This window comes from Urocitellus parryii, chromosome 2 (assembly GCF_045843805.1).
Source record: "Urocitellus parryii isolate mUroPar1 chromosome 2, mUroPar1.hap1, whole genome shotgun sequence".
In the NCBI taxonomy this organism is placed as follows: domain Eukaryota; kingdom Metazoa; phylum Chordata; class Mammalia; order Rodentia; family Sciuridae; genus Urocitellus; species Urocitellus parryii.
In genome coordinates this window covers 130,740,581-130,884,759 of record NC_135532.1, presented here as the reverse complement: position 1 = coordinate 130,884,759, position 144,179 = coordinate 130,740,581, and the positions used below count along the sequence as shown (strand labels likewise).

The 144,179-nt window shown below is 36.4% G+C and overlaps 3 protein-coding genes across 3 annotated transcripts in view; all 3 read right to left on the bottom strand.

The window, feature by feature from the left end:
- Positions 1-7,419, bottom strand: part of Cldn11 (claudin 11) — a 14,898-nt gene extending 7,479 nt beyond the window's left edge. Inside the window, exons 1-2 of the mRNA XM_026394993.2 lie at positions 6,958-7,419; positions 3,394-3,558 (exon numbers count right to left, since the gene is read on the bottom strand). Of these exons, the coding sequence (XP_026250778.1) occupies positions 3,394-3,558; positions 6,958-7,183 (391 nt within the window). The 5' untranslated portion in view covers positions 7,184-7,419. The remainder of the gene's footprint in view (positions 1-3,393; positions 3,559-6,957) is intronic.
- A 13,580-nt stretch (positions 7,420-20,999) lies between these two features.
- On the bottom strand, positions 21,000-45,796 carry Skil (SKI like proto-oncogene). The gene is made up of 7 exons (XM_026394997.2): positions 45,633-45,796; positions 42,273-44,033; positions 31,991-32,088; positions 30,170-30,402; positions 26,872-27,092; positions 26,105-26,329; positions 21,000-25,317 (listed from the first exon to the last, which is right to left on the bottom strand). The coding sequence occupies exons 2-7, from the start codon at positions 43,368-43,370 to the stop codon at positions 25,159-25,161; spliced, it is 2,034 nt and encodes a 677-aa protein (XP_026250782.2). The 5' UTR covers positions 43,371-44,033; positions 45,633-45,796; the 3' UTR covers positions 21,000-25,158.
- Positions 45,797-80,062: 34,266 nt separating this feature from the next.
- Prkci (protein kinase C iota) lies at positions 80,063-143,974 on the bottom strand. Its single transcript, XM_026394985.2, has 18 exons — positions 143,722-143,974; positions 129,895-130,016; positions 122,369-122,458; positions 121,395-121,445; positions 118,083-118,168; positions 115,492-115,632; positions 112,810-112,864; positions 111,673-111,731; positions 105,749-105,925; positions 105,221-105,318; positions 104,206-104,292; positions 102,532-102,667; positions 97,157-97,244; positions 95,959-96,084; positions 94,468-94,547; positions 92,959-93,048; positions 89,941-90,056; positions 80,063-82,499 (listed from the first exon to the last, which is right to left on the bottom strand). The coding sequence occupies exons 1-18, from the start codon at positions 143,820-143,822 to the stop codon at positions 82,412-82,414; spliced, it is 1,791 nt and encodes a 596-aa protein (XP_026250770.1). The 5' UTR covers positions 143,823-143,974; the 3' UTR covers positions 80,063-82,411.
- Between the last annotated feature and the right edge of the window lie 205 nt (positions 143,975-144,179).

Below are 144,179 nucleotides of genomic sequence, written 5' to 3'. Positions count from 1 at the left end.
TCTCTCCTTACCAGTTCCAAGAATGGAGATGATCCTGCAGAAATTAGACATGATTGCAAGAATAGCCAGTTACCCTCTAGGTTAGCTCTCTCTCTCTTTCCTCTAATCAACAACAACAAAAAGAATGACCATTTACTGAGCACTTACTATGTGACAGATTTCCATGCTAGATAATTTCTTTGTTCTTTCTAACCAGAAAAGTAAGCATTATTATTCCCATTTTATAGAAAGGCTCAGAGACATCAAGTACTTGCCCCAGTATAAACAGCTACAAAGCAATAGATTCCAAATTCAGTACAGTTGGGTCTAACTCCAGCTGACTAGATAAAACAATTCAGGGCTTAGACACCTCCTGCCTTGGCAGGGACTCTTGAAAAGCTACAAACAGATTAGATTGGCCTCAGATCCACCCCAGATCTGAGAAGCCTGCTGCTCCTTGAGCTACTCATCTGGCTTAAGAACCAGCAGCATCAGGCTTATATTCCTTCCCCACAGCAGGAGCTAAACCTCACAGCATTTCACAGCATTAAAGTGAGACTGCTCAGGAGATAGAGTTGTTACAACAGACATGATTTTTTAAGCTTTCAAAAAAAAAAAAAAAGTTACAGATTTCCAGAGTCAGGAAGAGCTGATTTTATTTGTATTCAGTTTCCATACCAAGGCCTGTGTGACACTGTGTCCAGTTCCCAGGCCCCCAGCTCCAGTGTTGCCCCACCCCCTTTGGTCAGCAACCACACCTCAACTGGTGCACCATCCGGTGACCCTAGAACCCAGCATGGGCCCAGCACTGGCTGGCCTGGGACAGTGACCAGAGACCAACCAGAGCTACACAAAGAGAGCCTTCCCTGGCTCCTCCTACTCACTGCCAAGGGTGGAAAACAAGGCACTTTGGGCTGGGGTGAGAAGACCTAGAGGAGATCAGCAGGTGCCACACTTGAGACAATGAGCTTTACATTTCCAGAGCTGGCTCCTCCTGGTCAAAACAACATTTAACCCAAAGGCAAAGGGCAACCCGCTGAGAAACGAATCCCGACAGGAACCATCCAAGAGGTGGACAGTTCTGGAAATGCAAGCTGTAAAGGGTCCAAGAGTGAGTTCCTTCACCCCATCCAATTGGTGAGCAGCTAGCTTCCTGTGGGGTCAGATCACGGGACCCCCCTGTCTCTCTTATTGTTTCATTCCACACAGGACAAGGGGACTAAGGGGCCCATCCCCACACCCCGGCCCCACCTCACTTGCCTTTTGTATGATACTGTCTTCCTATACAAAACCACTTTAAAAACTGAAGAAAACCAGGGCTGGGAATGTGGCTCAAGTGGTAGTGTGCTCACCTAGCATGCGTGAGGCACTGGGTTCAATTCTCAGCACCATATAAAAATTTAAAAAAAGATATTGTGTCCACCTAAAACTAAAAAATAAATATATATTTTAAAAAAAAGTAATGAAAACCTAATTCAGCTAAGACATTCCAAGTCACTGGTTGCTCCTCCTGGACCAAAAAACAAACAAACAAAACCTGGTTATTCAACTAGACAATTCAACTGGAGTTTTTAATTAATTAATTTTAATTAGGTATCTATGACAGCAGAATGAATTTAATTCATTGTACAACAATTCAGCTGTTTTTAAACCCATCTATACTTTATCACTCTATTTTCCACAGAGTTTGTTTGTATTTATTATAATCCACTGTGGATACTCTGTCACTCTCCTATGAAACGCCAGAATTTCTAAACACGAACACCCGAGACAACACACCCATCCTTTGTCACTGCCATCCTCAGAGCTCAAGCGAACCTTCTGGGGCTTCTGGGAGAATGTGAGGAAAGTAAAAAAAAACAGCAAGTGGCTGGGAAGAGGTCTTCTGAATTCCACCACCCAGTTCATCATATAGCTTTGGCCTCCCCATTGGAAAGGAGCACAGAGATCTGACCACGAGAAGGGGCGCCTTCGCCTTACAGGGCAGGAGGCTGTGTGTGTGTGTTCTATGGGGCACTTGCACAGATTCTTTGTGGCTGGAATCAAAATCTCCAGGCCCAGATTCTTATCTGGAAATTAGTAGCTTTTTTCACTGCACACAGACATACCCCCTGCTCTTTGAATTCTCTATATTTTTACAATCAACCACAAACTCTACCCTTTTGCAATCCTGGGAAATGATGCCCACCTCTCCTGTGCCCTCACCTCACTGGGGTCACTATGGGTGAGAAGCCTCCTGGTGGGGAGTAAGCATCATAAGTGGCATGGACATATACAGAACCCTGACATCTTCCAACCCCTCAAGTGCATGATTGCATGACCAAATCTGCCACTTTGAGAATGGGAATCCCTTGTCCCAGGAAAGGATGACTTTATTGTCTAATCCAGATCCAGATCAGTTTCTGCTCACTGATATGCACTCTCCAACAAGAACTGCTGCTCTTAAAATCCACATCTTCTGTAAGGATTTATATGTGCTAATGGAATCAGCATGGGTGGGGGGAAGGAAATGGAGAGAAATGAAATCAGCAAAGAGAGCAGAGCTAGAAGCCCCCTCCACTGGTTGTTAAATCAAGCCTTGGGTGTAGGTGTGATCAGCAAAGCTGAACAAGCACGTGACATTTCCTTGACCTAGCCTCTCCCTCCATCCAATCCAGTATCCGACCACCTTCTCTTCAACACTCAGGACTCGTCGCTGGGTTCCTCTACTCTAGGAAACACCCAGGGTTCAGTGCCTTCTTACTGTGTGCACAGCCTGGGTAGCTTTTTAGATGAGCACACACGCCACATACTCTCTGTACATTTAAAGCAGACACTGCCTCCCTTCCCCATGCCGCTAAGGCCCACATAGTGCCTGGTGCACATGCTAAATGAGCATTGATTACACTTAATGAACATCACTTTTTTTCTCTTTGGTCACATATTAACAGGTTCTCAATCTTGGCTGTACATAAGAGCTGTACAAATCAATCCAGGAGCTTTCAAAAACATCTTTCCCTGGCCTGATCCCCAGAAACTTCTCATTCTATTATCTGCTGTGGGATCAGAATATAAGGGTTCTAAAAGAAATTCCACTGTGTGGCCTGAATGGAGAGCCACCATGCAATTCTCTTCTGTCCTTCTGGTCTCTCCCTTTGTTTTGGTTACCCTCAAACCTCAAAATCTTCTTTTTCTTTTTCTTTTTTTTAAACTTGTTTCCACGTGCAATGCCCTCCACCCCACCCCCCCGACATTACTGAGCCCTCTGTTTAAACTTGTCATCAAATAGGAGGGGATCTCTTATGCCGTCAATTGCCTCGAGGATTCTCTTGGCTTCCTTTCACATTTATCTTGAACTTGAGGAAGCAGCAACCACAAGATTTGAATTTGAGATCCATCAGGTTCTCAGAGTTGGGGTGTGTATAGAAGGCTTACCCAGCAGAATGAGCATGACTCCTGCCAGCTGGGCCCGCCGGTACTTGGCCACACCAGGCTCATGGCCCATTCGGATGCAGGGGAGAACTGTCAGCAGCAGCAAAATTGCCGGCAGACCCAGAACTGAGGCGGCGATCATTAGGGCCCTGCAAGCCTGCACGTAGCCTAGGAACAAGAGAACAGATAGGGTGGATTAGATCAAGGGTCCTCTTGGTTCCTGAGGCCCACCTGACATGAATTCCTTTCTTCTTCTCATCCCATTCCAAGATTTGAAATAAGCTAAATGTTGCCCAGGATAACTTCACACCTTCAACTTCAACTTTCACAGCAACTTGGCAACAAAAACGGGGGTTAGAGAAATGGAATGGAGGTTACTGGTTTAGATCATTTGGTCAAGCTTCCAGGATGGAGGATCCAGAGCCTATTTACATTACTATAACACCTTGTAAAAGACTCAGGTGGAAATTCAAATCTTCAAAGAAGTCTTCTGCAATGGTCTGTGTGGGTTCCAGTCTTCTGTTGATCTACTCTACCTATGTCACTTTGGGCAAGTTACTTAACTGCTATGTCCTCACTATAGAATAAAAAATCAAAAAAGTGCCTACATCTCTCTGATAGAATTCTACAGAAAATTAATTAATTCATATGGTACTTAAAACAATTCCTATTCTGAGTACTGAAAATAGTTGGCCATTATCATTTGTGTTACTACTTTTATCTGCATATACTGACTGATTCATGCCTAAACATCTGCTTTTAATTCACTTTGGGTATGAATCGTATGTGGCCCTGAACTAGAGGAGTCTAAGATTCAGTCTTCTTCTCTCCGATACCTCCTCAGAGGATGCTGTCCTCATGACTCCTGCCCTCTATAGATGTTCAGGCTCCATCCTGACCCACAGTGCCCTGAACATGCTTCCCCAATTGTCTGTCCATCATTGTCTTAAAGTGATCTCTCCAGCCCTGGGGATTTCTGGAGGCCAGACACCTGCCTTGGCTTTCATGTGACCACAAATGATGATGTAAACAAAACAATTATAAATGAAAGAATAAGTGGATTGAATAATAAGGAAGTAGAATAAAGCTATCTAAACTCTATACTGTCAAGTAAAATGCCAAGTAACAACTTTATTGAGAAACAGATTATAATATGTACAATATTTATGTAGAATAAATATGGCAAAGTGCTGGGAGAAATTCACAACCTTAAGTTTACTGTTTCATTTTTATATTTGTTTCTCATTAAAACACTCCTCCCCACCCCGCCCCCTGCCAAAAAAAAAAAAGTAGTATTCATGACCCTCCTTTTTATGCTCAAACTTAACTAATGCTCATACACCAGGCCCCCATACCAAATCCAGCCAGCTCGCCTTGTGCACCAAGACCCAACTTTAGCACTGTCTCTTAGCAAGGTATATTTTGCCAGAGTTCAGATTCCAGAAGGGCTGTCTTCCAGCCACTGCCCATGTCAGCTTCTTTGGAATTAAAAATAATTCATTTGGTATCTATTGCCTTGAAGACTCTCAAAGAAGAGCCAAAGAAGTCTGAGGCCCAGCCTCTCCCTGGCCTTTCAATCTGTAGGAGAGGCAGGAAAGACACAAAGGAGGTAGTCAACTAGCAACAGAGGTTCTGAAATTCATGGCACAGGCTGTCCACGTGCTACAGTGACAAGGCCATGTCCAGAAGTAAAACATGGAGGTGGAGGACATCCCTGCCCCCAACAAAAGTATAAGGGGGGCAGAGATCAGGAAGGATTAAGCCCTCACCATAATATTTTCCACCCTGGAGAATGGCCCATGTTCTCTGAAAACAAACCACTTGGCACTGAATGCTCAGTAAATTTAACTCCAGGGGAAGCAGAAGAATAAATTTATCGTTCGGTCACAGGTCCTTAAAAATTTCATGCCCAGATTTTAATAGCTACCCTTTATGGAACATCGATTACACAAAAGAAAGCTTACATTTCTCACCTCATTCAATCCCTAAAGCAATCTTAAAAGATAGGTAGTTGGTTTTATTTTAACTTTTAAAAGACGACAAATGGGGATTCAAAGAGGTTAACAACTTTTCTCTAATCACCCAGACTGTGAGTGTTGGGATCAGAACCAGCATTAACTGAAGCTGGATCCTGACCAGGGTTTGCTGGCCTCTTCTGTCTTTCTGAAAGGGTTATGAAAGGCAGACATAATGTGCACTGTGCACACCTATTAGGTGCCAGAGGTGATACCCAGGTTAGGAGAGGATGCAAAGACGGTAGAAGACAACTTACAACAATAAAAACAAAACAAAGCAGAAAAGTGATGTTATAAAGATAAGCCAAGTATTAGGGCAGCAAAGAAGAAGGGAGATTTATTCCAATTGCCAGGACTGCGAAATAGGGCCAACTTGGGGTACTAACGGGATGCAGAATTTCTGAACGTCAAAGACTTCTCGGAGAAGGCACAAAGTGAACCTCCTAGAAGGGTCGCTTCAGAGTCAAGTTTCTCTCAGTCTGAAAGAAGCCAGCGCAGAATTCACAAAGGCTCGAGGGAAGAGCCAGGTGAAGAATGAGCCCGCAGGGCAGGGCAGATTTCTAGCAGAAAACTTGAGGGGGCGCGCGTGGCCTCGCTATTCATTCAACTTAGCTTGTAGTTAAATCGAAATTCAAATTTGCCCAAAATTTCCCCACAGGACTACAAAGGAAGATGGGGCTCCCCGTGGGAGTGGGAGAGGCGGAGGCTGGTCAATTCTTCCCCCTGCTCTCCACTCACAGCTGCAAGCCAGAAGTAATGACTTTTGGCGGCGCTCAGTGTCTCTTGCAATGTAGTCTGTACTCTTCCCATCCAACTGGAGGGTCATGGAGCAGGGGAGGGTGTCACCGCAGCGTCGCTGTCGGACTCCTCGATAGCAGAGGCAGAGATAGGGTAGAATAGATAAAATAGACCCTGGGGACTGAGAGAATCAACCTGGGATTTGCTAAATTGGGCAGCCCAGAGACATCCTTAGTGAACTTCTTGGCGACAGGGGGGGTGGGCGGGTGGAGCTAAGAGCTCCCTAATCTCTCCAGCGCGCCTGACCCATCCCGGGAGGACTGAGAAACAGCCCGCACCTGTTTGAATCGCTCCAGTGCCTGCGTTTCACTCTTTCCTCCTCGCTTCTGCAAGAATCTTAACTGGCAGCCCCGAGCCAGTGGGAAGAATATGGGACCAGGACAGTAAAGTACTTCTGGTCAAGTGACCATCGGAGCAGTGGAGGGGTGGGACGGTGGGAATCCACTTGGTCTGAGTCCCTACTCTGTGTCTGTACCTCAGTTCATTAAATTCTTAAAGCGGCTGGACCAGCATTGCCACTGGCCAAATTATCATTACTATCCCAAATTCTAGATAAGAAAATTGAGACCGAGAGGGATTAAGTTTAGAATTGCCTAATTCTACATCAGGGTGGGAATTGGGAATGTAAAAAAATGTGCCCAAAGGTCCTTGAGCCCCCCCAAATGTTTCTGTGAACTCTGTCTACTGCCCGCTCTCTGGTCTACGCAGAGAATGTGAGCTTAGAAAGCAGCGCTTGCACAGTGGGGGTCCTTACCCGGCAAGATGAGGATGTCCACCAGGGGCTTGCAGTGGTACAGCCCCGTGGCCATGACGCAGTCAGCCCACAGCCCCTTGGAACCCAGTTCGTCCAGCTTGCGGCAGGTAGGGATGGTGTAGCCACAGGTCACCACCCAGTCATTGGTGGATGTGGTGACGATAATGCCGATCCAGCCCACGAAGCTCGTGACGAAGCCCACCACTTGCAGGCACGTGGCCACCATGGTGGCCACCTCGACGTCCACGCGCCTCGACCCTCACTGACTGCGCCCGGACTCCGGGCTGGACAGCGCCTGCCCTGGTAGGTACTCCCTGTGCTGCCCTGGCTAGCCGCTTGCTGGCGATCGCCCGAGGCCGGACCCTCGAGGTGGAGTGGGCCGCTAGAGACTGCGAGCCCAGCACGGACGACGCGGCGGCGGCGGGCGCACAGCTGAGACAGCGACCGACGAACTGCTGGGACAGCAGCGCTGCTGGGTGGCGCGCCCCCGCCCCCCTCTTTAAACCCCGTGGCTTCGACCGACGAGCTCCAATCCGCGACCGCCCGGGGTCGAGCCCGCCAATCGCCGGGCGGGGTCCAAAGCAGGGTGTGGAAGGGAGCCGGGTAAAGGGAGGGGGGCCCGTCTCCTCGCCCGAGTGACACTCGATCCGTGTTGGAAAGTCAAATAATTCCATCCTGATCTGAGACGTGGAGAGCGCAAAGAGGGCTCTTTCTGTTCTGCTGCGAATTGTTTCTCTTCTTGCCACCCCTCTCTCATCTCTCTGGATCTCCGTTTCTCTCCATCCCTCCTCACTCAGCTGTGAGTACACCCAAGGGCCCAAGTACAGTTCTCCCATGGCCCAGGATCGTAACTGATAACTACCCAAAAGTTCAGAGGTGACAAATTCAGCATTCTTTGGGTATAGTGGGGGAGGGGGAAATATATACATGTTATATGTATGTTATATACATATGATTTTATACATATTATATATATGCACATATATATCTACATGCATTTTACATATTTTAGCTCATTTATTATCACAAAACCTTTGTGGTTAAAAAAAATTGTCAATTACACATAGAAGAAAGCGCGAGTTGAAGGCTAAGTGGCCCCAAGTTCACCCAGCTGGCAAAAAGACTCCAAGGTCCCATCTCATCTCCCTTACTGACCATTCCTGGGAGGCAACCCTGCCAGATCATCAGTTTCTGAGAATTAATTAATTAATTTCTTTTTTATTTATGTATTCATATTTTCTCCCTCTCTCTCTCTCTCTCTCTCTCTCTCTCTCTCTCTCTCTCTCTCTCTCTCTCTTCCTGAGATTGAACTCAGGGGCAGTAAACTACTGAGAATTCTAAAAGACTCAAGTGTCCCATTTCTGATACATTAAAAGCCAGGCTAACACTTCAGTTCACTGTGGAAAAGTTAATATCTGTACCCCATAGAGAAAACTGCCTATACCAGACTGAGTGTACAAAGCATAAGCCACACAGTCCTAGTCATCACCAGCAAACAGCCACCTTCTCTCCTACATACCACAGCCTCCTCATCAATTATGCAATTTAAAGGTGTGAAGTACAGTAGAATGAATCAGACATAACTCTCCTAGGTTCATATTGGAGTACACAACCAGTGAAACTCATCATGTACAACCTCAAGAATGGGATCCTAATTAGAATGTTATACTCCATGTATGTATAATGTATCAAAATACACTTTACTGTCATGTATATCTAAAAAGAACAATTTTTAAAAAAATGGCAGAGTGGCACTAAAAAATGAATAAATGGATGTGTGAAGGATTTTGGCAAACACAAAAACTTCCTTCTCAAGTATTCCAGAATCTCAGATGCTTAGGATTTATTATGGATTATATTCTTTGGAATAATCATATTGTCTGAATAATGAAAAAATAACAGACATAGGATCACAAATTACAGGTACTGAGCTTCCCATAGTCATTCCTAATGCTGGTATCATTGCAAGTTACCATATTCTCTAGGAAAGTCTGTCCTTAAGAGATAATTGCATTTCTGTGGTGACTACAAAGAAATCAACTGCACAAACTGAAATGGCTCTATAATAGATGCCTAGTGCAAGGGCCAGAATGATCACCCAGAAAACAGGGACTACAAACATAGGCCAGGCTGCTGAGTTCAAATCCTGACTATACTACTTACTGGCTGTGAGACCAAATTACTTCACTTTGGGGGTTTGCTGTTGTTGTTGTTGGGTTTTGGTCTTCTTTACTCATTTGTAAAATGGGGGTCAAAATAGTGCCTACCTCATAATTTTCTTAATGATTATGTAAGTTTTTATCCAGACAGAGCTTATAATAATGTCTGCTACAAGATAAATCCTCAATAATCCTGGGCTATTCTAAATATAATATGATGCTTCAGAACTCTTGAATTTGTACCTACGTATTCTCCCTACATTTATTCAAGTTCAATTTGTGGCAACTACTTTATAGATAGATATCTCCTTTTTGATAGTGAGCCATTGGGTTTGGGGAGTATTTCATCACCTGTCTATTAATCTGGATGCTTCCAGATATTTCCTTATAACATTCAAAAATAGCTTTTGTACTAAGTACAAGATAAAATATAAAACCCAAGCAACATCAATTCATCACAAAAAGACTGATAAAATATGCACTCTTATGATTCTATTAACATTTGATATTCTTGAAAATTCAACCAATCATATCTAGCAATGCCCAGGTAACTGATAGGTTACACTACAGCATAGATGTTTTTGTAAAGCCAGATTTCAGAACTCAGGCACTAAGTGGTAAAGTGAGTTGCAAATTGTTGAGATTGCTGTCGTGGAGTGGAACTTCCTGGGTTCATATTTCTATCTTCACCCCTTGGGTTGTTCCTTAACCTATGTGATTCTCAGATTCTTCACTCTAGAGTGAGAATAGCAATGGGAGGATTAGGCAAGCTAACTTACACAAAGTATTTAGCACAGTGCCTAGTACCCATGGACATTCATTCATTTTAGCTACCATTTGTATTATTTATTGGTAATACACGTTTGATAGAGTCAAAATCTAAATAGTCATATTATTATTATCATCATCATCATCATCATCATCTAATGAGAGAGATTATCAGTGTCTAAACAATCCCAACATAGATATACAAAAAGCCACCCATGGAAGGCCAGTTTATAATTAGTTGGAATAAATTAGCCATAAGTAAAGAGAGGGCACATCCATTCAAACAGAAGTCAGAACCACACTGAAGCACTGAAAACCGGGAGCCATGAGGCAGACAGAAGTTGTGAGAATCCATAGGATTTCCTGTCCACAGGAGATGGTCTTGTGGCCCACAGATTCAGTACGCAACCCCATGGCAAGACTTGCTGAATCGTGGGGAAGTCCCTTGAATTGCCTTAGTTGAGGTCTTGCACCCTCATACACGTTCCTTAATTGTGTTCCTTATTCCTAAAGCTCTCCTTACGATGCTTCTAACTTCCCATGTAGCATGATTTAAACTGACATTCCTGGTCGGGGGTCCTTTAAGTTGTGAGAGTGAGTCTCTTGGGGCCTAAACACACCAGACAAGAATCAACAGGGGGACCCCAGACCATCCAGACAAAGGCCTTCTTAGTTAATTTTCTCTTGGAAAACCCCATCACGCCACCTCTTCACATTTCTACAATATACAAACAGTACTAGAAAGATGTGGATGACACTTATTTCAGCCCAATATTCTTTCCATTATGAAAAATGTAAGAAGAGTCTTTCCTATGGCTCAAGCAGAAGAAACTTTTTCCCCAGATATCTGAAGGGCAGGATTAGAGGATCACTGCATGAATGCCCTAAAACACAGATGTGTACTGAACAAAAGAAATGACCAGGTTAAATGTTCTATCATTTTCATCTAAAAATAGTCAACCAAACTAAAGTGCAATTCAATTAGAACATTAACTTATGTTCAAGCCAAATAGCTTTTGAAAGCAGCAAAAGCCACCCTGAAAGCAAAGCTTGAGCCAAAGGAGTGTGCTCTCAGCGCCTACTAGTGGTTATCTTCTAGCATTGCGTACCTGTAAAAAAAAAGTTTTCTGTGTAAAGGGAGCTGTGATTTGTAGAAAAACATGATTAACCTCAACTTCACACATGCTAAATAGTGATAATTAGGCTTAACTAGAATATGCATTTCTTTGTGATAGGTTTCTTTATATATTAAAAAAATATGCATCTCTTTAGTAACCAAAAGTAAAAACACAGGATGTATATGAAATTACTTAGGTAAGATTACTCCTTTAAAAATCAGGTACTTTTAGCCAGGCACGGTATCACATGCCTGCAATCCCAGCATCTTGGAAGGCTGAGGCAGGAGAATCACAAATTAAAAACTAGCCTCAGGGGGCTGGGAGGTAGAGTGCTTGACTCGATTGTGGTTCAGTGGTAGAGCGTTTGCCTCACACATGTGAAGCACTGGGTTCAATCCTCAGCACCACATAAAAATAAATAAGCACAATAAAGATAATGTGCCTATGTATAACTAAAAAATATTTTTTTAAAAAACCAGCCTCAGCAAATTAGTGAGATCCTGTCTCAAAATGAAACATAAAGCGGGGGCTGGGGATGTGGCTCAGTGGTTAAGCACTCCTTTTGGTACCAGGTTCAATCCCTCGTATGTATGTACATACATACATACAAGTAAAAATGTCAGGAGTTTTTAATAGAATTTTTTTCGGTGTTTGGTACCAAACCTAGGGCCTTTTGCATGGTAGGCAAGTGCTCTACCATTGATCTATAACCCCATACCCAAAGGATTTCTTTTCAACAGATAGATTCCTCTGGTAGATTTTAAGTATTTGATAATGCAGAAATCCCACATAACATCATTTTAGAAATATCATAATATAAATTTATAGTGCAAACAAGTGTATCAAAGCAGGCTTTAAAAATGAAATGCCCTGTGAATTTTGGGATTTTTGTCTATTTTGTTCATCACTCAAACCTCAGAATGTTGTACAGTGCCTAACACTCAATACATATCAGTTGAATGGAGCTGAACTGAAGGGAAAGAGAGACAGAAATAGAGATAGAGACAGAACCAGACAGAGAGACAGAGAAACTGAATTTGCAAGCCTCCTAAGTTTCACTAGGATGGGAATCTGAAGATATGGTACAGAATAAACCAGGAAGGATGAAAGCTGGAGTGGGCAAGACCCTTTGTGGTCTCTAAGAAAATAGAACCTTCACCAATAGAAGGGATGTGTACTGCTTAACTCTGAATCCAAAAAAGTCTCCGGTTACCCAGAGATGCTGGCCTCAACCAATGTATCTCCATCCAAGAAGAGCTGCACCTTCACACACTACTTCCATCTAGAACTTCAAATTCAGCTACTAACCTGGGTGTGATGGCATATGCCTTTAGTTCCAGCTACTTGGAAGGCTGAGGCAGGCAGATCACTCTTTTTAATATATTTTTTTTAGTTGTAGTTGGACAAATATCTTTATTTTATTTTATTTTTAATGTGGTGCTGAGGATCAAACCTAGGGCCTTGCACGTGCTAAGCGAGTGCTGTACCGCTGAGCCACAATCTCAGCCCCAGGAGGATCACTTAAACCCAGGACTTCAAGACTAGCCTGGGCAGTAGAGCAATACCTCACAAAAATAAAATAAAATAAAATAAAAAACAGCTACAAAGGGGGAAAAAATGCCTTTTCAAAGTCCTATTTCTTGGCCTTTATCGCACAATTATAATACCATAATACCATTCTTTCAGAAGGCATTTTATTCCTAATTAGTCCTTCTTCAACTTAAACCAAAATAATGAAAAAATGAAATAACTGGTGTTTTAGGTTTGAGTACTCTCTTCTGTCTTCAAACAGCCAATTCTATTTATCCACTTCTCTTCCAGAAGTCTCAGAATACATTGGATGATATCATGTCTAACTCAACCTATGAGATAATGCTTTCTGAAGACAAAAGAGGACCTCATTTTAAGCCCAAACTAGAAATTGCATTTTCTTAAAATATAATAGTAATAAAAAATGTGTGTATCAAATGGAAAAATGAGAAAACAATCTAACCAAAGCTCCACACTATTAAATTCTCTAGCTTAGAAACACAGAGCAGGTGTTTCCATTTAGCTACTTAGTACATTGAAATAAAAAGCAATTTGTCAAATTTTAAGTTTTGTACTTAAAACTTAGGTACTATAAAATAGTCAAAACAAGCAGGTATTTTCTTTTATTCTTTCAATACATTATAAAAATCATATGTTATCAACACCATATATAATGTTCCAATAAAAATGTTGAAAAGTCTATGTTGTAATCATGTCAACTGTTTCTTACATAAATAACAATTCTATTTCATCATCCTGCATGGGAACATTCTTGGGTACCATGACCCAAGGGGACATTAGAGCAGGTAACTATGAGCATTCAGATGGACTCCAGCTCCATCACTTAGTAGTTGTGTAATCTTTGCCAATTATTTAACCTTTTTTTGTTAGGTAACTGTATTAAGTGATTAATATTCTATTTCTTGTCAGTGAAATGGTATTGAAATAGTAACTATTTCCTAATAGCTGTGAAAGTTAAAGATGTTGTTCATATAAAGTGCTTGTATCATTGCCTAAGACACAGTAAGAATTCAATAAATAATAGTTCCTATACCAAAACTAGTTAATCAGTTGGTCATAAGCGTGTTTGTAAACAAAATCTTAACCTTCATATAACAGCAATGATATTCAAAACCCTTTATTATCAGGGAGCATCTGAATGAGAATTTGAAAAGAGAGAAATGACATTTCTTCTCCAACAACAAGATAAGGACTTCTTATCAGGCAAGATAATTCCAGCACACCGCCCCCACATTCTTTTCCCTTAAAGATTAAAACTAGATAGGATTCCTTTCAATTCCACTGAAGATATTGTTGCAAAAATTATCTCAGCCACTAGAGGGCTCTCACAGACTCCCAATTACACTAGATAAAAGTGATTTATTAAAAATAACACAAAGAATGAATATCACAAAATATAATCAGCAAAAAACAGTAGAATGAATCGGACATAACTTTCCTATGTTCATATATGAATTTATGACCAGTGTAACTCCACATTGTGTACAACCATAAGAATGGGAAGTTATACTCCATGTATATATGGTATGTCAAAATACATTCTACTGTCATGAATAACTAAAAAGAACAAAGAAAAAAATTTAAAAATACCAACAGTACCATAGACATATTCCTTTTCAAGAGTAATCTGGAAATAAATAGCAAAGGTTTTTTAAAATATATTTGTTGTGAGCCAGTTCTAAAATTTTAAGAAAATTATTTTGAAAGTTTTCAATTTAGTTTTTCAATTTACATTTCAATTGTGTTCCTTGTCATGAAAAAAGTGTTCAGCATCTTTAGCAATTAGAGAAATGCAAATTAAAGCTACACTGAAATTTCTTCTTACTCCAGATAGAATTGCAATTATCAAGAATACAAGTAACAATAAATGTTGGCAAGGATGTGAGGGGAAAAGGTATACTCATACATTGCTGCAAATTGGTGCAACCACTCTGGAAAGCAGTATGGAGTTTCCTTAGAAAAGTTGAAATGGAACCGCTTGACCCAGTTATCTGACTCCTCTACATATACCCAAAGGACTTAAAATCAACATACTATAGTGATGAGGCCACATTAATGTTCACAGCAGCTTAATTTACAATACCTAAGCAATGGAACCAAACTAGGTGCCCTTCAACAGATGAATAAAAAAAGAAAATGTGGTACATATACATAATGAAATATCACTCAGCCATAAAGAAAGATGAAATTATGGCATTTGCAAGTAAATGGATGGAATTGGAGACTATCATGATAAGTGAAATAAGTCAATCCCCAAAACCAAAGGCCAAACATTCTCTCTGATATGCAGATGCTAACACACAATGGAGATGGAGGGAATAGAAGTTCATTGGATTAGACAAAGGGGAATGAAGGGAAGGGAGCAGGGATTAAGGAGCATGAGAATAGGAGAGACAGTAGAATGAATAAAACATAACTTTTCTATGCTCATATATGAATACATAACCAGTGTAACTCCATATCATGTACAACCACAGAATGGGAAGTTTTACTCCATGTATGTATATAATACATCAAAATGTATCCTTCTGTCATGTAGAACTAAAAAGAACAAATATAAACAATAAATAAATAAATATGATGTTATAAAATATTAATTTCAAGACACAAATTGCTAAGTTTCATGCCAAAAAAATCTGTATAGTTGGAGGCTGGTTTTCCTGAATATGAATAAACATATTTGAAAAAATATATTCTGAAACATTAAAAAATTCCTTGGGGTAGTGAAAATAAGGGGGTTTTGCTTAGGTTTTTGTGTGTATGTTGTTGTTTATTCTATGCTGGGGATTAAACTCAGGGCTTCATACATGCTAGGCAAGTGGGCAATCACTGAGCTACATACCCAGCCCTTTTTATTTTATTTTGAGATAGGATCTCATTAAGTAGAACTTAGAATCCTCCTGCCTCAGCCTCCTGAATAGCTGGCATTTTAGGTATATGCTACCACACTTGGCTGAGTGATTCTTTCAAGAGACAGGGTCTTGCTATGTTGCCCAGGCTGGCCACAAAGTCCTAGGATCCTTCTACCCCAGCTTCCCAAAGAGCTGGGACTATAGCTGTGTACTGTCACACTTGGCTAGAATGCATTTTTTAAAAAAATAATCCAACTAAATGTATGCTAACTCAAGAAACTCATTTTCAAATCTAAAAACACAAATAGGATAAAAGTCTGCCAGGCACGGTGGTACACACCTGTAATTCCAGCTACCCAGGAGGCTGAGGCAGAAGGATGGCAAATTTGAAGCCAGCCTGGGCAATTTAGTGATACCCTATCTTAAAACAATCAATCAAAAGGGCAGACAATGCAGTTCAATGGTAGGTGCTTGCCTGACATGTGCAAGGCCCTGGATCTGACTCCAATACCACAAATAAAAGATTGGGCGGAAGTGGGATGATGATGTAAAAGTCAAAGGATGGGAAAATATATTCTATGAAAATAGTAACCAAAAAAGAACTAAGGTGGCTATAGTAATATAAGACTCATTCAAAATCTATTACAAGAGACAAAGGATATTGTTTATTAATAAAAGGATCAATCATCAAGAATAAGAATTGCTGGGCATGGTGGCACACACCTGTAATCCCAGCAGCTCACGAGGCTGAGGCAAGAGGATTGAGAGTTCAAAGCCAGGCGCTAAGCAACCCAGTGAGACCTTGTCTCTAAATAAAACACAAAATAGGGCTGGAGAAGTGGCTCAGTGGTCAAGCCCCTAAGTTCAATCCCCAATACCCCCCAAAAAAACAATATATAAGAATAATAAACGTGTGCATCAACCACAGAACCCCAAAACATATGAAGCAAACATTGACAGAATTGAAAAGAGAAATAGATGGCTCTACAATAGTTGGGGACTGTAACATCCCAATTTCAAGAATGGATATAAAAGCCAACGAAAAACCAGGAAAGAAATAGAGGACTTAACACAATCAACCAATCAGACCCCACAGACATACAGAACATTCTACCCAACAATAGAATATACTTCTCAAATACACACAGGAGTCTCCAAAATAGAACATTAAGCAAGTCTTGATAAATTTTAAAAGACTGAAATCCTACAAGTGGTCTTTTCCAACCACAATAGAAACTAGAAATCAATATTAGAAGTAGAAAATCTCTCCAAAGAAGGTTTACAAATGACCAATAAACACATGAAAACATGTTCAACATCACAGTGACCACAAAAGTGGAAGTCAAACCACAATGAAAATAGCACTTTGCATAATTATTGATCAAATGGGAAAAACAACACATGCTAGCAAAGATGTGAAGAAGCTGGACCCCTCCTGCATTCATAGGTATGTGAAATGATACAGTCCTGTGGAGCAGTTTGACAGTTCCCCAAAAAAGTAAAATGTAGAATTACCATTTGATTGTTTCTTTTGCTGAGAAAAAGCTTTTAATTTGAATTCATCCCTTTATTGATTCTTGATTTTATTTCTTGCACTATAGGAGTCTTATTAAAGAAGTCGGGGCCTAATCCAACATGAGGAAGATTTGGGTTTACTTTTTCGTCTACTAGGTGCAGGGTCTCTGATTTAATTCCTAGGTCCTTGATCCAGGGATTGAGCTTTGTGCATGGTGAGAGATAGGGGCTTAATTTCATTTTGCTGCATATAGATTTCCAGTTTTCCCAACCCCATTTGTTGAAGAGGATATCTTTCCTCCAATATATATTTTGGTGCCTTTGCCTAATATGAGATAACTGTATTTATATGGATTAGTCTCTGTGTCCTCTATTCTGTATCATTGGTCTACAAGTCTATTTTGGTGCCACTATCATGCAGTTTTTGTTACTATTGCTCTGTAGTATAGTTTAAGATCTGGTATAGTGATGTCACCTGCTTCACTCTTCTTGCTGAAGATTGCTTTAGCTATTCTGGGTCTCTTATTTTTCCAGATAAATCTCATGACTGCTTTTTCTATTTCTATGAGGAATGTCATTGGGATTTGGATTGAAATTGCATTAAATCTGTATAGAGCTTTGGATAGTATGGTCATTTTGACAATATTAATTCTGCCTATCCAAGAACAAAGGAGATTTTTCCATCTTCTGAGGTCTTCTTTCATTTCTTCCTTTAGTGTTCTGTAGTTTTCATTGTAGAGGTCTTTCACCCCTTTTGTTGACTCCCAAGTTTTTTGTTTTTGTTTTTGTTTTGAGGCTATTGTAAATGGGGTAGTTTTCCTCATTTCTCTTTCAGAGGATTTGTCACTGATGTATAGAAATGCCTTTGATTTATGGATGTTGATTTTATGTCCTGCTACTTGGCTAAATTCATTCATTAGTTCTTTTTTATTATTAGTTTTTCAAAACATTACAAAGCTCTTGACATATTTCATACATTTGATTCAAGCATATTATGAACTCCCATTTTTACCCCGTATACAGATTGCAGAATCACATTGGTTACACATCCACGTTTATACATACTGCCATACTAGTGTCTGTTGTATTCTGTTGCCTTTCCTATCCTCTACTATCCCCCCTCCCCTCCCCTCCCCTCCCATCTTCTCTCTCTACCCCACCTACTGTAATTCATTTCCCTCCCTTGTTCATTAATTAGTTCTTGAAGTTTTCTGGTGGAATGTTTTGGATCCTCTAGGTATAGAATCATGTTGTCAGCAAATAGTGGTAGTTTGAGTTCTTCTTTTCCTAGCTGTATCCCTTTAATTTCTTTTGTCTAATTGCTCTGGCTAGAGTTTCAAGGACTATGTTAAAGAGAAGTGGTAAAACAGGGCACCCCTGTCTGGTTCCAGTTTCTAGAGGGAATGCTTTCAATTTTTCTCCATTTAGAATGATGTTGGCCTTGGGCTTAGCATACATAGCTTTTACAATGTTGAAACAATCAGTGAGTTGAATAGAGAGCCTACAGAATGGGAGCAAATCTTGCCACACATACATCAGATAGAGCTCTAATCTGTAGATATATAAAGAACTCAAAAATCTAAACACCAAAAAAACAAATCACCCAATCAATAAATGGGCCAAGGAACTGAACAAACACTTCTTGGAAGAGAATAACAATCAACAAACATAAAAAAATGTTCAACATCTCTAGCAATTAGAGAAATGCAAATCAAAAAAAAAAAGATTTTATCTCACTCCAGTCAGAATGGCAGCTATCGAGAATACAAACAATAATAAACGTTGGAGAGAATGTGGGGAAAAAGGCACACTCATGAATTGCTGATGGGACTGCAAATTGGTGCAACCAATCTGGAAAGCAGTATAGAGATTCCTTGGAAAACTGGGAATGGAACCACCATTTGACCTAGCTATCTCACTGCTTGGTCTAGACAACGGACTTAAAAACAGGTTACTAGAGGGACACAGCCACATCTATGTTTATAGTAGCACAATAGCTAAATTATGGAACCAACTTAGATGCCCTTCAGTAGATGAATAGAAAAAGAAAATGTGGTGTATATATATGCAATGGAATATTATTCAGCATTAAAAGAAAATAAAATCATGGCATTTACAGGTAAATGAATGGAGTTGGAGAACATAATGCTAAGTGAAGTTAGCCAATCCCAAAAAAACAAATGCCGAATGTTTTCTCTGATATGTAGATGCTGATCCATAATGGGGATGGGTGGAGGAATATGGGAAGAATGAAGGGATTTTAGATAGGGTAAAGGGGAGAGAGGGGAAGGGAGCGGGTAGGGGATAGGAAAGATGGTAGAATGAGATAAACATCATTACCCTAAGTACATGTATGAAGACACAAATGGTGTGACTCTACTTTGTGTACAACCAAAGAAACGAAAAATTGTGCTCTATATGTGTACTATGAATTGAAATGCATTCTGCTGGCATGTATAACAAATTAGAATAAATATTTTTTTTTTAAAAAAAAAAGGATTACTATTGGATACAGTAATTCCACTCCTGGGTCTGTACTCAAAAAGCAGGAACTTAACTACTGTAGATGTTTGTATACCGATATTAATAGCAACATCATTCACACTGTTAAAAAGTGGGAACAATCCAGTGTCCATCAACAGATGAATAGATATGGAGTACAAACATACAATGGCGTATTAGTCATTAAATGAAATTCTAACACATGCAACAACATGATATAACTTGAAAACATCATGCTAAATGAAATAAGGTAGACACAAAGGACAAATATTTTTATTCCACTTGTGTCCAGAATAGGCAAATTCAGGAACAAAAAGTAGAATAAACATGTATCAGATGTTGAAGATTCAGTTACTTGTATAGAATTTGTTTGGAATGATGAAAATGTTTGATGATAGTTGCACAACATTGCAAATGTACTCAATGATACTGAATTGTACAGTAAAAAAAAATGGTTAAAATGGTTTTGTTATATATATCACCAAAAAGAGTTAAAAATGTGGAAGGTTTTGTAGCTACATTTTAAGTGGCCCCAAATGGTCCCTGCCTCTAGCTATATGTACCTTTATATAACACTCTCCTATGGAATATATGCTGGACTCAGTGACCCACTTCTAACAGGATAACGCAAAAAAAAAAAAAAAAAAAAAGGAGGGGGAAGGACAGTATGTGCCAGTTCAGGTCATAAATTGTGGCACTGCTTTCTTTTGGATCACTCATTTGGGTAATTTGAACACCGTGTCCTGAAGAGCTGTATGGACACATCCACAGTCAGGAACTGAGTGCCTATCAACAGCCACATGAGAGCTCAGAAGCAGGTCCTTAAGCACAATCCAGTTTTCAAATGATTTTAGCCTCAGGTAACATCCGTATAAAGAGCTAGGCTCTAAATTTCTGACTCTCAGATACTCTATGACACTTATTGTTTAAGCTGCCAAATTTGAGGGTGATCTGTTAATGTAGCAATAATTTATACCTGGGGTGAGGAAAAAAGATGCTAAGGTGAAGAGTTCAAGTATCATGAAATAGAATGATGACAAATTGCTGATTATTTCACCACCTGAAATATTATATAAAATTCCATTTTATTTTTAAAAAGGCTTTCAAGCTGGCTGGGGATATAGCTCAGTTGGTAGAGTGCTTGCCTCACATGCACAAGGCCCTGGGTTCAATCCCCAGCACCACAAAAAAAAAAAAAAAAAAAGAAAAGAAAAGAAAAGAAATGGTTTTCAAGTCTTAATCAGTGTGTAATAACAGACTGTAAAGAAAAATAATATCGGGCTGGGGATGTGGCTCAAGCGGTAGCGCGCTTGCCAGGCATATGTGCAGCCCGGGTTCGATCCTCAGCACCACATACAAACAAAGATGTTGTGTCCGCCGAAAACTAAAAAAAAAAATAAATATTAAAAGTTCTCTCTCTCTCTCTCTCTCTTCTTTAAAAATAAAATAAAATAAAATTCTCTCTCTCTCTCCGTTTAAAAAAAAAAAGAAAAAGAATATCAATTATAGAATACAAGGTAGCTTGTTTAACACAGGATACTGAGATGACTTGAATCAAATTTCATTGGCATTAAAAGTTTTTATTTGGAATTTGATCCACAATCTATACAAGTTATTTACAAGACATGAAAATGGAAAACAGCACAAAATACAATTGAGGTATAAGCTAAGAGCACAGTATGTCATGTTTCAATAAATATAATTCAAAATTTGTAAACTAAGTGACCAGATAGATGAGTCATTTTTTTAGTAAAACCATATAAAATATTTATTTCACGTGAGGTAGAGGACAGTTTTGTGTGTCATGTAATGCAACCAACCACAGCAATTTTAATCATAAAACTGTACATCATTGGCAAAATTATAAATTGAATTATGGTCAATATATTTAACAATTTGTTTCAACAGTTGCAGAACAGTTAATTCATTTACTGCCTTCACAGGTTAAAAATTCAGAAATAATTTAAGACTACTATTTTGGCATAAAATTATCAGGATAAACAAGTACTCCTAACAAGATAGTTAAAAGCAAGTATATTTTATTTTTCACAAATTCTAATTTCCCCAAAAAATGTCCTAGACTTAGCAATTAATTTAGTAGGATGCTTTTACTAGAACTACTTTAAGTATGCTGTGCTTTATTTTCAAGTGAGGTATCTCTATTGAAGAAAAAAAAATCTTATAAATTCATTTTATATTAAACTACTTTGTTTTCTGGGCTTCATTTAAAAAAATTTTTTTTTACATTTCTAATTGAAAAACAGTAGCACTACATAAGACATTTAATTCTATTCCTAAGCAGGCTTCAAACTGCATTATATTGTTTAGAAGCCAGTTAAGTGGAAAGATTTTACAAAAAAAGAAAAAGACTGTCCTTTTAAAGAAGATGCATTATAAAATACCCATATGCTTTTCTTCCAATAGTGGAAAGGCTTAAGTATTCTATGCTAGAAAAAGAAAATTTTAAGCATTTTATTCAATTTACCAACATATAATACAACAGCTGTATGTCCCTTATTGCTGATAGCTTCAATAAAAACTATTAACAAGTAGTTCCAAGCACAGGAATAGATGTACAGTATGAGCACAATGTTTCATTATAGTAATTTTAATGTCCTGTCATGTGGATTAAATGCATAAAGGGCAAATAAAAAAGTGAGCATTCTTCTGTAAGTAATCAGAACATCTTATCATTAAGAAGAAAATTTCAGAAGCTGAGCAAAATCTTCAGTATTAGCTTTGCAATTAATTCTAGGGAAATACTTTGAGCCTGTTTTATATTACTTGAGTTTCCTTGTCCTTTTATTTTCCTTCAAACAGAAGCCACAGATGTGCAAACAAATTGGTTGTTCTGTCATGTCTTCTAAAAGATATAGATAACCTGCAAATATCATAGTACTTGGTCTATTTCACCTACTTTACTTGTTTTATAATTCAATATATACAAATGATTTTATCTAAACTGGTAATATATTAAATATGCTATAAAATTAGTTCAAGAAGAATAAAACATCCTAATTTTCATGGACACAGAAATTTAAGCAAAAGAATATGCTTTACAAAAATTAAAGCACAAGCCAAACTTATGTTGGTTGGTCAAACTTTTCATAGTGTTAGAAGTTGCCATTTGTGAAATTAGGGTGGCTTAAGAGCTTCCTCATCGACAGCAGGAGGTTTTCCATTTAATACCTTTATAGATTTGGTACATTTTTTTCATAAAGTTTAGATTATAGATACGCTATCACTAATCAAATTAAAAATCACTCATCACCCAGTAAGCTAAAATTGTCTCTTTTCCTTCTAAAGATGCTCTACCAAAATTCTTTATAGGCTGATCTTTTAACGCAGCTTTTTAAACATTTTTATTTCTCCTAAAAAGAATAATATTATGAAATCTGAGGAAAAATCTGCTTGCAAGTGAACTTGGCACACAAAGACTAACACCAAAACAAACTAAGCTAGCAATCAGCACACAAAAGCATGCAAAGCATAGAATAATAAGTTTTATATGGATAAGATACTTCAGCAGAGGTCACTTTTAAAAGTATTACAAAAACTTCTACATTGTTTTCAAGCTATATGGTGCAATTTAACTTAAAGTTACTTTTAACAATAACAGGTATATTTACAATTGACTAGAAAACTATTTTCAAGAAAGTTAGAAAGAAACGTATGGCACATCAATGAATCTTCTGGAAAACAAAGACTATATGTCATATGGCAAGTTTTATTACATGAAGGACTATAAAAAATATTTCTTTACTCAATTTTAAATCAAGAATTTATAAATAATTTAATGGTGTTACCACTTAGAATTCTAAAGTAACCCATTTCAAAGATTAAGCAATTTATTTTAGAAGTTTTGGGTTGAAACTTAGGTTAAGCTTATAATTTACTAAGTAACATAAGCAGAAAGGTTTTGAGGGAATTGAAAAAATAAATGAAATTATAGGTGCTTGAGTATATCTACCAAAAAGCTGAGTTATGACAAAACTAATTCACAGCTAAAATAAAACAATATTATAAATGTTGTGATTCTTCTTTCTCCAGATCTAAATCAATGGCACTGGGAGGATATATCATTTTTAACATATTTCTGCTTGTCATTTTCACATTGTTCCTCCTTGAGGAGATTTCAAGAATCAACCAATTAAGCTATAGGGTTAACACAGTAAAGCTCAAATGAAAATCACACATTATATAGAAAATAAACTACATTTTGTGAAGTACAAAAATTCTTTTTGGATATATGAGTACCATTAAGCAAAATATGAAAATAACTAGTTAAATGATAACCTAGTAAATTTTTGAAATTCTATACCATTAGAGTATAAGCCTTCTGTGTTGAAAATAGTATGTAACTTTAACTCTAGCTGATTTATTTTTAAAATAAATTTAGATCTCTTCAGTAATTTCATATAGTACCTTATGAGAACATGAAAAACAAAAAACTCATGGAATAGTAATCAATCTTCCTTCAGAAAACTTAATATTGAGAATTTTACTTAATAACTTCAACAACAAAAAAACTAACTACTGTGAGATTTGCTATTAAAAACATTTTTTAGACTTCTTGTGCAAAAAAAAAAGTGCAGATGTTGCCCTTCCCCAAAATTTGAAATTCCTTTGCCATCTAAAAATTATCCAGAAAACTTTCAGTAGCAGATAACTAAACTGACCTATATTAACCTATCAGATACTAGCAGTTTACTGTAAATTCCTGATTTTGATATCAAAGAGCAATTGAAAATGGTCCATTCGTGCAAATTTGGTAAGATAACATTTAAACATACAAAAGTCCAAAATAACCTTCAAGGTGTTTAATATTTTATAATTTAAAGAAAAACAAATCCATTATATAAATTTTAGTAAAGACCCATAACTACATATAAAAACTGTACAGGATTATGGATTGTATAGAAACCAATGTACATTAATGGAATCAGTTTTCTCAAGAACATTAATATTAATTTTCACACCACTATTAACACCATTAAAAAGCTCAGAAATTATTTTTCTGAAGTCACTACAAAAAAATTCTAAATATAATCACATTTAAATTGAAAGACAAATTACAATGCTTCTTGTGTTTAGCAGCAAAGCATAACTAACAAAGCATGTTATCTTTGCCCATTGTGTACAAGGGTGGGCTATAACTTCATCAATGAAATTCCTCTTAGAAGACACCAAAAAGAAAACTGGTGGAAATTCAGTTCCACAATCTGAACAAAGTAAAAGCAAATTTTGCATATAATAATGAATGTACTGTATCAATTCAGAAAGGAGTTTGTGTTGGTGAGAAAAATGGAGACTCAACTCCTCAAGTAGTTCTATGTTACATATTTGAATTATAATACCACCATTTTATCTAAAGTTGAGTTTGAAATATGGATAAACAAAATTGATCACTATTTTCCATCACATAATGCAGCTTTTAAAAAGTATACAATTATTAATTTTGCATTAGAAATATAGGTAATTATCTACTAGTTGAAACCATATACTACTGTTAACAAGCTGAGTGAAAAAAAAGTACAAAGAAACATACATTTCATTCATTTGGAAAATGTAAAAATTTATGTACTAATATATAATCTCTTCACTTTCTCTGATCTACAAATGGACAGAAAGCCTATTTATCTTCATGCAGATAAGATGTTCAGGATTCAATCACCAAAGCAAGCAACAAACAAAAAACCCTGTCAGTAATACACAAATGAATCTCTTTCATGGTTTCTATTCTTTAGCAGTCTTTGATGATTTCAAAATTTGCAGCTTTAGCTCTTTTATCATCATCTCTAACTTCTGTCTTGCCTCCCGTTCCTGTCTGAGTTCATCTTGGAGTTCTTGCCTATCAGCCTCAGCATGGTCCAATCTCTGTCTCAGCTCTGCCAACTGTGTGATTTAAAAGGCTTTGTCAGTTTTCTTTCAGTTTTATTTTTCAATTTAATCTTTCTATCATGGTAAAAACCTATTTTCAAATTACTTTTTTAAAAGTTAACTATTTCATACATGTCACAATCCCCTTGAATATCTAATACTTTTAATTTGACACAACATTGAGGAAAAAGCAAAGGATCAAAAGGAAAGAACACCTTCATTGTACTTGCAAAATGCCCTACACTTTACTATATCTCCCTATCACAACGTGATTGTTCATCTTCCCTGTATTATTAGCTACTATTAACAAAAAAAATTTATTTATTTTTTTGCCTCCACTGCTTCTGAATATGGTAGGAAACAGTTAAGGCTTATTAATTTGTTGATTTGAAAGTCCAAATACTACATTAAGATGTTTGTTTATTAATTTTATGGTGCTTTGGATCAAACCCAGGGCCTCAGGCATGCTGAGTGGGTGCTCTATCACTGGGCTACATCCCAGTCCAAATTTTATATTTGGATAAAATTAAAATATAAAATTTTATATTCAGGGAACTTGAGATTAATGATTTAGGTAATTAAATTTACAGAAACACAATAAAAGTTTAAAGTAAGAAAGTAACAAAGGTCAAAAAACTATCTTGAGACAATAACAGCATGAAGTTGCACTTAGCAGAATTATCTATTTTGAAATCTAGCCTAGCAAAATGAACTTAACAAAAAGGAATTCCTTTAATACAGAAGAAATAGTTTCCACTTCCATGCTGAAAGAGCATCTTCATACAAACTGAATAATTCTTACCTGTGCTGCATATTCAGCCTCTTTGTCTTTTTCTAAATTTGAGTCACAGGTACATTTTTGCTTCATTACCTGCTCCAATTTTTTCTCCAAGTCTTTCTGTTCAACATAAAATTCTTCCATTCGTTGAGCATGTTCATTCTGCAAAGATTCAAGCTCTTTCTGCAAATTCTGTTGTTCTTCAGTGAGTTCCTTCATAGCTTTTGAACTACTTAACATTTCCACCTCCTATAACATAAACAATCACAATATAATTTTTACTTTATTTCTATCGTTTAAAAATTTCAGTTCAGAAAATATTAAAGCTGGGCATGGTAGCACATGCCTCTAATTCCAGCTATTTAGGATGCTGAGGCAGGAGGATCACAAGTTTGAGGTCAGCCTCAGCAATTTAGTGAGACCCTGTCTCAAAATTAAAAATTGGAAGGGCTGAAGACATTGCTAGTGGTAAAGGGCCTTGAGTTCAATCCCTAGTACCACCAAAAAAAAAAAAAAAAAGAAAAGAAAAGAAAAAAGAAAGAAAAACAAACCTAAATTCCAACTATCTTATTAGCTCTATATAGAATTCTCTTGAAAATCTATTTTCTTTAAAAAATTTAAAGTATGTTAAAATTGCTTATCGGTGTCAACTCTGAACGATCTTAAGTACATTTGCAATACCCCATCTTCACTTTCCTTATTAATAATATGCAAAAATATTTTTTTCACAATGTACCATTGTGAAAATAATAATTAGATAATAATTTTATTATCTTAGATAATAATTTTACCATTTGAAGTTGTTGCTTCTTTTGCAAAATTGAGTTTAGCTTCTCCTGTTGTTTTACATAAGTTCTCATTACTTCTTCCATGATTTTCCCCTTATCATCCTCACAAATAACATCTTTGACAAGAAATGAAGATGAAGCTTCATCATGCTTGCTTGTGTCTCTTGCGCAAGTAGCAGACTCTGATTTCTTTTTACTTGTAGAATTATGTGAGACCAATGGATCTTTGAGAGGACAAAAAAAAATCAAATAAGGTATGAATATCACTGTTTTAAAAGTCGCTAGAACAATCCATAAATCAAATTAAGAAAACAAGTTTATTTACAAATCAAAAGAACAAAACACTTAATAAATTTAACACAAGAAAGATTTGTACAATGACTTATGAACCATCACCTAAAGTAATAAAAAATCTGAATACAGGGGCTGGGGATGTGGCTCAAGCAGTAGCGTGCTCGCCTGGCATGCGCGGGTCCCTGGGTTTGATCCTCAGCACCACATAAAAATAAAGATGTTGTGTCCATCGAAAACTAAAAAATAAAAAAAAAATTTTTAAAAATCTGAATACATGGGAAGATATCCCATGTTCGTGACTGAAGACCTTAATATTAAAATAGCAGTACTCCCTAAATTGACTGACTCATGCACCCCTATCAAAACATTCAGGTTGTGTTTTTGTTTTTGTTTTTGTTTTGTAGAAACTGTCAAGCATATTTTAAGATTCACATGGAAATTCAAGGAATCCAAAATAGCCAAAACAATCCTAAAAATAATAATAAAGTTGGAGGACTCAACTCCCCATTTCAAAGCTCAAGTTACAAAAACGAAGATTGTTGGAAATACTGGCCTAAGAACAGACAAATTAGTAGGAAAAAAATTCTGAGTCCAGAAATAAACACATCCATACTTTTGTAGGAAATCATTTTTTGACTAGGGTGCCAAAGACAATGTTATCAAGCAAACATAGTCTTTTCAACAAATGTGAAACTGTATTCCCTTGCAAATGAATAGGACTGGACCTCACACCATATATAAAAATTAACATGGAGTGAAGACCTAACTGTAAGAGCTACAACTCTTAAATGTAATCTTCCTAACCCTGGATTAGGCAATGTTTTTTTTAGATATGAAACCTAAAGCAAGTAACCAAAGAAAATAAATTGGACTTCACAAAAACTAAAAACTGCTATGCTTCAAGGGTCACTAACAAGAAAGCAAAAAGAAAACTCACAAAATAGCAAATTATATATGCGATAAGGATCTAGTATCCTAAATACCTAAAGAACTCTTACAACTCAATAGTGAAGAGATAACCCAATCTAAAAATAAGCAAAGAATTTGAAAAGACTTTTCTCCAAAGAAAATACACAATGTCCAGAAAAATACAAAGATACTCAACATCATTAGTAGTTGGTGAATTACAAATCAAAACCGCAATGAAATACCACTTCACAACCTACAATGGCTTAATTGAAAGACAGACAAAAACAAGTACTGACAAAAAGATGTGCAGAAATTAAAACCCTCACAAGCTACTAACAGGAATATAAAATAATACAGGTGCTTGGAAAAGTTTGACTGTCCCTGAATATGTAAACATATTTGACCACATGATCCAGCAATTCTACTACTACATGTTTACTCAAAAGAACTGAAAACATGTCCACACTACAACTTGTACACAGTTTGCACAATAGCAATATTTATATTAACTGAAAACTAGACAAAATGCAACTATCAATCAACTGAAAGGATAAATAAAACATGATATCTCCATAAAATGGAATATTAAGCCATAAAAAGAAAAGTACTGATACATGCAACACATTCTGAAAAAATAGTGAAAGAAGTCAAACACCAACCCACATTATATGATTATTTTAGCGTGAAATGTCTAGAATAGGCAAATCCATACGACAGAAACAAATTAGTGACTGCCAAAGACTACAGGATAAAAGAATTTCCTTTTAGAGTGATGAAAATGTTCTGGAATTAAATAGTTGTGATGGCTGCAAAACTTTGTGATTTACTAAAAACCACTAAACTGAACACTTTAAAGGAGTAAACCTTAGTATGGAAATTATATCTCAACTAGGTTCTAAAAAATCACTAGAATTTAAGAAATATAATTAATTAATTAATTAATTAAATTTGCATTATAATGCAAAGAAAACTAAGTTTTGAAAATCTCAAAATCAGGGCTGGGTATGTAACTCAGTAGTAAGCAAGCACAAAATGCATATTTCAATCCCCAGTACCATTTGAAAAAAAAATCCTCAAAGTATTAAAGTATAGAAATTTCTCAAGAATCTCAATTCTCTGTGAAAACAGTTAAATGAGGCCTCTCCAAGTGTTCCAAAGCAGCTAAAATAACTGTCACACTGCCTAAGCACTAAGCAAAGCTGTGCTTCTACATGGAATATAACACAGGTAGTATTTGAGTAGACATGTCTCATTCAGTCCATAGTGTTTTTAAAAAAAATATTTATTTTTTAGTTGTAGTTGGACATAATACCTTTATTTTAACGTGGTGCTGAGGATCGAACCCAGGGCCCCGCCAAGCGCTCTACCACTGAGCCACGACCCCAGCCCTAGTCCACAGTATTTTAAAAGGCATGGTGGATAAAAAAATTTTTTTTTTTTTCTTTTAGATAACCAGTTAGCATTCCGCATTTATGCCATCTGGCTGGCTCCCATAACTTTCAATCCTTGTTTTATTCCATGACTTACGTTTCTCTGGGCTCTATATCTAACCACTGTTATTTATGTATTATTTCTGAAAGTTCATTAAATGGTTTCTAAATTCATAATAAGTTAAGGGGAAGGGGAAAGCCAGGCACGGTGGCATACACCTGTCATCCCAGCAGCTTGGGAGGCTGAGACAGGAGGATTGTGAGTCCAAAGCCAGCCTCAGCAGCTTAATGAGACACTAAGCAACTCAGTGAGACACTACTTCTAAATAAAATACAAAAAGGGGCTGGGAGCGTTGCTCAGTGGTTGAGTACCTCTGAGATCAATCCCCCATACCAACAACAAACAAACAAACAAAAAACCTACTAAAGAATCTGACTGCAAGAAAAGGCAGGAATGAAAAAAATGACTAAAATCACTTGCAATATGAAACTATATAGCCTATGAATATCTATCTCATTAGCTTCCGTAGCTATACTCATCCTAAAAAAGTACAGAAATCACCCTGAGTTTTGAAAGGTGACATTTTTAAGGTAAAAGTTTCAATTATCTGTAAAAAGCATACATTTTTTAGATATCTGATTTTTAAATATAATTCCTGAATACTCACCTAATTGACTGTATAATTCTCTATTTGTTTTTAAATCCATTTTCTCCTGTTCCTCAAGTGAGACATCTGGGTAAGACACTGTTTTTTGGTGTTTATTATTAATGTGAGGCTTCTCTGGCTGTCTTGAAAAGGACTTACTTGCCTCTGTCTTTGTGACCTCTTTAGACTGGGATACAGCAGAAGTAAGCGAGACATTTGGAGCAACCACTTTATCACACATGTATAAGTAGTAGCTGAAAATAAAGAAAACCAAGATAAGACACATATTACATATTACATTTAGGTACAAGTCAAAATCAATTTCTTTTTTTACCAAAATATACAATATAACAACTTAGAAAACAGGTCACATAAAAAGATTTCTTGGGGGAAAATCAGTATTTTAGGCATTAAAATCAAATTATAAGGAAGTTTTGTTATTCTGCAAGTAATTTCTTACACTAAAGAGATACTTACTGGTGGGGGGGGGGGTCTTTTCCCCTTCCCTAAAAGCATGCCGCACTTCACAGAGCTGCAGAATAGTTCTGAGTAGCAAGTGAGGTTTACTCCAGAAAGAGAACAGACTATATGCTACTTCTTGGAGTTTGGATATGAGGTGTTCCCAGAAAAGCTCTTGTGTTAATGCAGGAATGTTCAGATGTGAAATGCTTAGATTATGAGAGCCATAACCTAATAAGTGGGTGGTTCACTGAATGTATTAATAATTTCAAAGGATTAATTGGGTGGTAACTGTAGGCAAGTGAGACATGGCTAGAAGAAATGGGCTATTGGAGGCATACCCTTGGGGGTTGTCCCCTGGCTCCCCACTCTCTGTCTTCTTTCCAGCTGCCATGACCTGAAAGCTCCCCTCCACTAGAGCTTCTACCATGCTGTTCTGTCTCACTGGGGCCCAGAGCAATGGAGTCCAAAGACCATGGACTGAACTGAACATCTGAAACTGTGTACTCAAAATAAAATTTTCCTCCTATAAACTGTTCTTATCAGGTATTTTTGTCACAGAGGTGAAAAAGCTGACTAATACTCTACTTGCCCACCAACCATCCCAAATCCTTGCTCTTTGCTAGAGTGGGGCTGTTTTAGTCACCCATTCCATGACTGACATAATCCATGTTAGTCCAGTGAAGAGCTCCCAGGGTCCTTCTTCTATAGTTCAGAAAGAGAGAACAGGGACCATGTATTCTGCCCAGGTACTAGGAAATCTCCTTGTAGCAAACTCCACAGATCAATCTTAGTAGTACTTAAAAAACTAGTACTTCCTACTTATTTGATAAAACTGAATAAAAAATCTCAAAAATTAAGATTAAAAGAATAACTATTACTTTGGGTCACAGCTCACATAAAATTGCTCAGTCTATTATCTGCAAGGCTCATAGAACAAATTTGAGCTAGATATTTAACTATATTTTAACTATAATCTAAATAAACTTTAGTGAAAAGATACAACCATTTAACTAATACTTTATCCCCTAAACCTCAGATGCTCTCTTATACCTCATTTTCATTGTATAGGACATCTACATTGTTCCTCTTTATCAATTTAATGAACGCTACATCTGAAAACTCAGTATTCTGCTAAAAAAAAAAAAAATTCACAAATAGATTTAATAGTACCCAAAAGACCTTCGTTGAATACAATAGGTTTAACAGTGATTTTATACAAGTGTACCTTCTTAGAAACAATTTTGAATTTTTGCAGATAATCCATTAACAAGAAAGCCTAACATCATACCGTAAATTCCTAGTTCCCAGAATAGTAACTGGCAGATACCTATTTAATGAATAAATGGATGAATGAACAACAAATAAATAAATGCCACTCACCTGGGATGTAAAAAAGAGTGTGTCTGAGAAACATGGTCACCTTCCTGTTTTATAACAGGATACCATGATTGTAATTCCATTCCTGGTGTTGTATCTGTCTGCAGAAAGATGTTGAAAGGAAAGTTTATTGAAGGGCAAATTTATTTATTTATTTATTTATTTGAGATTTTATATATATACATGTATACATTATATATATACACACACATAAATTTGTTTAAGTTTTATTCACAATCCAAATACACACACACACACATATATATATATATACATATATATATACATATATATATATATATATATATATCTCCCAAATGCTGGAGATCAAACCCAGGGCCTCACACAGGCTAAGTAAGTACTTTATCACTAAGCTACAGCCTCAGACCCTCATGGTTAATTTTATATGTCAACTTGAAGAGGCCACAAGGTAAAGAGGAATTACATTCTTAACAATCACCTTCTAGTAAGACAGTCTTTCCTTAAATTACCATGCCTAATCACCTGAAACTCAAAAGGGTTTGCTACATGAACTACCGTACCATAGGAAGTTTCAATATGCCTGTTAACATGGATTACCAGAAATGACTTCATCAAATGTCATACATGTGGAATCTATTTTAAACAAGAGTACTATGTGAATGTACAGCCTTGAGAACTTTGATTCTTATTCTTGTTATTATAGTCAGCTAGACTGTATCCCACTCCTATAGTGTCTGTTAGACTAGTAACTATATAACATTCTACAGCAATAAGTACTTTGGCAAATTAAACCCAAAACCACTTTGTTTGTTAATAAGTATGAGTAAACCATATTTCTTTATAAATATGGCAAACTTTTTTTTCACCTCAATGCTGAAGGATGAGCTATATGTATAAATAAAGGAAGAGCAAAAAGGATAACTTGCAGAAGGTAACTGACAACTTAATGAACATCCACCTATTAAGAATTTTAATTACATTACATCCTGCTTCATTCTAACCAATACAATTTGATGTAAGTTTCATTCACAATCCAAATCTAGTGTCTATTCTACAATGTCCCTAAAATTTAAATTCTACTTTAAGTAACTGCCAGCACATTTACTTATTTTTAAATATTCATCACTCTTAATTCCCTTTCTTTATTTTTTAATTCTCAAGTAAATCCACTAAGAGAGTCACAAACCATAGGCTCTAAGAAAATTTGCCTTTAATATTATCTAGTGTATGTAGTCTCTAGCCAATGTCTGAATTACCTATTCAACCCTAAGTGGCTATCTGGTCTCTGATGGAACAACCACCTGAGGTCAAAAACATTCTTAACTGGAATTTTCAATACCTAGCACCCTGTCTTTCATTCAAGTATTCACTTTCAAGAGTCTCTTTCATATTTGATATCCTATGTTCATGGAAAGAAGTCCAACAGTCTGCATTTTATCAGATACACAAATTAAATAATAAAATGATAGGGACATGCACACACTAACCATAATAAAATGCTGCAAGTTAATTTACCAAATATGCGTGGTAAGCCACAAACACATTTACAACAAATTATCCTAACTGCATGTTTAAAAGAATTAAGAAAAGCACATATTATACAACAAAACATTCACAAACATGCCAGATTTTCTGATCTAGTCTGCATTTGTATCAACATACAAATTAGGTTTTTAAAAATATATATAAAATTAAATGACACAGCAGTAATGCTACTGATCAGGAATAAAAATTAGATAACCAAGATATGAGCCATCTATTGACTTTCATCTCTCACATTTCAACATGGGAATTTAAATTTAATTTAAACATTAAAATAAAACACATTATGTGATTTGGTAATGGAGAGATGATCACTTAGTAGCTTAAGTTAGAGCCTTAACATTTCTAAATGCATTTATTGCTCATCTTCCCCACCATTAACTACCCCAAAATGAATAGATGGCATTTCACTTCACACACGGAAGCAAAATTTCAGACATATTATTTCATTCCAAAGATTCTTTAAAGTCATAAAACTCCAAATAATAGCTAGGAAAGCAAAATTTAAACAACCCTAAAATGTACAGTTATTTTTTTAATTTTGTCTTTAATATTTATTTATTTATTTATTTATTTTTAATTGATCTTATTTTTTTAAATACATGACAGCGAAATGCATTTCAATTCTTATTACACATATAAAGCATAATGTTTCATATCTGTTTGTATATAAACTATGTTCACACCAATTCATGTCTTCATACATGTACTTTGGAACTAACCTATGCCCTTCAGTAGATGAATGGATTAAAAAATGTGGCATATATACACAATGGAATATTATTCAGCAATAAAAGAGAATAAAATCATGGCATTTGCAGGTAAATGGGTGGAGTTGGAGAATATAATGCTAAATGAAGTTAGCCAATCCCAAAAAAACAAATGCTGAATGTTTTCTCTGATATACGGTGACTGACTCACAGTGGGGTAGGGAGGGGAAGCATGGGAGGAACAGACAAACTCTAGATAGGGCAGAGGGGTGAGGAGGGGAGGAGAGGGGGCAGGGGGTTAGCAATGATGGTGGAATGTGAGGTGCAGTTAATTTTTAATAAGTAAAAATTTTAGTAATTAAAAAACTTTAGAAAATGTGTTTTACAAAAGTTTCTCTAGGGGCTAGGGATGTGGCTCAAGAGGTAGCGCGCTCGCCTGGCATGCGTGCGGCCCGGGTTCGATCCTCAGCACCACATACAAACAAAGATGTTGTGTCCGCCAATAACTAATAAATAAATAAATATTTTAAAAAAAAAGTTTCTCTAAATTTCTGCATCTTATTAAGGTCTTTATACACATGACTCTCTGATAATTGGATTTTCTAGTAAAAAAACATTGTGCTTTGGTAATATAATGCACATTAGTCTCATAATAATAAATAATTTAGAGCACTTGACTTATTTACAAAAAAGTCACCACTTTTTAAATACAAAAGCAATTCCACCCACTCAGCACCACTGTTCTCATACAAATATTCCAATCTGTACCAACAAAAATAAACCAAAACCTTTAGAAGTCCTAGACAAATGCTCAATAATAAACTTTGGTTTTGGATAGACACTCTAGTTTTTCATTATGGCATCCAGGTAAATAATATAATCTCAAAGTCCTAAAGACAAAATGCTTCAAAATACTGAAGGAATTTCCAAAGAATAAAGCTTTTTAAAAAATATATGGAAATTATTTATTAAAATAATTTAAAAGGCACTAAAAATGATAAAGATTAATTTTTGTATCCCTAAGACAGTAAGTAGGTTCATAAATTTAACAGTCTATCATCCTAATGGAATGATTATGTAAGAAGTAAAATATAGTGCACATTACTTTATACTAGCCCAACATAAATCATCAAGCTTACCAAACACATGACTGGATACATACCTAGGAAATAATTTTTTGGGTACAAAGTGAATATATATGTCAGGTCTTTTTAATACACAAGCCATTCAAGTGTCCAATAAATGATTTTCAGAAGTATAAAAAAGACACCCTACTATACAGCTGCCAACAACTCTTACTGAAGAAACCAAATCCCTCTGTACAGCATCAGGTTTCAATACTTCCAACATGTTGTGAACGAGTGTCTCAACAACTCAAACGGAATAGTATTACAAGGTAACAAATAGCTACTTATGAGATTTTAAGGCTTAGTCTTGAGCCTCACTTCATTGTAATCATTAGAATTAATCAACCTAATGCAAAACTGGGACAATATGATCTAAGCATCTGTACTAACTTATCAAAAATGGATTTTCAGGAGTCACAGCAATGCCTGCTGTTCCCACAGACTGAAAGATCATACCACCTACCTTACAAAGCCGATTTTAGGTTTGAAGTGCTTAAAAATACTCACAGGAAAAGCAAAGGATCATGTTCTTAAAAATAAATGTGCAACTATTATCTTACATTCTTCATGTGAAACTATTAGTCTGTCAGTCCCCTCATAACTTAAAAGGAAAAAGCTGATAAAAATCCTGTTAATTCCCAGGACTTCAAATATATATATATATTATAATATATATACATATATATGTGTGTGTATATATATTTCTCTCTCTCTCTCTCTCTCTCTCTCTCTCTCTCTCACACACACACACACACACACACACACACACACAAATTCTGTGGTGTTCAAAACATTTAATATGCAACTATGTAGAATCCTCAATGTCATAAATGTATTTTCACTGAAATGTCAAAATTTTTAATCTGAATAAGTACAAGACTTTACTTTTTTCTCATCTTAGTAGGTATGTTTTTTAAAAAATTATGACCCCAGATTATTTGGGCCTTCAAACAATGTTAACTGGCAACATCAAAATGGAGATTAATTAATCTTACTATGTGATATTCTCTATTTTTCTATTTTATTCTATTTCATGTTTTTTTTAAAATGCAGGTGACCCATTAAATTGATTTCATGACCCTCCTGACCCTTTTCAACTGGGTTCTCAACAGAATTAGAAATGCCCCAAGGCATTCTTTGTATGTAGTGAATCAATTTCTCTCCAACCATGTAGAATGGTACATGTAGAATGGTACTAAGTACCATCCTCAAGAGAACCTGACCTCACTCAAATCACATATCCTGTAGGACTTACTACTCCCCTCATAGAACCCCAGACAAGAAAGGCTTGAAAAACTACAGTTCGAAAAGAAACTCAGACCTAAGAATATATATATATAATTTTTTTTATCACAAGTCTACAAAATGCTGAAGAGGGCTGGGATTGCGGTTCAATGGTAGAGTGCTTGCCCAGCACAGGTGAGTCACTGGGTTCGATTCCCAGCACCACATAAAAAAAGCTAAACAAAATAAAGGTATTGTGTCCATCAACAACTAAAAATATGTTTTTTAAAAAATGCTAACAATTCTATTTTAAATGCTAAAAATGAACACAGATTCTGCATTTCTGAAAAGAGAGGCACTATTCTCAATGCCACTATTCTAAAGATATCCAATAAAATGTCAGGAAAAGGGAGGATCTACAAAACCTGCTATTAACAGGAAGAGCTTCAAAACTTAATTACTCTAAACTCAATACAAAGGCTCAGGAAGAAAATAGAAAGATATTCTAAATGAAATTCTTATCTAATCCAAATGGACTGTGGGGTCTCTATCATTTAAAACCTCAAAGTGATCTCATGGAACAGGCACTATCTCCATGAGAACCAATCAATGTACCTTCTCAGGTTGTAAGTCTAAAATAATAAAAATGTTTGAAAAATGTTTCTATTTCTTATAAAAATCCTATTTTACACTTTCATCCTGTATACTTCATTTTGGTAAGTAAATATCCAACTAGTATACTGTATACAAACAACTAAGTGAGAGATACATTTGAACCCAGTATACGGTTATCTTATCTTAGAAATATCTTCACATAATTCTAGGAAAGCTGAATATGATTGGGGGAAGAAGGAATCCCCAAATAAATATGCATACTTCAATATTCATTGAAATACCATCCTAAATTTTTTTTGTGTGTGGGGTACTGGGGATTGAACCCATAATGGGGGCTCTACCACTGGGCTACAGCCCCAGCCCTTTTTATTTTTTATTTTGAGACAGAATCTCACTAAATTGAACTTGCAATCCTCCTGCCTCAGCCTTCTGAGTTCCTGGAATTACACAGGTGCCTGGCCATCCTACATTTCTATAGTAAAGACTTTTAACTTCCAAATACTTTCAGATTCATTCTCTCATCTAATGAGTTACATTAATAGTCTATGTGTAAAATATATGTACTTAAAGGTTAAACCATTTTTTAAAAATCCCAATACCTTAAAATATAGTTAGTGTTGTTTAAGAAAAAAATTATTCAGTTAAAAAAATTAAGAATCCATTGAGAGCCTCTGACATGCCAGGATCTAAAGTAGTTTGTGGGGCAAGGCAGTTAATCTCTAAACTCATAAAGACAGTCATTAACTCTAAAAAGTTAGACAATATTCATAGTCATTCCTCATAGGAGCACAATTACTTTACCTGACTCTGACCTTATTGATCAAAATTTGTGCTAATCACAAAATGCAAACTATACCACTGAAGTAACAAATTACCATGAAATCTACCATAATAACTACTAGAACACATTTTGTCCCATCACAACTCTCTGTAGTTGTCCTGACCTCATTTAGATTCATACTAAGAAACACATTTCCTAAGCAATTGTACAACAGCTTGCAAGAAGGGAGAGATTTTTGTACTGTAATTTGAGATTTTTGTACTCAAAAAACCTCTGCAGAAATGAAGAATTGAAATGAAAATGTAAAACTAAAGGTAGGAAAACAACTAATAAGCTTTCAGGAAAGTTTGTCTTGGCTTCTTCCCTCCCCCCCTCCTTTTTCTTTTTTTTTTCTTTTGTGTGTGTATGTGTGTGCGCGCTAGAGATCAAACCCAGGATCTTGTATATGCTAAGCTTATATTCTATCACTGAACTATCCTCCCAATCAGGGGAAATATTTTTAAGAATTCTATTTGCAACAAAGATAACCTATATTTTTTCCCTAACTATAAAGTAAAAAATATACTTACTAATAGTAGTCCAGTCTGAGTACTATAAATCTAAGTTCTAATACATTTATAAGGGTATATATCATCCTTCATTTAGTAAAGTGGAAATTGCTAGCCATATGCTATTAACAGTGAAGCATCACCTATAATTTTTTTATTAATTGACTATAAATGGTCTAACAGGCTTGAAAATAATCTTAAGGAAATATCACCCTTCAAATTTTATTTACAAATGATCAATTTGCTTAGCAACCTTTATTCCATGACAAAAATTAATTTGATCTAATTCTGATTTGTTTGAATACCCACTGATAATGTAAAAAAGAATCAGGAATGATATTTTCCCACATATTTGTGCACTATAAGATACAATATCCATTTTTCTAATAAAATCACAAAAAGCTCATTTCAAACAGTAAGATATGCAGAGCAACCTAGGCAGGTCTATAATCAAGTATATTTTTTACAACCTGAATGAGAAGGAGTTCATAATATACCCTTAGTTTCCTCAAAAAGTAAATTCAGTTCCTTACTTAAAGCACTGACCTTACACAACTTATTTCTCCCAACTAAATATAGCTCCTATGCAAATTAAACAGTTATTAGCTATGCAAGTAAGTAGTTTGTTGGTCATTGCTAATATAATTTCATCCTTAAAATAATTAAGTTGCTACTCTTCAATCAATCATCTATTTTCAGGGTTTTTTTAAAATTCAAAAACAGTACTTTGACTATATAAACTATATAAGCATATCAAATTACACTAGTATTCACACTAAACATAAGGTCCTTTATGTAACAGGCTATTATATTTAACATAGTATTAAAAAAAAAAAAAGACCTGGTCTTACTTTATAAAATGAGCTCCCTTTGGTCAACTGTTTGGTCACCAACTCACTGACACACAGAAGATAATGAAAAAAAGGTTCCCTAATCAAGGACTATTTCCTTGTCCCCTTTCCCAGTTAAATATCTTAGTCTATGTTGATATGTGTAAGCTAATACAGAATTTTAGAACCATTATACTAAGGTAAGTTGATAAGAAAAGTTAATGTTCCTCAAAATTTTGTTTCTGCTACTACATTTGCTTCAAGAAGAAGGGAAAATTACCAGACTTCAAGACAGAAGATCCTGAATTCAACTCCTGATTCTACCATCTATCAGCTATATAGCCAGGAACATGTTACATCTGAGACTGATTTCTCCTATGAAAGGAAGAAATATTCTAACTTGCTTTCCTTACAGACCTTCAAAATACTACCTCACAAAGTTTTGAATAGTAAATTTTTAAAAATGTGCAGTGGGGCAAGCATAACTTTATTTAAAAAATCAAGTATATATTAAACATGAACCAAAAAGACTTAAGATCTGATTGTTGAAAATTTTCTTAAATTCCTTTAAATTCCTTTGATTCACATAAAATTGGAAGCAATATTAAAATATAACAAAGCAAACTGCTAGCCAGGTGTGGTGATGCACACCTGTAATTCCATCAACTCAGGAGGCTAAAGCAGGAGAATCACAAGTTCAACTTAGTGAGATCCTGTCTCAAAATAAAAAATAATTAGGATAGGGGTGTAGCTCAGTGATAGAATGCCCCTGGGTTTGCCCCAGTGCACAAAAAAAAAAAAAAAAAAAAAAAGAAAAGAAAAGAAAAAGAAAAAAAAAGAAAAGAAAGAAAGAAAGAAAATGTTGCAAAAAATGCAAAATATAACATGGCAAAGAGATGGGAGAAAAAAAACCTCACTCTCTCTCCCAAAATCAAAAGTGTATTCAAAATTAATAAGTTCTGGGACAATAATGGACTACTTCCCAGATAAAGGATGGATTCAATTTTAACCAAATCTCATCACATTCAGTTTCAGTTAATTTACCCACTATCTTTTTCCCCCACTCAACCCTTTACCATGGTTCTGTTTTTTTACACAAACACAGACTAGGAATAAAGGCAAGGTGGTTTATCCAAAAAATACTTATGTCAAGAATAACAAAGATTCAAAAAAGAATATCTGACAAATAATATGACCACCTACAGAAATATAAGCATAGAGTCTCTACTTATAGTTTGAGGGCAATGATAACATAAGTATCAAAAAGGGTCATTTCACATTGTGAAAACAGATGACCTCTGAGCACAAACTTCAGTATTGCAGAAATACAGCTGTAAGCAAGTTTCAAACTTTTGAGTACTGGCTTGAAGTCAGTAGAGCTTTAAAACTAGTTAATAACTATACCTCAATCTAGTAGCCACTGGCAAGGAATTTAAAGTACTAACCCTTTGGGAAGCAACAAACTACTCTAGAGTCTAAAAGTCTACCATCTTCATTGAGTTTCAGAAGCAAAACATTGTCTTAAAACTATGCTAAGTAAATTTCCCTGAAAATCTTAAAGAATACGATGATAAAGCACAAGACATCTAATTTTAAATTCTAATTCAGCCCTAACTTTGCTATGAACAACTTTGGGTCAGCCATTTAATATGCTCATTCATTTCTTCTATAAAACAAGACAGAGATAAGGACAAGCAATAAAAATTAATAGTGAAAAAATTTAAAGTTTTAAACAAAACATGCCAGCCTTTTGTTATAAGAATTAAATAAATCATGTATATAAAAGTGCCCAGGAGCAATGCATGCTACATTTTAAACCATGAAGTGTTTGGTATTGTTACTATATATCAATTTAAAATCAAGTAGGAAGATACATACAATAACAAGATCAAATAGTACTTAATAATTCAAATCATCTATTACCAGGCATTCAAATTCTTAATTAGAATGAAGATATTAACTTAGGTTATCAAATAATGCAGTGAAAAGAATAGTAAGTTTCAGATCTTTTTGCTAATAGCTTGTTATATTAATAGTTTATTAATGTAAAATAAACTTCTTCATTCTAGTTGTGTCATAAATTTTAAAAATTATTCCTTACTTTAAAAAAAAATATCTTGGACTAGGCACAGTAGTGCATGTCTGTCCCAGCAACTCAGAAGGCTGAGGCAGGAGCATCCCAAGTTTAAGCCTAGCCTCAGAAACAAGAAGAACCCCAGCAACTCAGTGAAATTCTATCTCAATATAAAAATTAAAAAGGACTGGGGAGGTAGCTCAGTGGTAAATCTCCCCAGGATTCAATTCCCTGTACCAAAAATAAATACCTTGATTACTAGAATCACAAATACTTCAGATAAATGTTTTTTCTATTTGTTTCCAACATTGATCAAGCCTGAATATTCAACCATATAAACATCAGGTTTAAACATAAACATAGCCATGTCTTTGAAAAATGCTATTTTGGGCCCACATAAGAAATGTTTTGGCTAATCATTATATCATTTGCAAATGGAGATAACACCATAATACCAAAGTGTAAATTATCTTGAGTCCTAAGAAAACAATAGATTTAGTCATCAAGAAGCAGGATGTGTGAAAATGACAATAGGACCAAAACAAAGCCCAACTCTTCCACTCCCTGACTATACAATTTTGGGAACTGCCACTCATCTCAAACTCTGCCACTCATCTCAACCTCATTTTTTCTGTGAAATGGGAATAATCCTACAATCCACAAGGTTGTTTGGAAGGTTAAATAGGAAAATACTTTATAGCCTAAAAATTATAATACAGATGTAATATGACATTGATTTGTGTCATGTTGTTGCATAAGCAGTATCTTTCTTAACAATGTGTAAATTATACTCTAAATATAAAATTTTGATTTCAAAGTAAACTATTACCCTTGTTCAAAATTGCTACTTGCCTTGGATTGAGTTCTTTTTCCATTTCTCAGACTAAACTTCTCCTTCATTTCTTCTAAAATTATCTTCAGTTTCTTTTCTTCAGGTGTCCCCAAGTATTTTTGGTTCACATGAAGATAACAATGCCATTTGGCTGATTCAAAGCCCCAGTGGCAAGTTCTTTTGTCAGGTGATCTGTGAGAATGCATCACAAATGTCTGGGGTGCAAACATTCCACAGCACTCCAGACACTGAATACATGGAGCATCGGGCTGAACATAAAACTGAGGTGCAAAGAGACCCTGACATTTGCCCAAGCATTCATGTTCCACTTCAAAGGCACTGCCAGTTTCCTTTAACTGAGCCCATGAGTTTTTAGCAGGAAGTACACTACCATTTTGAGGAAAAGTTCGTGGCCGCAATAAAGCATTACACAGTCTTTGTGCATCAGTTAATGTGATCAGCCCACAGGATGGAGCATTGAAAGGAAGTATTCCCAGGACCTTTAAGATATGAAGCTGGTCTGAAGTACACCTTGAACAATATATATATAACTCATCACATACTGTATTTATTTGCTGAAGTGAAAATTCTCGGAGAACAGAATTTAAGACTTGGGGCAAACAGAGTCTCTTTTCTCCTCCAACTTGAAAACAAGAAATAGATTCCCCTTCCAAAACAGTCTGGGTGAGCTCTGTGGAGCTATCAGAAGGGATGAGAAGTGGGCCAGGAAGAACCTGAGGAGATGGAAGAGGCAAAAATACAGTAGGTGACATGCTTTCTTGGGAATACCGAGCAGAAAATGCTGCTGGTCCACCCAAAGAGCTCTGACTACTTAAATGGAATTGTGCCAATGTATGTTTCAAACTGGGATTTAAATTTAAAGGTTCAGGCACAGAAGTACAGGTCCGCTTGACAGGCTCTCCATCAGTTTCCATAGGTGCTTCTCCATAGTCATCCAAGTGTTCCTTCTTTACCGTTGGCATCTTGTTTATCATTTTTCCATTTGCATGAATGTCTGTCATCATTTTTTTCACTGGCGGGCTGCCATCATCTCCCATCCCATTCAGTTTTTTATTTGAGCCCTGAACTAAGGAGAAATTTGCCTGTAGGTTTTCCATTGCTATGCTATTGTATTAAATAATTAAGTCTGAGATTTGCATTTTTATTTAGTTACTTATTTGAAGAAGAGTAACTGTATCAAATACTTTTAACCTATTCATAAAAAATTACAAATTTCCAAAAGGAAATATTCTTACCCAATAGATTTTGCAACTTTGTTTTGGTTCTGCTTATCCTAGTATAATTTCACTGCAAATACTACAAAATGTCTCTTTTTGCTTCTAGTAATAAATATAATCTTAAGAGGTACACTTCTGAGGAGGCTTTCCTTGGATTCTTCATATATATGTAAAATAACATTACCAATTTCTCAATTCAAGAGGTCCAGCTTCAAGGCAATGGTTTGATTAATCTTTTTTTTTTTAAGCAAAGCATGTGTAAAGTTTATGCCATTGATGTTTCATAAAACCTAGACTCTGACACCAGTCAAAATAATGCAAACAAATTTAATTTTTACCAGCAAGATACCAAAAAAGGAGAGGGGGAGTATCCCCTCTAAAAATGGTTGGTTGGTCTGTGCTGACAAATTGAAGACTTGTATAAATCTTCACACCAGTAAGGGCCTCTAGCTTCACTTGAACTTCTACAATCAAAAATGATAGTTAACAAAAAAATTGCCCAATTATCTTCAAGAATTACACTTCATTCTTCTTTAAATTAATCTGAAAGAAGAGAAAGGGGATGGAGGAAGAGTTACATTTGAATTTGCTCCAGAGGCCAAAGGGTCAGTTTGAAACCAGTTTCTTAATCTTAAACTAAGTTCACTTTACCAAAGGTGACACTTGAGTGATTTCTTCAAAATTAACACCAAGTAACTAGAAGAAGCTTCATTTAAATAGGAAGGTGGGCAAAGGGAGCAAAAATATCCCTCAAAAAGAGTAAGGCTACTCAAATTCAGAATATGAAAAACCTTAAACAGATGATCTCAACCGAAACTCAGTACCAGAGGCTTTCTCAGTTACACTACTATAACTAAAATATAACCCATTATTTCATCTAATTTTTTTAAAACACACAATTTTATTCATCTCCCCCCAAAAAACATAGGAGTTAATGTAAGTAACTAAGTTACAATCTCAAGTGCATTGATTCATCTAATCAACGTATGCTATCTTTCTAAAATGACTGTAGGCAAAAATTAACTTTCCCTTTAAAAGGTTAGTAATTTTGCTTAATGGAAACCAAAAGCTATAAGACACTATGCCTGGGAACCTCCATCCTTGAACAAGATTAATCCGGGACAAAAACCACAAGGCAGACAGACCTCACAAAGAATGCAAATGGAGGAAGAGAGAAAAAGAAAAGATTCTTCCACTTCCTCCTTTAAAGAATACCCAAAAGAAATCCAATAAATAGAAATTTTTGCTCTCCAAACTCCCAGCAGTTTACCTTAAAACAAACCCAAAGGATTAAGGACGAAAGTCACTAGCCATCCTACTGACTTTCGCCACCATAAGGACACCTCATCCAACGCAGGCCAAGGAAGAGGGCAGGAGACATGACCTAGAATGGGGGAGCCCCTAAAACCCTGAAGCGCTCCGCCCACGCAAAGCCACCCACCCATCTTTCACCCGAAATGGGGAAGACAAGGAGCTTAGAGTGCCGGGACCTCTGGGGGGGGTGTGAAAAGGGGTGGAGGGAAGTAGAGGGAGGAGTCCCCCAACCCCCACCCGCGAACCTGGGATCACCCCAAGTGTCCTCCCCACATCGCCCACTACGGGGCCGCGGGGTGAACGATGGAAATCCCCCGCGCACCCTCTCCCCGGGAAGTTCTCCGGTGTTACCCCAGCGCCCCTAGGGCTACACCTCCCCCCGCCGGCCCTGAGCCAGACCCAACTGGGGACCGCGAGCAGGTTGGCCGCCCAGCCCAGATCCCTTGCCGCTCGGGCTGACCAGCCAGGTCGAGCCCCGGGCATCCCCGCGGTGCGCAGACGGGCGGGTGTGGGGGCGGTGACCGGCGTCCAGGTCTCCGGGGTCCAGGCGTCTCTGGTCAAGTGCAACACCCTCCCCTGCCTGCGCTCACCGCCCGGGATCTATCAGGCTTGATCCACCGTGGGACGTCCGCCCCGCGACCCCTCTGGCCACGACCCCGCCCGGACCTGCGCATCCGAACCCCGGACTCTTGGTCTCCGCGCCCCGGGAAGCTCCACCAGCTTTGTTAACTCCCACCACCCCAGTCGCCGCCGTCGGGCTCCCTGGAGGTCGCGCGCCCCTGGCCTCCCGCCACCTCCGCCGCATTCCCCCGCGAGCTGGGGCCGCACCTGTGCCCGCCGCCGCCGTCGCCGCCGCTCGCCCGCTCCCTTCGGCTGTGCCGGCGCCGCTCCGAACCCCACACACATCGCTACACACAGCCCTCTGACGTCACCGTGCCCTCGGCCCGCCCACGTCACTGCGGAGACACACGGCTTCCCGCAGACGCCGCCGCCGTCTCCGGCCGCCCGGGGGAGAGCGAGGGCGGCGGGGAGGGGGTGGAGGAGGGAACGGAGCCAGCGGCGGCCCCGCGCGCGCGAGCCCGCCGGCGTCGCCGCCCCCTCGCGGCTCCGAGTCCCTTCGGGGACGCGCGCGCCGTCTGGCCTATTGTGGCTCCTCAGGGATCACTCCCCCCGCTCTGCCCCCCCCGCGAGCGCGCGCGCGTTCTCCCCCCTCAGGCGCGCGCCCGGCGCTCCTGGCCCAGCGCGCCGTCTGGGCGGCTGGCGCGCGGCGCTGTCTGCGGTGCACCCGGCGCAGACAGGATGTTCCCTCCCCGCCCCACCCCCACCGCCGCCCTCCCTCCTTCCTTCCTCGAGTCGCCCAGCCGGCTGTCTGGGGCCGCCACAGCCCCACCCCCGCCCCACCCGCGGCTCTGTGGTGACGGGCCAGACCCGGGGGCGCCCTGGCCGCTCGGCCGTCGCGCGACAGGGAGGGAGGGGGCAGGGCGGCCGCTGGGTGCACTGTGCGCGACCCCAGCAGCCGGCCGGGCGGAGGCAGAGCACCGCTGCCCGAGGTCAGGCGGGGGCGACCCTCCCCCCGCGGACCGCAGCTGGGCCGCCCCGCCCCGGAGGTAGCCGGGCGGCAGCCGCCCTGCAGCGCGCCCGGTGTTGGCCTCGCTCCCCCGGGCCCGCCTCGCGGGGCCTCCCACCCGGCTGCCCTCGCCCCCGCGGGGGCCTCCTGCCCGAGGGCCGCCCTGCCAGCTGCCGGCGCTCCGCCCCGCCCCTGCGGCCTCCACCCAGACGCCTTCCCCCGGCTGACCTCCATCCGCCATCGGGCCAGGCGGGCGGGGTGGCCAAAGTTCCGGCCAAACCGAGGGGAAACATTTCTGTCCCCCGCTTGTCAGCCTCCCACCCCACCAGGCTGCCTTCTCGGTTCCTACATGGAGCTATAAATTACATGTTTTTGCAGTGTTTACCGAAGGGGTTTGGACTCGGGGTTTTTGTTTTTGAGAGAGAAGACGAGGTGGGGAAAGATAACGACTAACAGCTCTCGGCCGCGACCCTCAGGGCCCTGTGGGGTGGGGGTGGCCAGTTAGCAGACTGAACTCTGCCGAGCTGCTCCGCCACATTTCGAAACACCGAGAAATCCCCTTTTCTCCACCCCACCGCAAGATCAGGAACTGAAATAGTCCACCGAGTAGCAGTAGGCTGACTTCAGGAGGGACTCGAGCTTTGTGACCTTTCTTTCTTTTTTTTTTTTTCCGCTCATTTTCGTTCAATTTCTTGTTTCGCTGTTTCGAGGCTGCTCCTATGGTGGGGGTCCACATTTGGAGTCTGCGACTGGTACTCCTAGTTTTATTCCCCTCTTTTCCTCTCCACAGGCCCACCAAAGACTCACAAGCCTCTTGTCCTCAGCCAACCTCGCCCCCACCCCCATCTAGGTTCCCTTCCCTACGCCCCCATAGGTCGTGCCCCCTCTCCCACCCCCAACTTTCCCCCTCCCTGACTGCCTCCTTTTCTGAACATGAATAATTCCACAGCACTTCCCATCTGTTATTGCCATAGAGACAGAAGCTCGGCAAAGATAATGATGTTCTGTGCAGAGCCAGTGGGGGGAGAACAGCATCTGCGAGTCTGGGGGAATAGATTTTCCAACCGCGAGAATATTCAGAAGGCTCGGCTGCAGAGCTGAGGTGGAAGGCTGGGACAGTCCTGAGACTTGGCACCCGGTCAGCTTTCAGCACCTGGCTTCTGTGTCTAGCAAGAAGAAAGAATTTTTAGAAACCAAGATAACTGATATATTAAAAAGTGATTCTAGAGCTGTAAATAATGATAAATGTTTGATAGTCATTTTATCAGCCATAAAAGTGATTACTTGCTTTTTAGTAAAGACCTGAGAAACAAAACATATTGGACAGTAAGTAGACTTTTCAGAAATCAACTACATTATTATTCTCCACTGTTCTTGTGATTTGCTTTCCACAGGAATCTAATCTTGAGGGAAGGATCTTTTGTGCCTCTGATTTTATGTGTAATGGTTTGAGAAAGAGTGACAGGAAACTGTGGCTAGAACCAGTCAAACTAAGGGCATCTTTTCCCCACTGTTCATCAAGGTACAAAATGTACGAAATTAAAATTCACTTTGCCCTTGAATTCCCAAAGTCTTAGCCTCAGAGTTACAAATTTGAACGCATGTGAAACCAAGCAGACTACATTACATATCTTATGCTAATAGAGAGGTTCTAAGACGTATTTTTTGCAGGCTTACTGAGGATTTTCAGAGTATCAATAAAATTTATTGTATGATATAAAATTTAAAACACTAAAAGCAAATGAGGATGGTTCTTAAACCCAGAAACAGAATTGAACAGGTACAAAAGTACAGGCTTCAGAAACAAATAGGTGCTGTGAAGTAATGAATGCTGTAGTTCTACATACTAATGGTCTTCATCAACAGTGAAAATTCAGTGTTAGTATTGGTCAGTAAATAGGTATTAGATGGATTTCATGTGGCCTCCTAGCTCACCTTCTTGGCTGCCAACAGGAAGAGCTGATCAGGACCACCATAAATGTGCCTGAATGCATTTAAGAGCTCCAAAGGGTTTGTGCAAGGATTTACCCATTGTTTCATCCTCTTCCACTAAATAGTATGTAGTATTAAGTACATAAAGGATCCAAAGTAACTGCTACTAGGCTGTCTAGAATTTCTTCTTTAGTGGTAATGGCTGTCTGGTAATAATAGAAATTTAGAGGTTACAAATTTGAAGGCCACTTCTGCTCTGTGACCCAATTATAGTTTGGGGCAAATGCTTTCCTTTTGTCTCCATTTACTGATCCATTGATAATTATCTATTAATATTAATTACAAGGAATATGAAATTGAGAAAGCATAGGGAAAAGTGAAAATGCAACATACTTTTTTTTTCCTTAAAGAAGGGGGAAGAAACCATGTTAATTGAGCAATACAAAACTGGTTTCTGTTTTACACCTCTGCTCTTTTCAAAGAGGAGAAACTAGTGGTAGCCTAGGGATCCTTTTGAGTGGTCTTCATTCTGCCCTGATTGACAGCAATAATAGAATTTGAAAAAAATTTTTTTGAGTTTTTTGGTTATAGTTTTTTGGCAACAAATCAAATGCTGGGAGATCTGTCAGCTTTACAAAAGAACGTCAGCCTTTTCCTTTTCCATCTCAGTTTTTTTTTTCCCCCCTGCGGCTTTTCATTTATTTCTGCTTGTTAGGATGATAATGATAACTGTCTTTAACTTCTTCACAGCACTTTAATATTTTTCCCCCTATGCTTTTGCCCTTCACTCTCCCATATTGCATTAGTGCTTCAGCCCTTGCTGGTGCAAAGTTCCTTCTCATTGACTAGGTTTTCTCCCTGGACTGCTCTTTCCTCTTATCTGCCAATTCATTGATGGTTCAACAAAGTCCCAATTCCCATTTTCATGCCTTAAAAAAGATGAACACAAGATGTTTAAAAACTTAACTTCCTCTCCCTGAATAGTGAGTGTCACACTACACTTCCCCTCATCCTCAGGTTTTAACTTAGACTTAATTAAATTGTAAAAGAAGGAAGAAAACAAAAAGGAATAGCCACGAAGGGTAAAATAGGAAAGGCTATGTTAAAAATGTTTAAATTTTCAATGTTTAAATTTTAAATAGGGGCTGGAGTTGTGGCTCAGCGGTAGAGCACTGGCCTCTCACATGTGAGATCCTGAGTTCGATCCTCAGCACCACATAAAAATAAATAAATAAAATAAAGATATTGTGTCCATGTATAACTAAAAAATATTTTTAAAAATTTTAAATAAATCTGAAATTAATATAACAATCATAATAAGTCTATTTCATTGTCAATTCTAGGAATTTCATTAGTCTTTAGGAAGTTTGGCCAATTTTGATTTATTGTAAATCAGACTTTTGGACTTTTTATCTGAAAAAGAAAGTGAGAGGAGTCATAATTAACCCCATGATGCTGTCAAGCTATTATTTGCAAACTTCAAGTTGAGAGATGTTATCTAATTAGTAGTACTGGACTCTAAAAAGCTCAGTGTTTCACATATTCTTATATGTACTAGAAATTCACTCTTTTAACGAAAGGGAAGTTGAGGCAGTGTTTAGGTCACCTGCCAAGCCACACTGATCATCAGTAGAAGAATAGTAGAACCAAGTGCACTTAACCAACATCAATGGCGTTTCCATTCTTCATGTCCTCTCTCCGCTTGGGGTGCATACAAATAAGCAGTAAGTTCTGATTCAAATTACTCAAAAAGAACAAAGATCGAAACTCATAGTTTGGGTACATATATCACAATCTACAATAATATTTACCCTTACTATGCACAATGTTTTATTCTATTCTGTTTCTTTGTATTTCAATCCACTAGGAACACTTTGCAATCAGAAGTTTAAGAACTAATGAATTGCTGAGTGTGGTGATGCACATATGTAAAGCCAGATACTTGGAAAGCTAAGTCAGGAGAATGGATAGTTCAAGGCCAGCCTAGACAACTTAGCAAGACGTCTCAAAATTAAAAATTAAATTAAATTTAAAAGGTGAGGGTTGGCAGGGTATGGACCCTAACAGTAGAGAACTTGCCTAGCATGAAAAGAAAGGAAGGAAGAAAGGAAAGAAGGGGGAGGGGAAAGAAAGAGAAAGAAATAATGATTTAAAGAATAGCCCGTGTTAATATTCATATAGTGTTTAATTTTGCTAGGCTCTTTTCTAAGCCCTCTACATACAATAACTCATTTACTACTATTGACCTTATGAAGTAGAGGCTGTTATTACCCCCATTTTTCAGATGAGGAAACTGGCGTAGAGTTGTGCCCAAGATCACACAACTTGATAAATTCTTACCCTGGGAATAAGAGAAAGATTTATGCTTGATTTTCAAATCTGATTTCTAAGCAGGTTCAATTTTGATGTTTTAAAAAAAAAAGGATATGAAAGTTTATATTATATGACAAAAGATTCTATCTCACTGCATTATGACATAGTGTTTGAAATTCCCACAAGACATTTTATTTCCATTAATATCCAGGTTAAACTAAAAATGTGTTATTTGGAAGGAATAAGTATTATTGTTGTTGTTATTATTATTATTATTATTATTATTTCTAAATCTCACAATAATACTTCAAGGTAAAAAAATAGTATCCCCACTTAATAAGAAAACTGATTTCAGGGTTTTTCTTAAATCTTTGCTATAGTGTTTTGTCTACATCAGATTAGTCACCTAGCAGAGTCCTATAGCAGTAGAACAAAAAAAAAAAAAAGTTTGGTTAAAAGAGGAGTAGAAATAGAGTATACACATGATATAGCTCAAAGAAAGAGAACTCAGGTGAAAGACCAAAGGGGAATACAGGTCCCCAAATAATAGAGGCAGAATTGTAGTGGCCTCCACAGGTTGTCCAACCAATCCCCAATTCTTTTCCTGGCTCCTGCCCCGAGCTCTGAACCACTTGGCCACAAATAGTAGGTCTTCATGCAACTATGTTGACCTTGTGCCCTGTCACAGCCAACTGGACCAGGCATAGACACCTGAGCCAATCTAGGCCAATAAGCACCTTCTCAGAGGTGTTTGGAATGAACACTGAAGGAGTCTAGGTTCAGCATGGGCGGTGTATTGAATGGAGTAAATATAATCTCAAGACTTTTTGGCAGTTGTACTAGCTGTATTGTGGAGTGGAAAAGCAGAGGGAGCCGGCCTGCAAAGGGAAACCAAAATGAGGCTGAGCCTAGAGAGGAATAGATGGAGTGTTGATAAAACTCAAACTTCAGTTCCAGTTTATTCCAGAAGCTGAGCTGAATTCCTGTCCTTGAATGCTACTACTGCAACCTTGAACTGAATTCCCTTCTTGGCTTGAACTAGTCAGAGTGAGTTTCTGCTATTTGCAACCTAGAGTCCTGAGCAGTTGAAGAAAGACTGGCTCTGAGGAAGAAGTGTAAGAATGGGGGAGTACAGCAAAGCCTGCTCACTTCAATTTTATATATCACTGGATTTAAGTATAAATATCAAATTTTGCTAGCAGTAGATTCCTAAATAAAAACCAAAGCAATCAAACAAAACATGATACACTTTTGCTTTTGAAATATTTAAGGATACTCACATCTTTTAAATGTAGGAGTCTCTCCACATCATGTACAACCACAAAAATGGGAAGTTATACTCCATGTATGTATGATATGTCAAAATACATTCTACTGCCAGGTATAACTAAAAATAACAAACACAAAATTTTAAAAAATAAATAAATGTAGGAGTCTCTAAACTAATGCTATCCAGTAGATCCTTCTGCAATAACTGGATATGTTCAGTATCTCTGTACAGTCCAGTGTAGCCACTAGCTACATGTGACTGTTGAGTCCTTAAATGTGGCTACTGAAACTAAGAAACTGATTATTTTATTCTAATTAATTTAACTTTAGCCACATGTGGCTAGTGGCTACTCTATTGGACAGCACAGCTCTCTAATTGTTGAAAATAAGGTTTCTTCTGTGATAAGAATCACAAAGTCAGGCTGGAGATGTAGCTCAGTGATAGAGCACTTGCCTGGTAAGAGTGAGGCGTGTTCTGGGTTTAACTCCCAGCACTGGAAAAAGTTGCCGAAGACGCAAACAGTCAAGTTGGTTTGCAATGTCAAAACGAGAATCAAAAGAAAACTGGAAGTGAATGTTGCAGTAACACCAGGGGACATCTGTGAAGAACTTGACCCAGTAAATGCAAACTAAGTGCCTACTTCTCACTTTATGCAATAACTTGGAAAAACAGGTATTAAGATGGTCCTATGGTTTGAATATGATTTGTCTGTTTCCTCTGAAACTCATGCTGAGTGTTAAGAGGGTAAAAACTGAATCCAGCTATCCAACTGTGATATTTGGATAGAGAACCTTTGGGAGGGGGATTAGGATTAGATAAAATCATCAGGGTTGGAACCCTCATGTTTGAAGATTTCTTACGAGAAGAGAGAGAGATCTGAGAACACTGTCTCTTGATGTATGATGCCTGGCACAGCCTCAGGACTCTGCCTGCAAAAAAGGCTATCAACCAGATGTGGCCCTTGGCCCTTCAACCAGAATTGTGAGCCCAAATAAACCTCTTTTCTTTATAACTTACCCAGTTCATGGTATTTTGTTTTTAGCAACAGAAAATTGAACTAAAATAGATGGTGCTCTGAGAATCACCTGTAAAACAAACAAAAAGAAAGAAACGAATAAAATAGGGAAGGGAGGGAAGGTGAAGCAAAGTAAGTTTTAAGAGAGAAAATGGTTTTCTGTTCACAGTGAAATGTAACTGATTGTACTAACAAATCCGGAAAACAAATGTGTCCCTCAGAACATAATTGGTCAGCAAGGTTAGCAAGGTTATCTCAATTGTGAAAATTAATGAATCAGCCCCAAGATATTCAGAAAGCAAATTATGTCTTTAACCTCCCTTGTTCTTATTTCTTGCGTGGAACAACCTTCTGATTATAATGGGGCTTGCATGTGAGAGATTCTGTGCCAATGAAAATGTTCTAGTTCCTTTTCTAACTGTACTCAAATACATGTCGGGCTGGTTGTGTGCTTTCAGTGCTATGAGTTTGGTTAATGTGAAACGGCTCACAGACCAGATCCAATCTTGTTTGTTGACAAAATCAGGTGTCTGAACCTTCAGGGCAAAGATCCAGGTTCTAATTAACCCAGATAACACTGTCCTGGTCAGGCCCATGGCAGATTGCCAAATGACCTCCCCACCAATTCCATGACCTGTCCCAGGGACGTATCTTCAAAACATTAGTTCCTAAAGTGGAAGCAAGAGAAACTAAAGATTCTTAAGGAATTCTGGCACAGCCGGGTAAGAACATGGGAATAAGAGGAGTTTATGAATGTAAGTCTATGTGAAATTAGTTATTTTTAAAGGGTGATAGTTAGCCTGGTGAGGTAGAGCACACCTGAAATCTCAGGATTTTGAGACAGGAGGATAGTGAGTTCAAGGCCAGGCTGGGCAACGTAGTAGGACCTTGTCTCAAAATAAAAAGGACTGTGGATGCAGTTTACTGGTAAAGTGCCCCTGGGTTTGAACCCCAGTACCACAAAATAAATATATAAATAATTTAAAAACTGGAGTCTCACTATGTTGCTCAGGCTCTCCATGAACTCCTGGGCTCAAAGGATCCTTCTACTTCACCCTCCTGAGTAGCAAGAACTATAAGTTCATGCCACCACATCAGCTAACAACCAATGTTTTTAAGTAGGGAAATTTCATCTTGATTTCCTCCCATTCAAAAGTACCCATCAAGTCCCCAAAACAATTTTTCTCAAAGTGGGACTGAGGTCCTACACGAGAATCATCTGAGAATCTTATTGAATGTTTGGATTCTTGGACATCCAAATTAGAATCTCAAGAACATCCAAATTAGAATCTCAAGATGCAGGAAACTGCAATTTTGTTTGTTTTTCCTGTACTGGGGATTGAACTCAGGGGCATTTTACCGTTTTGCTACATCACCGGCCCTTTTTATTTTAAGACAGGGTGTCCCTAAGTAGCCCAGGTTGGCCTGGAACTTGCAATCCTCCTGCCTCAGCCTCCTAAGTAGTTGGGATTACAGATGTGGCTCACACCTCCTAGAAGGAATCTGCACTTCAGATTAAGCTACCAGGTGCTTCTCTGCACTCACAATGAAGTATAAAGAGACAGTAGAGGAAGGACCTACCTGAATTATGACTAAGGACTGCCTGCCACAGCAGGGTTACTCAGATGGCCACTGGGGCAGACAGAATAGAAGTCCAAATGTAGAATTATCTGAGAGAAGGGACAGGCCCAACTTTCCCAGATCCGCCTGCTCCTCTGCTACCCCAACAGCAATTGTTCAATATTTTTGCAAAATTGACAAAATTAAGTAAAAATAGGACCTAGAATTTCTTCTCCCTCTGTCAGATTCTAGCCTCTGTCACAGTAGCCAATCTGCCCTAATCTTTTCTTGGGGTAAAAAATATTCTGGAGATATGAATACTTCCCAAAATAATATTAAAATTATTTCATAAACAATTCCACAGGAAAACAAGGAACAGAAAAAGGTTATAAGGTTCAAACATGTTTGTGAGTTGATTATAAAAATTAAATTTTATACAGCTCAGTGATAAAATACTTGCCTAACATGCATGGGGCGGGGGGGCTGGGTTTAATGTCCAGCACTGAAAAAAGAAAGAAAGAAAGAGAGAGAGAGAGAGAGAGAGAGAGAGAGAGAGAGAGAGAGAGAGAGAAGAGAGGAGGGAGGGAGGGAGGGAGGAAAGAAGGAAGGAAGGAAAAGAAAAGAAAAAGGTGAAACTTTGGTTATTTAGTAGTATATTAATGATATTCAGTAAGTGAAATGTGAACAGATCAAGAAAAGTGTAGTGGTAAATACATGGCAGGATAGGTATCAAAATGAAAATTTATTATACCTTTTCATTCAATAGGTACTCTTCCAAAAATTTATCCTAACAAAGTTAATGGACAAAAGCAAAAAGATGTGTAACAAAGAAGCACATCCTGTTGTTTGTCAGAGAAAAATTAGAAACTTTCTAACATGGAACATATCCATCTGTGATGCATGCTACTCTTCCAGCCTCTTCTAACAGAACCTCCCTTATTGTGGTCCCTTGCTGCAGCCTCAGGGCATCCCTTGAGCAAAGAGTGATGATCACTTAAAGGATCAGGAGCAGAGACCAGAACCACAGACTGGCCAATGACCTAGACATAATCTAACCCAAAAGCCTGGCCCAGAGGGTAGATAGTGATTTATTAGGCCAATTAGACTTTTCCTTCTAAAACTTAACCAAAAAAAAAAGACAGTTAATTGGAATTGATGTACATATTTTCCTTTATAAATAAGTTACATATGAAAACCCCAGGCAATAAAATGATTGTTTTCAAATATGCTTAATATAAATTTAAAAGTTACTGAGAAAAATATTAATAATGCTGTCACTTTATTAATGTCTTGATCATTAGTTAAATTTGTTACAGAAGGTGCCCAACATATTCTTTCAATTGACAACATGGGAAACACCTGTTTATAGAAAAGTCTTACATTCACAAAATTACCTGTTTTGAATTCTTAAGCTCACTAGAATTGGTATCTGTGGGAAATAAATATTGGTTCTGTTACCCAAATCAGATACTGAATTTCTAATAAATAGGTTTCTTTACATAGGTAATATGGATCTTTAAAAAAAAAACCCAAAACACATGGTGGGGCTGGGGTCGTGGCTCAGTGGTAGAGCGCTTGCCTAATGTGTGTGAGGCCCTGGGTTCAATCCTCAGCACCACATAAAAATAAATAAATAAAATAAAGGTTTAGAAGAAAAAAAACAAACCATATGGGCTCATTAAGGTTAGGATAAATTGAAATCTTTTTGCATGTTAATTTAATTTATGCTTTAGGTTTCTTCATTTATATTACAGTGGTTTACTTTCAACAATGTTATGAAAATATTTATTAATTAATTTGTGTAATTGGACTCGTTTGCTAATGACTTTACTATGACTTTCTAATGGTGACCTGAGACTGCATGATCAACTTTGTTTTGTTCTTTTTAGATATACATGACAGTAGAGTGTATTTTGATGTATTATACACACATGGAGTGTAACTTATTCTAATTAGGTAGAATAAATATGAAATTAATACCAGAAGTTCCATCAGCCACATTATTGATTTTTAAATAAATAGCTTGTCAAATAAAGGCTTATGTAGTATTTTTCTTAAGTGCTTTAGTCACCATCTCCTGGATGGACAAGGACCAGGCATTCAGTATTCAATATTCAAATATCTTACACATTCAAAAATAGTTAAGACAAATACTGCACTACACTAATTTTAGGAAAGTGGAGAACAACTTGCTAATAAATGTTAAAAATGATTTAGTTGTAAACAATCATTGACATGGAGGTGGGAGCCTAAACCATCTATGAAAGTGCTCACAGTGAGCCAAAACAAATAATAAAAGTCCCAGTCTCCCGCAGGCCTCTCTGACCCCGAGGGCAGGACCACACCTGCTTGGATGTTCAGTTGAGATTTCTACCTAAACTGGAAGATACTTTCATGCTGCCTCTCCAGCTTTGGCTCCTTGCTTCCAGAAAATGATTCTGACCATAACCTTTGCTCCACTGATTGTTCAAATATCAGAATTGTGCAACTGCTGTTAATCAACTGTGTTAAATGTCTGCACTTCAGGTTGCAGGCTCTCTGCTTTTTAGACATATGAAAGCATGATTGTGAAAAATGGTATTCATCAAAGGTAGCCTGATGAACTGTAAGGCTATCCACTTTTCTAAGCATGTTACAGCTTTCCTTGTGGGTTTTTCCCCCTTGAATCAAATCAGGCCATCAGAAATGTTCATACTCAAAACATAAAAGAGTTCCCTTCCTGAGGAGGACTTTTGGCATTATATTCTCCATCTCTCTGTACAAGGGATTTTCTGAGAAAGAACCACCTATAATTTGTTAGTTGAGGATGACTCAGTGTTCCTTTTATGAGAACCCTTGGGATAAGTTTCTCTTGAGGATCAACTGTTTTGCGTCTGTCTTTCAAATACTCAAATAGTTGTTATTATTCATGTATTGCCCCAGCCTCTTAGAATGTCAGAATCCCAACTGTAGACTACCTCCCAGATACACTGACGTGCTGACACTACCGCTGGTTTGATTTTATTTCCCACCTTAAATTTCTCATTACTCTCATTTCATATAGGAGACAGAGAAGACAAAAGGGAAGGACAGAAGGAGGGAAAAGCCCAGAGTAAGAGAGAAAAAAAACTAGTAGTTCTAGTTAATATATGATTCGTTTGTTCCTCTTAAAGACAAATACAATAAGGGCAAAACCCACCTGATAAATATAAAGATGACTTTCAGGAGGGGTCTCTCAAGATCTTCCAGAGAAGTCTTGTACCAAGAGAGTCTCAGAACTGAGAGAGAGGAAAAAAACTAAAACCTTACTATTATTTTCATTTATTCTGCCCATAATTTTTTTTTTTTTGTACTGGGGATTGAACTCATGGCACTTTACCACTGAGCTACATCCCCCCCGCCCTTTTTATTTTTTATTTTGAAATGGTCTCACTAACTTGCTGAGGTTAGCTTCAAACTTTTGATCCTCCTGCTTCAGCCTCCCAGGTTGTTGGGATTACAGTAGTCAGCCACCACACTCAGCCTGTCCATAAAATTTAATCCGATCATCTTGACAAAGGAACAGAAATCCATTCCATTTACTTCAAATCACTGGGGGATAGAGGGGACATTTATAAAGGGACCTATAACTGGAAATAGAAAGTCCTTAGGATCCTAGGCAGCCCAGCATCACCTTCTTTTCTTTATAACTTTGACTTTCATATGAAATCCTTCAACTTGAGGTGTTCCCAAGTTCCTGCATTTAATTGTCGCTGAGACTTTCATTGGCTCAGAATGTCTTTCTATGCCAGACCACACTGGTCAGACCATGCCAGGGTTGACAGCCAGTTGGTCACCTCTTGCCTAACCTACTGGATCAAGAGGTCATGAGCATTAAAAACATGACTGCCCAGGGCTGCAGATGTGGGTCAGTGGTAGAGTCCTTCCTTACCTAGCATGGGGAGGCCCTGGGTTCAAACTCTAGCACTATGAGGGAAAAAACAAAAACAAGAACTACCACATCATGTGTTACAGTGTCTTCGATGTTTATTTTATGTAATTCTTAGATCTTCTACAATGTATGATCTTGCAGGGCAGAAACTACATTTTCATCTTCTACATATCTGTGCACCCCCACCGCTGTCCTCAGGGCTTGATGTGGTTCCTGTGTATGGTACTATCAGTATTTGATCTTGACAAAGCTAAAGTTGATACAGTGTACTTTTCCACTATCCTACCAAATAAAAATAATCCTATTCAATGAGCAAGACATGGAAACACAGAAAAAAAAATCTATTTTTTAATAATTATTTTCTCCCACATTCTGATGTTTCTCTGGTGTTTTAGGAAGAATCTCAGAATTATTTTAAAATCGAATAAAATCAACCAATCACAGGGATGAAAGAAGAGGCAGGGTTTCAGCCTCTTTCTCAGGCCCTTAATCCCCACCCTTCACTCCCTTTCAGTGACCGGAAAAGTCTCCTGACACAGAGAAGTCTAGACATGCTGCCCTTTGCCTGTGTTTAAGGAATGCCCTTTGGAGTTTTTGGTCCATGTGGCCGCAGGCAGTCCTGACTGGGGCACTTGTGACTCTCCACCAGTACGGACTTCCTGTGCTGGCTGACACCCTTAGTGTACAGATTCTTATCATTAAATCAACAGAGTTAGTCTCTGCAAGGGACTGCCGTCTTCCTGGTAGAGCGTTTCCTACCCGTTCTTACTTGGTCAGTCTGATAAGCATAATATTTCTCATTCCACCCTGGCTAGACACTAGAGTTTTCCACTGACGATCAAAGGGACAAACGTGCACAAAAGACGTGCTTCCAAGAAAAGTATGGGTCTAGCTCAAGAACAAGGTTTGTTCTAAGGCAGGGGTCACGAGTTGTACCAGAGATATGGCCTAGAGCTGGGCCATAATCATTGCTTGCATCCACTGTTTCTTTAAGGATGGTTAAATATCATTTCTTCCTTCTGCATTATTCACTGGAAATGTTCTCTAAAGGAAACGCTTCTTTATCATCTGTTGGTTATCTTGAGAGCTTGTTTGGAGGTTCAGGCAGGTGAGCACAGCTTCTCATTTACCCTTGAGGGAAGAACAGTGCTCCCCTATCTGGAAAGGTTGTCCTTTTGGACAGAGTGCACAGCTTCGGGAGGGACATGTGTAGCAGTGAAGGAGGAAGGGGACACAACCTCCTAGCCAGCCAGACCAGCCCTAGTGAGCAGTGGGATGACAGAGGTCATACATACTAGATCACTCTCATATTCTGTTTGTTATATTCAGGCATCTTTTTCCTTTTTCTTTCTTTCTTTCTTTTTTTTTTTTGTGGTGAAGCAGAACGTTTTATTATTTCTTTTTATTTGCTAGTTTTCACAGCAGTGAATATCCTCCAATGATGGCCAAGATTTTTTTTTTTGGGGGGGGTTCCTTATGACCTCATAGATTTTTTTTAGCATATTTTATGTGTCTCAGTTTTTTATAGTTTAAAACATCCTGTTTGTAGAATCTTTTGGTTCTTAAAGATGAATGACCTATAATCACATAAGCAGTCACTTTCCTATAAGATTAAGAGCTACTTTCCAGAACTTACAAAAATGAGTAACTTAAATTTGATGTTTGTAGACTGAAATTTAATGTGTTACTAAAGACTATGAGGGCTGGGCAAGGTGGTGCACATCTGTAATCCCAGTGGTTTGGGAGGCTGAGGCAGGAGGACATCAAGTTCAGAACCAGCCACAGCAACTTAATGAGGCCGTAAGCAACTCAGCAAGACCCTGTCTCTAAATAAAATATTTTAAAAGGTCTGGGGATGTGACACAGTGGTTAAGTTCCCCCAGGTTCAATCCCCAGTTTAAAAAAAAAAAAAAAAAAGACTATGAGGACTGTAGTTTCCTCTATGAAGTCCCACCATCATGCAGATAGTTGGAATTATCTCAGGCTAGCAATTGTCACATTCCCAGTACTTGCTAAGTCTCCCTTTAAATAATAATGATTTAAAAAGCAGCACCTGCACATTGCTGAATCCTCATCAAAAAGGAGTAAATGAATAAAATAACCATAAACCCCCACAGAAAGGAAGGAAGGAAAGAGATAAGGACAAATGGAAATGCAAGACTGATAGAGGAGGGGAACCCCAGAATGACAACCATATATATGTCCAGATTAGTATAGGAGGATACAAAATGACCGAAAATGATAGATTTCCTAATGTTTGGACATATTGAGAGGGAAATATTGTTTAATGAGAAAGTTTGAAAATGAATGAGTGATAACTAGGCAAATAGAAAACAAAGCAATGTTATTAAAAGGTACTTCTAACTCCAAAGAATAAAATAAAACATTATTCAAGAAAGGAAAATCATAGTAACATTACCTAGCTCTGCTGTGCATCTTACATAATCATACTAATGCAAACACTCTATTGATAATGAACAACTGTGATATAACCATATTGATTAGAAGTAGGGAAGGTAATGGGTGTGTGTGTGTGAAAGAGAGGGAGGGAGAGAGTTGAATTTTCATCTTCCATAGTAAGGATTCTTTTGATAAATTGTCAAAGCACAAAAACTTCAGAAAAGGCCACTCAAATACATTATTTAGAAATATGGCCAGGCGTGGTAGCACATGCCTGTAATCCTAGTAGCTCGGGAGGCTGAGGCAGGAGGATTGAGAGTTAAAATTTAACCTCAGCAACAGCAACAGCAAGGCTCTAAGCAACTCAGTAAGAAACTGTCTCCAAATAAAAATACAAAATAGGGCTGGCAATGTGGCTCAGTGGTTGAGTGCCCCTGAGTTCAATCCCCAGTAAGCCTCCCCCCAGCCCTCCAAAAAAGAAACACAGAGGCAAAGTTAGAAGCAATAACTAAAAACATTGAAGGTAGTCATTTCAGGGAGGTGGGAATCTGCAGTGTGGAGATGGAGCAGGGTGCTTTTTATTTTTATTTGACATTTTTAATTATGTAACTATATACATTTATTAAGACATTTTTTAATTAAAAACTTGTCACATTTTTGTGTGCTTCTAATTCAAATAATTCTGCTGCTAGGAAATTAATCTCTATCATGATCTGGGGTTTTCACCCTCTCTAAAGTCATGCAAGAGTCCCAGTTGGTCTCATTTAGTCTAGAATATGCAGGGCAGACCTTCTAGTCTCCAGGGCACGTAGTCTCAACACATTGCTCAAGTCCATAGTCTCTTCAAGCTTGGCAACAGCAGTGTCCCAACAAGTCTCATCAGAAAGATGGTGTATATTTAGCCAGGTATGATGACATGTGCCTGTAATCTCAGCTGCTTGGGGGCTCAGGCAGAAGGATCTTGAGTTCAAGACCAGCCTGGGCAACATAGCTGGCCACAGAAGGAAGGAAGGAAATAGGAAAGGAAGGCAGAAAGGCTGGTCTTGTCACCTCTGGGAGCCCCTACGTGGGATGGGACTCCTATCCTCCTGCTCAGAATGGAAAAATGATTGCCCTCACTCATAACAAAATGCTGTAGCTGGGGGCAGCTGAAATCAGCCTTTTCTTCTTACTTGTTACATTTGTAATATTTCACTTTGGTTGCATATGGCTAATCTGTGTACTGCTACAATTTTTGTTGTAATTTTGTTTCTCTTCAATTATAATCACTGAGTTCCTCTCAGTGTACTTCCTCAGGAGTGTGACAAGAGCCACTTCTTCTTTTTTTTTTTCTCTGTCATACCTAGCAGTATTTCAAATGAAAAGATAATTTGTAATGAGTCATACCATGAAGACTGGTATATGTACATCTATCTGCATTTTCCAAATTTGCTAATATGAACACCAGTAAGTAGAAAGGGTTATTTTAATTTTTTTTTAAAGAGAGAGTGAGAGAGGAGAGAGAGAGAGAGAGAGAGAGAGAGAGAGAGAATTTTTTAATATTTATTTATTTTTTAGTTCTCGGCGGACACAACATCTTTGTTGGTATGTGGTGCTGAGGATCGAACCCGGGCCGCATGCATGCCAGGCGAGCGCGCTACCGCTGGAGCTACATCCCCAGCCCAAGAGCCTCTTCTAAGGTAACAATCTTCAAAGAGGCATGTGCACATCCCAGGGGTACGCATGATCACTGGGTGTGGGAGGAAGGGATTAGGGCTTCTAGTCATGTTTTCTGTCATTCTTTCTTGCTTTTCATTTTGTAGGTTTTCTAATGTATATGAAGTATATAAACAAAAAATTTACATATTTGAGAGTGCATTTTCAACCTTTTTAAAGATAAGTAAGGAAGCAAAATGTTGTACACATAAAATAAGGAAAGCAAAATGTTGTACACATAAAATGCACAAATCACAAATGTACAACAGAATGAATAATCACAAAGTACACATTTCGCTGTCACAATCATAAGGGTTTTTTTTTAAATTTAGCAGGGCCAGGTGGTGCATGCCTGTAATCCCAGTGATTGGGAAGCTGAGGTAGGAAGATAGAAAGTTCAAGATCAGCCTCAGCAATTTAGCAAAGCCCTGAGCAATTTAGCAAGAATCTGTCTCAAAATTTAAAAATAAAAATGAAAAGCATTGTGGCTTGGTAGTTAAGCACCCCTGGGTAAAGTGACTACCACCTTGACTTGAGAGGACACATTAGGCTCTTTTTCTCTATCTCCAGACCAGCAGAACGTGCAAGGACTTCCCACAGGCGCAAATAGATGAGAACTCTAATTCATGTTTAAGATGTTTTGGTAACAGCAATGAGAAAGCAGACTAAAACAGTGTTCCTCCAAGACACTAACTCCCACAGTAGCAGCTGGCTGTGAGGGCTCTCCAAAGTTGTGAAGGTGCTTCTGCTGTGACACCATCCACCAACATGTGTTGTAGTCAGGGGGCCCTCACTGGAATTGGTGCTATACTGTTTGGACTTCCAGCCTCCAACATTGTTCACTACCCAGAACTCTTTGTTTGGGTCAGTCAAGAACCATTTGCAGACAAGGAAATAGAGGCTTCTGTCCCAAAGGAAATGAATGACAAGAAGATCAATGAGACCAACAGTGTCCCCCTGACTCCACTGGGCAGCAATGAACCCCCCTCCCCAAGTATCAGTTACCTCCACTTGTTTGAATGGCAACACCTCCATCCGTGTTTCATATGGTGGGTGGGTACTGATGAGGTCATAGTATCACATATGGGATTTTTAATTTTCTGTGCAAATCATCAAGTATACGAAGAAACTATGGGACTCTGAGCCTTGCTTTAGAGAATTTACAATGCGCAGCTTTTAATCATTCTGACTGGAGCGAAAATGCTCAGAATTTCACACTGTGAATCCACGTTTACTATCCCTACAGGTGGCTCTTCAGGCCTGGTTCACTACAAGCATCTTCCAACTCACACTCCACTGCGTTCACACAACTGCACCCCTCCTTTCCACTCACACATTTCCCCACTGCTTCTTACAGAGATTGAGAGTCCCCCCTTTTTTTCTTCATATAGATGTAACAATTCCAGTAGCTTATGCTCATCAATTGTCTATAGATCTCTATATTTTATCCATGTTCTTTTCGATGTATAAAAGTAGTTTTAAATTCATTGCTTCCTTATGGTAAGTGATGGAGATGCTCCACAGGACCCGAGGCACTGATGAATAGAGTTCTTTGGACTTTCAACATGCTACTTGGCGAGGGAGTGCTGATGGAGTTATTTTTCATTTCCATGTTCTAAGAAGGTGTTGGTACCGTTTCCCTGAATGTTGTTCTCTAGACTGGATTGACTTGTTTTTCTTGTGTCTTCAGTGAAGCTTTCTTCCTCAGTGTTGCGGCTTGAATGAATGCTACCGAGAGTGTGAGACTCTCTCTGCTGACACTCACGCAGTCACGGTAGAAGGAGCAATCACAAAACTGTAATTGACTCACCAAATCTCTTCCTATCTGTGGCCTTGTCTTGCTGTCCATAATTGTCCACTAACCCTCAGGATTCTGCTTCAAGACAGTGGTTGTGAGAAATCATTAGAGGGAAAATCTCTGATACCAGTTGGTAATGTAACACTAAATCCTCGTCCTATAGTCACCCTGTGCCCATCCTCCAGCAGCAGCCACTTGGTGTTCATCCCTACCCATTGCAGGCACCAGCTCTGACCACTGATGTGGCCTTCAGTGATCAAAGAAGCAGACTATCCCATAGCCCACGAGGCCCTTAGTGTCTCACAGCAACGAGCAGAATCCTGACCCCTGTCCTAGATACCTCTTGGTTTCCTTGCCAGCGTCATACCTAAGCCTCAAACTGTTTTTTTAACTGATTAAATATATTATCTAAGACATTTGAGTGGATGTTCTAGGGCAATGCTATCCAACAAAAACAATGTGAGTGAGTCACAACAAAAGCTTCATATACAACCTGAAATGTTCTAAAGCCATATATACTAAAAGAGAGACAAAATCAATTTTAATAATATAGTTTATTTAACTCAATATGTCCAAAATATTCTAATTTCCACATATGGTTAATGTGAAATTATTTGTAAAATGTTTTATTTTTTTTAAACTAAGACTTCAAAATTGAATTCATCATCTACAATGCCAACCCATCTCAGTTTGGACTAGCATGCTGAAAGTGTTCAATAGCACATGTTGCTTGTGGACACTGTTCTGGGCAACATAGCTCCTGACATGAGAGAGCATCATTGGCAAGTCCTAAGTCTGGCACTGCTTCTAACAATGGCAGCCTTCCTGGGACTGAGACCGAATATCCCTGCCTCATCTCTGCAGCACCCTCAGGCAAATTAGACAAAAAGAACTAGAATTCATCAAGCATATACTTTGACATATGCACTTTTACATCCATCTCATTGAACTTTCAAGCACTCCCTTTGAGGAAGAAATTATTAGACCCTACCAAAGATGAAGAAATGGAGGCTCAGGTGATAAATAATTTTAAATTCTTCATCCAGAGCCCTGAACTGCAGATTCTTCTGCAATGAAGCTCCATCGCCTCCTCTAAAAGCTACTGAACTCATTTCACTCAAGGTTGTGTAATGCTGTTAACCTGTTGAGAACACTTTCATAGAAAAAGCCAGCAAAGCTGGGTGTGGTGGTGCACACCTGTAATGCTAGCTACTTGGGAGGCTGAGGCAGGAGGATCACGAGTTTGAGGTCAGCCTCAGCAATTTATCGAGAGCGAGCCTGACTCAAAGTAAAAAGGGATGGGATGTAGGTTAGTGATAAAAAGCTCAAAGCCCTGGATTCAATCCCCAGTACAGAAAAAGAAAAAGAATTGAAGGAAGGAATTAAAAAAGAAAAGAAAAAGGAAAAGAAGAAAAAGACAGCAAAGTCTGTGCAGTCAGACCCTGGGCAGAACAGTGCCCTCCTCCATCTGAGAGAACAAAACTGCAGGTTCTACAGTCCTTCCTATTTCCCTCTCACATTCTACAACTGTGCACTGTCTGGCTTCTCAGCATGGCACTTTCCTACCTGGGGCTTTGATATGCGAAGTCAATCTGTAGTAGATTAATTAAACTCTGTATTGATTTTATATTCTCTAGGGGTACTTCTAAAAGGGCTAGAGTCTTGAAGCCCCTTCTCTGTGTTCGTAGAACATTTCCCCTTTGCAAATGTGATACTTGGAATTATCACCAATCTCTCACCTCCCCCTACCCAGACATCAGCCCCTCCCCCACTTGGCATAAAACCTAACTTCTTACTTTTCCCCAAAGACACCATGGCAAGAAAAGAGGGAGGGAGGGAGTCCTGCTGGTTTTCAGGTCATGATGATTTAACACTTCATCATTTATGCATCATCCCGGCTGTCTTGCTTGTGGATTTTCATTTTTACATCCTGCTAAATACCTTGCAGGGGTGTTGCTCCTCTTAATTAGTTACTGTTTGTAAGGCACGTTACAGATGAAAGTGCTGTCAGTGCTAAATGTGAACACTAGGGGATCCTCAAGCTGTCCTTTGTCTGTCTGCATTGGTACAATACAATCAGTCCTGAGAGAGTTGCCTTTGGAAAAAGGCTTGGGAACTCTCCCCTAGGCTGCACATTACTGAAGTATACATATTTGGGGGCTGAGAATGGCAATAAAATCATGTATTAACATGATTTTCTGACTCTGATGTAACAGTGTTTTCTTCACTCATGCAGAGAAAAAAAACCATTACCCATGAATCGTACTGCTCTTGTAGTAGATCCTTGGCCTTTCTGACATGTTTGTTTTGTTTTGTTTGTTCTTCAGTGAGTGGGTGACTGAAACAATTTAGCTGCGTTTCCAATGTGTCTGAGTATGTAAAAAGATTCATTTAAAATCATAGCATGTTAAATTAAGTGTTGAATAATGTTTCACTAAGAAAAATCTTAAATACAGGTTTCATTTTCTTTTACTAACATTCACTAATGTTAAGCTTATCAAATTTCTAAATGAGTTTTAAAAATCAGTTTAAGCATCCTCATGAATGTATCTTATTTCAATAGCTCCTCTTTATAAACACACACAAAAAGTTTTCTTGCAGAAGATTGACTCTGCATTCTTTCCTACTTCCTGTTTTCTAATCCTCAATTTTTAAGCTAGGATAATATTTTAAAATAAGAAAACTACTTGTGAGGCACTGGGTTCGATTCTCAGCACCACGTATAAATAAATTAAAAAGTAAAGATCTATCAACAACTAAAAAATACTTTTTAAAAAATAAGAAAACTACTTGAAATATAGCAGGAAAAGTTGTAGGTTCTTATTTTACTTAACAATGAGGGTTATGAAAATGTGATTTTTTTCAGTGTCTTTTTTTAATAAACAAAATATAGATAAATTTTCCACCTGAAAGTCACATGATTTTTCCTCTCAAATCCACAAAATAGCTGTTACCTGCATATAATTTACAGTAATGTTAGCAAATGTTATTTTAGCTGATTCAAATTTCATTCTAAGCCCATAGCAAATTATTCTTCATCTTTTAATTGCTTTTCAATGTAAGACAAAATCCTCAGTTTATTTTAATAATCAAAATTCCTAAATGCTCCAGCAGGATCCTCAGTCAATGTAAATTTACATAATTCATCTTCCACTCATTTTTCTATAATTAGTGCAGCTGTCACCAGGGAGCTACATTCTTGTGGGCAGGTAGCTATGGGTACAGGAGGCAGGCTTCAGTCAAACTTCCTTTTAAACCATCTATCAGTTTTGCCTCTCATTTTGAATGAATTGGGTTCTGTAAAGAAGAAGTTGTTTCTTACTTAGCAGATTCCTCCTTTCAAATTTGAATGATCATTCTGTTACTTACAATTCGTTCTCTAAGTTCACTTGGTCAGAAGACACAAATAAATCTCTAAAGAATTTTTTGATCAGGCCAACTTTTGCTTTATATATTCCATATTTTTATCAAGACAGATTCTCATTTCCAAATGTAGTTTAACATGTTATTAAAAATATGAATAAATTCAGTGGCAAGGGCTGGAGGTGTCACTAACTAGTAGAACACTCTCCTAGCAATGAATGAGGCCCTGGGTTCCATCCCCAGGACTGATAAAATAAAATTTAAAAAGAAATTTGAGGGGCTGGGGTTATTGCTTAGTGGCAGAGTGCTTGCCTGGCACATGTGAGGCACTGGGTTCAATCCTCAGCACCACATAAAAATAAATAAATTAAATAAAGGTATTGTGTCCATCTATAACTAAAAGATATATTTTTAAAAAAAGAATATTGATAAAGCAAGCTTCAGAATAGTAAATATCCCACTTTCTCTTTTTTACTACATACAGTCTTTAAATTGTCTTTCTTCTTTTAAGTATGTGATATAATCTTTGAAAGTAGAGGGGAAAAATGTTTTTTCTACTATCTCATACAGTCAATATAGTCAATACTCAACACAAAATACTTCACCCCTGGTCACTGAAATGTGTGGTGATTTCTCCTCACCAACCACCAATCAATATTCCATCAAACACCAACTGAGTGTCCTACAATTTAACTCAATTCTGACACTACCTACAGGTTTAGGACCCAGACCCATCAAACTGCTCCATTTAAGATGCCAGTTGCAAAATCTAGGTTGTGACCTATAATTCTGACTGACTAGCTATCAATGGGGGGTTCCCAAACCTCCTTGAGTTTGATTGATTTGCTAGGATGGCCTACTCAGGAAACACTCAAGTTTCCCCATGAATTATAAAAGACATTACAAAGGATACAAATAATTGTCAGAGGGAAGAACTGCAGAGGGCAACTCTTGTGAGATAAGGGGAAGGCACACCGGAAGGCTGGGAAACTCCAGGCCCTCTTTGGGTGTGCCACCCTCCAGACATCTCTACGTTTAGTAACCTGGAAGCTCTCTGAACCCTGCCCTTTGGGGTTTTTATGGAGGCTTCATCTCAAGGCACTATTGATTACATCATGGGCGGCCAGGTAATTGACTCAACTTTCACCCCTACTTCCTTCCTTCAAGGTTGATGGGTGGAGCTGAAAGTTACAACCCTCTGATCAAGTTGTCTTCATCTGTTTTGTGCTGCTGTAACAGAACACCACAGACTGAATAATTTATAATGAACAGAAATTTATTTCTCCCCATTTGGTAGGCTAGTAAGTTCAAGTCAGGTGTTGGCCTCTGGCAAGGACCTACTTGCTGCATCATCCATGGTGGAAGTGCATGGAAAGGTCAAAAAGAGAGGTCAAGAGACTGCTGAACTTGTCTTGCTATAAGGAAGCCACTGCCAGGATAAATGAAATCACTTCCTGGATAATGGCATGAGTCTACTCTCTTTGCCCTTAGGGTCTAATGGCTTCTCATCAGACTCCATCTCTCAACGTTGTTGTGTTGGAGATTGAGTTTCCCACACATGCCTTTTGGGGGACATATGCCTTGGTCTTTCTGGCAACCAGTCCTCATCCCAAAGCTATCTGTAGGCTCCGATCATCAGTGATCTCATTAGCATACATTATGGTTTGGGTCTTCAATGTCCCCTAAAGGCCAAGAAGGTTATCAGAGGGTTCAACTTAACTGGTGAGTTGGAGACTGTCTTTAATTGTAAAGGGAACAACTTCAAGAAAGTCACATCAAGGGTGGAGGTCTACCATGCACAAGGCCTTGGGTTTGATCCCTAGCACTGAAAAAAAAAATGATTAATTTAATTAAAGAAATCGAAACCAGCAGTCATCCGGGAGACAGGTCAGATGGAGGTAAGAGAAATGAAAGAGGAAAAAGAAGAACTAAACCAAACAAGGCTATAAGGGTAGCAAACTGGACATGGGGTGCCATGACAGGGTTACTCCCCTGAGCACTCTTGTCCACACTAGGAAGAACTGAAGCCATGGGAGCTGTGTGAGTTCATGGACCACATATGAGTACACGGGACACATGTGAATTCATGTTCCATAAGACCTGTGAGCCAACAGTCAAGAAGACCAGTGGGCAGCTTAGTAAGGGAGCTGGAACTTGGTTGGTGGATCCTGGGTAACATATGTCCCCCAAAAGGCATGTGTGAGCCTGGAGGCAGGGCCATGCTGAATGGGGCAGGTTCAGGAGAGCAAAGGAGGGAGCTGGAAGCTCACCTGAGCCAGTGACTAAAGAGGGAAGTCAAAGTGGGGCATAGTGACCCTTGGGCTACGGCAGGTCTTTTGTTCTGATCCCACTCAGTCTGAGAGAAACTGCCCCAGCATGAGGCCCCTGGCAGGACCACATCTGTTTGCCTCCTGATCCTGAGCACATAGCTAGCTGACAGTCCTCAGCCTCTCTTGCTTAGGAAAGGCCTGGGGGTCAAGCATGTGCAAGGCCCTGGGTTCTATCCCAGATCACAAAACAAATAAAACAAAAATTCTAGCCAAAGTGTGAGCCCAAATGAGGCAAGTTACCTCTAGACCTGGGCTGTAAACCCTGCCCACCCTACTAGGATGCCTCCCCACCCCTCCACTTCCCAGAAACCATGTGTTAAAGATGGTGGAGCCATCGCCAATTGTCAGAGCAAAGCAAAGCCCCATTCTCCCAGTTCTAGGAGCAAAGCCTGTGTCCTGGACTGTTAGGAAAGGCAGAAGTAAACTCCCATCACCTGACAGGTATGTGTTAGAGAAGTGCAGCCTTCCTTCATGGTTTAGATCTAAAAAGTCCCTGAAAAACTTGTGTGTTGAAAGCTTTGTCACAGTGGCAGCATGGCTCAGTGGTGGGGACTTGGGAAGGGAGTGAGTTCATGAAGGCTCTAAACTCATCAATGGACTATTACATTGATGAATTCATAAGATAACAGACTATTGAGTGGAAACATCAGGAGGTGGGGCCTACTTGGAGGAGTAGGTCACTGGGGGTATGCCTCGCAAGGGCATATCTTATGCCTGCACCTTTCTTTTTTCCCCTCTCTTTTCTTTTTCTTTTCTCTTTTTTTTTTTTTTTTTTTTTTAGAGTGGAAAGTTGAAGCTTTATTAAAGGACAGTAGAAAAGGCTTCTCCCCAGAGGAAGAAGGGGACCCAAGAGGTGGAATCCCTCCCTCTCTTTTCATTTCCCAACTGCTATGAGGTAAGCACCTTCTTTCTTCCACATTCTCCCAGCCATGATGCTTTGCCTCATCACAGACCCAGGAACAATAGAGCCAAATGACCATGGACTAAAATTCTGAAATGATGAGCCCAAATGAACTTTTCCTCCTTTTAAATTATGTGTCTCAGGGCTGTGGCTGTGGCTCAGCAGTAGTGCATTTGCCCATGTGTGACATATTGGGTTCGATTCTCAGCACACATATAAATAAATTAATAAATAAAGGTCTATCAACAACTTAAAAAAATATTAAAAAAATATATGTCTCAGGTATTTTGTCACAGCAATGGAAAGCTGACAAAACCACTCTCCAAAGTCCCACTCAGTGACCAGAGATTTTTCAAGTCTCCGAGAGGGTTATCATAGAGAAAAATGTCCCAAGTCATCACCTTTATGTGTCTTAGATATATAACCACTTGTGGATACACATAAAGAATGTTTCCATGGTAATGCTTGGTCCACTAGTTTGCTTGTTTGTCCTTTGTTTGGAACACAGCAGATCTTTTTCCATGAAGAGGGTGTTAGAAATGACAGTGATGTCCTCACTCCTATACCTTATTAACCTACAATACCAAAAGCAGAAGTTCAGTAGTCTACTATCATTTATCAAATCTCTTCCTGCTAATAGGAGTGAAGGAAACAGGAAATTGGGAAGGAAAAATAATCAGACATTGCTTCCATCAAGTCAAAATTAATAGACGGGGACTTTGTAAAGTTATTCCAGGTTTAAAAAGAGATAGATACTCTTATAAGGCCCAAAGACTCAAAGGCCCAATAACCATACTAGTAGGAGACACGAATTTTAATTGTAAACCCAGAGATAGCTAATATGGGATATTATTCCTCACAACACAAGATGTCTGCTGTCTGTTTATTTATTTACTAACATTAGTAGTATCATTTGCTATGCTGAGAGTCAAACCATGACCTTGCATGTGGCAGGCAACTCCATCACTGAGCTACACACTTGGCCCATTTTATTTAAAAAAAATTTTTTTTTGAGAGAGAGACCAAATTGAAAGAAAATTCACAAACAAAACAAAAGCTAGATAATTCCATTTCTTTCTACCCACCTGTAATCTCCACTCTTTCCCCTTTACTATTCTGGTAGCAGGGCTAGAGATAGGGAAAAAATAGCAATGGTGGGCAATGAGAAGGGAGGGTAGAGTGTGGTGGGAGGAAGTGGTTCTTCGTGGGACGTTCTCTGTGATCTTAGAGAGTTACAGCATGAGAACACCCAAAGGCCTGCAGAAGGAACCCTGCAATTCAACAAGCTCCTAGGAACAAAGACTCTAAACCCGGGTGCCACATTTCCCATTTCTCCCCCAGTCCCCCAAAATGATCCTGACTTTGTATCTCAAGGAATGTGAAGTGCAGAATCAGTTGAATATTTTTCAGGGCTCTGTGCACATTAGCCAAAAGAGCTTCAGAACTAGACCCCTCCACACCCTTTGCCACAGCAGGCACCTGAGGTGTGTCTAGTGGGCTCAATGCAGAGACAAAAGGCACAGCTTCTGAGAATCACCGTGTTGGATAAAATACTATGTTTTCTGGGTCACCATTTCTTCTTCCCTGAGTAGAACTGAAGTCCTCCTCTGAGGGCCAAAGAGAAAGAACAAAATGTCCTGTTTTGCTTTAGAAATCGTCTTGAGAAGTCATCCTGCCAGGAGGTCCTGGAAGAAGAGGGGGATTGAGGTTCAGATTCCCAGAACAACATTCCCCTGGTTTGCCACCCACATTAAACTTGAGTTTAAGTGGCTTTTGAGTATTTCTAAGAATCACATCCACCTTTGAAGGATGAAATGTGCTGCCATTGAGGATTCTCAGTAATATTACCTGTTTAAAGTATTCAAGGCCATCAATGCATTGAAATGCTCCTCTTCTAAATTCTTATTACAAAGCAAAACAGAAAACTAATAATGGACTAAATTAGTCTATGCTTTCCAGTTTCTACAGTATTTCAGGAGTCTCCTTTCTCTTGATGCTGTTTATTACCAGCGTTAAGTGGGACCTTTGCTAAAGCTTCCATTTACATCAGTGCTGGGGAATCCCACAAAACCCCAGAATGAATCACCTTCCTGGCTGCAGCGGTTTCTCTAGCCTAGGTCAGCATTTAGTGTGTGGCTGAAAGCTTTTCCCTACTTCAGTTTTTTCCAAACCTTATCAAAGCATCAAAATCATCTGGGTGGTCTATTAAAACTGCTGGTTCCTTAGCCCCAACCCAGCTGAAGAAAGGAAAAATTTCCTATCAACCTTTACCTAGGCAGAACAGGGAGACAATGGGAGCCCTCCTTCCAAAGTACAGTTCTAATGTTTACCCATTCACTAATTTATTTATGCATTTATAAATATTTTGGGAAGCTGGGCATGGTGGCACATGCCTATAATCCCATCCACTGGGGAGGCTGAGGGGGAGAATCACAAGTTTGACAACAGCCTGGGGAACTTAGCAAGACCGTATTTAAAAATAAAAAAGGCTGGAAATGTAGCTTAGTGTAGAGAACCCCCTGGGTTCAAAACCCAGTTCTGGAAAAAAATATCTGGAGGTTCTAAGTGTTAAGCATGATCATATGATTCTAGGAACTTGACTGGAGGAGTAACGAAATGATATGGCTCCTGACCTTGTGGCAAAGGTGACAGAGGACAAACAAGCAAATACATCGTTCCACATTGTGAAAGATGTTGTGAAGGTGCAGTGATATAGAGGAGGGACCCACTAGGTAAGGTAGTTTTGTGTAGGCTTTTCTGGGGGTCGTGACCACACACCTGAGGCTATACAGCGCCCCCTGAGAAAGGAGGGGAGAATTACAGGTACAGGGGCTGCATGTGTTAGGGTTCTTAGGCAGGAATGAGTGCAAAAAAGACTGTGAAGAAGGGAAGGGAATAGGTGTTTGGATGTTGGATGCCTAACTCATGTAGACACTGAAGTTGTCAAGATGGAAGAGCTTAGGGTACAGCAGTTAATAAACCAGGTGCTGAAATATTCCGGTGAGATGAAACAATCAGGAGTGTGGTGTATGACAGAGGCAGAGCCACAAAGCAGGAACCCCACAGAAGTGGAGCTTTTACACAAAGGTGGAGGAGTCAGGGTAGGTGAGCAGCAGGAAGGAACAAGAAGACTGCACCCTGGGGAGCATCAGGAGAAGGAGCAGCTTCTTCTCCAGGGCAGTGCTCTCAGGGGACAGTCAGAGGGGAAGGAAAGCCCAACCAACAAGCTGAGAACATTGATTCAGGAAGTAGGGCCCCAGGGAGGTTAGACGGTCACCACGGACAACCGGCATAAGGGTACAAGCCCTCCAAGGTGTCTAAGGGAACTAATGCCAACAATCATCTAGTGGATCTGAGGTATGTATGTGTATTTCAGGGGATACTCCCTGGCTTCCCAGAAATTAGTAGACTTCTCTAGCCCAGGAAGGCATAGTTGGATGTGGAGGTCAGCAATGGGACTATTTTGTTGTGTGGTTTTGTACCATCTGTTGGACATGGGAACAGTTTCTGATGGGCTAGCACAAAGTTCTGAGTGCTTGAGAGAAAGGGGCCCTGAGCTGTCCAAGAAGGTGTATTTCATATATATCTGACAAAGGAAGCTCAAAGCACTGAAAGATACAGCAGGGTTGAAGTGGCTGGGAGGGTTGAGCCAATGTAGACAATTATGGAGAAAGACCTTAAAAAGACTCACAGAGATGGTCATCAAATAGTAAGCAAGATGGAGTTAAAAAACAGGTACCAGGGGGTGGGGAAGGAGGGCGAAAGGTAAAGGGGGGCGGTCATGAACTGAAATCAAATTCCATGAATGTAGGAATTTGTTGGAATGAATCCAACTACTATGTGTAACTATAAAGCTCCAGTTAAAAAGACAAAAAACAGAAAACAGTGCACCAGTTTTGTGTATATACTTTCTCAGAGGGAGACTGAAATTTTAGAGCAGATTTTATATGCTGTCTTGGAGAGTAATAGGCCCCCTGGAGCCATATTAGACTTTGAGTAAGTTACCTAACTTCCTTACATCTTCCCCCTGCTCCTCCATCTGTTGAATGGGCATAATAGTAAATGTTAATGCAGCTTATGGCTCTTGAAATTTAACTTGAGACTAGCCTGAGATACTAGGCCTCAGTCCTACCTTCTAATACTTCAATAGTTCTGGCATGAAAAACAGTCAGGATCATTGGGATTAAATGAAATATGCACAAAATATTTAGCTCGTGCTGGCCCAGCTACCTATGACAACCCATAAATAATAATCCTATTTGGGTAGACCTGACATGGGGAGCAATTTCCTTTGGGAAACTTAAATGCCTTTAAAAAATCAAATAGAAGTTAAAAACATCAGGACTCATTACAGCTATTACTATTTTAAAATCCAAAAGAGAAAAATCCTTATACTTCCAAGAATACTTTGTAAGTGAACAGATTTCATGTTTACTAGTTACTACAAAGTGACAATGCATGGATTATAAAGTGGTGTCAACAACACAACAAACCTAAAAAACTTGTTGATGAAAAACTTGTGAAGGAGAAGGTGTGAAGTTGTTTAATGCAATTTATGGCATGTCAGTTATTTTGGGCAGTGAAGTAAATAACTACCTGGAATTAAGGAATGGTGGAAGTTTCAACAGGATTATAAGGAAACAGATGATTTTCACTATTTACTTCCAGGACAACAGTGTTCAATGTTTATGAAATAGTAACACAGTTAAAACTCTTCCAAAATTATGTTTTTAATGAATAATATGACAGTCTACAAAGTCATGGGTTAAATCTGAAAATGACACTAATTTAGTGCTATGCAACATATGGAACGTTCACAATTAAATGTGGATAATTTTTAAACTTTGTTTTAATCAAATTTCTTCATGTTTAAATGGTCAAAATCAACTCTACATTCAACTAAATGTATTCAAAGATGGAACATGACATGGTTATACTCTGGCTTCCTATATCCCCAGTGTCTGGCACATAGTAGGCTCTCATTTGTGTTGAGCAATATGAAAGTTATAATTTTCAAAATGGCTAGAGGGCAAAGCAATTCTATTAAAAGACTTGCTGGACTCCCAGATAAAAGTGATTTCCTTCTGAAGAGCAATTTGAATGGCACATTGACTTGTAGTAGTTCTGTAAAATAAAAATATACATCATCAGCACTGATAAAATCCAGGAACTTCTTGGTATCTGTATCTACAGTGAATATCTAGCTCCTCCAGTGGACTAAGATTTTGGTAACTATGACCTTCATTACAGTAAGAGTGGCCCCTGGTGGTGGTGAAGCAGAGAATCACCCTTATGAGAGAACCAGGCCTACTGCTGTCTGCCCGCACCTACTGCTCACTCACCCAGACAACACTACTGGGGAAAGAACATTTTTATTTTAATCATAGGAAATATCTCCTACGTAAAGGAATGATACACACAGAGGATCTTTTTTTTTTTTAAATTTAAGCCAACTTTTCTGGAATACATTTATTACTTTTTATATACATTAAAAAATTCCTTGGGCTGGGGTTATGGCTTAGTGGTGGAGTGCTTACCTAGTACATGCAAGGCACTGGGTTCAATCCTCAGCACCACATAAAAATAAATAAAATAAAGGTATTATGAAAAAAAATTCCTTAAGATGGCACTTTTCCAGATCCTACAGAATTATCAGTGTTAGACACATTGAAAAGCCCCCTATAAACACGTTTGAAAAAAAGTAAGAACAATTTAGGTTTTATTGTGTGCATGTATGAATATATTATAACAAATCCCACTGTCATGTATAATTATAAAGTGCCAATAAAAAAAGAAAAAAATAATTTAGAAAAATATCAAGTCTTTGGCACACTGATTCAGATCTATCAGTAATTTAACAGCTTTAAACTGAGTAAAGTTGAGTCAAACTGTTTACAAATGCACATCCTTTAGTGATCCATAAATTTTTAAATAAAAATTTAGGAACTAGAAAAAATTCATTTAAAAAATTTTCTGTAAGCCAGGTGCAGTAGTACTATCTACTTCTAGGAGTCTGAGGCAGGAAGATAACTTGAACCTAGAAGTTCAAGACCAGCCTGGACAAAACAGCAAGACCCTTTTTAAGAAAGATAGAAAAAAAAAATTCTGTAGGGCATAAAATAAGTTAGATTTCTGTAGCACTTAACTTCCTAATTACATAATTTTACTCCTAAAAATATTATGAATAATACAAAAAAGTCACCAAACCACCCACATTGTAGATAGTTTATAGCATTTAAATTTTAAGTCAGGCTGAGATACTATCTCCAGAAAATACTCAGTACTTCCCTTTTATGGAAAAAAACAAAGCATCTAATATATCAAAGGTTTTGCTAGAGCCTTTCAACAAGCTTTCTTTTTTTTATTTTTTTAAAGAGAGAGTGAGAGAGAGAATTTTTTTTTTTAATATTTATTTTTTAGTTCTCGGCGGACACAACATCTTTGTTGGTATGTGGTGCTGAGGATGGAACCTGGGCCGCACACATGCCAGGCGAGCGCGCTACCACTTGAGCCACATCCCCAGCCCTCAACAAGCTTTCTTATAGTTAGAATTTGCTTCTGACCAGCTAACTCTTGCTGTAAATCTGAGCTAACAAACTCTGCAGTCTAGTGAATCCACCTGGCATAGGTTTTGGGCTTTCAGATATTCTGTAAAAGATCATACTAAATAGCTACTTAATTCTTAGATATTTGTTATTTGTTTCTCCAACAAAAACATTAAAAATACAATGCTAACACCAGTAAAGCACAAATTGCTACATGAAAATGAATTGCACTGCAATACTTCACATCCTGAGCCAGATTCACCTTAATAATTTCAGCCATGGATTATAAATAATCTAACCAGAAGCACCAGTTTGTACTCCCATTCTTATGTAAAACCCAATTCATATTTTTCAGCACATGCCCCAAAACAATCTTATAGTGTGGGTGCATATGGGAGGCGGGGGGGAACACACGCACTAAGATTTATTCTTAGGGTGTTTTTATGAACTCAGAAAGCTTCATGGAATCTACCATAAGTCTGAAAAATGTCTAGCATGGATCAATGAGAAAAGAATGTTATGTAAAACTCATTCAAGTTTCATTGGTAAAGCTCATAATCTGTTATGAGCACTTAACATGTATTCTACTGCATTTATTTGGCTTTTATTATTGAACTAGTTATGGAAATGAATGCTTCTCAGTATGTCTGCTTTTCTATCTTGAATGTCAAGGGCATAGGTTCACTTTTTTTATTAGTGTTATTTAGCACAGTGGTAACAAGTTACAGTATATTCTGGAACAATAAACTCTGGATACAAACTACTCAGACTATCTGGTTCTTAACCAATCCATAAGTACCACAGCAGAGGAGAGTAAATCTACAAAAGATCATCAGAAGGTCAAATGACTCAGTGCTGGGTGTTGTCCAGAAACCAAGCTGTTCAATATCCAGGTCTGTAGACTGGTTTTACCTTTCAGGGAGAAACAGGTTGCCCCAGTGACTAAAGGCTTCAATCCAAAATTTGCCTGAAGCTTCAAGTTCCTCTTTGGGCTGTTTTGGGGTTTTACTAACTCACAGAAAACAATTAAATTTATGATGTGATACAGGGAATAATATAGACAATACCTCATTAATACTGCCTCTAACTCCATTTTAAGCAAGAGTTGAAATTAGGGTAAAATAATACAGAAGACAGGAGTGGGTTTTTTGTTTGTTTTTTTGGTGCTGGGGATTGAACCCAGGGCCTTGTGCATGCAAGGAAAGCACTCTACCAACTGAGCTATACCCCCAGCCCAATAGGAGTGGTTTTAATGTACAGGCTCCTGCTCTTTGACAATAAAAAAGAAAAGGCACTTAAGACATCATTCTCCTTATGAAGGGAAGACACCACTAGGTTAAAAGATTAAGTATGGCACACCATACTTATACTTGTTTATATGTGGACAGAACTATTACTGAGAAAGTTCCAGACTTCTAGAACAGAGTAGATCACTGTAGAACACAATATGGGAAACATCTGTTTAAATCGGCTTCAGTTTTTTTTCGTCCTAGACTATGATGTAACATTTTCCCCCATTTTTACTGGCACATGATAGTTGTATACAACAGCAGCATTTGTTGTTACATATTTGTACATGCACATAACAATATAATTTGCTTCAGTTTTAAAGCCAGTTAAGCCAGGTACAGTGGGTGGTGCATGCCTATAATCCCAGTAATCTGAAAGACTGAGGCAAGAGGACTGCAAGTTCAAGGCCAGACTCAGCAATTTAATGTGACCCTGTCTCAAAGTAAAAAATAAGAACTTTTAAAAAGACTGGGATGTAGTTCTGTGGTAAGGAGCCCCTGGATTCGATCCTCAGTAAAATCAATCAATCAAGCCAATTAAAATGTTCTATTCAGCTGGTTTCTTTTCTTTTTAAATAATTATTTATTTATTCATTTATTTATTTTTATGCAGTACTAATGATCAAAACCAGTGCCCCTGCGGCTGGGGTTGTGGCTCAGAGGTAAAGTGCTTGCCTAGGTGCTGGGTTCAATCCTCAGCACCACATAAAAATAAATAAATAAAATAAAGATACTGTGTCCAACCACAACTAAAAAATATTAAAAACAAAACAAACAAAAAAGAACCAGTACCTCACACATGCTGGGCAAGCGCTCTGCAACTGAGCTACAGCCCCAGCCCCAGCCTGTTTCTTAATAATTATTTTCCAAAGAAAGAGAAAAAAGGAAGAATAAATTAAAAATACACTAGAGGGGCTGGGGATGTGGCTCAAGTGGTAGTGCACTTGCCTAGTGTGTGTGAGGCACTGATTCTCAGCACCACATAAAAACAAAATAAAGATATTGTGTCCACCTACAACTAAAAAATAAAATAAAAAAATACACTAGGGAATACTTTAATCGATGAGTGAATGTCTATACTATAGCATAGGTACTACTGGACTGCTATTTTAATTATAGCAAAAATTCCAAGTTCTAAAATTTTCATTTTGTTTTCTTGAGCACATTTTAACACACCCTATTCTGACACAAATTTTTGACATGGTGCATGATAAAAAACAATCCACTTCTTATGGGTATTATATTTTATTTGAAGTTTTTAATGTAAAAAAAAAAGGTATACAAATACAGATTACATTATGATGACTAAGGCAGTACTCTACTTGACAAAAGTCAAAACAAAACAAATTGATAAAGTAACTGTACCGGCACAGAATGAGCATAATATACCTGATGTCCAATCCAGGCTGCATATGTATAAAATGATCTGACCACATGCTTATGCAAAATAAATTATTTCCTAGAACACAAATACACCAACCATTCTGACTATCCACTGCCTGATTCCCCTGGTGAGTATTTTGAGAGAAATTCTACATAACACAAAAAGGACCGGCATGGCACTTAAAAGACTCCAAAAAAAAAAAAAAAAAAAAAAACACAATTAAAAACATTTGTAATGTAATTCTGTATAAAATATACACAGTAAATCTTATTAGTTAAAAAAGGATTTTAAAATAAAAGATTACCCTGAATAATGGTTAAAACTATATCATACAAAAATGCTCATCCTTTGTATATTATTGGTAGAAAACTGATAGCTTTTGTTGCCGGGCAAGGTGGGGAAGATACCTAACTTGAAATTATTCATTTATAATTTGTTTAAAAATGTAGACAGGTTATACCTTGCCATTTGTTATTTACAAGGAATGCTCTAATATTTAACCACAGGACAAAAAAGAATTTGAAGAAATTATTTTTCAAAATGAGGTCCAAAGGCCCAACAAAATTCTAAGTTGGCCCCTGCATTTTAAACAAACTCCCTGGGTGATAATGCCACATTCTAAGCTTTCCCAGGGGAAACAGCACCACTTAAAAGCAAGACCATGAACATTTCTGGTGCAAGATGTCAGAATTCCCTATATAAGTTTATGACATGAAGTGAATACTGCTTTTTGTTTTAAAACAAGTTTCAGGTATTAAGAGAAACATAAACACCTCTCAAATGAACATGCAAATGTATATAAACATTTTCCTTTGAGTTTTTCACTGCTTTCAGACTTATTTATTTGAAGAAAGGAGAATATGTGACCACAAACTGGAATATTACATTTCTAATGAAATGCAGTATTCAGAGACAGAGAAATTTATTAAATGTCTATAAATTTTAAATCATTCTAAATTAAAAAAAATTAAAATTACATTTTACCAAGATTGGACAGTTATTTATTTAGATGATTATGGTTACTTTTTTAAAGCCCTTTTTCATAAAAATGATATTTAAAATAAGCAACAGAAGGATGCTATATCTGGCACCTCTTCAAATACTAAGTTACTAAACACCAATATTAATAAAAAATATGAAAAACTCTGCTCCTGAAATGTATTCTACTTTGTATTACATGTATTAGTTACTAAATAAAAACTCAGTTAAAGAGAGAGAACTGTGATAAGTTTGAGTGTTATATGTGGCTCTAAACATTTATTCATGTTTACTGGTTTCTTTTTATTCTGTATTTCATTGAGGATTCCATAAACATGACCCAAAAGTACCAAAAATGTGGTTTTGGGGAAAGAAACTATTGGAGTTAAGACTTTCTACTTAGAAGATAAATTAATTTCCTGTGTACTAAATAAGGAACAAATATTATACATTCTGCCTCCACCGAATAAATGGAATGCTTTTACAAGTTTGGTAACAAATGAGTGCCTCCTCATTATTTAGATCATAAAGAATAACTGCAGGATTCACTCTCCAGTAAGAAATAAATATTACCATTGCACTTTTCTGTATCTACTTTAAATGTCTATTATTTTCCTTTCTATATACCTAGCAGTTTTCCATTTGACTGCATTCTGTGTCTTTTGAACACATATATTAACATTAAGTTTTCACTAAAAGGATAAGCTCAAAAACTATCTCTTATTGTTAAAAAAAAAATTAAAAATCATTTGTGCCAGTGTTTAAAAAATAGCTAATGATTTGGAATCTGATTCTTAATATGTCTACTTTTTAACCTAGAGGAATTTGTAATGCCCAATTCTAAGGGAATGTCTTTTATTACCAATTTAGTAATTGTTGCCTTAAAAATTAATAATTATCCAAGACAATGAGAAATCTTATAGTTGAATGTTAAACATAAAGAACTCTGAAACTAACAGGTAATATAAAATTTGCTGCATTTTGAATTAACCTTTTATTCCAAATTAATAGAGAATGACAAAAATTATGAGGAGCTTATGATGTAATCCCACTATGTGCCTTAATGCAACAGATAATTTGTTTTAAAATAGTGGTTATTTCCTTTAAATTAAAAAAGTAATTTCATTACTCATCCGGCCTCTGAAGATTCAATCCAACTAAATTTTGACATGATTGTCTGAAAGCTAGTTTTAATTTTTTTCAGTTATATTTATTCTTATAGTCTATAAGATATTGTTGTGTTTTTTTGGGGGGAGGGGTGGCAAATATAAAATAGTTAATTGTCTCCAGGCTGGTAACAAGCTTATCCATGCATTAAATGGCAACATAAGGAGAATGCACAGTTGAAAAATGAGGATCAGACACATTCTTCTGCAGACATCAAAAGAGGATTGATATACTCAAAACCTTCAAATTCAGACTGATCAATCTTCCTCACAATGTCACTGTTAAAAGAAAAATAAATTTATTTTCATCATAAGATTTTCAACCTATAATTTAAATGATAAAATTTAAATACAAAACATAGGACTAATTATATACATTGTGGAAAAAAATCTATAGGTTCTTAGATTCATCCCAAAACATTTCTAGAAGAAGAGTACTAAAACCAAAAAAAAGGGCTAATAATCCCACAAGCAGACTCAGAGCCAAAAGGTAGTTCAAAACTGGACTGGGAATAAAAAAACACAAGTTATCACAACTCCAATTAATCTTAAACTTTTGACCTGAACAACATTCTTAATTAAGGTGAACATTCAGATCTGAATTAGCATCCAGTTTAGTAGTCACCTCAACAGCCAGATGGAAGATGGTGAAGAGAAGGCCCAGAAGAAGTTAGCCAAAAGGAAAAGGCAATAGGAACAAGTACACTGAGAGACCTGGAATAAGGAGAGAACACCACAGGGAGAAATTGGGTCACAGAGGGCAGAGGTTGGCATTCGGTTACACTGGGTTTCTAGTTTAATATACCTTAACAGTAATACTATCAAACATTTTAATACCTAAATGTACATAATGCACCACAGAGCACAAAGTTATAGAAGGTACAACCCCCTCCTTTAAAGAGGCAGGGGTAACTCAATACACTGGAAAGCCATGAGAGAAAGCAGTACCTGTTAAATTTCATGCATGATAAGCAAAGTCCTATTCTAGCCATAGTTCTAAAGAAAGAGGTGACTTCTAATTGAAGAAATCAAGGACGGCAGCATTTATCCTACACACACTAATAAATGGAATTATGCAAGATAATGGTAGGTCTGGAAAAAGGCAAGTAATTTATTAGAGCTGGTGCACAGCAATAGAAGGGTGTTAAATGGCAAATGATGCTGGAAGGAAGACAATGGTGAGATTGAAAAGTCAGTGATGTTTACATTAGGAGTTTTGCCTTAATTTATCAAAGATCTAGTTGTATTTTAGATTTCACATCTGAAAGATGGGAAAAGTTCAGTAAGTAAAAACAATGGAGGAATATATAAGCATGAGAAGGGAGTGTCAAAGAGAGCTCAAAGATGTTCACTACCAGGGAATGGTAAGTAACTGAGATTGATCAGAATGCCATTTGTTAAATGAGAGAGATGGCTAGAGTCAAGCCGGAGCTGATGGGGAAAGCTTTCAATGCTAGCCAAGAGAATAGATGTTATCTGGCAATGCAGGAATTAATGAAGGCTGCTAATTAAAGGGCTTGAGAATTGGAATGGTATTTCATGGGATGAAATAATAAGAATAGGCTGCATAGTAAAGGTGTGAAGGAGATCAATTAGGAAGCTTGTACAATTCTTGGTATGACTTGAGTAAGACTGGAACTGGAGGGTTATGGAAATGGAATGAGAAAAGGCAAGTGATGAAGCAAAGGAAAAACAGAGATTTAGTAATGCAGTATTACATAATCTGTTAAGGAAAAAGAGGAGGCAACAATCACTGACATTTTGAATTGGAATGACAGGAAAACATGGAAGGTACAGTGAGTAGAAATCAGTAAATAACACAAAATTTATTGGTAATAACAGAAAAAGAGGCCATAAAAATTCATTATTTTTTTGACTTTAATATATTTTGACATCTGACAAACTGGGGAGATGTAGATGGAAATGCAGCTCAGGAGACAGATCAGGGCAGGGGCTTCAGAGACCATCACTCATTTATTCTTCACAGTAACCTTGTGAGGTAGACAATTTGAGAAAAAGCAGGCTCAGAGAAGTTATGCAATTCATACCCAAGGTTACCCAGTTGGTAAGAGGTGGTATCGGGATTCAAACTCCTATCTTTTGATTAAATCCAGTGTTCTTTCCAATACACAATGCTGCCACAGAATGATATGATACCTCTCTCTCTCTTCTAGTAGATAGGAAGCTTTTTGTGAGATTGAACTGTTTTGGTTATCACTGAATACTTAGAATAGTGCCTTTTGCTTAATAGTAATTTGTTAATTTAGCTACGAATCTTTTAAAAAGCTAGTATCCATGCTATAAGGCTAGCTGAAATCTCCAAGGTACATACTGCATAGAGCAAAGGGTATCATATGTTGAGAGCCACAGTTTAGTTGGAATGACGCCTGGCATTTTGCTAGAGGAAATGGTTGAAAGGTGACCCTGCTTCGGGATTAGGGTGGATCCTGCTGCCTCTGCTCTGGCACCCGCTACTTTGGGGTTCCGTGAGAACTGGCACGTGGAGCCCGGTGGAGGGAGTGTGTTCCCGGGAAGTGTGTGTAGAGTGCCAGTGAGAGTTTGGGAATAAAGAGTTGCTGTTTGAACCTACAAGGCTTTGTGGTGGCTGGGTTATTTGTGCCCAGCCAGACTGCGGCATTTGGTGGCCTGTACGGGGAACACCTGAAGCTTGGAGGTAAGTGAAATTGCTCGCCCCTGAGGAAGAGCAAAAAAAAAAAAAAAAAAAAAGGGTGATCATTTCAAAAAACAATGTGTTCTTGTTTTGATTTATTTTGTTTTTATTTCAAGTTGCCTGTCCCTAGAACTTTCTCAGGAAAACTGGGGAAAATGGTTGGCTCAAAGTTTGAAGTTGTTTGCCCCTGAGGAAGAGAAATTGTTAGAGGAAGGAGGCACCCCAGTAAGACCAAGAACAGTTAGGACATATGTTGATACAATACAAAAATGTAGCCCATGGTTTTTTAAAGAGGAGTTGTTAAATATATCACATGGGACCATCATGGTATCCTGTAAAAAGATTTTTCTTCAACAAGAAAGAGATGGCTAATTCTGTTTACTACACTTGTCTAAGGTCTTGGTTTTTACAGACATCTGATTAATTTACAAAGCTAAAGTATTGAAACATCAACCACTAAATATAAAATCAAGTACTCTTTACTTATTAAGTTCCATAAGGAAATATATTTAAACATTATGTGTGTTTTCATAAATTGGTAAATGGAAAAAAAGTTTAATATTGCTTTGTGTCTGTGTCTTTGCTGAAACAAGGTTACTAAGAGTTAAGATTCTATCAGGTGTAATTTAAATACAAAGAGTATAAGAAGTTTCAGTTGGGTTTCAATTATAGTATTATAATACCATAAAAAAAAACATGAAAGTATTTCATCTTATTAAAGTGGAGTAATTTGTCTAAATCAGAAATTTTACAAGGGTTAATGGCTAGAAAAGAGATATAAAAAGATTCAAGATGTGGAAATATATTTTAATATAAAAGGTTAAAGAAAAAAGAAATGTTTCTAGATGAGATAATCTTTGTGTGGTAAAGTAAAAAGTTGTAAAATGTCTAAGTAAGTTACAAAAGGCTTTAAAAGGTTAAATTGAAGGTGGTTAAGATGACTTCATGGTGGAGGAAAGATTGAGTCATTCAAAGCCTAGTTAATCTTAAAAGCATTACTTAAAAAAAACCCATGAAAATGGGAAGATAATAGGATAAAAGATATTTGGATAAAGAAGATTAAAAATTTGAAGCGGAAAACTTTAAAGACAGAAGTACAGAAAGGTAAAATAAAAGATAGAGAAGATGTAGAAAGATAGAAAAGATGTAGGAAGACAAAAATTTTAAACCCACAAAATAGGAAACAAACAAACAAAAAAACTAGGAGGAAAAAAAGCAACTAAGGGTAAATGTACAAATCTTAGAAAAAAACTAGAAGATAGAAACAAGATAAAAAATGGTTAAAAATGTCAAATAAAGATATTTCAGATAAAAAATACAAAAAGCTAAGACAATTTCTGGTGGTGCAGAAATTAGAAGTCTCAGATGAGGGTGTTAAAATTTATAGACAAGAGTCAATTTAGAAAACGGTAAACTAGAAGGAAATTGGTTTAAAACCACATCAAAAAATTAAAAGGACTAAAGTAATTCTAAAAACTAAGGCAAAATGCTTTTGGAAGACTTAATTTAAAAGGATCTTTAAATTTCCAAAGGATGCATATAGGATATTTTGGAACACCATCCCTGAAGAAAAATCAGTTAATGTTTTACTTAACAGGAATCCCATACAATCCACAGGGACAAGGCATAGTTGAAAGAGCTCATCAAACTATTAAAATGTACTTATTAAAGCAAAAAGAGGGAATTGGAAAGGGGTATATATCCCCCAAAGATAAATTTAAAATAACCCTTTTTATTCTAAACTTTTAAAATTTGGATTCATCAGGGCTTAGTGCTGCGGAAAGGCGTATGTGTCCAAAAAATGTACATAAGCCCAAGGTACTTTGGAAGGATATTCTAACAGGACAATGGAAAGGTCCTGACCCAGTGATTGTCTGGAGTCGGAGGTCTGTTTGTGTGTTTCCACAGGGAGAACAGCAGCCGATTTGGATTAACTAAAGCGATTTCTACAGACCAAAAAGAAGATGATTTGGCTCAAATCCATAACAGCTGATATTCAGAACTCCAGTTTGGCTATTCTTACATCTGCGACAGTGATTCTCTCACACCTGGAGGCTAATGAATAACGAACACCATTAAAGCCTATTTCAAATGTAAAAAACCTTGGGGCTTGCTTGTGGGAATACCTTCAAACCCATATGCAAGTCACAGGAAGAAGGATGGGATATCATAAGAAGAGTCAAACCCAGGTGGTAACCAGGATGTTTTCTTTCAATATCTATTTTATTATTGCCTTTTCCCACATCATGAAGTTCTATTTTATTTTTTGAGCTCATACAGACCTAGGTTAATGTTTTTCTGATCAGTTCTATTTTTTGACTGTAGAGTTTTTAAACATTGCAATGGAGACTTCACCTGTGTAAAGCTACAAGGCCTTTACTATTGTCTTATGTGTTGTATGTTATGTGTGCACACTTCTGTTTTGTGTTGCATGTGCGTATGTCCATATATATGAGGAGCACTTATGAAAAAATGGATCCAAATATTTTTTTTATTCGAGTGATTTAAATGGTTTAATTTAAATTGGGTAAACAGCTGTTGAGGATTGTTTTAATATGTGAACAAAAAAGGAGGTTAACAGATCTGTTTGTTTACTTTTACCTTTCCTTTTCATTATATTTAATAATTCCATTCAGGATAATGTAAATTGTTTAGAAAATTGCTTTCTTTTTAGTGCCTGATGGAATGTTACATAATTTTTTTTTTTTAAGCCATCATTGCTAGAATTCCTATCTTCATCCCAGTGCCGGTGAAGACAAAGATAAAACCAAACTACAGCTTCTTTGATAGCTATCACAGTAAACTGTATAAACTGATGCATCAATGAATAATAACTCAACAAGTGATGCTCAATCAAGGAGTCGATTTACTTTGGGAGAAAATGGACATATTAATGGATTCCTCTGCTTTGAACTGCTTGCAGAACTTGCCTGGACTATGTATCACTTGCATGCATTGTGAACTATCTGTTGGTGCAGCGAATTGTGGTACTGCTGGGGTATCTTTGCTGATGGTGTCATCGGTGGTACAATTTTTCCAAAAAGAGCTGTCATTTGGCTTGGTGCCGTGGCATTTTGCATCCTCCTCCCTTTCTGCTTGTGATGGTCTAAAATTTGGGGGCCAACAGAGGTGAGGCAAAGAACCTCTCCCCCTCACTGATGCAAAGGCCAAATCTGGGGGCCAACAGAGGTGAGGCAAAGAACCTCACCCCCCCACTGGTGCAAAGGCCTATCCACAAGTATGGCTGTATGCTGGACCGGTAGCCAATGATGGGTAAGATCCAATTACAATGGTACCAACCTAAGACAGGAGGCTGACGCCTTGAGGTCAGCTCATCCGATGACGGGTAAGGACCATATGTAGTATTGGACAACCTAAGACAGGCACAGTCCCTAAGCCACATGCTTGTTGTTTAATTAAACAGAAGGGGAGAGATGTTGAGAGCCACAGTTTAGTCGGAATGACCCCTGGCATTTTGCTAGAGGGAATGGTTGAAAGGTGACCCTGCTCCGGGATTAGGGCAGATTTGGGCGGCTCCAGGATTAGGGCGGATCCTGCTGGGAAGGGCGGCTCTGGGATTTGGGCAGATCCTGCTGCCTCGGGGTGCCCGCTACTTTGGAGTTCCCGTTGAGTTCTTGCAGGGTTCCTGCAGGGTTCCGTGAGAATTGGCGAGTGGAGGGAGTGTGTTCCCGGGAAGTGTGTGTAGAGTGCCTGGTGGAGGGAGTGTGTTCCCGGGAAGTGTGTGTAGAGTGCCTGGTGGAGGGAGTGTGTTCCCAGGAAGTGTGTGCAGAGTGCCGGTGAGAGTCTGGGAATAAAGAGTTGCTGTTTGAACCTACAGGGCTTTGTGGTGGCTCAGTTATTTGTGCCCAGCCAGACTGCGGCAATCATAGAACCATGGAGCAGCCTGGTCTCAAAGGGAAAGGAAAATATAAGACAAATAAGTAGTTGCTGAGATGAAGCAGAGCCAGAGTGGGCAGCACTACCTAAGGCAAGGCCCTGAGTGCCAAGTACCTTATAGATATCAGGGTAGATGAAGACTGACCAAAAAGTGCTTTGTAATTTAGAAATTAAGATGTCAATTTGACTTGTTGGCATCAAGAAAGTACAAAGACAATCTCTGTTGACTACTCTGAAGAGACAGATACTGCTTGTTTATTTTTCTTTTACCATGAGCATTCATTAATTATTCTTTTTAAATGTTTGAAAAGAAAATATGAAAAAAAGTATTCTGGTTCAAAGAGGGGTTATGATTTAGGGGTAAAATCAGGATACCTGAGCAAGAAAAGGAACTTAAACCAGAGAGGTCTAAATTATTGAAGTCAACTTAAGGCAAGGTTAATCCATTAAGAGTGATGGAGACAGGGGTAGGAATGAAGCCTTCTAAAAAATATAAACCATTGGAACAGCTGCTGTGAAGAACATGATAAGAATGAAGATATAAGTGAAGTGACTATCAACCAAATGGGCCTCCTTGAGTTTACAGAGAATGAATCTGTAATGACAGATAAATGATCAAAATGTCTACAAATTATTCTAACCTATATTTTTAAAAGATGCAACATAAACAAAAACAAAGCAAACAAAACAAAAAAACACTGGATCACTGCTGGCTAAATTTGATAATGGTATAATTTTTTTAAAGTAACAGAAACCCAGACAAAGATGCTCATCATCAAAATGGGGAACAGTGCAGCACAGTGGAAAGAGCAGAGGCCTCAGTCAGTCAGATCTGGGTCTGAATCCTGACTCTGCCACCTGACAGCTGTGTAACTTTGCTTAACCTCTCTGAGTCTCGGTTTCCTCATCTGTAAAATGAAGATGACAATACCTAGTTTACAAGGTTGTTGTGAGAATTAGGATAATGCATGTAAAGCAAAGAAAGAATAATGACAGTTACTATTATAATTGATAATATATAATGAGTTCAAATATCCAGTAACCTACTGGCTACATGAATTATAGTATAATATGATAATAAAACATTGTGTAACCATTAAAAATGGGTTTTCAAAGAATTTTAAAAATATTTCAGTATACAGAATTACTTACTCATCATCTGGAGTGAGCTGTACAGGTTCATTAGTAAACTGAGAATCAAAGTTGTCCAAGCCAAATTCTCCAGAAATATTTGGTTTAAAGGGAGGTACCACCTGCTTTTGTTCCATCTAAAAAGACATATTAGATGACAGCTCAAACCTACATTCTTAGAAAAATTCCACACCTAAATTTTTCCTCTGCTCTGATGTTTCTCTAGGCATGGTTCTAAATACATACAAACACACACACACACTATATATATATAATATACATGATATATATATGTATGTATTTATGTATATATCTATGTATGTACATGTATATATACATACACACATATGCATACATACATACATAATTTTTTTTATGGTACCAGGAATTAAACCCAGAGACACTATACCATTGAGCTACAACCTCAGCTCTTTAAAAAAATGATTAAAAAATGTTTTGAGACAGGGTCTCACCAAGTTGCTGAGGCTGATCTCAAATTTGCAATTCTCTTGTCTCAGCTTCCCAAGTCCCTGGGATTATGGGCATAGGCCACTGTCCCTGGCTCTATATGATGACAACAACAATGGACATAATTTGCAAATCTGAACATTAATATGACCTTCAACAATATTATGACCTGTTTTTATTACATTAATATTATAATTGTTTTAGTTGCGAAGATTTTAAAAAAGCACTTGAGACAAAATCTTGGAGTAGTTTTGAATTGCACTTCTCTAATTATTAAAGATGTTGAACATTTTTTCATATATTTATTGATGGAATGTATATCTTCTTCTGAGAAGTGTCTGTTCAGCTCCTTAGCCCATTTATTGACTGGGTGGTTTTTTTGGTGTTGTTTTTTGAGTTCTTTATATATCCTGGAGAAAAGTGCTCTGACGTGTGCGTGGCAAAAGCTTGCTCCCAAAATTAGATTCTCTGTTCACCTCCTTGTTTCTTTTGCTGAGAGGAAGCTTTTTAGTTTGAGTCCACCCCATTTATTAATTTTTTTCCCAAGAGTCTTTTTATAAGAGGAGAATATGTTTATCCCAGTCCATATAGATTAAATATCTATAGGAATATTTACACTGTGATGGTGTGTTATAAATCCTGAATAAAATGTAAGGCAAGACTGATAATTTTCATGGCTTTATGTCTTCCTGACTCTATATGTCACGGGTGTTTTGGTATACTGGGAAGAGCTGAGAAGTTCTATTTTACTCTTCCCTTTGCCTGTCTTACTGAGCTCTCATGGAAAAGAGTCAGTTCATTCATTGGAAAGGGTCAGGTCCAGTTATTAATTCTTGATTTTATTTCTTATGCCTTAGGAGTCTTGCTAAGGAAGTTGGGGCCTGATCCAACACATTGAAGATTGGGGCCTACTTTTTCCTCTATTAGGCGCAGGGTCTCTGGACTAATTCTTAGGTCCTTAATCCACAATGAGTTGAGTTTTGTGCATGGTGAGAGACAGGGGTTTATTTTCATTTTGCTGCATGTGGATTCCAGTTATCCCAGCACCATTTGTTGAAGAAGCTATCTTTTCTCCACTGTATGTTTTTGGCACCTTTGTCTAGTATGAGATAACGTATTTATGTGGGTTTGTCTCTGTGTCTTTTATTCTGTACCACTGATCTACATGTCTATTTTGGTGCCAATACCATGCTGCTTTTGTTACTATGGCTTTGTAGTACACTTTAAGGTCTGGTGTTGTGACGTCTCCTGCTTCACTCTTCTTGCTCAGGATAGCTTTGGCTATTTGGGGTCTCTCTATTATTTTTCCAAATTAATTTCATGATTGCTTTTTCTATTTCTATAAGGAATGATGTTAGGATTTTAACTGGAATCACACCAAATCTGTATAATGCTTTGGGTAGTATGGCCATTTTGACAATATTAATTTTGCCTATCCAAGAATATCAAAGATCTTTCCATCTTCATATCAGTCAGAATGGCAGTTGTCAAGAATACACACAACAAAAAATGTTGGTGAGGATGTGGGGGGAAAGGTATACTCATACATTGGTGGTGGGACTACAAATTGGTGCAACCAATCTGGAAAGCAGCATGGAGATTCCTTAGAAAACTTGGAATGGAACCACCATTTAATCCAGCTATCCCACTCCTTGGTCTTAAGGACTTAAAATCAGCATACTATAGTAACCACAGCCATTTCAATGTTCACAGCAGCTCAATTCACAATAGCTAAACTGTGCAAGCAACCTAGATGCCCTTCAATAGATGAATGGATAAATAAACTGTGATATATATATATATATATATATATATATATATATATATATATATATATATATACACACACACACACACACACACAATGGAATATTACTCAGCATTAAAAGAGAATAAAATAATGATATTTTCAGATAAATGGATGGAGTTGGAGAATATCATGCTAAGTGAAGTAAGCCAATCCCAAAATAACAAATGCTGAATGTTCTCTCTGATAAGTGGATGCTGATCCGTAACGGGGGGGGGGGGCAGGGAGGCATGGGAAAAATGGAGAAACTTTGATTGGGCAAAGGGGAGGGAGAGGAGGGGAGGTGCAGGGGGCAGGAAAGATGGTAGAACTGAGATGGACATTACTACCCAAGGTACATGTATGACTGCACATATGATGTGATGCTAAATCGTGTACAACCATAGAAATGTAAAGTTGTGCTACAATTGTGTACAATGAATTAAAATGCATTCTGCTGTCATATACACCTAATTAAAATAAATTAATTTTTAACATTTCAATAATATTTTTAAAAAAGCATTTGAGAGAGTTGTTTTCAGTTGTTTAAACTGGGATACATGAGGGCTGTGGTTGTAGCTCAGTGGTAGAGTGCTTTCCTAGCATGTGTGAGGTACTGGATTCGCTCCCAGCAACACATTAAAAAAATAAATTAAAAAGATATAAAAAAATACAGTAACATTAAAAAACTGTGACATGAGTTTTTCAACACTCTTTTAAGACAGTAAAATTTGGCCCAAGGTATCAATAAAACCTAATACAGAAAACAATAAAAATTTACAAACCATATCCCAATCAACATTTCGAAAGAATGGATGCCCCTGTATATCAGCAAATCCTGTTTGAGGATGACAACCCAATCGTTCCTTTGGGTCCTAGGGTAGAAAAAAATGTTCTAAGAATTATGTAAATGTCATGCTTCAAAATAATTCAATTTTGTGACCAGAGTTTCCTGCCTATTAATTGATATCTTATTTCTGAGCTGAAATTATCTACCTTTTATTTCTAGAAAGTACAATACTAGACCCAAGTTGAATTATCCAGACTTTGTGATATGTAAGATTTCCTCAGTGTTCTTATGTCACTGAAGTGGAGAATGGTCACCACTCATTGCTTAAGAAAAAGTGGGAGGAAAAGAGACTAGCAGCATCATTTGAGCAGCAACCAGTTGTTTCTCTGACATGGGCTAGTGTCAATCAAAATATGGAAACCACCAAACTTCATAGGTTCATTCTTAGCTCAATTTTAAAGGTATATGCAGTAATTACAGCAACAAAGCATAATTTGAGTAAGACAATGATATAACCATTACCGGAATCACTGAAGTAAAGGAGTCTACAAATTATGAAGTCTTGGATTATTTATTACTATGAATGAGAACATGTTCCTGTTTTTCTTTTTGACAAAAAACATTTTATTTTACATATTAACCCTCTCACTTTCAATTGTTCACTTTGTGAAAGATTAGGTTTCAAGTTTAAATCTTTCCTCACATAATGTATTTATTTAAAACAAGTTCTTCAATTTCTGATTTTATTAAAAATACACCATTAGTTAAAAAATTAAAAATAAATAAAAATAAAAAATAAACACAGAAGCAAAACATTAAAAAGTTAAAAAATTAAAAATAAATACATATTTAAAAAATAAACATAAAAGCAAAACATAAAAAAAAAATCACCATTATCTTACCTGTTTATCTTAGTAGGTAAATGCATACCAACTTATACTCATTAAAAGTAGAATTTATCATTACCAAAAGTTACAACCTTAGGTCCTAAAACTTCTCTAGCCCACAAACTGCAACAATTAAACCATGTTCAGATTTTTAGGATAGGATTTCATTTCTTCTAAATTTTATCTAATTATAGGGTTTTCAATATAACAATTTATAGGGAATATTACTGCCCAAGTGCTCAAAAAGTACATGATGATGAATAAATTCTGTGGATAATAATAGAAAAAATGGGAAAATAGTACAGTTGTGGCTAACCCCAAATATTAAATTCTTCCTTTACTGAGTATATGGTATATACACACACATACATAAAATATACATTAAAAAATTCATAAGTAACATGTAGCTGGGGGTAAATTACACTGGCAAAGTAGAAAGGAAAAAATCATCTTAGGAGCTTATGCTGTCATTTACTCTTTGGTTAAGAGAGGTATTACAGACATAACTGAAAAAGTTGCATACCTTGCTTGTTTGGAAGTTGCCTAGGCTTCTTTCTCCTTACTGGTTTGATTTATATAGAAACAAAACACAAAAGATATTTACACACAAATTTTACCTTGTTCAGAAAACTCTTTAGGACACTTGCAGCTTTTACAGACAGAGAACGTGGAATGCGAATTTGTTTTTCCAAAATAACTAGAAAGATAAAAATCATAGCATTGTGTTGAACCTTCACATAGCTTTGATTTTTAAGTTTTTGTTTTGAGATATTTAAGGCACTGCAACAATAAAAATAAGATATTACATACCCAACTAAACCACTTTTGTACTTCCATTACCTCTCTCTCCTCGGATATGGCCTCTAATCTAAGCACTGTAGTATCATTTATGAGAATGTTTTATTCTTTGATTACTTTATTGTGCCTCAGTTTCCTCACCAGGAAAATAATACTTACTTTGAAGATTTGTTATTAAGTTTGAAGTAGTTAATATTTATAAAATGCTTCACATATAATAATTATTTTTATTAAACAATGCCAAATCATTCCCCAAAGCTATTGTGTCAATTTTTACTCCCACTAGCAGCGTCTGAGCATTCCAATTTCTTTATACCTTCACTGACACTGATTATTAAATGTTAAAATTTTTGCCAAATTCATGAAATGGTAGATCATTAATTTTTCAAAAAATATTTTTATTAGTTACTGGTGGGCTTTTATTTACTTATATGTAGTGCTGAGAATCAAACCCAGTGCCTCACACATGCTAGGTAAGCACTCTGCCACTGAGCCACAACCCAAGCCCATCCTTAATATTTTAATATACATTCCTCTAGATACTAGTGAAGTTGAAGGTCTTTTCACATATTCCATGGCCCATTTGGGTTTCTTTCTTTCTTTCTTTCTTTTTCCTGTACTGGAGACTGAATCCAGGGCCTTGAACATGCTAGGCTCTTTTAATTTTTTCTTTTGAGATAGGTCTTGTTTAGTTGCCTAGAGTAGTCTTGAAATTGGGATCCTTCTACCTCAATTTCCTGAGTAGCTTGTATAACAGGTGTGTCCCACCATACTCAGCTTAACTTTTCTAGTATAATAAATGCCTATTCATATTCTGTGATTGGTAATTATTAAATGCAGGATCCCATGGCCACACTTTGGACTGTGTGTTAGGAGGCCTTTTTGCCTATCCGTCATGCTCAATTCTTTGTACTTCCCATCATGAGCCTTCCCCTCCTCCACCTTCTGACCCCTCTTATCTTCTTGGTACTCTACGCCCCACATAATATTTGTGAACTTATATCCTCAGCTTCAGGTTTCATGAAGATGATCCTCTCTAGCCATAGGATTCCCTCTTCCATATAGGTTTGTGATATATCAGCTAATGGAATCAATTGCAATGATTGTGAATACAAGAAGGTAACTGTAGATGAGACTGGAGATGAGAGGGGCAGGAAGGATGTATTAAAAAAAAAATCAAAATCTCATTAAGTAAGGAGTATACTGTTCAGATTATTATCCTTTTTCTTATTCAAAGTAATACCCTAAGCACACTTTGTGTTCTAGAGTAGGTTATTCACAAAGAATCTCTATAAAGTATTGCAAATTACCTTGGAAGAGATAATCCTCTGTGTTTTGATCAGGGTTATCAGAACTCCCAACAATATCAAACGGAGACCTTCCTGCCATCATCTCAAACATTAGTACACCAAGAGCCCACCAGTCGACGCTGAAACCTTCAGAAAGAAAGTTTAAAGCAATAAATTATCCACTCTGCATGCTTGTAAGTCAGTAATTGGAAGTTCATTTTTGTCACATAATAAAAAAATAAACACAATGAGACAGTAAACTCTAAATTATAATATATTATAATTATATTATATATTAATATATTATATATAATATTAATATATTATATTACATTATAATATCTGAGTAAGTTCTGAAAATTACAGAAATATGTCACTTACCATCAAAGGTAAGTGCCCAAAAGATCATCAGAATATAAAATTATGGGCAGTGAAACATAATTTTTTTTCCAAATATAGTTGTAATTTCAGACTCATGCCCACTATCTAATATTTTGTTTTGAGGATATAATTATATAGCATTGGAGAATAAGCTTCTTTGGTCTAAAACTTGATTTTTTTTTGCTAGCTGATTAAAGACTCCTGAATTCATATTCTGAGCAATTGTCAAAAGTACCACATCCCCCTTTACATTTGCTGAAGTCATAGGACCAGAACTCAAAAAGTCAAATCCTTTTTGAGGAAAATTTATTTTCTGGTGCCTGACAGCCAGCCAATCTTTCTACCCTCTTACAGATTTCTGAGGGAAATATCCCAAAAAATCTGGAGAACCTTCTATCATGACTCACTCTGGAATCACAGGGCTGCTGTTATGAATCCCTTACTCTGTAACACTGTAGTCATTAGGACATTGGGCATATTATTTAAACTTTTTGTATGTCAGTTTCTTTATCTGTAAAATGGGAATCAACAATGCTTACCTCAGAGGGTTGTTGCAAAATTAAATTAGTTAATATAATATAAGCTGCTCAGAAAAGTACCTATCACTCTTCAGTGTTCGTCATTAATAAAATATTATTTAAATTTGTACCCCTATAGAGCACCAAGTCCTACTCTCTGATTTCAGAGTCTGAGGGTCTTCATGTATATTTTAACAGAATCAAGAAAGTTTACATTAGTAAGATCAGTATTAAAATGCTGTAGTTTACTATAATATATTTGTTACCACATTTAACCACCCACTTAGCAATAGCTGAAATATCACTTATGTATTTATTACCATAATCTTCTCCTCTTAAAATTTCAGGAGCAATGTAATTAGGAGTACCACAGAAAGTGCTGGTTGTATCTCCTGGCCGTAATCCTTCCTTTTATGAAACAAAACAAAGAAAGAAGAATAAGATCTAAAATTCTGTTTTAAATTCACCTCCTCTATTTTATCTGTCACTTAACTTCAGCATCAGTAATATATTAACCTTAAATAATCACTAGAACAAATGCATTTATTATTAAAATTATGGATTGCCACTAAATAGCTTAAAAAAAGATTATTAGATGTTGCTAAAAAGTAAGTTCAACTAAGAATTTTAAAATGCATTTAAAATGGTTTATATTCCGGTTAAAATTTAACACAAAAACTTAAATTATAGGAATACAATGAATCGTATTTCAGGAAGAAAAGCAGCATTTTAAGTCCCACCTCCTGACACAACAACTGTTGACATAACGTTGTTCATTTTTTCTATGGCACAAGATTTTTGGTTCTCATTTTAATAGCTATAAGATGGTGAAAATTAATGCAAAATACATTAATAAGCCTAACTAGGGATACTGCACAATAATGAATGGCACAGTCACCAAGAAATTATAATAAATACAAACTTGTATTTTTCTCAAAATGAAGAATAAAAATAGACAAAATTATTAGAAGTTCACAATCTTTAATCTTGATGAGATTTTTAACATATCTATATCAGAAATGATAGATTATAGGGTTGTGGCTGTGGCTCAGTGGTGGAGCACACATGAGGTACTGGTTCGATCCTCAGCATCACATAAGAACAAATAAATAAAATAAAGATGTTGTGTCCATCTACAACTAAAAAAACTATTTTTTTAAAAAGAAATGATAGATTACACAGATCAATAATTAGTAAACAGAGAAAAATGTGAAAACTAGATATATGCAGATATATGTATAACTAATATATATGTATAGCTAATATACATATATGCATAATAAAAACACACATAAAACATACATATAGAACATATGTGTCCATATGTGTGTGGGGAAAGGAGAAAGAAACATTAAAAGAGAGATTTTGTTTGCATGCAAAACAGAAATCATATCTTTTTAAAGTACACATGGGGTACTGACCAGATACTAAGTCATAAAAGAAATCTCAGTGTATTTCAAAGAGCCAATGACATTCAGATAAGGCAACTAAATAAGGAATCAACAGTAGACTGGGGATATAATTCAGTTGTATAATAACTGCCTAGCACTTAAGAGGCCCCAGGTTTGATCCCTAGTACTGTGGAAAAAAAAGTAAATAATAAAAAGATAGTCTAAAAATAAAAGGGGCAGAATATGATTATATGTATAATTAAGCATCTTTAAAAAATGAGGACTTGGGCTGGGGATGTGGCTCAAGCGGTAGCGCGCTTGCCTGGCATGTGTGCGGCCCGGGTTCGATCCTCAGCACCACATACAAACAAAGATGTTGTGTCCGCCAAAAACTAAAAAAATAAATATTAAAAAAATTCTCTCTCTTTCTCTTAAAATAAATAAATAAATAAAAATGAGGACTAAACACAAAGGCACCTCACCACTGAGCTACATACCTTTTTTTTAAAAAATAGGGTCTCCCTAAATTGCTGATGTGATGATAGCCTTGAACTTGTGATCTTCCTGCCTTAGCCTCCAGAGTCACAGGGATAAAAGGCATGTGCCACTGGGCCTGGCTCCTTTTTGTTGTTGGTGTTTTGTCTTTTTTTTTAAACTTTATAAGTGTTCCTTAATTACAGACTTTCTATTATTAATAATTATGAAATTCAACTAAATATATGTAACTAGAATTTAACCCTTTTCCTATTATTAGATCACATGTAACAAAATTCCAAACTGACAATGGAGTGTGGGAAGTATACTGATAATCAAATCTTCCTCTCATTACTGTTCTTGATGCATTCAGTTTTAGCTTCCCAGATGAAACCATAGCTTCTTATGCGTCCCTCCAGAGATATTCTGGGCATGGTATACATATTTTCCTTCAAATTTTATTCTACTATCTAAACACTACTATAAACATCTACAAGAAATACTTAGTAACAGGTTGTTATCCCAAGGATTTTTTTAAAAAATTATTTCTAATAGGGATATACATACTTATTTATTTGGTACTGGGGATTGAACCCAGGGGTGCTTAACCACTGAGTCATGTCCCCAGCCCTTTTTCATATTTAATTTAGAGACAGGGTCATGTTGAGTTGCTCAGGACCTAAGTTGCTGAGGCCGGCTTTGAACTCAGGATCTTCCTGCCTCAGCCTCTCAAGCCACTGGGATTACAGGCATGCGCCACTATGCCTGGCCATGTTAGTTTTATGTACTAATAACTATAAATATGACTTAAGATGTTTTATATTATTTTTTATAATTTTTTTTAGTTGTAGATGGACATTATTTTATTTATTTTTATGTGGTGCTGAGGATTGAACTCAATGTCTCACATGTGCTAGGCAAGCGTCCTACCACTGAGCCACAACTCCGACCCTATTTTTATTGACATGGCTTGTCACACATTATCATGATAAATGACACACACTTCCAGACAACAAACAGAAGCAAGAGACAGTCTGGTAACATGTAACAGAGCTACACTAAAATCATGCACTCACTGAATATCTAAATGTAGGCCTATTAGCTAAATTATCTATGGCACAACATAGATATTGTTAAAATTTCCCTGTTGACAAAAAAAAATTCATAAATGGCTATTTTTTCACTCAATAAAATTAATACTCATAAAATATTTCAAATATTAAATCTGAAAATATTAAGTTTAAATCACTATCCTCTGTACTCCAAAGGTATCTAGTATGAGCCTGAAGAAATTAAGTTAACTAAACCTAAAGAAGTATTTCTGAATTAACTGAAAAAAAATTTAGCATTTATAGTTTATCTAGAAATTGTTACCAGCAAAAGAAATTAACTCAATATTTGCAGGAGGTTACACTTTAGGTAAGTTTAAATACTGACTCTAAGTCACAAGATAGAAGCATCCAAATTTTAAGAGAGTTCATTTCCCATGAACTTTCACATCAAAAGGGAGTAAATGTGCTAGTAAGAGAAGAGACATGGGTTGGGGTTGTGGCTCAATGGTAGAGTGTTCTCCTAGCATGTGCGAGGCCCTGGGTTTAATCCTCAGCACCACATAAAAAAATTAAATAAATAAAATAAAGGTATTGTGCCCAACTACACCTAAAAAATAAATATTAAAAAAAGAGACAAAATATTGTTAGTAAAGTCACTGAACAGAAATTCCTATCCTCGTGTTCTTTCCCATTAATAAAACTAAGTAGCTCTTGCAGAAGGTGGGAAAAGCAGAGAGAGATAGGCAGGCCAATCTCTGAGGTTTACCAAAGATCCTGACTAACTTGATTGAAGATCCTTCTAAAGAGTGAGGATGTATGACCAACAAATTTCATTTTTTCAATGAAAGTAACAAAAGACAAAAGGAAAAAAGGAAGAAGAGAGGGAAGGAGGGACAGAGGAAAGGAGAGAAAAGAAGGGGAAAAATGAAATAGGAAGTCAGCCTGCCTTAATACTTTATGTTCTCATTGTTTATGTAAAACAAAACTGTTATAATAAATATAAAAAAGTAAACAGAATTAGTGTTTGATGCTATATAATAAAATATGACAATACTTTAAAGCTTTATTTAATGTTATGAACATTTTATATTGTTAGATTTTTTGACTTTAAATGACTTAAAAAATAAAAAATATTTAACTAACAAAGTCAATAAATATTTATCATAAATAAAAATTTTGGTCTTATAGACCAAAATATTTACTCAAAATACACAATCTAACCAACATTACTTTTGACATACAATAGTTTTTCAAAAAGATGCAATAATTTTTCCTCCCTGGTATTGGGGACTGAACCCAGGGTCTTACCATAATTTATATACACATCACAGACATATGAAAATGCCCATTTCATTATTTTCTTTTACCTATAGGCCAATATCTGACAGACAAAAATAGGTGTCAGTTTTAATTTGCAGACTTTGTAACAAAGTTAACATTCTTCATATTTTTTGTTCAGTTTTGACTTTTCTTATGTAATCTAAGATTTCATTATTACTGCCACTTTTATTTTAAAATCGCGGGAGGGTTCCCTAGAGGAAAAAATGGCACAAAAATAAAAAAGGTATCACAAATATGACTGAAAGGCACACAGGGGTTTCTAATCACTAAACTTTCTAATTATTTATCACTGAACATCCATATAATACTATAAGGATTATCACAAGAAAAATGGCTTTTAGTATTACCCATAAAAGCAAAATTAGTTTTGCTTTTATTTTGAGACAGTCTCACTATGGTGCCCAGAATGGGGCTCACATTTTATATCCTCCTGCCTCAGTCTTTCAAGTAGCTATACTTTTTTTTTTTTTTTTTAACAGAGAGAGAGAGAGAATTTTAACATTTATTTATTTTTTCTTAGTTCTCGGCGGACACAACATCTTCATTTGTATGTGGTGCTGAGGATCGAACCCGGACCGCACACACCTAGGCGAGCACGCTACCGCTTGAGCCACATCCCCAGCCCTCAAGTAGCTATACTTAAAGGTATGTACCACCACACCAGGCTACAAATATAGTCTGTGAAGATCTTATTTTCTAATTTATTCTTAACAGATTATAAAATTAAATCTTCAATATGATTAGACTATGTTGTGTGATGTTGGCATTTAGAAATCTCTGGATCCTGGTGGTGCTACCATTAAGTGAATGGGGAATGCAACTCACACATTTACACTCTTATGAGGGTAATTTTGTACCAGCTGCTTCAATAAATAAAATGGTACCCTGCATGTTTTGTGGAAAAAGATCAGACTTTCAAATGAAACACTTGTCACAAAAATAAAACAAGAAATAAAGAAGATATGTTTTGAGAGTAACAAAAATTCTTATTTGATTTTTACTATACTCTGTGTCAGATAGTTAAAATTTAAATATAAAAATGTTAAGACTTCAGGGAAAATTCTGAACATGCATTATTTAAAAAATAGACTCCTACTACATAGCAAAAATTGAGAGGTCACACGCAAATGTCATGCTCAAGTAATGGAATTGTAGATAATTTTTATTTCTAAATTTTCTTCAATAATGTCACAACTTTCCAGAAAAAAGTTATAAATCATGAAAAGAAATTAACTCCTCTTATAGCACATAAAATACAGACGATATGGGAATTTTGCAAATTATTAGGAAAAAAAGTACATTTGTCTTTGTGCTAGAATTCCAAACAGCCGAAAGCAGCAATTATCTCTCCCATCTTTATGCAGTTATTTTTTTTTACCAAGACAACTTTATGAGCTACAGAAGACTATTTTTTATTAACTAGAAAAATTTTCTTACCTTACACATGCCATAGTCAGTGAGTTTAATGTGTCCTTCTGAATCCAATAATACATTGTCTAATTTCAAATCTCTATAAATTATCCCTCGCTCATGAAGATAATTTAAGGCTAGACTAATTTCCGCAGAATAAAACCTAAAATAAATTTAAAAATAAGTCATATGAGGGCTGGGGTTATAGCTCAGTGGTGGAGTGCCTGCCTTGCACATGTGAGGCACTGGGTTCAGTCCTCAGCACCACATAAAGATAAATATAATAAAGGTATTGTGTCCATTTACAAATAAAACAAAAATATTTTAAAAAAATTCACGTGACTTAAAATTTTAAAATTGTAATAAATTTCTAGAGTAAGGTATTGAACTTCTATTCCCACCTGCAGTTTTCTCCTCCCAGTACTTTAATACAAAAAAATTAGTCAGGAGGATGAGTTAGGGGGATGGTGAGTTGAAAGCCAGCCTCAGCAACAGCAAGGTGATTAGCAACTCAGTGAGACCCTGTCTCTAAATAAAATACAAAATAGGGCTAGGGATGTGACTCAGTGGTTGAATGACCCTGAGTTCAATCCCCAAATCGCTCCCCCGCCCAAAATTAGATTCCCACTTTAAAATAACTGAGCCCAAAACACAATTATAAAAGTTCTATTCTAACTTAAACTAGTATTTTTCATAATGTGATTAGTTTGAAAATTTTAAACAGAGGTTTACTTTGGGTCCTTGGATGAACTTTGCGCAGTCCAGAATTCTACAACTGGAGGCAAAGTTGTATGTGTACATGTACACTTATCAGAGTTCCTATAGTTTTTATCACCTCTCTAAGGGACCAATGACTATCCTTAAAAACTAAGAAACAATGCCAGGTATAAAATAGAAAAAAAATATTAAGTTGACTATTCAAAAATTCATACTAAGATTTTAGAAAAGAAATTAAAAGAAACTATTCTACAATAATAAAATTTAACATTAAAGAATAAACTTTTGAAAACTTTACCAACCCACTGATAACTAAAACTGGCCTAAATAATGAAAATGAAACATCTAAGCTGGTTTATGGTGCCTTCCACAATATCATAATTTTTTTAATTAAATATTTATTTTTTAGTTTTCGGTGGACACAACATCTTTATTTTATTTATTTATTTCTACATGGTGCTGAGGATAGAACCTAGGGCCTCACACATGCTAGGTGAGCGTTTCACCGCTGAGCCACAATCCCAGCCCCACAATATCATAATTTTTACAGGAACATAATACATGCCTTCTAAACTACTTAATTTTGTGATTAGAGAATCTGAACTTATTCTCTGTTTCAGTTCCTCCTACAAAAGGAAAGATGGTATAGAAGCAGAACTGGCACTTGAATATAGTAAAAACCAGAGGTAGTTTCCCCAAATTCAGCTGAAGAAATAAGGAAAAAAAACTATGTTCACAATTCAAAATATAATCTGACCTTGCTATAAAAAGTGACCATTTGATAAGGCCAACAAATAAAAATAAACTGCAAATTATAATGCATATTTAAAATTATGTAAATTAACTTAGCTCAGCCACAACATGATTTAAAAAGAACTAGTTAGCATCAAAATAAATTATTTACATACTTTTTTCGACTACTGCACATGAAAAGTCAGGCAGTCCTGAAACAAATCCAACACAGACAACATTTTAAAAACCTACCTGGCATGTTCTTCAGGAAGTTTTCTTTGTCGTTGCATATGAAACATCAGATCTCCTCCATTTACATACTCTATAACAAAGAACAATCTAAAACACAGGAGAGAACCATGAAACCAAAATTCAAAATATGGTAGTATTAACTTTACATTTTAAACACTAACTAGCCACAATATAGACAGCATTCTCTATGATTTAATCTTTAAAGTAAATGCCAAAGATTTGGTGGAAACAAAGGGTACACAGAGTACAAAAGATCAGAATGTACATCAGCATGATAATAACTCTATATCCTGCTACTTCTAATACTAAAATTGTAACACTTGCGGCCTGGGGATGTGGCTCAGTGGTAGAGCTCTTGCCTAGTATGTGTGAGGTACTTGGTTCGATCCTCAGCACCACATAAAATAAATAAATAAAGTTTGGGCTGGGGATGTGGCTCAAGAGGTAGCGCACTTGCCTGGCATGCACGGGGCGCTGGGTTTGATCCTCAGTGCCACATAAAAAATAAAATAAAGATATTGTGTCCACTGAAAACTAAAAAATAAATATTAAAAAATCTCTTCCTCAAAATAAATACATAAAGTTTTTTTAAAAAGGCAAAAAAAAAATTGTAACACTTGTAATCTGCTCATCCCAATTCAACATTTGCTAGATAAGTCACTTCTGACTATCATTTAAGGTTAAAAAGTTAGATTTTTTTCCCCATAGTTAAACTCTAAGAAACATTAAATCATAAAATTAGAATCCTAGGGACATTTAAAAGGTGGGATTTCTATTGCCATAATTCTAATCTGGCTGTTTCCTTTTTCACCTTTAGCAGGTCATTTCCTAATGGCAAACTAATAATGGCAAACTGATATCACTACTTATTTTATGAGTAGCAGGAAGCTGTAAGCATAATACTTTCTCTCCTTCTCCATGACTTCTGCTTCATGAATTATAGCAGACAGGTTTACTATATAATATACCAACATGCATGAAGCCCAGGATTCATCCCACTCTCTTTCAGTCTTACCTGCTTTCTGTCTGAAAGCATGAATGCAGCCCAACAAGAAAAGGATGATTTGAAGCCTGCTCAAAAACATGCTTTTCTGTCTGTACCCAATCAATATCCTAAATTAAAATATGAAACAAAACTACGTCAAACTGAGATTAAATAATCAAAATTAATGATAAATTTGTTCTTTAGCAATTCAAGTATCACAAATTCAACTATGAACTAACAAGGCTAAATTTCAGAGCCACTGATAATCATGAAGCAAAAATTTATACAAAAAGGGAAAAACACCACTAGTTAATCTTCCAGTATTATGCAATGCTTTAGAAAACTTTTATAAAGTTCAAGGACTTCTGGTAATATATGGTTTGATTTTTATTTAAAAAAAAATCTAGCAGTAATCAGACTAAAGATCTCTTACATAATCTGTTTGAAACATATTAAGAAAGGTACAGCAAAATAATAAAACATGAACATTGAGGCTTTCTCTGATACAGTACTCTGAGGGAGATTAACAGCTTAGAAGTAGAACTCTACTGTGCTTACCTCATCATCATTGACAAGCTCTTTTTTCACAACTTTCATCGCATAAATACGATCTGTTTTTTTTAATCTAACCAACAGTACTTTGGCATAACTTCCTCTTCCTATTACCCGAAGCAAATCAAAATCCTGAAGACCTAAACTGGATGAAGCTTTGCCACTTTCCCTGGTGTTCATTGCCTGTGGAGAACATTCATATCAAAGAGTTATACCTAAAAGTACACTGAATAGTAACATTTACTTATTTATTTAGATACTGAGGTATTTAACCACTAAGATACATCCCCAACTCTTTTTATTTATTTTGAGACAAGATCTCACTAAGTTGCTCATACTGACCTTGAACTTGCAATCCTCCTGCCTCAGTCTCCCGAGTTGCTGGAATTAGATGTGTGAACCACTGTGCCCAGCAGTCACTTACATTTCTAACACTTTGTTATACTTATAATGATTTTAAATATTTTCTTAAAATAAACACCAAGTTCTTAATTCTTATATAATTGCAAGCCATATAATACACATGAGATTGGATAAGTCTGAGCTAAAGTAAAAGTAGGAATGGAAGGGAGTTGATATCTGAAAAATGTTCAAGGAGGGCTTTACAAAGACCTGGTTTCTGTTAACGTTAAGGTATGGGGGCAATGGAAATGCATGAATAAAAAATGACAATAACTTTTGTGACTGGGGGACTGGAAGTATCACTGATAGGAAAAATAAAGTGTGTGAGTAGGTTAGACTGACAGAATGGTTGGGATAATAGTTCGAGTCTTCATATTGACTTTGGGAGTTACAAGGGGACATGAGGATGAAAGAGTATGCTGGAAGTTTTGATATATGAGATCTAAGCTAATCAGAAGGCACATTTAGAGGCATTTTTAGATTAAATAGACAGGAAACAAGCATGAAGCAATTCAGCTAACGAAAGACAGAATCATGTGAAGATTTAGAAATAATACTAATAGTTTGCTATGGTAATAAGAATAAACAAAGAGGAATTAAAAACAGATTAGGGCAGGTTAAGAAAGAAGAGAATGGTAAGAAAATAAGTCAATGCTTAACTGCAAACTATAAAAAAATCAAATAAAAAAAAAAAGCACAGTTCCTTTCAGACACAATGATGAAAGACTACATGAAATAACAGAAGTAACAGTGGAATGTCACCTTCAAAAGGCCTAAGGAAAGTGAGTACTAACCTAGAATTCTATATGCTGCAAAAATAGTCCTCAAAAACAAAGTGAAATAAAAACATTTTCAGGTAAAAACTACTAAACCCATCACCGGTAAGCTTATAAGAAAATATGAAATTGAGTTCTTCAGGAAGAAAAATATGTCAGATGGAAGAACAATGACACAAAAAGGAAAGAACAAAAAGTAAAATGTGGGCAAATTAAGGGATCAATTATTTAAAACACTAACACACATACACAGAATTTTAAACTATGCAAAAAGCACCAAAGGCAGGAAAGAAAAAGAAATTAATCAGAAATATGCTAAGGTCACTGTATCTTCTGGAAAATGATGAAAGTATTATTAATAATTTGTACTAAATTTTAATAAGAATGCAAGATGCAATCTCTAGACAAACCAGTAAAAGAATGAAGTAAAAAAAATCATAATATCACCACCAAACATTCAACAGATTTGCTAAAATTAGAGACTGACTATACAAAGTGTTGACAAGGATGTAGAACCAATGAACTCACTCATACCCTGTTGGTGAAACTAGAAACTGACACAAATAGAAAACTGTTGCCATTATCTACTAAAGTTGAATGTGCACATGAACTAGCCAACTCCTCAATTAGTTACACACCTAACTGAAATGCTAATACATGTGAACTAAACCACATTTCCAAGAATATTCATAGCAGAAAATCATAATAATCAAAATCTAGGGGGGCAAATCAACAGTAGAACAGAAAAACTGACATAACAGTGAAATCAAAAGAATACAAATACAAAAGAATACAAGCTGTATGAATCCATTTATATAAAGTTTGAACAACAAAAAGGCAAAATTAATGTGTGGTGTTAAGACAGTGGTTGTATTTGGGGAGAAGGGAGTCCTAGTGGCTGGGAGAAAGCATAAAATGGCATTTCAGGATACTGAAGGACCTTCATTCTTGATCCAAGTGATCATCTATGAAATGAAATAAGTGTTCACTTCGTGAAAACATATCTGCCAAATGTTAATGATCTGTGCATTCTGCTACATCTATTTCTACAATTTAGAAGATATTAAAAACTGTAAAAATAAAGGTAGATGAGTCTGATAAACAACCAAACTGAAATTAATAATAATGTAATAGCAGTAAAGATTTCTAAAAGGCGCACAAACTATATAAAAGCTTCAAAGACCAAAGGAAAGAAAACTTTAACAATTTATAGTACCAGAAGAACAGAGAATTTAGTCCGTATTATTAGGAATGTCTTTCTTTGACTGACTCATTTAATTTGTGAACAAAATGTAGAAGATTTTGTTAGTTGTAAGACAGATTATAAATGTTGACAACCTTGGCAATATAAAAGTAAAACATGTAACTAAAAGAAAAATTGGAAGAGAGAGTATAGGTAGCTAAAACAGAGTCAATATATTGACTAAAACAGAACAAGAATATGAGATTAAACAGGTGACCAACAGATTTCCTTCAAAAATACAGCAGTAGAGAAAGTGGGCAGACAATCTCAAATTATATTACAGAGCAATAGTAACACAAACAGTATGGTATCAGTATAATAAGACATGAAGACCATTGGAATAGAAGAGAGGGACAAACGGATGTAGATTAAGTCATTTGATCCTTGACAAAGGTGCCCAAAGCATATGTTGGAGAACCGACAGCCTTTTTAACAAATGGTGCTGGGTAAACTAAAAATTCACATATAGCAGAATGAAACTAGATTCCTATCTCTCACCTGGTATTAAAAAGCAACTCAACGGCTGGCATTGTGGCTCAGTGGTAGCGTGCTTGCCTAGCAAGTGCGAGGCCCTGGGCTGGATCCTCAGCACCACATAAAAACAAATAAAGGTATTGTGTCCAATACAACTAAAAAAATAAATATTAAAAAAAAAGCAACTCAAAATGAATCAAAGACCTGGAAATTAGACCAGAAACACTAAAATTGCTAGAAACAAACAAACAAACATAGGATTAATATTCAAACAATGAGGGATGGGGTTGTGACTCAGTAGTAGAGCACTTGCCTTGCACGAATGAGGCAGTGGGTTTGATCCTCAGCACTACATACAAATAAATAAAGATATTTTTTAAAAAATTTAAAAATATTCAAACAAAAAAAGGAGTGTAAGCACCGAATGTCTCAAAAAATTCCTGAAGTTCAAGAAATAAAACCAAGAATCAATAAGTAGGACAGCATCAAAGTAAAAAGATCTTTCCCAATTACTTTTCCAACAGGGGATTAATATCCAGAACATATAAAGAACTCAAAAAAATACATAACCTAACTAATGGATGGGCAAATGAACTAAACCAACATTTCTCAGAAGAAAAAACACAAATGGCCAACAGACATGAATATACATTCAACATCCTGAGGAATTAAGAGAAATGCAAATCCAAACTATATTGAAATTTTATCTTGCTCCAGTAAAAATGGAGATTATCAAGAATATAAATAACAATAATTGCTGGAGAGGATGTGGGGGAAAAGTGCACTTATACAATGTTGGTGGGACTGAAAATTAATACAACCACTTTGGAAAGCAGTATGGAGAATCCTCAAAAACTAGGAATGGAATCACCATATCACCCAGCTAACCCACTCCTTGGTATTTATCCAAAAGATCTAAAATCAGTACACTATGATAATATATGCATACCTATGTTTATAAGAGCAAATTCACAATAGCTAAGTTATAAAACCAGCCTAGGTACAAAGAAAATATGGTATACATATGTAAAATGGAGTTTTACTCAGCCATAAAGAAGAATGAAATTATGTAATCTGAAAATAAATGGATGGAATTAGAGACACTGTGCTTAGTGAAATAAACAAGACTCAGAAAGTAAAGATCAAATGTTTTCCCTCATATGAAGAAGCTGGTGTTGTGTGTTGGGCAGATATATATATTTTAACAAAGTGGGGGGAATATCACAAAAACAGAAGTCCAATAGAGTAGAGGAAAGGAATCAAGAGGGAGGGAGGAGAGGAGGGCATATGGGAACACTGGGGAATGAAATCTACCAAATTATACTATGTTCATGTATAAAGATACAATAATAAATTGTTATAGATAATAGATATAAATAAAATATACTAATTAAAATAATAATAGAAGGAATATTTGTAAAGTCCAGAAAGAGGATTAGAAGGAAGGAGAAGGGGAGGGAAAGGAAGGTTCAGGGAAATGAGATTCGTCAAATTGTATGTTATGTATGAATATGGTAAAACGAACCCCACTGTTATACGTCACTATTATACGTAATTATAATGTACCAAAAAATGCAGGTAGATAAGAAGACTAACCATGTAATACTAATTATTTTAACTGGGTAATGGATACAGGGGTTTTCTTATACTATTCTGCCTACTTTATGTTTGAAATTTTCCATAATAAAAAGTTAGATTTTATTGACTGTTGTGGTGGTACTGGAGATTGAACACAGGCTTCACACATGCTAAGCAAGTGCTCTACCACTGAGTTCCCACCCCAGATCTTTTTTCCCCCATTTTTTTTATTGGTGCATTATAGTTATACATTTATTATTACATATTTGTACATGCACACAATATAACAATATAATTTGGCCAATATCATTCTCCACAAGCACTTTCCTAAAAATTTTATTTTAAGGCAGGGTCTCACTAAAAGTTGCCCAAGTTGGCCAGAAACTTGTAATCCTCTGACTCCTGTCTCCTAAGTAGTTGGATTTTGGGCATGAGGAATCCTGTCATTCAGCACAGTTGTTTTTTTCAAAAGGTAACCAAGAGAAGAGCAAAATATAATATGCCTATCATACACTAAAAAGAAAAGGAGAAAGGAGGAGGAAGTGTGAACTAAATTTTTTATGTCCAGAAATACATAAACTTCAAAAACCAAAAAACAGAGATATAAACATTAAACGGGGAAACACACACACACACACACACACACACACACACACACACACACACAAAGGCTAAAAAGTGGTTACTCTAAGAAGTCAAACTTAGAAGGGGTGAGCCACAATAATGATTTGCACTACACACTTTAAAAAAAAATAAATGGTTGCCATTTTAAATATTTTCTGTGTGCAGTGGAACACGCCTATAATCCCATTGGCTCAGGAGGCTGAGGCAGGAGGATCTCAAGCTTAAAGCCAGCTTCAGCATTTTAGCAAGGCTCTAAGCAACTTAATGAGACCCTGTCTCTAAATAAAATTAAACAAACAAAAAAGGGGTAGGGATATGGCTCAGTGTTTGCGTGCCCGTAGCACAAAAAAATTTAAATTAGGAATTTGTTCTGTTTTAAAAACTGATAAAATGCTTAATTAGTAGAAAACAATAGTGGCAGTTAAGATATTTTAATTGTATTTAAAATAAGCAATTAGTTGACAAACTGAAAGAATCAATAATTCTAATATTACCAAGTATTCTAAATACCATACATTGTGATTTTTAGATTATTTTAAAATGAAAATGTTTCCCAAACTATTTCCTAATTTAAATTAATTACCAAATTAAACCAGAATAAAAGTCTCAAATTATTAAAAACCATTTGTCTTTTATCACTATCATCTAATACCTAAGCCAATGTGTCATATTTCTAAACTGTTGTATCTTATTAAAAAGCTACTGAGGGGCTGGGGATATAGCTCAGTTGGTAGAGTGCTTGCTTTGCATGCATAAAGCCCTGGGTTCAATCCCCAACACTGCAAAAAAAAAAAAAGCTACTGAAATAGTGTATTTATAACAAGTTATCTTACCTCCTTTTCCTCACCAACTTGGTCCAAACTCTCATGACTTGAAGGATTATATGGAATTACTAAAAATCCAAACCCAAGAATTAAAAAGAAGAAACACAACTAAAGTACTTTAACATAAATATTTCTTTTGATGATTATGAGTTTGCACTTTTTTTGAGTTTTTTTTCTTCTGAGTAAGTTTTTATCATTTAAATCTGAATACTTGTCCTACTAATAGCATGTTATATATAAACTTAAGAGTCAAATCCTAATCTTTAGGTAGAGAGAGAAAGCACCAACTTGGTAGCCAAGTATTGCTCTAATAAATATTTTTTAAACAATTCTCTTTTTTTTACAAATTAATCAAGCAATTCCTTGTATATGGCTGACTCAAAAACCCTATTTAAATCTTTCAGTATGACTGAAGCACAGCAATCGAGAGCCTATGATTTTCACTTCTTACTTTTTTCACACTTCAAAAATGTCACTGACTTTCTAAAGTAAAGAAATGATAATGCTGGGCTTTTATTCCTTAAAGCAACTGGGGAAAAACGCCCTACATTTCATGGCTTCAGGAGCAAGAGACTGCATTGTCTTTCCAGAAAAACTCCTATCTTCCTTTTTCATGTTTTTTTTTTTTTTTAATTGAGTTAAGAGCAGATCATGCTGTTGTATCCCATTTAATTGCTCTCCAAATTTCCCAGATCTGTGCTTAAGGTTTTGTTTCTATTTAATGTTTTTACTCACAGCATAGTTTTAGATTTCCTATAACTGCATTTCTATCTTCTACATAATATCTACTTCTGCTAATAAGGCTTGGAATAAAAATCGGTCACCTAAATACAGTCAATATGGCCCACAAAATCTGCTTTAAATTTTTCATTGTGAAAAACAAACTAGGTTTGATGAATTTGTAAAAGAGTTTCAAAAAGAAATGCATCTGAATTAGAAAAATAAGTTATTTCTTAGAGTTTACACAAATATCTAAAATATTTATGTAAACTATATGGTTAAATAAATATTATGACTAAACTTACCACCACAAAATAAGCTTATTTCCTATTGCTAGAGAAGAATATTAATGTTTTTGAGCTTGGGTAGAAGTCTTCAAATACTACCTTGTTTATGAAAAATGGTTCATGTGAGCCTCATTCTTACCTGTCTGTGGATGGTCTGAATGCATGGAGGACTGGTCCATTGGCATCATTGGTTCCTATAAACATTTCCAAAGACACACTTAGTGGATTCTTTTTAAATTACAATATTCCTATAAATTAAGAAACAACTTTTTTTTAATGAGGAATATTAAAATTTAAATTTGAAAGAATAAACCTTAGATGACAGTTGTTATTATATCTAGTAGTGTTTTATGAAACCCTATAACATTCTTGTGAATGAGATAACGTTAGTCACATTTTACAAAAAAAGAAACAAAACTAATTCAGACCACTGATTGGAAATTAAACTCCTATGCACTCTGATTTGTTTCTCTTCACATTATCTTTTCTTTCTTGAATTCCACTTTAAGTCTTTGGCAAAATATTTCTAGAATATGAGTTCTTTGTTGAGGTCCAGAGATAGTTTTCAAGATATTTATAAACTCTTTAAAATTATGTTTTATTTTACAGGTTTCCCATTTTTCTGAACATTCTTAAAGGTGTCAGTGGCCCAAAAAAGGAAAAGAAATACCTTCTAGAAACTGACTTAACCAACAATCATCTGCAAATAATCTCAGGAACAATGTTAATTCAAACCAAAGTTGTTACTAATTTGTTAATCATATTCAAATTTAATGCAGGAAGAAGTAAACTTGAGGAAGAACATTAGATACACAATTATAATTTTAAAACTACTTAATGACAGGCTTTGAAGGGTATGGATTTTTGAAGAAATTCAACCTCTATCTTAAAGTATCAATAATACTATCCCTCTTTCTTCTACATGTATGAACACACAAGTCTTTGTATCACCTAGGAATACTCAGGAATATCATTAGGAACCAGGAAAATTATGTTTATAATTTGTAGCCTTCTGATTTTCCTTAAAATTGGATTCCCCCCCTTAACTTTAAACCCATTCCTAAAATTCTATGAACTCACTCCATAATTCCAATACTGAAGAGCTAACAGTAATATCCTACTTTCAATAAATGTCCGAAGGCGGCCAATAAATAAACATGATATAATCACTGTAGAGGACAATTTAGAAAGATGCATCCTATTCCTATTAAAAATGCATTTCTTTTAACCTAGTAATTCTGTTGCTGGATCTTTAAGGAAATAAGATTTATTTATCATGCAGTTCATCATGATTTTCTTTATAAACAACCCTAATGGTTCAACCCCAGGAAAGTAAGTTATAATCAACCACAGGTTAAATAAATTATAGTAGAGACATGTAACAAATTACTATGCTAAGAATGATGAGACTAGCTATAAATACACATAGAAAGACGACCAGATTATATTGTTCAGTGACAAAAATGGGTTAAAAAATAGGATGCATATGATCTCACTTTTGTTAAAAGGTATGTAAAAGAGACACTCAATACACATGCCTTCTGTTGGATAAATACTAGTCTTCTACAATAAAATTATAAGGAAAAAAAGGACAGGGGATGAACTAGTAAATTTAAAAATATCTAAGAGATATGAATCAATTACAATTTAATCCTGATTCCTAATGAAAAGAAAAACCAAAATTATGACACTAATGGAACAACTGAAATTTTGAGCATTATCTGGATGGATATTTGAAATAAGAAATTTTTTTTTTCTAGTTAGATATTTTTAAAAAGCCTCTTTTAGAAGTATATACTGAAATAAGTTTCAAAATAACACTGGGCAAAGAAAAGTTTAGTGGGGGGAAATAGATGAAAATAAAGTTGATCATTAAGTGTTAACTGTTAAGGCTGGGGGACTGCTCCATCCACTCACCATTGTACGGTTTCACCTATGCTTATATGTTTACATATTTTTCATATATAAAAATTGAAAATGCTTATGTAAATAAATTTGCATAAGAAAATTTTTAGAAATATATAGCTCAAAAGACAATTACCTTTAGATGGCAGAATTTATGAGAATATTTTTTAAAATTTTTATTTTTAGTTGTAGATGGACATAATATGTGGTTCAGGGATCGAACCCAGTGCCTCACGCATGCTAGGCAAGTGCTGTACCACTGAGCCACAACCCTGGCCTATGAGAATTTTTAACTAATTTTTCCTGTATTCATCTGCATTCTCTATTTTTTCTAAGTGTGCCTTAATTACATAGGTAAAATATGAAGAGAAAAATCAAAATTTTAAATGCTTTTTTCCCCAGTAATCCCACACTTTAAATAGCAAATATGATACTCCTAACTCTTTTGCTTAAGCATAGAATAATGGGAGCTATAAAGTAAAGAATTTAAAGAGAAAAAACTCTCTTAAATAGTTCTTCCTATATCTTAATCAGAGAATCAGAGAATTTTACAGGTCAAAAAGAAAACTACATCCTACAAATAAATATTATCATAAGTATTTCAAAAAGTTACAAAGTTCACAATATATCAAGTGGAATGTAAAGTGTTCCTACCCACACTAACAATTTTTTGAGATGTTCTTTAACATCTCCCTATTTTTTTAAAATATTTTTTTAGTTGCAGATGGACACACTATCTTTATTTTATTTACTTATTTTTATTTAGTGCTGAGGATCAAACCTAGTGCCTCACACATGCTAGGCAAGCGCTCTACTACTGAGTTACAACCCTAGCCCAAAATCTTGTTAACCTTGTTTTAATAGTGTTATCAAGCATACTATATTAAAAAAAAAAAAAAAGACAACTGTGTCTTACCGGTGGCAAAGAATGTCGCCCACATTCAATTGTGACTAGCTTGTGGCACTTCTTATGAACCAAGAGTTTGCAGTTGATGCACTTATATCCTTGGCGTCCAAGTCCCCATATTCGGTCTGTGCAGATGGCACAATGAGCACGCTGCCAAAAATATTTTATTAACAAACAAAAAAAGGTTATAATCATTTCCAAGAGTTTGCTCATAAAAGAGTGAAAGTGGTTTTTTTCTTTAATTCAATTCCTTTCATCGTGGTGTTAATTGTCAGCACATGAAAAAACAAAACAAATTTTCCTTACATATAATTTTTCAAAAGCTATGAAGTTCAGTGAAAGAGAAACAGGAAAGGGAGCTTGTTTTAAGGAGATAGTGACGTGTGCAATCATGTTGCTGTTTGTTATTAAGGTCAAAAAATTTTCATAATCAAGTCATAATAATGAAAGCAGAAAAAATGAATTAACTTGAAAAACATAAGACTTTTCATACTGTCAAGGGTCAAATTAAAGTCCTGTTTTGGCCTCATATTTTACAATTCTCCAGCCTTAACCTGAGTGGCTGGGATTGTATGTATGAGCCACCACACAGGGCCAAAGCCCTGCTTCCCCACTCCACCACTGGGGACTGTACCCAGGGGTGCTCTACCACTGAGATGCATCCCCAGATTGATCAATCCATCTGTCTATAAATCTATCTACATACATTTCTATCTATATTTTGAGACAAGGTCTTGCTAAATTGCTGAGGCCAGCCTCAAACTTCCCATCATCCTGCTTCAGCCTCCCTAGTTGTTGGGTTATAGGCATGCACCACTATGGCTCACAGCCTTGTGTACTTGAACAGCAATACCTGAAGTGACTTTTCATTTATTAGACATTTTTAATATCAGTGCTATTGGGATCCCAGGTAGCTGTTTCTATTTTCATGAATTTCTAATTTCATGAATTTTAATGAATTTAGGACATAACATTAATTTCAGAATAGAAATTAAGTCCATAAATTTGTATTTACAAAAAATTTAAAAACATGGTCTTCTGGGCTGAGGTTGTAGCTCAGTGGTAGAGTGCTTGCCTAGCATGTGCAAGGCACTGGGTTTGATTCTTGGCACCACATATACAATAAATGAATAAAATAAAGGTCCATAAGCATCTAAAAAATATTAAAAACAAACAAACATGGTCTTCTGGAGACAGCCTGCCTGCTTTCAAAGCTTGACTCTACCATTTACTAGCTGTGTCATCTTGGGCAAGTTACTTAACTGCCCTACATTTCATTTTCCTCATCTACAAAATTAAATTATATACTAATTATCTCATAGGGTTGTTGTAAGGATTAAATGAATATACATAAAAGCACTGGAAAAACTGCCTGATATAATTCAAAATATACCCTACTGTAATATATATCTAAAAAGAACAAATTTTAAAAATGAATAAAAAAAGAAAGTCATCATACCACAGTAATATATGCAGACCCATGTTTATAGCAGCACAACTCACAATAGCCAAACTATGGAACCAGCCTAGGTGTCCATTAATGGATAAATGAGTAAAGAAAACGTGATACACACACACACACACACACACACGAGTTCTATTCAGCCATAAAGTAAAATGAAATTATGTCATTTATAGCAAAAAAAAAATGGAACTAGAGACCATTATGTTAAGTGAAATAAGTAAACTCAAGGTAAAGGGATGTATGTTTTCTCTTATATGTGGAAGCCAGAGAGGAAAAGGGAAAAAAAGGTAGAGGTGGATCTCATGAAAATCAAAGGAAGATCAGTACAGGAAAGGGACTAAGGGGTGAGAGGTAGGGAGAAAAGGGCAAGTGCTGGGGATTGATATTGATTAAATTATATTGTTATATAGTATGCATGTATAAATGTATAACAACAAATCCCATCATTATGTGCAACCATAATTCACCAATAAAAAATGTGGGGAACAATAATATTTTTAAAAACTGCTTGATATAGTATAAAAGCTAGATAAGCATTTGGTATTTATTTTCTAAACAATGAAACTTAAATTACAACATTAAATGGTTTGCAAAACAAACCTTGCTAATTTTCTGAACTGTCTTGAATTACATTTTGTTTTGTTTGGATTATATTTTAAAATGCAAATTTCTTATAGCTAGGGTAACCACATAATTAATAAACTAATTTGGAGCATTTAAAAAAATTTATTATTTGTTGATGAACCTTTATTTATTTATATGTGGTGCTGAGAATCAAACCCAGTGCCTCACACATGCTAGGCAAGCATTTACCACTGAGCCACAATCCCAGCCCAACTTGGAGCATTTTTAAGAGTGAAAGGGGCTAGGTGTGTAGCTCAATAGTAGAGTACCTAGCATGTCAAAGCCCTGGGTTGAACCTTCAACACTGAAAAAGAAAAAAAAAAAAAGTACAAAAGGATATGCTATTAAAAATATAGGTATACTACCCCAGTTAAACTGGGAATGTAAGGCTCTGCTACTTTTTCAAAAGTGACTAAAAGATTTAGGAACAAAATAACTAACTTTCATAGGGGGGTCAAAAAAAAAATAAAAAGATGTCTCAAATTACCAACATCCAACAAACTAAATTTACCCTGTTGAAACGTTTGGCTTGAAAAGTGTGGCCATTTGCACAATAAAGCTTTCTCCAGCGACGGGCACCTCTGCGGTAGATGGATTCTGAAGAGGTTAAAAGTTAAGAAAAGAAAAAAAGAGCAAGTATGAACAGAAGTAATTTTATAATTAAGTTTGTGATTTTTTTTCATGATATTTACTACAGGAAAAAAATATATACTGATAAAAACCATTAACTGAAAAAGTAAAACATGTTCTTCAAAACTAAATGAAAATAAAGACCAGGCAGTATAAATGTTGCAATTATTACTATTGCTTTTTTTTTTTTAAATGTACCCCAAGGTTGTTTTTTTTTTTGGTAGAGGGATTGAACTCAAGGGTGCTTAACCACTGAACCACCTCCACAGCCCTTTTTGTTTTTTGAGACAGGGTCTTGCTAAACTGCTTAAGGCCTCGCTAAATTGCTGAGGGTGGCATTGAACCTGTGATCCTCTTCCCTAGGCTTCCAGAGTTGCTGGGATTATAGGTATCTGCCACTGCACCCAATCCAAACGTTTTTATTTTAAAAAACACTTTAAGCCCACAGAAAGCTGAAACACAAAACCTGCACTCTGTAGCTTTACCAATTATTAATGTTATGTCACCTTTGCTTTCCTCTCTATAAAAAATATAATTTATTTTCTTCCCTCAAACATTTGGAAGTCCAGATGCACACATCATAAAGCTTAAATACCCTTAACTAACTACTCACTGCCTGAGAATAAGGTCATTCTCATAACCACAGTATCTTTCCTATGTCTTAGACATTAACATTAATTCAGTATCACCCAATATAGAGTTCATATACAAAAATTTCCTAATTGCTCCAAAAGTGTCTTTTAAAACTCTTTTTCTATCTAGGCTCTAATCAAGAGTCAGGCATCTCATTTTTTTTTCTTAATCCCTTATTATAAAACAGTCATTCTGTCTTATATATTTTAGTTTTTTCATGGGGTTTTTTTTTTTTTTTTGAAGTTTTAGTTGTCTTATGTTTTATATTCTGGGTTTGTCTATTTCCTCATGGGTCAGTATTAAATACTTTTGGCCAAAAAATAATATACAGATGATGTGTATTTCTTATGGCAGTACATCAAGAGGCACACAAATGTTAGAATGTAGCCTCCCACTACAGATATTTAGTCACTGTTAAATGTAGCGACTGCAGATCTCTTCACTGTAAAGATACATTTTGCTTTATGAAAAGGTGAAAGATTTACACAAAGAGAAACCAGAATACACAGTATTTTACCTAAGCAATTTGATATTTTGTAACTACAAGAGTATCTTCTTCCCTAACAACTTTTACCCAACAGTTTTATGTTAATGCTTTTCTTAAACACACTTAGAGAAAAAGGTTCCACAAGTTGTCCAGTCTAGGCCACCTTAATTTTGGTTAAGACTATCACATATATTGTCTATTAGTCATTAGTCATAACATTTCACCTCAATAGCTAATACTAGGGAAAGATTAATTAAGTTTCTAAATTCTTTATTATTATTATTTTTATTTGGTACTGGGGACTGAACCCAGGGACACTTAACCACTAAGTAATATCCCTAACCCTTTTTATTCTTTATTTTCAGACAGATCTCACTAAGTTTGCGCATAGTTTCCCTAAGTTGCTAAGGCTGGCTTTGAACTTATGATCCTCCTGTCTCAGTTTCCCGAGCCACTGGGTCTAAATTCATATTTTAAAGCAAATGTAGCATTGAGTTCACTATTTCACATTAAAATAGAAAAGACCAGTTGTAATACTCTGAATTAGAAATCTTCAGATAGAATAACCTTAAATACAGATGCATTTGCTTTAATTATATTGCGAGCAGTAGCCAAAGCAGAACAGTTCTGTTAATAATATTTTAACCTGAAAGAACATTCCGTTTCAGAAGTTTTTTTGAACTACCTTGACATACCTTAAGCATTTTAATGTTGCCTGAGAATTAAAAGGGCCAAGAGACCTCATCAGTTTTCCTCCATATCCTAGTTTAGTAATATATATTTTACTGGTGGAGAGGTGATGTAAAAATCTCCACTAGTAAATGTAAAGATGGAAAATAAGCATGAACTATAATAAAAGCTGGGAAATTATATTTTATCTGGGAAGCATGCTACAGATTTATGATAGACTTGGATGAGGATGGGACTCTGGAATCAGGAAGATCTTCTACAATGGCAAGTATTTTGAAATTCTGGCTTTGGACAAAGAAATCCAGTTGGGTGAAGGTAGCTTATGTGGCTTTAATCTTTCTGCACCTGGAACCCTAGAGAAATATTTCTAGTTAAATCCAAATGTGCATTTTTAACAACTGCCTCAAGGTTCCACCTATTTTTTTTATTTCCCCATCCTCCTCCTCTTCTTCTTTTAATTAATATTTTTTAGTTGCCAATGGATTTTTTACTTTATTTGTTTATTTATATTTGGTGCTAAGGATCGAACTCAGAGCCTCACATATGCCGGGAAAGTGCTCTACCACTGAGCCACAACCCCAGTCACCCCATCTTCTTATACAGTACATGGATCCCATTTAACCCCATATATTAACACCCAAAATTTTTCAATTTTCCCCTTTTACTATGGAGTATGAAGTCACAGAATTAGAACTTCAGACCTTGAAATTTCACTTAATTCAAAGTAAAACATTCACTGCTATTTTTCTTCTAAAGTCATAGATATGTACAGAAAGCAGAAACCATAAATGAAAATGAGCTAATATCCATAATTAATGCATTATACCATATACCAAAGAGTAGTAACTTACAGTAAAATTAGTTTGCATATGTAAATTATGTCAGAACAAACAATAGTTGATTTCTTCATTTTATCTTATTCGGAGGTAAAGAGTCATGTCACTTACTATCATATGGTATAATAAAAATAAAACAAATGTGTGCTTGTTATATATATGTGTGTATGCATATATTTACACAGAGGCACAGAGGTAAAGCGATCAGAGAAAATATAAATAACTGGTAAATCTGTGCAAAGGATATATGGTATTCTTGTTTTCATAGATTTGAAAATTTCCAAAATTAAAAAACATGAAGCCACATGACTTAAAATTTAACTTAGTTTTCCTTTTATATGTACAACAGACAAGTATGTGAGTTGTAATTAATTATCTGAATTTCATCTGGCAAAAGAAGAACACAGGCAGTCACTAATATATTCTAAATTGGACTGAAAAAATGGAAAAGAAATCAAATTAATTAAAAGTTCTATTTATGACTTCTTTGGACTTGTGCCATCACATAAATAACTCTTTTCAATGTAAAAAGTACACAAACACTTACTATCTTCTCCTGGACAAGGCATCCCAGGACGTTCTGGCACACAAGGGAATACTGAAAGAAAAGAAAATTAATTAACAGCATATTTAAAGCATATGAATTATATAAAATTACTAAGGTTGTATAAAAGAAGTTTTATAAAAGCAAATATGTCTATTAACAAGGCATTAGAAACTCAAATTTCTAAATCCAATCTCTCATTACTAATTATTCTTTTTGTCCTTAAAGAAATTAACTAGTACTTCCTTAAATCCTTGTTATAGTAATAACTTTGCTACCATGAAGAATTAAGTTATAAAAATATATACAAATATGAAACAAAATACCAGAGTTATTTTTAAAGATGTCAAGTAAATTTAGAAATAAAGTAATACTAGAAACAGTACCAAAAATTCAAAAATGTAAGTTCATATTAGGAGCTATAAGTTTATAAAAATACTAAATCAGACCATTTCTATAATGAGGTAGAATAAAAAGCAATAGTATATTTATGAACTTATCAGCTACTCTAGTCTGTGATGTACTAAAGGACACAAGTTTATTTAATAAGAGCATGGAATACAGTAAGTGTTCAATTTCTAATATTACATATTTTTAAAAGCTAAAATAAGTTAATTTCTTTAAGCATTTGTTATAATTTTATACTAGAAAAAAATGAGCAAAATAATAAATGACTTCTAAAGGTCTACTAGGATCTCAACAACCTATCTTAAGACTGCTGTGAAGACCCTGGAAGATCATATTTTAACATCCAAGAAGGCATATACAGGTAACAAATTTCCCAAGACTATAAGAAGCAGATTGATTTTACTTTCTCTACCATTTGAGAAACTACTAAAAAAAGACAATTACATATGAATAAGGCACAGAGATTAAGAAAATTATATCAGGATTGTGTTTTAAAAATGATCAATAATAAAGGGTCATTTCTTAAAAAAAATAGCTCCAGGAAGAGTATGAAATGATTACTATTTTACCATGAATCAAGAGTTCTGAATCCTTATTTAGCTCATAAAGCCTAAAGGCTTCTTCTAACTCCAACTGAGATGATACTGTACACGGGTCTCCTAAAAAATAAGAAATAAAGCTCAATTTTTAAAATCTCCAAATGTGATGATTAGTAAACAAATTCCATAATATAATATTTTGGGAAATATATGATAAAGACAGAGCTTTTGCTATTTATTTAGACAATTCTATTCTCTGAAGTAGGTGACATAACTTCCATTTCCATTTGTACAAATATTACATAAGGCTCACAAAGACAACATTTTATACATATAAGCCATTTTGTTCTTAATATTCAAAATGCACCAAACAAAATTTGACCATATTTCAAACTGTCACTGCAGTATGATTAATGGAAATGGTCCAGAGCAAGCTGTTACCTGCTACTTTACCAGAAGTGAAAGTAGTTCCATTACCACAATATGGTTAGAGGTCTCCATGGAATCATTTTGTCAATTTTTCTTTCATAACTAAAGTACTCTAAACTTAAGAAAAGCCCCACTTGAGCTGCTTTTAAATATAAACGCACAGTTTTAGTAAACACTGAAATGGAGAAAGGAAGGAATATGTCCCTTAGCCAACTGGTAATCAAGAGGTGGCACATTTTCATGGGCAATGACATTCCTTAATAGAGGAGTCTTTAGAAGGAATTTTGAGGCCTGCACTGTGCCATTCTTCTGCTCATTCCTGTGTTAAACTAAACCTCACTATGCACTAGATGCCATCTGCCATCAACCACATCCCAAACTCAGTCATTCTTGACAGAGAACTCTGCCTACTACTTGAGAGAAAAATTAAGAAATGAACTCATTTCCTTTCCAGCTGTCTGGAAGAAAAGAGTGCCTGTGTACTTTTCTCCAATTTGGTCACTAAATCCCTACTTCCTTTCATCTTCTCTGAACATTATTTTATTAATCCTTCTTAGTTAACTATATTCATTTTTTATTCCTCATAGTATCTACCTGACACAGTCTGCACTGAGTAGGTATTCAATAAACTGATGAATAATGGAAAGCCCAAACTACCTTTTTTTTTTTTTGCAGTAGCAGGTATTAAACCCAGGAGCTTGTACAAGCTAGGCAAAAGCTCTACCATATTTACATTCCTATCCCTTATTAATTTAAAAAAAATTTGGAACTGATGATTGAACCCAAGGACACATTACCATTGAGTTATATTCCCAGAATGTTTTATTTTGAGACAGTCTTATTAAGTTGCCCTGGCTGGCTTCCAACTTGTGATCCTCCTTCCTCAGTTTCCAAACAGATGGGATTAAGGACTTGCACCACTAAGTGGCTACTTCAGTGTTTTTATTGTTGTTGTTTTAAATAAATCGGATAACAAATTAGCATTCTAGTCTTTTCTAAAGTTTACAAAAGTTGTTTCACCTTGCCTAAAAGAAATAAAGTCACTCATTTACAAAGATTCACTTCTTCAGTTATATAAATTTCTTCCATTTTGTCACATAAATTAAAGTCAATACACCCAGGTGGTGCATTCCTATAATCCCAGCTACTTGGTAAGCTCAGGCAGAAGGAACACAAGTTCAAGGCTAACCTTGGTAATTCAGTGAGAACCTGTCTCAAAATGAAATTTTAAAAAGGCTAAGGATGTAACTCAGTGGTAGAATACTTGCCTAACATGCATGAGGACTTGAGTTCAACACTATTACTATGCCAAAGAGAGAGAGAGAGGGTGGGGGGGGGAGAGAGAGAAAGTAAGTAAGTCAGTAATTACATTTCATTTTATACATAAGTTAAAAAACAACTTCTGGGGCTGGAGCTATAGCTCAGTGGCAGAGCACTTGCCTTGCATGTGTGAGACACTGGGTTCAATCCCTAGCATCATATACAAATGAACAAATAAAGGCATGCTGCCTATCTACAACTACCAAAATTAACAAACAACTTCTGTGTCTACAGAATTATATTTAACTACAAAACAAAGCTAAACAGAGAAGCAGCAGATGAAAGAATAACAGAAGTCTCACATTTTAATAAGCATACAAAGTATCCTTCCAGTTAGAAAAATAAGCCAGTAGGCTAAATTCACTCAGTTGTAATCAAACTTGGGATCAAAGTTACACAGCTCAGGGGTAGAGCACTTGCCTAGCATGTGCATGTGAAGAAGGCCCTGGGTTCAATCCCTAGAACTTCCAAAAAAAGGATACATGGGAGTTGGGGTTGTAGCTCAGTGGTGGAGCACTTGCCTCACAAGTATAAGCCACTGGATTTGATCCTTAGCACCACATAAAAATAAAATAAATAAAGGCATTGTGTCCATCTATAACTAAAAAAATATATATATAACAAATTATATGAAACAAAAATTAAAAACAGATACATGGGCACATGACAGGCTGGGAGTATAGCTCTGTGGCTGAGCACATGCCTAGAGGACCTGGGTTTGATCCCCAGCACAGCAAATAAGATAAAATAAAATAGTATGGAGGGGGGCTGGGGTTGTGGCTCAACGGTAGGGCACTCGCCTAGCGTGTGCAAGGTCCTAGGTTCAATCCTCAGCACCACATAAAAAATAAATAAATGAAATAAAGATATTAAAAATGATTTTTCAAAAAAAATGGTATTATGGGACGGGGGAAGGGAGAATGATGTTTACAAAATGACAATTCCTTCAAAAATGTTTACTTAATTAGTCAAGACAGTTCTTTCACATCAAAACAAATCAGTAAAACTGGTTTTAAGTAACAGGTCAAAAGGTGATTGCCTTAAATCTGTTGAGAGAGATGAAGTGAGTTTATGATCTTCATGTACTCCAACATAATTCACCACAATTAAATGTTTAGTTTCAAGAATGATGTTTTTTATGTTACAGAAATCAAATTATAGTACTGTCAACTGCAATTGTGAAAAAATAATTATTACTATTGCCTCTGTGTGCCTAAAATTAAGAAAAAACTGGTATCAGAATTTAAAGATTGCATACAGAAAATTTAACTTTTAATGTAAGCAAGGCAAAGGCTACAGTTCCATAGTCTCACCCAGAAATTAGAACACACAATAGCTATTTGAGGAGAGAGAACTATGAATTGCATTATAAGAAGTCTATTTCAAAGAATTAATTTAATTCACCTCATAAATCTGTAAATTAAAATACTACCTTAAGAAAATATCAGAATGAACAGCAACTTCCAATGCTTAAGTCTACAATAGCTGAAGTAAAACCAAATTTGGGGAAGGTTGTTACTAGCCTTTTGTACAAATTGCAAATATTTTTTGAACACACTATTATTAAGTACTGCTATAGACCCTGGCGTTCCATGGTGAACAAAGCAGGTAAGATTTCTGCTCTCATGGAGTCTATATTCTACTATCAATTAAAAAAAAATGGGGGGGGGGTGGGCAAGGTGGTAACATACAGCCTGTAATTCCAGCAGCTCCAGAGGCTGAGACAGGAGGATTACGAGTTCAATGCCAGCCTCAGCAATGGTGAGGCATTAATCAACTCAATAACACCCTGTCTTTAAAAAAAAATACAAAATTGGGCTGGGATGTTCTCAATGGTTGAGTGCCCCTGAGTTCAATCCCTGGTACCCAGCCCCCCAAAAAAAGTGGAGGTGGGGGGCAAAAAAAAAAACAGGGTAAGAAGAAACAGGTACGAATGAGAATAAGGCTCCTTGAAGGACATAATATAACTAGGACTCAAATGACAAAGATCAGCCATGTGACAATATAGGAAAGAACCTTCCAGGCAAAGACAACATAAAGAACAAAGGTATTATAAAAATATTTAATGGATTATCTCTAAACCAAGTTCTTTTAATACAAAGCATTACTCAGTGACTCCAAGTGAGTTACAGTTTGAACACTTTGACTGAAAAAAACAAACAACAAATAACAACAACAAAAAAAACCCACTAAAATACAAACAAATGTATGAACTGATCAGGATAGAAGCAATAAAAATAACACTAGCTCATGTTCATGACAGGAAGCATTTTATTAAAAGCATATGCTGTGTACTGTGATAAATTATTAGTCTCATTTCAGGTTGAAGATCTACTGGAAGATATCTATGACATTGATAATTAATTATATTTAAATTAACCTTGGATAGAGTAGGTAAAAAAATGATTGGATAGATTAAGACACTTAGTCGTCCTCTCAAATAACACAATTTAAATATCAAGTTGGCATTTCACTTATATTTGCGAAATGTTAGCAACTCATAATATCTGAGGTGGTAAGGGGAAAAATGAAAAGATCCTCTCATGTGATGTAGTTGTGTCATTAACCAGTTTAACATTCTTATTAATTTTTTTAACTGACAAAAGGAAAAACTGTATATTTATGGTGTACAACATGATATTCTGATATAAGCAAGTTAATTAACATATTCATTACCTCACATGCTTATCATTTGGTTTAACTTAAAACAATATTTTTTAGTGCATTATAGTTATACATATATGGGAGTCACAGTAAAAAATGTATACAACATAGTTTACTCCATTTCAATCCCTAGTACTTCCTCTTTCTTTCCCCTCCTGCCTCCCCAATTCCTTTCTTGTACTCTGTTATCCTTTTATTTATTTTTAATTGGTACATTATAGTTACACATAAAATTGGAATGCATTTTGATACATTCATGCAGACACATAAAATAAAGTTATGACTTTATTCATTGGTTTAACATTTTTTGATGACAAACTCATGATGTACACATTCTACAAATGACTATATAAATTATACTGTTTATAGTAGTGAAAAATGAGTCAAATGTCCATCAATAAGGGATTAAAAAATAAATCCAAGAAGCACCTACAACATGCAGCACAATGCAGTGCTAAAAACAGACAATGAGGGCTGGGGTCATGGCTCAGTGGTAGAAAGCTTGCCTAGTGTGTATGAGGCACTGGATTCAATTCTCAGCACCACATATAAATAAATTAATTAAATAAAGATCCATTGACAACTAAAAAATATTTTTAAAAAAGACAATGATCGGAATGGATGCACACTAAAATGAAAAATGTCCAACACACCTTGTAAAAAGAAAATAGTATATAACAGTTTATAAGTTTATATTAATAAAACTGTGCTAATAAATAATTTATAAGACATATACATTTGTGCCAGGTATGGTGGTGCATGCCTGTAATCCCAGTGGCTCGGGAGCCTGAGGCCTGAGGATCACAAGTTCAAAGCCAGGGGCTGGGGTTGTGGCTCAGTAGTAGAGCACTTGCTTAGCATATGTGAGGTATAGGGTTCCTTCCTCAGCACCACATAAAATAAATAAATAAAATAAAGGTATTGTGTCCATCTACAACAAAGAATTTTTTTAATTAAAAAAAAAAAGTCTGAGGCTCAGAAACTTAGCAAGACCCTAGGTAACTTAGTGAGACTCTGTCTCAAACTAAAAAAATATAAAAAGGGCTAGGCGTAGTGGCACACACTTGTAATCCCAACAGCTCAGGAAGCTAAGGCAGGAGGATCAAGAGTTCAAAGCCAGCCTCGGCAATGGGAAGGTGCTAATAAGCAACTCAGTGAGACTAAATAAAATACAAAATAGGGCTGGGGATGTGGCTCAGTGATTGAGTGTCCCTGAGTTCAATCTTTGGTATCCAAAATAAATAAAAAATAAAATAACAAGGGCTGTGAATGTGGCTCAGTTGGGATGTGGCTCAGTGGTTAAGTGCTCTTAGGTTTAATTCCAGGTACCAAAAAAAAAAAGACATACACATTTGTATACACACAAAAACTGTTATGGTTTAGATGTGGTATCCCCAAAAAGCTCACATGTGAGACAATGCAAAAGATCTGGAAGAGAAATGATTGGGTTATAGCCTTAGGTTAACCAGTGAGTTAACCCCTAAACTAAAGTGGTAGGGTATGGCTAAAGGAGGTGGGAATTGGGGTGTGGCTATGGTTTACGTATTTTAAATATGATAAGTAGAGTCTCTCTGCACTTCCAGAACACCGTGATATGAGCTGCTTCCCTCTGCCACCCTCTCCCACCATGATGTTCAGCCTCACCCGGAGCCCTGAGGAATGAAACTAGCCTTCTATGGATTAAGACCTCTAAAACCATGAGCCCTCAAATAGATTTTTCTTTCTTACAGTTGTTCTGGTCAGATCCTTTAGTTACAGCAGCAAAAAAGCTGACTAAAACAGAAATTGTCTAGAAAGATATATAATAAGCTGTTACAAGTAATTCTTCTTTTACAACTAGTATTGGTGAGGAAGGAGAGGTAACAAGGACAAATAGGAGGTTTTCTTTTAAATTTCATAAATATCTATACTACTTTTTTTTCCTAAAACAGTTAACACTGAATACTTTCGAGAAACTTTTAAAAACTTGTTTAAGAAATGAAAATGCATTTGAATTACTAGTAACCTGGAACTGGAGTAATGTCTGTCCAGAGCTCCTGATACCAAAAATGGCTCCAAATATTGAGCTAAACATTATAATCATATTACTCAAAATAAAATTTACTTGTATTTCAATTAACAGAAAACCATTATACAAAAGTAATGTATTTAGAGTAACTTTTAATTACACTCTATCATGTAAAATAAAGTCTAATATAGTTTGTAATGTCTTTTGAGATCCAGTCCTGTATTTCTCAAACTTGCATATGCATGCAATTCACCAGTGGATCCTGCTAAAATGTGAACTCTAATTCAGCAGAGTAAGATGGAGACTGAGAGCCCCCCTTTCTAGTTAAGTTCTGCAGATCACAACTTTGAGTTATAAGGATCTAGACCAAGTTTGTAACTACCTATACTTGATCTTTAGTGAATAACTTGATCTTTTGTGAATTATGTATTTCATACCTCTGTGCCCTTTTATACTCTATTCTTATCCTACATAGTTTTCCCAACCTCCTCCATCCCTAAAACTTTTATTCTCTATAATAGGTTTAGTTCAAACATTGAAGATATTTCAGGTAGGTATAGGTACTACTTCTTTTGTATTCCCTGAAGACCTGTGTTTATATGTTCCAGAATTCATCACATTTGCTATACATACAGCCATCTCCCTATCAGACTCTGAGTTTGAGTAGGAAGTATCTATCAGCACACTGGTATTCTATAAATGCTTTGGAAGACAAGTCACTAAGGTATCAAGTTTCTGACATTACTTTGAAATAATGGTTATCACAATCACTTTGATTCCATAATATTTTATGGTAGCATTCAGTTAAAAGTAGGTAATTTCTTAAAATATGATACAACATTTATATTACAAATTAAAGAAAATGTTGCGCTATTTGATTAGATATTTACCTTACTGCTGAAAAAAAAATCAAATTAAATTTACTTCATTTTGGAGTAAAAAATGGTAAAACAAAGATTGTGCTTTATAGTACTCTTTTAAATACTTTAAGAAAAAATAAGAAAGACATTAAATTCCTGATCTACCTTTCTCCCTTAAATTTATTAGAACACTTTTATTATATTTTTAAAACAAAATGGCAGAATAATATCTTAAATCAGATGCTAACATAGGCAGCCCTCTCTTTACCACTCACCTTCCTCATCTATCCATTTCATGGTAAAAAGCTGTTCATTGTCAAAAGAACACATGTCTCGAACCTCATTGCAAAGACCCTCAAAGGAGATGGAAGGCTCAAAGTGTGTTATCATGATATCCCTGAAAAAGAAAAGGAGTTTTAAGTTTGAAAATGAATTAAACTATAATAATCTATATATTATTGAATGCTTAATAACTTGATGAAGTTTAGCCAACTTGTGTGTGCATCAGCATGTACTACTTCCAGAAAACTATCCTTTATAGTTTTATAAAGGAAAAATTTAAATATCAATATTAAATTTCTTAAGACAAAGATGTTGGATTAATGAGAAACCTTAATTCAATCTCCCCTCATTGAGAAAGCCTACTCTAGCTGTTCTAACAGATGACAGCCCTACTTTTGCCTTAACATTAGTTATCAGACCTTTACTCCTTCGGGAGGAATTTTGTTCTGCTCTTGAACGGCTCTCTATATAAGCTTCTACTTTATGTTTAACTGAAATCTGTTTCAAACACCAGTCCCATATCTCCCTTCCCCTAAAAGTCTACCCTTCATCCAAGAGATGCCCTTCTGTCATGTTATGCCCACTAGCCTTGACTTTCACAGATTAACCACCAATAAATCTGTTAATCATTATTTGTACAGCATAATTTCTAGATCTCTCTGCCTTCATTTTCACCTTTTACCCATAAGAATTACAGTTTGCCAAAATTGGTTTTAAAGTGACTCATATTTTAAGGTAAGTAACCCAAAACATATAGGAAGAGACATACAATATGTATTTCCTTTGGATCAGCATTAGATGAACAAGAGTTTAAATAAATTCACAGAGCAGATATTCACTATAAGATTTAAAAGTGTAAGAAAATGTTTTAAAGTACAGGCTTGTGGTTTTCTCCAGAGCCAGCAGAAGGTTTCCTATGACCTAATCTCCACATAATAGCCACAGTGATCCACTCAAATGCAAGTTAAATAGATTGAAAATTTCTTTATTTAACACTTACACAGTGATCCCTATGTATCAGACTGTGTTCTAAAGTTTTTACAAAATTAATGTAGTTCATGTCCTTCCTCTGTTTTAAACTATTCAAATGCATATATAGTCATGCAGAGCAACATCCAAAGTCCTTAGCAGGGTTCACAAGGGAACCATATGAACTGGCTCCAGCTTCCTCTACAACCTATTTTCCCTACCACTGGATAGATATACAAATGCTTATAGTCCACCATCTGTCCCAGCTAAAATATAAGCTTGGTAAAGGTGAAAGCAAGGACTTTTTCATCAAAATCCTCCTAGTAGCCAAAGCAGAGCCTACACAGAATAAATAAATGGAAATGACAGTACTGTGAACTAACTTGGGTAGTTGGAACACAGAATAGGAAATAAGAAATTAAAATTTTAGTTATCTGCAAAAAAAGTTACAGCTGAAGTCTTTCAATACTACAAAGGTAAACAGAAAGCCAAACAAGAATAGAAATCAAATGGCCTTTTCTTGGTTATCATTATTTTACCAAGCACCTGTACTTTTCTGCCCCTCAGAACTCTGTGGCCTTGGCCTTTATAACAATATGCTTCCCTGACTCTGTCTACCATTCTGAACACTTGTGTCTCCTTTTGTCTTTGATCACAAGACATTCTTTATACCTTCTCTCACATTCATTCATTCTCTCTCTGAAATCTAATTCACATTCAGTGTTTTAACTACTATGTTCATATAGAGATCTTCTAAATTTGTAATTTCACGGGCTGGGGATGTGGCTCAAGCGGTAGCGCGCTCGCCTGGCGTGCATGCGGCCTGGGTTCGATCCTCAGCACCACATACCAACAAAGATGTTGTGTCCGCCGAGAACTAAAAAATAAATATTAAAAATTCTCTCTCTCTCTCTCTCTCTCTCTCTCTCTCTCCTCTCTCACTCTCTCTTTAAAAATAAATAAATAAATAAATTTGTAATTTCAACTCTGTGTGGTACTTACAACTTTTGATAATCTGGTTCTAATTTCTATTTTCCACTGGATCCGCCACTTCCAACTCTGATTTACTCACAACCCCACACATTTAGATATTAATTATTCAAGTCTAATCCAGACATTCCCTCAGTTTAGGGCTCAGTGTATGGTGGTGAATGAGGGAAACTACTCTGTGATGGGCCCTAAAACTTCCATTAAACTGTCCAACAGGTATCATACCATCAACTCACCATATACTGATAACACATCTTCTACTAAATTGTAAACAACTAGAAGATAATAGGAACTCAAATATCTCCCAACTGAATGCAGAAGAAATACTTTCAGATCTGGGATGTAGCTAGTACAGCACCTGCCTGGATGTGTGAAGCCCTGTTCCCCAGTACAAGCAAATGCACTATTATTATGTTTTCTTTTTCTATAAACATTTACAGAATACTTATAATACTTATTATGCTTGAGGTGTTTAACAAGCCTTTATCTTATTTAATCTTTACAGTAACTGTCAGACTAGACACACAGAATCCCATCTTGCAAATTTATTTAAAAGGCACACAAGGGAAGATTAGGTACTTTATTTTACTGATACTGTGTTACCACTACCTTAAGCAGCTTCTGACCAACAGTGGATGTTCAAGTAGTTTATGTTCAATGAAGAGAGGTGTCATATGTTGGACTCTAAGGAAGTACAAAGAAATTAAAAGCATCCCAGAAAGGCATATGAGAGGTAGTCCCAATATAGTGGTTAAAACTCTGAAATCTAAAACCAAAATATTTAGGGGTGTTTTTGGCACTGGCGAATAAACCCAGGGGTGCTTAACCATTGAGCCACATGCCCAGCTCTTTTATATATATTTTTAGAGACAGGATCTAACTAACTTGCTTAGGGCCTCACTAAATTGCTAAGGATGGCTTTGAACTCATGATGCTCCTGCCTCAGCCTCTGGAGCTGCTGGGATTACAGGCATGCACCACCAGATCTGGCATGTTTGGGTTTGAATCCAGGCTCTATTACTTACCAGCTAGTGTGTGACCTGAAGTGAGTTAGTTACTTAACTTCTTTATGCCTTAATTTTCTCATCTATAAGATAGGAATAATAATACCTCAGATGACATAATGAGGATTAATAAGTTTACTTAATTAACATTTGTAATACTTGGAATAATACCTAGAAAATAGCATATTTATATGTATTTAATAATAATTTTTAAAAATTCTATTTCATACAGTACTCTAGGAGCGAAACCTCACTAGAGTGACAAAAATAATTTTACCTTCTATCTTTTAAAAACTTTTTTCTTAGTTATAGATGGACACAATACCTTTATTTTATTTATTTTTGTGTGGTACTGAGGATTGAACCCAGTGCCTCACACATGCTAGGCAAATACTCTACCACTGAGCTACACCGGCCCCCTTTCTACTTTTCTTTTTCTGTTCTTTCTTTTTTTAGTGGTACTGAGGCTTAAACCCATGGCCTTGTGCATAACAGTCAAGAGTTCACTACTACTGAGCTCTATACCTGGCCCTGCCCCCCTGCCTTTTTTCATTTTTTCAGTTAATTCTACCTTCTAAAAGCAACATACAACACTTCTAATATAGCTGAAGTAAACATATCTTTGTTGCTTTCTTCCTAAGGGTCCACTGACATGACAGAAAACTGAAACAACAAATTACTAAAGTCTTAATAACAAAAAAGGAACCAGAAGCAGAACAGAAAGAATGAGAAAACCCTAGATGATTAAAAACAGATGGGATAAATATGATCAAGAAAACATTCCAGCCCAAAACATCAAAGAGAAACTTTTAAAAGAAAAATGTTTTATTGACATAAGATTATTTTTCCCTCTCTAAGCATTTAATCACACTTCTTGGCACTTCATCTTATAAATGTATTTTACAAAAGGCTAAGGAACATTTTATGACTTAAAGAATAGGATAATGTTTAAACCTTTACAATGTAAAATTTACAAAGAAATCAAGATGTGGAAAAAGTTAAAGGAAATGTAAATTCAAAAATGTCTCTCTTCTAGTGTCAATCCACTATCTAAAACTGAAAATTTTAAAAGTAGGGGGAAAAAAAACAATTTAAAAATAAGCAAAAGATGATTTGAACAGAAATCTTTCCAAAGAGGATACACAAATAGCCAATAACCATATGAAAGATGCTCAACATCATTAATCATTAGGAAACTGAAAACTAAAAGTAAATGAAGTATCACCTCACAGCCATTAAGATGGATACTATCAAAAAAAAAAAAAAAACAGGGAGGCTGGGATAAGAGACACAGCCTGTAATTCCAGTTACTCAGGAGGCTGAGGCAGGAGGATCTCAGGTTGAAGGCCAGCCTGGGCAACTCAGATATTGTTTCAAATAAGAAAAAGAGTTGGGGATGTAGCTCAGTGGTAAAATGCCTCTGAGTTCAATCCCCAATATTGCAAAAAGAAAAGAGAACAAACAGTGCTGGGATTGTGGCTCAGCAGTAGAGCACTAGCCTAGGATGGGCGGGACCTGGGTTCGATCCTCAGCACCACATAAAAATAAAGGCATTGTGTTGTGTCCATCTACACCTAAAAAATAAATATATTTTTTTTTTAAAAAAAGAGAAGAAACAAACAAAACAAACAACAAAAACCCAGAATAAATAAATGTTAGCAGGGATGCGGGGATCCAGAAGACTTGCACATTAGAAATGTAAAAGGGTGCATCAACTCTGAAAAACAGTGCAGAAGTTACTCAAAAAATTAAAAACAGATTTTCCACATAATCTAGCAATTCTACTTCTAGGTATATATGAAAAAGAATTGAAAACAAGATCGTAAACAGATACTTGCATACCCATATTCATGGCAGCATTATTCATAAGAGTCAAAAGATGGCACTAGCCCATTGATGGATGAATAAATAAGTGTACTTACATAAAATGGAATATTATGTAAGTCTCAAAAAAGAAACCTCAACAAGGAAGGAAACATATATTATAACATTAATGAATATTGAAAATATTATGTTAAATGAAATACTCAGTCACCAAAAAACAAATACTTGGAACTACTGATATGAGGTACTTACAGTGGTCAAATTCATTGAAATGGAAAACAGAATGGTGATTGCCATGGAGGAGGAAAGGTAGTTTTCTAATGGATAGAAAGTTTCCGTTTTACAAAATGAAAAAGTTCTAGAGATTGACTGCATGACAATGTGAATATAGTTAACACCACTAAACTATACACTTAAATGGAAAAAAAATTATGTAGCCATGACTAAAAATTGAAGTACAGAAAGGTATATTATTTAAGTTACAAATATAGCCAGTACAGTGGTGCAAGCCTGTAATCCCAGCAGCTCAGGAGGCTGAGGCAGGAGGATCACAAGTTCAAAGCTAGCATCAGCAATTTAGCAAGACCCTAAGCAACTCAGTGAGACCCTGTCTCTAAATAAAATACAAAATAGGGCTGGGGATGTGATTCAGTGGTAGAGCACCTCTGGGTTCAATCCCCAGTACCCACCTCCAAAACACAAACAAACAAAAAAGTCACAAGTATAACAAGGAAAATTAAGCATGGTCAGAGAAAATACAGTGCTAAATTCCCATCTTTCATAGTGAGCAACAGATATAATAGAACAAGATAATATTTAAAAGTTGTTAACTGTGGGTGGTTGGAGGAAACAAAACATTTAAAAAGTCATACTTTAAGGGAGACTTCTGAATGAAAGAGACTTTCAATTTCTCTACCATGTAGAGGTATTTTGCCATCAAATTTATTTCCTAAGTAAATTTAAAGATATTAAACAAGTTAAAATAAGTTTTATAAACAAAAATAGTTTTAAATTTTAAAAATATTAAAAAAGAAAATAAAAACAGAAAATAGTTCCTTCTTCTAAAACATTAAAAGAGAATCTTCTTGTCTCAAAGCAATTTTTCTTTTAAAGTGCCTTCTATGAAGTCATAAGGATTTGGGAGAACGTATTTTGGAATTAAGTTAGAAGACAAGAAAAGAATTCTATAGAATTTCTCTAGCAAAAAACAAATATGAAAGTATCTTTCTTGAGTGCAAGGGAAGGAAAATAGTATTGGATATCATCAAAATAGGACTCCCTTATTAAAATCCACCAGGAATTAACATGTAGTAAGCATATCTGTAAGTAACAAGAATTTTCAGAAACCTGGCTTTTTAAGAGGTAACAAATGTTTATTAGAAGAAACGAATATTTTTAAAATATCTGTGTAATTCTTAAAAAAGCATCAGTATGTACAATTTTAAGAGATTCAATGAAGGAATTATGCTTTATCACTACCAATCCTTAACCCATTTTTTTCCCATTGTTCCGATGTGGAACACCTATAAAAACTTAAATATAGTATATAACATATAACATAATTATACTAATAAGAATATAATTATAATGTGCTAATTAGTCAACAATATTGATCAATATTAATTAATAAAATAATATTTAAGCTCTAGATTATTATTTCCAACCTATTTTATTATTTCCCACCTATTATTTCCAACCAACTGCATTGAAAAATCCATAGAATGGAAGACTTAGGACTTAATAGGTTAAGTGCTAGGAACTAAAACATTTAAGAAAGTTTTATGTAAACATTTCTCTAAATAACGGGAAAAGTACCATGAGCATAACACTCCACAATCACCAGGTCTTTATTATAGTAGCAAAGCTAAAAATGAGCTGCAAAATAAAGATTTTACATTGTAAAGGTATTTTTTTTTAAAAAATATGCATGGAGAATTTTCTGGTTTAAGTTCAAAAACCAGAAAGAAAGGGAAAAAAAAAACTGATCTTTGCCACAAAGATTCCTAAAATGGCAAATTTGGATTTAGTTTTACTTAAAAAGTGAAAAGGAAGAAAAAAGCATTTTTAATTTTGCTGTCAGGCTTCAGAAGACAAACTGCTTTAAGCATTCAATTTCCTATGTTCTAATAAAAATTCTAAAGTTTTTCTAATGTTTTAAAAAATAACCCCAAAAGAATCATAGTCAGTTCTGCTATTTTCAACATAAGCTTTTCTCTTAAATAACAGTCTATTTAGGAAAAAAAATTATTTGTAAACACCAGTATAAACATTGGTTGAAGCTAGATTATCCATGGATGCTAAAACCACTGGATATAAGGTTTGGGGAGAATGAAATAGTCATATAATCTCAAATTAGCAACCTTCAAATTAACTGTTAGTTACAAAAAAAAGTCACAAAGCAACTTCCAGTTTTTAACATCTAGAAGACAGAAAATGGGCTCAAAAATAACAACAGTAAGAATTTTAAAATAAAACAAAAAGGCTGTGTTCTAAAGCCCCATCGACACAGAAAAAGGGAAAACAGAAATTTTGTTTGAAGCTTAAAACCCAGTTTTGTATTGTCACTGAATTTCAATACTAAAATCTGTAAAATGGAGATAATGATATCTCCCTTGAGCATCACTGTGAAGATTAAATTAAAACAAGCACAAAATATTTGCCATAGTTGGAAAGAGGGTAGGTACATTATAAAAGTATGTTCTTGAACATATTTCAAAGAGAAAAGGAGGGTAGGTTATCTTTGAAGACACTCTATGAAATTTTCTTCTTATCAATCTATTTCATTATGATAAAAGACCACTGCTGGAACTTCAACTCAACATTATCTGGAAAATTCTAGCCAGATGGTAAGATACAGAGAAATGAAGGCAAAACTATCACTTTTGTCTACTTTTAAAACTGGTACATTATTGACCTATAAATTCTAAGACAGTTAACCAATAAATTGTTAATAAAGTAGCCAATTCAATTTAATCATACAGAAATGGAGAGTATAAAGCCAAGTAAGGTGGTGTGTCCTATAATTTCAGCTACTCAGGAGAAGTTAAAAAAAAAAAAAACAGGGCAACATAGCAACTCTCCAACTCAAAAACAAAACAAAACAGAAAACAAGAAACAAGCAAGCAAGCAAAAGAAATAGGAAAAAAAAAAATAGGAAATAGGAAAAAAAAAAAAAAGATGGTACATAGTAAGCCTTTAAGAATAAAAGGTCCCATTCATGAAAGCAACAAAATTATATATGAATAAACTCATCAGGAAATATGTAAGAGTGGAATAGGAACTATAAAACCTTGCTGAAAAATATGAAAGAAAAGAATAGGTGGATATCACATACTTATAAAGCCAGCTCTGTATGATAAAATTATAAACTTTCAAATTAATCTATACATTAATATACTCAATATGATTCCAAATCAAAATAACAATAGGGGATTTTTGTTTTGAACTTATGAAAACCATCTAAAATTCATCTGGGCAAGAAAATGCACAAGAATAGCCAAGAAAATTTGGAAATAGAAAATTAATAAAATAGACTTTTCCTAACACAGTAAAATTAACTATAATATTACAATAATTAGCCAATCCTAGCATATACAAAAACTGATTTCACTCTAAAAAACTAATGAAACAGAAAAGCAACAGCATATAACAAAGTTGTAATTTCAAATCAGTGGTGAAAGGATGACCTCTTCAAAATTGGCATTAGAACAAATTTTTAGCTGAGTGCAGTAATGAGTGTATGCCTCTAATCCCAATGACTCGGGAGGAAGAGGCAGGAGGATCAAAAATTCAGGGGCAGCCTCAGAAATTTAGTGAAACCCTCTATCAAAATGAAAATATAAAGGGCTGGGGATGTAACTCAGTGGTACAGCATTGCTAGAGTCAATCACCACTATCATCAAATAAATAAGCAAATAAAAGCAACATTAGAATAAATTTTTTAAAAATAAGTTTTATCAGAATACTACAGATGATTAAATTTCCAAATACCATTCTTTGAAAAGATAATACTTTAAAAAGCTGCATAGGGCTGGGGTTGTGGTTCAGTGGTGGAGCACTTGGCCAGCACGTGTGAAGAGTGGGTTCAACTCTCAGCACCACAAATAAACAAATGAATAAAATAAAGGAAGTTGGGGAATCTCATCAAAGTCAAACAGAGACCAGAGATTAGAAAAAGAGGACCAGTGTAAGAAAGGACTTGAGGGAAAGTGAAGGTACTGTGGAATAAAATTGACCAAATTATATACATTTACAAATGTCACAACAAATTCCACTATTATGTATAATTATAATATACCAATAAAATTAGTTTAAAAATAATGTATAAACGAATACTTGTGCTGGGCACAGTGGCGCATGCCTGTAATTCCAGTGGCTCAGGAGGCTGAGGCAAGAGGATTGCAAGTTTCAAAGCCAGTCTCAACAACTTAGTGAAGCTCTAAGTAACTCAGGGAGACCCTGTCTGTAAAGAAAATACAAAAAGGGCTGGAGATATGGCTCAGTGGTTAAGTGCCTCTGGGCTCAATCCCCTGTATCCCCCTACCCCCTAAAAAAAGCATACTTGTTAGAAAGTTACTGTTTTGCTGATCCAATGGTCAAAAACTTAAAAGACACATAACATGCAATGAAAGCATAAAGAAACAGCGTCACTCACATACTGCTTCTGAGAATGTAAATTAAGTTTTGAGGAAGAAAATGTCAAATTTTAAAATGAGAATATCTTCGGCCTTGTTTGCAAATATATTAAATATAAGGATGCTCCTCTAATATTACTTAAAGTAGTGACTTAATGAAGACAACTTCAAATGTTCATCAATCAGGGGGAAAAAAAAGATTTAATCGGGTTGGGGACATAGCTGATTGTGTCCAACTCCAACTAAAAAGAAAAATAAATATTAAAATAATAATAATATTTTTTTAAAAAACCAGTCACTCAAGTTACCTTTGAAATGGGGCCTGGGCCTAGGCCAGGTGAGATGGCATATGCCTGTAATCTCGGAAGCTTGGCAGGATGAGGCAGGAGGATTGCAAATTCAAAGTCAGCCTCAGCAACTCAGTAAAGCCCTAAGCAACTTAGTGAGACCCCCTGTCTCAGGCTGAGGATATGGCTCAGTGATTAAATACCCCTGGTTCAATCCCCTATACCCAAATTGGTGGGGTAGGCCTAGGAGTTCCATGAGAAAGCTATCACAACTAAGGACCTCTAGGAGAATTTTCTGTACAGAATGCTTCTTCCTTGTCAGCTCTTGTATATTTAGACCTTTAGTTTGCATATAGTCAGTTCTGGCCTCACCTGCCTTGTTCTCCAACTCTTTGGCTTTAGTCCCCAGTGCTTGACAAGAATTTATCTCCATATTATTTCATTCAAATTTCTGAGAGGGTTTCTTTTTCTTTTCTCTTTTGCTGTCTCTCTCTCTCTCTCTCTCTCTCTCTTTTTTTCATTTGGCAGTAGGCCACCTTGTCCTATTTTTTTCTCTCTGGCCAAACTATGGATCAGCTGCCCTATGGCTGAGTGCTATGCCAAAATCTCTAGGATCAACCTGCTACCATTCCCCCAATGCTTAACTCAAGACACTGTTTTTATTTTCTCAGAACCATTACTAAACTATATTCTCAAAATAATTTTGCAACACTTTTCGAAACAAGTCTTGACAAGACTTGTTTACAGTGAGAAAAATCCTACACGCTCCTTCACCAAACCAGCTATAAAGCCCAAATATGCAGAGTTAACAATCTTAACTGGGGATGCAGGTTGGTGACAGAGCACCTACTTAGCACGTGTCAGGTCCTAGGTTTGACCTCCAGTACCACCAAAAGAGGGGAAAAAAAAGGAGTTAGCGATCCTTTTTGTTTCTAAATGTGCACAGAAGGTATCCTATGGTTTGTTATCACTGTTCAACAACAGCAGTTTAAAAAAGCATTTTTTAAAGTTATTTGCAAAATTTCTCATAACATATAATGCCATATGGATATGAGTAATCCAGACATTATGTGGTTAAATTCCACCCCATAATATCAAATAACTTTATATAAGGATATGCACATACAATAGCAATCTATCACTAACTAACAAAACCTGTTTCTCTTCCTCTGAACTAATACCACTAGGTAATGATTGAAGAAGGCCACTCACTGAAAAGCTCTCATGTTAGAAAAAGAAGGGTGCTGGCCATGAGACAGCAACCCTTAGGTTGGTCTCCATAAAAATCAGATTCTCAGTGCTATTAATCACCTGCTTGAAAACTAGGGGAGAAAAATCAAATTAAATGTTGATTATATCACACTTTCACAAGGATCAAATTCAGCAGAATAAGAATATCATACATATCGCTGAAGGGAGAAGGCAATTTATTCATTTAAGAAATCTGGTTATCTCAAGATTCAACATTCATTGTAAAGAAACACTATTATAAGGGAGTACAGGAAAAGTTAAGTGATAATGCCTGTTCAAGAGATCTAATGGAAAAGAAAACCTTTTTAAATGCAATTGTCCTTATATTTTTGAGTATAAAGAAGGGATGTTCTATTTTAATAACAGGTAGGTATTCCATTAGCCAATCTGTTTATTAACTACCCTTCATTGGTGACTCATTTTAGTTTCATATATATTAATGAACAGCTGACTATATACTACTATAATCATCAGGTTAGACTATTGTGAATAAACATAATATTAAAAGACCTAATATCAGAGGACAGAAATTTGTACAGTTTAGAGAGTGCTGATGTCTTGAAATAAAGGTAGTATTAGAAAGCTTTTATAGAACAAAAGGCACAAAAGGGCAAGAGGTTATTGTGTCTTTCCTTAGCAAATTTTCTAAGTTTTAAAAGATAACATTAGGACTGGGAATGTACCTCAGTGATAGGAGGCCCTGGGTTCAATTCCTTGTACCATCAAAAACAAAAACAAATTAACTTGAATGTCTTAGACAAATTTTAATTAAAACAACTAAAAAGTTGTATGTCCTTAGTGTCTTCTTTTTTGTAATTGGATCAGTAAGTGAAGAAAATATCTATAGAATGTCTATATCTGAGCACAACAGACTGATTTCTTTCCAAAAGAGAACCTTTGCAGTGAATGTAGCTCACTAGTAGAGCACTTGGCTGGCATGCAGGAGGCTATGGGTTCAATCCTCAAACCACCAAAATAAAAAAGGAGGATGGAGACAAGGAGACATTTACAATATTTTTAACTTATGTTTATTTACACTTATTAAGTAAAAGTAGGAAAAATGAAGAAGCATTAATTTATCTTTCAGAGTCACTGGATGCCATCAAAATTTTAGTCAAGATTTTAGATTATTTAAAACCATGAAGGTAACACAGAGAACTAAATATCTTAACAGCCAAAACATGAAAGGCACTAGAAGGACAGGAGACAAAGGTACTGTGCACTTAATTTCTCATCTTTCTAATGAAAAGAATCAAATACAATCTGAAATTGATACATCAAGAAATGAAAGTACAACTTTGAAAGTAATAAATTCAACCTTCAGAAAAACTAGAAATAAATTGCCAGCAGTGGTAACCTGTGGAAGTTGAGGGGAGAAACAGGGACACTTTTTATTTTACATCTCTGCACAATTTGTACTTTCTTGCCATGTGCATGTATTTATTCTCAATCTAGTTTGTTGAACTATCAATAATCATACACCTTTAAAAAAACTATATTTCTGCATCTAATGACTCATGGACTGTTTGTCAACTTTATAAAAAGGGAACATACTCCAAAATGAAATGTCTCATCTATCAAATTATCGATTAATTTTTAAAAAAGGAAGTTTTTTCTATAAACTACTGAATGCAGTCAACCTTTACAGAAGACAGGGGCTTCTTGATTTCAAACTAGCAAATCCTTACATCTAATAAATAAGACATATGGGGATTATATTTTCTTTGAAATCAAAACGAGAGGCATTTCGAAAGTTTGTTATCTTCACTGATCCTCTCAGGAATGTAAAAGTATGCACTGCAGTTTCAATCTTGCAGTCCTTGAGTGTTTTCTTTTCTTTTTTTTTTTTTTTAAACAATTTATTTCTGCCTAGACAAGCAGTAAGTTGGGCCAAAGCAGTCGGGTTTTCTGTTAATCCTTAGTGTCAAACTTTGTGCTTACACTAGCCTTTCACCTTACTAATACTCCTAAACGTAATTACTTCCAAAAAATTTCAAACCACAGCTAAATTCAAACGAAGGGGAGTACTGTGCGTCACTGATGATAGAATGTGATTTAACACGATGATCTCAGGACTGAATTATTTCTGGTAACCAAAGTACTTACAGCTTAGGTAATAATATGAGGAAAGACAGCAGAATTTAAAGCTGTGACTCTTCCTCTTCTCATCTTATCAGATGGTCCTTGAAACAATACTAATACAGAACGGTTCGCAAAATTTTAATTACACATTTGCCGCTCACTCTCGACGACACAACACCTAATACACATCCTTGAAAACGCCACCAACTTTACTCCTAGGTATGACTCCTACATCTAACATACTGGTCTGACTATAGTTCAGATGTACTCCATGAACTTTTGCTCGGCAAAGATAACCCTGACTTGGAAAACCAGAGGCTTTAGGCCTGCCGGGAACCACAAGGGCCAGCAACTGAGACAGTCCTGTCTTCTAAACCCTGAGCAAACCGAGGTTACCTGAGACAAGACTAGGAATCTTCAATTCTCAACCCCAAACACACCTAAACCAATGACGTACAGCCCCCGCAGATATCTCGGCAGGGGAGCGACCCGTCCCCATCAGGTACACACACTCTGTACCAAGGCTTCTTTCTCGGACTCCACGCTGCCGCTCAAGCCCCCGACTCCCCCCGCCCGGCACCACACCTGGGGTACCTACAATCAGTGCCAGGTTGCTCCTCCCCAGATCACTTCGTCACCAACCCCCTCCCCCCCTCCAGCGGCCAGCCCGGCCCAATCCGCCCACAACACCTCCAGCCCCTCACCCTTCCCTCCTCCAGGCCAAGCCTAGCTGGCCTCTCCCCTTGCTCGCACCCACACCACTGCTCCGAGACACTCACCCGCGGTAGTAGGCTTTCACTCGGACCTGATGAGAGTGGTCCCCGCTGCCGCCGCCCCCGACCGTATGGGACATGGTGCTGCTGTCCCTCTGGGTCGGCATCTCCTCACAGCCCCGCCTGGACGCCGGCGGCCGAGGGTGCGGGGGGCGCGCCAGGGGCCGCTCTGCACTCCGCCGCCCGAGCCGATCCCTGAGCGGCGGCCGCTCGCCCGCCTACCTGCGTACCTCGCCCACGGCGCCGACCCAAGGGTTGCCTAGCCCGGGCTGCCGGAACCTCGCGGCTCCTCCCACCGCCCGCGGCCGCAGCCGCCTCCACTGCCACCAGGGCCCAGCACGCCTCCCCGCCGCTGCCGCCCCTCCCACCTCGCGGGCTCCCAGGGCCCACATTCCGGGGGAGGGCGGGCGCAACCATCCGACCAGTTCAAGGAGCCTTCGTGCCGGGCCGAACCATCCTCGAGG

Bases quoted from the DNA above. Each gene is read 5' to 3' on its own strand.
- Prkci (XM_026394985.2), bottom strand. From the start codon at position 143,822: ATGCCGACCCAGAGGGACAGCAGCACCATGTCCCATACGGTCGGGGGC. The intron at 122,459-129,894 runs GTGAGTGGTAAA...CTTATTTTTTAG, and splicing joins GAAATGGATAGATGAGGAAG to GAGACCCGTGTACAGTATCA. The intron at 94,548-95,958 runs GTAATTTGCAAT...TTATCTTTCTAG, and splicing joins AGAGGATTATCTCTTCCAAG to TTATTTTGGAAAAACAAATT.
- Skil (XM_026394997.2), bottom strand. From the start codon at position 43,370: ATGGAAAACCTACAGGCAAATTTCTCCTTAGTTCAGGGCTCAAATAAA. The intron at 26,330-26,871 runs GTAAAATTATTA...TTTATGTTATAG, and splicing joins AGAAGCAACAACTTCAAATG to GAGGTGGAAATGTTAAGTAG. The intron at 25,318-26,104 runs GTAAGAATTATT...TAAATCACACAG, and splicing joins AGGCTGAATATGCAGCACAG to TTGGCAGAGCTGAGACAGAG.